This window comes from Heloderma suspectum, chromosome 4 (assembly GCF_057233095.1).
Source record: "Heloderma suspectum isolate Gila_16-S chromosome 4, 16-S_ref, whole genome shotgun sequence".
Taxonomy (NCBI): Eukaryota; Metazoa; Chordata; class Lepidosauria; order Squamata; family Helodermatidae; genus Heloderma; species Heloderma suspectum.
In genome coordinates, this window is record NC_139461.1 from 52,358,941 (window position 1) to 52,503,119 (window position 144,179).

The following is a 144,179-nucleotide window of genomic DNA, read 5'->3' on the forward strand; positions in this document are numbered from 1 at the left end:
TCACTTCTGACCAGAGATTTATCAGCCTGAAAAATAACCTAGAGGGTCTTCTACCGTCTGTAATCTGGAACTGATAGGTCCTCTGTCCAGGGCTGGTCCAAGACATTTTTCTGCCTGAGGTAGAGGAGAAGAGGACAACCCCTCCACTCCACATACAAAAGTCAACTGGCCTAGCAGTTGAACCTTACTTTAACATAGGCAACAGGTTTGCATCTTGTACCACACCTGAAGGCAGCAGGATAGTTTGCGGAGTGCAGGATATGCTATGTGGCTCACTCTATCCTCCAAGAGAGAGGAATCCCCTGGGGGGCTCAGGAGGAATGGCTTGGCTGGCTGCCACGGCTGCCCACCCCCCATCTGGTGCCTGAGATGGTTGCTTCACTCTGCCTAATGGTCGGGCCCGCCCTGCCTGTCAGAAGAAACCACCTTTATATGAAAGTAACTGTCCAGACTTCAAATATATTCATGAGTCCTTTCCTTCACTGAAGCTCTTTTATTATTTACAAAAATAAAGTAAAAGATATTAATGAAAGATATTATGAATCAAAAAAGGAAAAATGAATCCAAGCATAGACCCTAAGGACCTTCCCCCTACATAAACCCAATAAACATAGGGATGAGTTTTAAAAAGCAGGCATGCAGGCTTCCAAAATCCCTCTCACTCTCTTCTTTAACTTCCTCTTACTCTAAGAAGGTTAGCCCTGCTTCTCGGACTCCAGGGAACCAGACCTATGTCTCTTCTAGAAGAAAGAATCCTGTTTTGCCTTCACATCAATTATCAGAGGCTCTCTGGCAACAAACAGAAAAACATCTTGACTTCATGTTGTGTTCTGGCCCCTTTTGCTTGCACTGAAGTTTCCTAGACAACATTATTTGCAAATTACTCTTTTATCCAAGAGCAGGTTGCTAGATCAAAAGAAAGCCCTTTGCAACACAATTTAGCTGCTTTGCCAATAACCACTGCAGGAGTCGCCTTGTTGTTGTTTATTCGTTCAGTCGCTTCTGACTCTTCATGACTTCATGGACCAGCCCATGCCAGACGCCTAGTTCATGATTTATTATTCTATGCATATTAACTTAAGAGTTACGTATACAACTGCAGCCTAAACAACTTCGATTTTTTAATTATTATTAACATTTTCGTACCACCTTATCTGCTAAAAAGCCATCAAGGTAGAATACAGCAATTTAAAGCAATAAAACCCTGCAACAATAAAAACAAGACCATTAAAAACATTAAAAACATTAAAATATGAATATAATATGTCTGGGAAGAATCCTGGAGAGTGTTGTATGAGCTATGAATTAAAATGGCATTAACCTGTCTTGTCTTGTTTTTTCTTTTCATTTTCTTCCTTCAGGTTTTCTTTCACATCAGCTTGTCTGCCAAGAAATCCATCACATCTGATATGAAATCCATCAGTTTTGTAGCGGATTCTGGGACATATTTTGGGGGGTACACGTGCAGTTCATGCTGGGTGTTGACTAGGCCTGTTGAACTTCACAAGTGATCCATGTGAACTGGGGGCAGATCTACACTTATGGGTTTTTTCGCTTCCAATGAGGTTTCACCACCCTTCTTTCACACTATGCAGTACCTGCCTTGAATTGGAACTGGAATTTCCCACTTCCGTGCTCCTGCTTTCAATATCCTGATATCCCGGTATTTCCCCTTAATGTTCTCTGATTTTCTGCCTTCGCTACTGTATCTGGTCGTAGTCCCCTCCACTGCCTGTCCGTATATGGTGGTGTTTGTATTTCCCTCCTGTCCAGTCACAGCTCTCAACAGTCCCATGTCGTCTTCCAGCTGATTACATAGCTTCCTCAGCACTCAATGTTTCCTCAGCAACAAGCAAAGGGCTGGATTTGTGCACGCTTGTCTGATCTTGGAAGCTAAGCATGGTCAGCCCCAGTCAGTAGTTGGATGGGCGACCGCCTGGGAATCAGGCTTCCTGCATTGAGCAGGGGGTTGTTCTATCCCTTCAAGTGAGACTAATTTTTACCCCCTCCTATCCCCCGCTTTGGATTTTTTTCTTTTGAATTAAGGTGTTACCTTCGAAGAATCGTGGCTCCTCTGTGATTTTTTTTTTCTAATTCAGGCATGATCTTCGAAGATTCAAAGATTTGAAGCTTCAAATCTTTGAAGATTAGAAAATTTGAAGGTTTGAAGCTTCAAATCTTTGAATTTTTGAATCTTCAACGATCATGCCTGAATTAGAAAAAAAAAAATTGTTGAGAAGCCATGATTCTTCGAAGGTAACGCCTTAATTTAAAAAAAAAAAAATCTGAAGTGGGGAATAGGAGGGGGTAAAACTTAGTCTCATTTGAAGGGATAGAACAACCCCCTGCTCAGTGCAGGAAGCCTGATTCCCAGGTGGTCGCCCATCCAACTACTGACCGGGGCCAAGCTTGCTTAGCTTCCGAGATCAGACAAGCGCATGCACATCCAGCCCTTTGCTTATTGCCGAAGAAACATTGAGTGCTGAGGAAGCTATGTGATCAGAGGCCGGAAGACGACATGGGGCCGTCAAGAGCTGTGAGCGTGGTGGGCGTGGAATCAGCAGAAACAGGAAGAGTTTCTGCTCCTCCAATGAGAGCCTCTGTCTTTAAGAGCAAGAAAACAGCACAGCGCTCTAGTGTGAACCGAGCTCGTGCATTCGATGAAGCACCGCAACGTGGAAAATGGGTGAGTGTGGATAATCACATTTTAAGGCGAGAGCGTTTAACCCGACAGGACACCGAATTCATTGTGATGGCGGGCGCAATGTAGATCGGCCCTGGGAGTGCAGATCAAACTCCAGTTTTCTGCATACGTTCATGGTCACAATCTATGTTTGCACGATCACTTCCAAGTTTCACGGTTGGTGAGCGCAAATTTTGTAACCTCTGCCTGTGTGGGTCCTATGGGGAACAAAACTTGCAGGGATCTGAATTAAACAAACTTTATTTAGTCAGAACCACAGGTATACATACAACAATACAGCAGCTGGCCACATGGAACTAAATACACAAGTAGTCTGTTAGCACAAGAACAATACCACCGTCCACCAATAGTTCCTCTTCACCCCAAAAGAAATATGTAAGTCCTGCTTGAAAAACTTTCTAGTAAGTCCCTGCAACATTCCTCGGGCTCACCAAGGTACTGGACACATCAGCTACTCCTCTATAGAAAGCTTTAATGCCAAAGCAACAGCACAACAGCAGCAAATGGCAAGCGGCATGATCACAGGCCTGAATAACACCAGTGTTGATTCATGATAGAAACTCATTGCCACCAAATTCCATATTCCTCTGACACTTCTGTGAAGGATCTTAATGCTGTTGCCTTTATTAAACATTTAGAAATATAAACCCACCAAATGCAAATATTCAAATATCTACGTATTCTGTTTTTCTTGCCTTTACTATCATTATGGCTGAAAGAGTGGTGACAATGGAAGGAAACTTTAAAATCAGAGGAACACCCCTTATCTTCTATTGTTGACTTTTCAGAAGTTTACAAGATAGTATCAGAAAGCACACAGAAGGTTTATTGAAGCAGGCAGGCATTTGATATCTGAATGTATGGGATAAATAACTTGCCAAGTGTATCAATAAAAAGAATTGTTAGGTACAACTGTCTTAAATTAAATTTCAAACAGTCCAGTTAATTGTTTCAATTTAAGGCATATGTTGCTTCCAAGAATTTGTCTTGTGGTTTGGGTCAAAGTTTCAAAAAGTTAATTTCTCTACAGTGGGAAGATTCTAACTCACTCTGGTGACTGAAGCTGCTTTTTCTGCATCTTTTTAAGGAACACCTAAAATGACCTAAAATGAGGAGTCACTGAAATACTGCTTGAGGGATATGATTACGCAGGCTTTTCATGCAGAATTAGATCATTTTCATCAAGATAAAATGCTGCCAATTGTATAATGCACAGGAGGGGTGTTTAACTTCTGCAACCCAAGCAAGCTATTTTTCTAACATGCTTGAAGTAGCAGATACACAGAAAGCAATTGTTCAGAACCACACCAAGGAAGACAAACCTCCCTCTCTGTCTTTTAGATGGTTTATTAAATTTCATTATGTGTAGCTACAAGATCACAGATTATCACAGATAACTGAGCTAGAACTGAGTTAATGGCATTTATAGTATATATTTCAGAAGTCATGAGATAAACTTCAGTAAGCAGTCGGTAAGCGTGTATTCATATAATCACATTTAATGCTACTGATGCAAGCATCCCCCCCCCCCCAGCCCCTATGCAGAACTGCATATAGAGAAAAAGATCATAGGCTCAACTTGCCAAGGTGCCTGCCATGATCTCTGTGAAAAAGTCCCTACAGTTTATTCTGCACATGCTAACGATGTATGTTGTCGGGTCCCAATGCACTTAAACAGTGAATAGTTCACCATATGTGTCTTCTGGATTCCCTGCCTATAGCAATAAAAGTTTTAACCATTGTGTTATCTATTGCTGCTAATATGGATAGAGTTTATTCAAAAAGCTTGCATCCTGTTTAGTTAAGAAATTGCCTTAACTGCCATGTAAGCTACCAGGTCTAACTTCTGGTACAGATATTGTTCTACTGGTGTGGACAATGATCCCCATTATGTCTGATTCCATTTGATTTGCTTTCCGTCAGGCAGCAAGGTGTGCAAAAATGGTCTGTGGAATGTACATATATTAGCGCTAATGGAAGCATTCATTCCATTGTAAATAGATGTGTGTGGGGGGGGGGCCTCTTCAGATTGGGACCACAATGGGGGCAAAGGGTTAAAGCCCACCTTTATACCATGGTCCCAATCCAGCTCCTCCCCCCCCACGCAAACTATTATTGTTTTTTAAATCAGTCACACCAGAAGTAAAGATGTCAATAACGTCACATCTAGTTTGGCCCTTAACCCTAAAGCAGTGTGAAGAAGCCACGGGCAAGTGGATGAAGCTAAAAAATTAAAGTTGTATCCAGACAAGTGGCTACTCCCAATCTTTTGAGGGGGGTATTATTCCTTTGCTGAAGAAGTGGGGTGTATTCGTTCAACCAAATGAGATTTATAGCCTTTGAGTTCTACCAGGCTCTGCTTTGCTCCTGGAAAAATTGATGGCAGACTGAAATGATGACTTGCATGTGTGAATCAACCATCACAGATTAGGAATGCGCACGTGAACAAATTATCTCCCTTTTCCCGTTGTTTCTCAAATTTAAAATAATTTTTGTACTTTCAGAAAACTTTCATTAATATTTGGTTAATCTGGGTTTAGTTCATTACTTTTTGGGGTGCTTCCCCCACCCCATGCAAGTCAAAGGAAACTTCAGTGACAGAATGCAATGTGAGCCATTAACATTCAAGCTAAATAAATCCAAATGAAAAGCAATATGAAAGAGAAATCCAAAAGATTTATTTTACAAAATATTCAGAATTCGTTCATTCAGATTAATTTTAATTCGTATTTTAAAAATATGAATTAAATACAAATGGGGTTCTTTCATATTTACGTTTTCTTTCGGACTGAAGAAATGCGCATCCTATCACAGATCCAATATCACAGATAGGACTTTAATATCTCCCCACATAATTTCAAAGACAACAGATTCAATACACACATTCAGGTATCACACATTGAAGGAAGGTTCACATCACTCCTCTTGCGTGTTCACGAACATGTTAGGGGTAAGCTGGATCGCACCTGCCAGCCATGCTCCCTGCACACCGGTACTCGCACTGGCCACATTCCATGCTGGCTGTGCCTTCGGCATCAGTGTGAAGGAGCCATACAGATGCATGTATGCTGGGCTCCTCCACAAGAAGGGGAAACCTGATTGTCCCAGCATTTTCCCTTGCCTGGAGGAGCTCTATGCATGTACCTCTGTTGGCACATTTTGCCCTTTCACACAGACACCGAGGGCCAAACTAAACATTCTCCTAATCAGGCATAGTGGGACCATGGTGCTTCGAGAGAGAAGGATTTCAGGGGTTAAAAAACAAACCTTCATTGGTCAATAGAGATATTATGTATTCTGAGGTGGGGTGGGGGAGATAGTGTGGGTTAGTTATTGTTTTTGAACCTTGGCAGCTCCTGTAGAATGGGTGTCCTGAATAAAAAGCAGTTGTGTCTGAGGCCTGCTAATTCTCACAGTCATTCCTGCTACCTACACAACAGGAGACATTTCTTCTTTTTTTAATCCTTCCCCACCCCCAGAGGGGGTGGGGTGGAATTTTGGGATGAAAATGTGGTAGTAGTGAGAAGCTTCAAACCTCCTCTCCTGAAGTTCTATGACCTGATCTGAATCAGGGTTGCATGTGCTTGCAGGAGAGTAGGGAAAACTATGCCTAGATACTGTATTGACATGCATTTGTGAACTAGGCCATAGCTGGGTTTACCACTTATAGCTAAGACTAAATGCCATAAAAATGTTATTACTTAAAGGGGAGTGTGAAGCTACACACCTGTGGCATTTCTGAGACAGTTCTGACAGGCTGACAGCATCTAAGGATGACCCATTAGATGCTGTCTCCAGACCTGCTGGATCCACAGTGGAATATCTAGGCATAGCATTGAAGTACAAAGGCTTTTCTAGAAGCAGCAAAGGTCAAAACAGCCTCTGACCTTTTATAGGTGTCCATTATGGTAACACATTCACAGGAATCTCAATATTTGGATTTGGTATTAAGACCCAGAATCCAACCATTAGCGTCCTGACAGAATATAACAAGCCTGTTGAAAGACTGAATTCAAAATACATATATGTGCTCAGTATTTCCTCTATACTTTTGCACAGCAAAATCCAGCTTCAAGTATGACTGTGACATACACAGATTTAGAGTTCTATTTATTTATGGAACATGTACAAAAAATTAAACATTGTAAATTGTGTTGTAGATATATCTATAGACAGACAGACAGACGGACAGACGGACAGACATGTTGCTGTAAGTAAGTATATGAACTTTCCCCAGGAGGTAGGCTATGAAGGTCTTAAAGCTGAAGACTTAAAGCTGCTTTTGCTGAAATTGGCATGTAGTGCAAACGTAAAATCTACATTGACCAGAATTCTCATGTACACCTCAAATTGCTCTCCTCTGCTTTATCTTCTGTATTTGCAATAATGTGGTGTTCACATAAATAGTAGGGCAGCATCTGCTCAATTATGTGTGAAAATGTTGAGTTCACCTGTAAGCAATTTGCATCCATCTATCGCAAGAAATCTAGAGCTTTCCAATAAACACATTAAAATATAATGCCCATGTATTACTGGAATTCTCTTTAACAGCTTCATCTTTGTTCACAAAGTTGCGTGTAAATTAGGTTTACGTTTGAGCAATCCAACATATATATTAAACTGTGATGTCAACTGAAATGGCCCCCCACCCCATTTTACTGTGATTTCTGCTACTATTCAAGAGACAGTTTGAGCTCCCCCTGGTGGCTGATTTTTGTGACTGTCTTTGTTTAACAGAACATGTTAACAGGACTTGTGTCCTACTTGAGGCGGAAATAATAAATGGTCACCCCAGTCCCAAATACACTGCATCCTAAGTCCTATTGATCCTAGTGGAATGCACTATCCCAGTCACTATCTAATCACTCTACTGAGGAGTCAGATGTAAAGTACCATAAACGCAATGGATGTTTTGCAGCATAAATGTTCTCCTCATTGTAGTACAGTAAATCAATCAACACATACATGCACACCAAACTCCAGCTAAAGTTCACTGTTTTGAAATTCCATTTGTTTTAATGAGTGTATCATGTAGTTAACTATCCCACTGAAACCAGAGCCGTAGCTCAATGGCAGACAACATGCTTTGCATGTAGAACTGGCCGGGTCCAATCCCCAACATCTTTAGGTACAGCTGGGGAAGACCCCTGTCTCAAATCCCATAAAGCCCTCTGGAATCTTTTATAGAAGCTGCTGTTCCTTCAAATAAAGGTTTACTGCCATCTATTTATAAAATCCTCCAAATGCCATTATTGGATGTCAAGCCATACTGTGTGTGAGCATGGGAGACTGACTTCGGTGAGTGTTTGGAAGAAGATGATTGGCCCTGTATTGAAACTTCTTTTGAATCTTTATCAATCAACACTAATGTAAAAGAAGCACAATACAAAATTCTGAGTAAGTGGCACATTACTCCTGCAAGGCTTCACCTAATTCATCCAAGTTATAGTCAATATTGTTGGAAGGGGTATGGTTACATCGGTTCATACTTTCATCTTTGGCAGGAATGTTCTGCAGTGTGGGAATTTTGGAACATGGTTGCTGATTATTGTTAGGAATTTCTTCAGGTTAGACCACTGGTAACTCCTAAAGCAATGCTGCTGCTTCTTTTTGGACCTAATGATCCTGGATTCCTGCATAAAGACCTTATTAAGCAATTGTATACAAAGCATGTATAACATGTAATTGGAAGTCTCCAAAGGAACCAACTAAAGAGCAATGGACTGATAAAATCTGGAATACTATGAGTATGTATAAACTTACTGAGCAAGTGGAACAAGCAAGGAATATTAACTCAAAGAATGACATTATGGCATCATGGTTTCCATTTATTTCCTATGTTGAAGCTCTTCAAACTTTTGATAAAATTCCAACCAAGTATAGTTGTCTATATTTTTTTCCATTTAATACACACATTCACACAAAATGACATACACTTCTACTTGCTCCTTTTATATGTTGTGTAACTTGTATTTTTACTTTCATTAGATATTGAGCTCCTACTGAGATAATTTTATTGTAGATCTGCCAGAAGCGTATCAGTTATAGTCTAAGATTTATAATTAGTGAATTCTTTTGTTTCTTTGGTGGTTTTGATTTATTATTATGTATGTTCTTTTTATTGCCTTTATTTTGTTAACTTTATTTTGAAATAAAATAAAATTTCATGATAAAAAATAATCATAATAAAAAGAAAGTCACTGTAGACAATACAGAGCTAGATGAACCAATGATCTGATTCAGTATTAGGGAGCGTTCTGTGATCTGACGTAACTTTGTCTAGATCAGCCACCCCAAGTGTGGTGCCTTCCAGATGATTTGGACTACAGCTCCCATCTGCCCCAGTCAGCATGGTTGATGGTTAGGAGTGATAGGAACTGAAGTCTGAAACAGGTTGGGGAAGGTTGATCTAGGTAATGTTGTTAGAGCATTGTAATCTTGGTAATGACTAGGAGCAACAGCAGCAAAAGCCAGACATGTTGCATCAAAGGGCATTCGCATGTGACACACTAGGACTTCTTACATTCTGTGACTCCATGCAAGCATAACAGAAGTGCAGAAAGTGATATTAGGTATGGAATTCAGCTTCCCAACAGCCATGTATTTCATCAATGTATTTTTTTTTAAAGAATAAAGTATCCACCTCAAAATTAAGCACTTTTAAGTCCCATTAATGTCACATCCTTAAATGTCTCTCATTGGAATAAATTAAAGGCGCAATCCTATGGCTGCTAGACAGCGGCTAGACGGCCATAGGATATGCTGTTTTCTGGGAACTGACCTCCCCCCACTTCCGCGCTGCCTCGGAGGCAGCGTGGAACAGCCTCGTCCTCCGCACTAGCAAGAGGCCGGAAAGGGGCGTGGCTGGGGGGCGTTCCGGGGTGGGGAGAGCGTAGCTGCCTGTACAACACATCCAATGTGTCGTAAAGCAGCCTCTCTCCACGCTCTGTGCTCCCGTGGCTAGACAGCCGCAATCAGCTGTCTAGCAGAAAAGGCAGGGCAGGAGAAGCGCGGAGGGAACAATCCCCTCCATGCTTCTCCTGCCCTGATTTGGATAGGCGGCCACCTCTGCGTTCAGAGCAGAGGATTGTGCCCTAAGTCTTAAAAGAGGTTTGGCTGTATTGTAACTTTGGCTGTAATCTGCCCATTTTTAAAATCCTTATGGCTACTAAGGTTTTATTTATTTAAAATATTTACATCCAGCCATTTTGTGCAATGCACCACAACACAGAATAAACTTAGCAAAAGACATATTAAAAACATACAATATATAATAAAAACATGCAATAAATAAAAAAGCAATGCAATAGATAGATGGAAGGTAGAAGCAGAAGACCATCCAATCTCAGCAGATGAGATGGTCCCAAATGCTCTCTGAAGCAGAATAGTCCTAACCTGCTGCCAAAACCTAGGGAGCAGCATGTCTCTCCCACAGGAGAGTATCCCAGAGCTTTGGCACCACCATAGGAAAGGCCATGTCACAGGTAATCTCTACTATGCTTCAAACACTGAGGAGCCTGGGGCAGGTGCTCTGAAGCAGACCATAAGAAATAGGGAGATACATGCGAGACATCACAGCCAGCACAAGACATTTCGCTGCTGGAGGTGAAGAACAAGATGGGGTGTTCTTCCCGTTGCATGTTCAAAACCTGACTCGACTATCAGTTGAATCTTTCTTCAACACTGGCGATGAGACAATGTCCTCTACTGCACCTGAAGGCCACTGGCTTCCTTAGGGAGCACAGGGCAGGCTGCTTGGCACACAGCTCTCTCCTTTAACACCTTGCTGCCACCTCACAGCATTTGCCACCTGAGGCAACTACCTCATGCTAAGTAATGGTATGGCTGGCCATGCAAGATGAACTTGAAAGTATGAGATCAGCCCTATACAGGCATTCATCCCGCTCATGTGAGGGCTAAAGGTGGGGAGGAGATGTCGGCAAGCCCCATTCAGTGCCCCATTCCCATACTCAATCCACAGCCTTCTCTTGTTGAGCAGGGAGGTCTGAATGGGACTTCTCACATAGTCTGTGTATAAGCTTCTAGTCACATTGAAGTGAACATGAGTAGAAACCCCATTCAAACACTCTCCCTCAACACGAGAAGGTTGAGGAATGATGGGTCAGGAATATTGGGTCTGGGGATTGCATGCCCACCCACATATACTTCCCTCTGTTTGTGCTCACCTGAGTAGGCTGAACGGCTGCATAGGGTTAATGTCTTAGAGATCTAAATACCAGAAGGGTTATCGCCAGAGTCCTCAGTCTGGCACCCGTGAGCACCAATGTGCCTATGGACACCGCTCTTGGCACTGTCAGGCTCCCTGCCCCTGCTGATTTTTATTCTATGCTTAAATACTTTTTAAATTAAAAAAAAAAAACCCTTGGAGAAATGCCCGCCTGCAGTTTCTTTGAATTTCTCTGGACCCCTGAGACATCCTTAGAAAATGAAAATGGTGGGTGGCTGCAGGCCAGCATTTCATTTTCAGGGGTGTCCTGCACCCAGGTAAAGAAAGAAAAGGTAAGAAAGTGGTGATGGGAACAGAAAGTGTCCTGGACATTAGAGGGGATGGCAAGAAGCATGATGGAAGGCTAGAGGGGTGAAGAGTGCGGGGTGTAGGGTGGTTGCCTGTGTGCATTGTGTATAAGAGATGGTTTGTTTTTGGCATGGTGATGGCGTGTGTTTTGTCTGGGTTGTGTGTGTGTGTGTGTGTGTGTGTGGTGTGTGAACTGGTTTGTTTGTTTGAGCATGGCATGGGTTTTGTCTGCTGTGTGTGTGCATTACCTGGGACTTTTCTGGTTTGTGGTGCAGCTGAGCATTTTGCCTCTCTGTGTGTGTGTGTGTGTGTGTGTGATTCTCTGAGCATCAACAGTTTACCTTCTGTGAAGTTGGTATGTTGCTGTGCTTTGGGGATCACACCCCATCTCCTCCTTTTATGGAATTCCTTGGCCAAGTTACTTATCTCTGAGCCCCATCAGTATGCCATCTCTCTCTCTCTCTCTCAACATTTCAAATAGTTGCATCAGATGGGATTTTTTATGTTCATAATGATAAAAACGGGTGTGTATACACACACACACACACACACACACACCTTTTTATCCTCATGAACATAAAAGTCCCATCTGATGCAACTATTTAAAATGTTGTATGTTATGATTTAAACAGAATGGTCACATGCTGTTCAACTAAGAGGAGACTTCTGAATCATCTTCCAGACATCTGGGAAGACTGGTACTGTAGTGGTACCATGCTTGAGATCAGCTCTGAGGGAACGAGGCCAGACTGAGTAGGCTGGAAAACTGTAGGCTGGGTTGAACGTCTGCTTCCTTTGCAGGTTGGAATTGTTTATGGGAAGCATCTTCCACATAATTTGGACAGATATTTTGAAAACACTGGTAAAATCAAAGCACATAGAAGAGAGGTTTCTCTGGTCTGTGGGAAACTGTCCCCATGACATGGCTAGAACATGTTTTAACCATGGCAACAAATTCCCATCTCTCTAGGGATTTTCGCTGATGTGGTTAAAAGAAATTTGAACTGTAGGGCAGCCATTTCATTCATAAAGGGTCTGCCATGCAGAAAAACACTCGTGGATCAGTGTAATGTTCGAAATTGGGTCTGACTGGTCATCTTACCTTGTTTATATAATTTTGTGGCTTTTGGCTTAATTTTTTTTTTTTTTTTTACATTTTAATTGTTTTCTTCTTTTTTGCAATGTGCCATAGGGAGATGAGTGAAGGGAGATATAAAAATACTTGCAAATACGACTGGAGGATTCATTCATTCTTGGCTGAATGGGATGGCTCATACAGGTAAGCTACTTCTATTTTATCTGTTTTTATTTGGAACTTCCCCCTTGACTCCCACAGAATATAGATTCATGTGTAGAAAAGGAATATAAGTGGGCTAGCACCCCCCCCACACACACACACACAAATATTGTGTTTTAAATTGTCACAAGATTTCCCTTGTATACCATGTGTACAGAATGAGATATCTACTACAGGTTGTGAGTAGCCTTTAATATTATGAATAGTATCAATTTATACATTGTATAATGTAAGGATTAGACATGTAAAATAGTTGGTTTTACAATTATATCTTGGAAGTTCTTCATTTTCTTATTCATTGCCCCATCTCTCAGGGAAACGTTATGGATAGAGACGTGTGATAAATGTTTCTAATTTCATGATAAATGTTTCTTATGTTAAGTGAATCTTAACTGGGCATATTTGTATTGATTGTTGATAAGGAGTTATGATACATTTTAAAAAACTGACCCTGAGGAAAAGCGTTAGCTTGAAACATGGTGGGGATTAAAATTAGAAAATAAATATTTTACAGCAACAGATAGTTTTTCTTGTTCTTGTTGCATTCATTTTAGTAACCTGCCATTCCTCTAACAGTAGCCCTCCCTAATTTTATCTTCACAACAAGCCTTCTAAGATAAATTAGTCTGAGAAATAGTGACTGGTTGAAGTTCACTAAGTGAGCTTCATGGCTGAGCAGGGATTTGAACCCAATTCCTCCTATTCTAAGCTGAACTCTCTAGCTATTACACCACACTATCTCTCTCACATAGACATCTTCCACAACTTCCTGGGAACTAAAGCCAAAGAGCAAGTTCTCTGTTTCACTGCATCTGATTGCTACACTGTGTGGGTTCAACTAGCTGGCCCCCTACCAGTCTATATGGTTGGCAGAAACTATACAGTGACGGTGTGTGTCATCAAGACGGCAAATACTTAGCTTTGTGCACTAGAGCTATGCGCAAACGGCCTCTTGAAATTCTCCACCTTACTTGTGGGCAGAGAAATTTGGGAAACAATTTCACAGAATTTCTCCCGGGGTAGGAGAAATTCTCAACAGTTTCTCCCAGTTAGGGCTCCCCATTGGCAGGGCTTGTAACACAGCTTTTTTCTTCTTTTCTTAAGGGTTTTGGGGGGTTTTCATGCTGCAGCAGCATCAACTGTCTTGGCAGGCTGGCCCCCAGTTTGCATCCACTGCAATGCAGGTGGGGACAGTGTTGTATCCAGCTCCAGGGATGAGGTGGAGTTAGTGCTCTGCCAAAATCTGTCCTCCAATTTCTCCCCGCCCCCCGCCCATGAAAGGGGCTTCCATTGTTCTGCCTCATTCAGAATTTTTTATAATTTATTTTTGTGGTGTTTTTGAGCGTACCTACCTACTCACAGCTAGCCTCCCGGGTTGCCTGCATGTCCTGATCTGAAAAAGCCCTATGAGATTTCCTCATGGTGCCTTAAACTGGGCTTTAATTGAAGTGTAGGAAGCTGAGGAGGCTACAGGCTGCCAGAGAGATGATTGTACAGTGAAAAGGACCCTTGTGCTCACTCCTCGGCCAACTCCTAAGTAAGGGAAGCCCAAGAAACCCAAACCCAAGCCATGAGAATTTCTCTGATATTTCTTCACCACTGAATTCCTTTTCAAAATAAATTTGTCTTCTATCAAAATGAATGAGAATGGTCGAAAAAATTCAGCACAACAGTAATATTTACAGTTCTTCCATTTCTGGGGCACAGCACTGAATAGAGACCATGGCGAACTGCTGGGTGGGCATTCCTCAGTCCACTAAGATTGTTATCCTATACATGTTTAGATAGAGAGAAATCCTACAGTTCCCAGTGTGCCCCAGCCTGCATGGCTGGCTGGGGCATGCTGAGAGTTGTTGGAGTTTTTTATGCCTAAACATGCATAGGATTGCGCCCTTAATAAGCGCAATGCTGGGTACCTTATGAAGTTTGCAAAGGTTTGTTGGATTTTGTGGGGCATTTTTAAAATTTCCATTGTTGTTCAGTCGTTCAGTCGTGTCCGACTCTTCGTGACCCCATGGACCATAGCACGCCAGGCCTTCCTGTCCTGCGCTCTCTCCCGGAGCGTGCTCAAGTTCATATTCATTGCATCCGTGATGCTATCTAGCCATCTCATCCTCTGCCGTCCCCTTCTCCTTTTGCCTTCAGTCTTTCCCAGCATCAGGGTCTTTTCCAGGGTTTTCTCTTCGCATTAGGTGGCCAAAATATTGGAGCTTCAGCTTCATTATCTGTCCTTCCAATGAGCACTCAGGGTTGATTTTCCATACAATATAAATAATCTTACATTAAAATCTTAAAAAGTTGTGTAATACGTAGTCTGACTATGAGACTTTAATCATGATTCTGGAAGTATTTTATAGCAGAAGTGTTGGCTTAAATATAATGGAAAGTAAAAATAATGACCATTGAATAATTTACTTAACAGGTAAAATCTCCAGTTTCTGCTAATGCGCTGTGTAAGTCAAGGAGACTCGGTGATGAGAACATTATTCACTTTTGCTGACAGGTTTTTAATGGAATTCTCTCCCTTTATATAGAATATAATTAAGTATAGTGAGATTTTAAATTAGATTTGACGAATATAGGCCTTAACATCTTTCCCCTCATTTTATACATTTCAAAGTGCTACAGATCAGGTTGCAGTTCTCAGACTAAGTAAACAAAGAGTATTCGAGTACATCTTTCATTTTGCTTATATTTACTGCCATTTCTACAACATACTAAAGAACATAGATATTTCAATCAGAATACCTTGTGGGGAGTGAAATTTGTTCAGCTTGCACTTCAGTGCGACCTAATCTTTCACATTTGAACAAATACATGAACTGAAACTGTTTCAGGATGTTGCAGTGAAATAGAAAAAAATGAAGAGGAAAGATGTCACTTTATTTCACTGTCAACCATAATATCACAGTGACCATGTTTTTTCTTTCTTTCTTTTTACAAACATCAGTAATTTGCAATAAGCCATAAAATAGTGCAAACAGGAAAAAAAGAAAAGAGATGGTATTGCATGATGGCTCAGAAACCTCTGATCCCTGTATGGTCTTCCACATTTTCTTTCTCCTTTCCTGGTTGATATTAGCAACGTGGTTTAATACCGGGGTGCACCTTGCCTGAGTCCCCATGTGCTGGTTGGGCTGGCCTGGGGGTCCAAATTGTCCCACTGGCTGGATGTTGTCCATCCCTGGTTTAATACATCCTTTGCATTAGCTTTATGGAGGAGGGCAAGGGTAGGGGACCCAAGGGCCAAATTCAGTTTCAGTGAAGTTCCCAAGGGCTGCATTCCAAGGGGGGTGGGGGTGGGGAGGGAAAAGGTGTGGGGCCAAAATTAGAAAAAATACCAGCTTAAAGCTCTTGCCCTCAGTATCTATCTTTTAGGAGAGGCATTTCAACCTTGTAGAATGAGGGGAAAACTGCATAAAAGATGGGGAATTGCCAAACAACTGGTGGTTGTGGGAAAGGGGTAAGACCAGTGGAAGGGGGGTATGGATTAGTGCTGTGCTGAAAATTTTGGTTCCTCCATTTTTGGCATGGGGAGGGGATGAAAACCCTGGCGAAAGAGGCTGGAAGAGGTGAGAATTTTGGAGAGTTTCCTCCTTGGGGAGGAGGACAGGGTTTCCACATACCATTTTTAAGTATAGGCAATTCTTGAGGGCTCTTGTTTCTATTCTTTTATTATTATTATTATTATTATTATTATTATTATTATTATTATTTCTTTTAACACCTCCTGCACTTGCAGGAACCCAGGACTCTTCTCTAGCCGGGCAGTTTTTTCTGAACTCCCAGGAGACCATGTGACCTCTCCATCTCCAATAGGCTTTTAGGAAGAACTCCTGAAGGCTGAAGAAGAGTCTGGGGCTCCTGCAAGTGCAGGGGGGGTTAAAAGAATAAAATAGAAAGAAGACCCGCCAAGAATCACTTACACTTTAAAAAGGTATGTGGAAACCCTGTCCCCCTCCTCAAGGAGAAAGTTTCCAAAATTCTCCCCCTCCCTGTGAAAGAGGCAGAAAAAACAATGCCTCTTTCTCAGGGAGAGAGGAAATCCCCCAAAATAGGGGGCAGGATTTGGCACAGCACTAGTATAGTTATTTGCAGAACCTCAGAGGGCTGGATTTGGCCCCTGGGTAAGGGCTGGGAAGAACTAAGAACAGGAACCCATTGTATAATGTAAGGATTAGACGTGTAAAATAGTTGGTTTTACAATTATAAGCAAGATGGCTGAAGGAGCAGTGCAGCATAGGCAATGGACTGAAAACTGAATGGGTGGGGAAAGTAGGGGGATAAGGAGGCCCAATGAGAAGAGCAGACAAGACAGAGAACTGATAGGACTCACAAAAGAGGGGTCTCTGAGGAGGACATTCTAAACAATTTAAGTCAAGAGGTGCTTTGTGTGTTATGGGGAAGGAGACAAGAGTGCTGGGAGTGGGAGAGGTCTGACCAAGACATGGATAGCTAAAGGAAGTGGGACAACGGACATACCTGAGACAACAATGGATGATGGGAACAAAGAGTTGTAGAAAGGGGTAAGACAGTAGGACGGAGAGAAAACATCATAAAGGACCTAGAGATAGGAAGGGTTGTGAATGTTGGCAGGAATGAAATGGGTAAAGTTGCTGCTACCTATATGCCAGTTGCAGCATCTGTAGAGCTATTGACTGCAGCTGTCCTGTCCATTGAGGGTCCGGTCGTTACTTCTTCCATGCTTCCCCTGAGTAAGTAACACTCCAGTGGAACTCCTGCCAGCTACTGCAAGTCTGTTTTGATAGACACGTATTGAAAGAAGAGCAGAGTGTGCCTGGTGAGGTTTTTTAAAAACATAATAATAACTCCATTGGGTTATAATAACTCTACTGCACGGATAGGAGGGGAGAAGGAAGATCTGGAACCCCTTGAGGCTAATACCCTCCTACTAGCCTTATAGGCTCCCCTCAGTTTTTATAAGAACAAATGGAAGATGCAAGTTTACAGGCACTCAGGGAAGCAGCTGATCAGGATTGACTGTTGCTGACTGAGCTGTGTAGATCTAGATTTGTGCGGGAGAATGAACTACTGCATCAACAATGGGTATACGACTGGCTGGCAGCCACATCTCCAACTTGTTGTGCCCAAACATATCAGGAAGCTTTACCTAATCTGTCCTATTCTACTCCATTCAATGCCCACATGGGAAAGAAAAGGAGTTTGTAAAGGCTTACTAGCCACTTTTATTGGCCTTTAGTGACCAAGAATGTGAAGTATTTTTGCAGAACCTGCCAACCTGTCAACTGGTAGGGAAAGCAGGAAATCAGGTGTCCTAAACTGGAGCCTGGTGCACTCAGGACCCACACTAACCAGATTTGAGGATACTAATATGACTCAAGTCCACTTGTGTGAAAGAATGACAGAGTTTACTGATGGAAAATGGATGCTGAGAAAGGAAAAGCGAGGAAAGCTAACACACACCCTTAACTCCTGGTTCAGTCGCTCTGGTTCCCAGGGGAGTGATGGGCATTGTCCCAAGGGGCTGGTTATCTGAGCACGTGCATGCCTTCTCCCTCTTTTTAGCCTCTCTTAGTAGCAAAAAGTGTGGCCTTGACTGTATGTGAATACAGCTATGAGAAGCCACTCTAAAATCAAGAAAATTGCCAATTGCTCTAGCAAATTTGTGTGCTTATGCTGTGAAACACAGCATTACATACTGTACATCTCTGGGTACATCTACACCTTCCTGCCTGCCATTCTTCTGAAAAACAATGGCAAATACATTGGGTAAAAGACACCTTGCAACCAGTCCCTAGAATTATACCCCCTTTTCAATGGTGAGAGCCTCGTGTGGCGCAGAGTGGTAGGCGGCAGTATTGCAACCGAAACTCTCCCCACGACCTGAGTTCAATCCCAGCAGAAGCTGGGTCCCAGGTAGCCGGCTCAGGTCGACTCAGCCTTCCATTCTTCCGAGGCCAGTAAAATGAGTACCCAACTTGCTGGGGGAAAGGTAGTCACGAGTGGGGAAGGCAATGGCAAACCACCCCGCCATAGTCTGCCATGAAAATGCCAGCGCAAGCGGCATCCCTCTAGGAGTCAGCAATGACTCGGTGCTTGCACAGGAGGAACCTTTCCTTTCCTTTTCAATGGGTGGCCTTTGATATTTTAGGACCTTTCTCAAGGGCTACCCATTCGGGAAATAAATATATGCTCACTGTGATTAATTTTGCTGCTAGTTTTCCAGAGGCAGCTCTTCTCTCTTCCATAGATGCAAAAAGCAGTTGCCTGGGCTTAGCTCTCTTTTTAGGAGATTCAGAATGCTTTCTAAGGCCCTTTTGGACAAGGGTCCATCACTTATATCCGCCCTTATGCAAAAACTGTGGGAGATGTGTGGGTGAAGTATTCATTTTCTACCCCTTACCATCATGAGACTTATTGAGAGGTTTCATAAAGCATTAGACCAGATGTTTAAGACCCGTGTGGCTAACCATCCTATAGACTGGGATCAATTTTTGCAATATTTACTTTTTGCTTATAGGGAGATCCCCCAAGACAGCTTGGGATTTTCCACTTTTGAGCTCTTGTATAGAAGGGGTGTTAGAGGGCCCTTAGATTTGTTGAGAGCTGAATAGGAGGGGAACCCATGTAAAGCCCCCTCCTTTCTAGAGTACATTGAAAATCTTCAAAACACCCTAAGAGAAACCAGAGATCAAGCCCATGCTACATTGGCGGAAGCACAAGTAAACCAAAACTCTAGTATGATAGTCAAACCAGGAAGGATACCTTTAATAAAAGGGATCAGGTGTTGATTCTAAAACCTATTGCCCCTACTAAATTAGAGCTCACACAGGAGGGGCTTTACCTTATTAAGCAAAAGTGGGTGAAGTCATTTATCTTGTTGAACTTTCTGGTCTTGACATCTTACCTAAGGTGTATCATATCAATACACTTCAGCCTTATTATGATAGGGCGCAGATATTATTTCATTATATAACTGAGGGTACGACAGATAGTGACTGACCTCTGGATCTGTATGCCAAAAGTCAGCAAGAAGGGGGAATACAAGAGGTATTCCTCTTCTTTGTGTTAAATACATCTCAAGCTGAACAAATGAGGGCAGTATTGATGGATCATCAAGCCCTTTTTTCTAGCAAGCCAGAAGTACCAGTTGGAAGCTGATGCACTAGAACTTGATTTTGCAGGGCTTTGATTTCAATATAATCCAAAGGCAAAGACAATATTGTTGCAGATGTGTCCTCTTGTAGATATTTTTAGATTATGCTTTGAATTTGTACTATGTCACTGTGGTGGCTAGAGTGTTGGACTGGGAGTTGGGAGTTCCAGGTTCTAGTCCCCACTCAGCAATGGAAGCTCACTGGATGACTTTGGGTCAGTCACAGACTCTCAGCCCAACCTACCTCACAGGGTTGTTGTTGTTAAGGATAAAATGGAGGAGGAGGAGGACTATGTACGCCGCCTTGGGTTCCTTAAGGTGGGGAAAAGGCGGGATATAAATGTAATAAATAAATAAAAATCCTATTTTAATTTCTGGAACTCCTTGCTCTGTGTTTTTTAGTATCATTTATATTTTATATTTTAAGTTCTGCTCATAATTTTGCAATCTCTGGCCCTTATATGTTGAGAAGGTTTCATTGTTATTCTTGGTAAGGCCCCCCCCATCGCAACTGCGCAGCAATGCAGCTTCAGGTCAGCATGCCCTGTGATACACTCGTGATGTACTGTGCTCTTCCCTTACAGACTCGCAATGCCCCTTTTCTGCCATTTTACTGAAATGAGCAGCTGTGTAGTCCCATGAGTGTGGGGGTGTGACACTTCAGTGGCTGTTTTGTATTTGAGGGGCTCTGCTGTGTCTTTCTGTCCCTTTTTAGGTAAAAAGTGGGTGTTTTGTGCCCCTTCATTTCCACACTATCAGTTTGTCAGTTCCCCAGCCCGAGACTCTCGCGATGATTCGCACTCACAAGCGTAAGTGCTACGTGCCTAGCCATTACTCCGAAATGGTGGCCGGAATGATGTTGGTCCTTCCCCAAGACACCGCCCCCCCTCAGCCCTTGGGTACAGAGTCCACAACCACTGCGAAGATACGAAGCTGCGAAATTGTGCAAAAGTGTGGTTAAATAGATGAAAACACCCTCTGTGCCTCTGTAACTGCACAGCTGTGAAGGGATGCGGAGAGTAAAAGGGTGTCACAGAGTGACTCAGGCACTACGCATGCCTACAACAAGCCCATTGCAAAATGCGAAGTTGGTTTGGGGAAGGAACAGATGGCCTGCAGCCGCGGGGGGACCTGCAGCAAACCCCCCCAAATGCAGTAAAATGACTCCTTGGAACTCCGCATTTTCCAGGCAAAAACCACGGATGGCTGTGAAGTTGCGACTGCGTCATCTATCATGAGGGACCTCAACTTGCACCTGCCCTAGAGTAAAAGCTGAGTGCCTGGCGGAAGACCTCAGATGTTTTAGTAGGATGTTATTTTTATAGAAGTATTTTGTAGAAGTATGTTGGGTAAAAAGGTAAAGGTGTCCCCAACCAGTCGTGTCCGACTCTAGTGACTCTAATGGCTCATCCCCGTTTCTAAGCCGAAGAGCCAGCGCAGTCCGAAGACGCTTCCGTGGTCATGTGGCCGGCATGACTGAACACCGAGGTGCACGGAACGCTGTTACCTTTCCCGCCGAGGCGGTACCTATTTATCTACTTGCAATTTCTTGCTTTCGAACTGCTAGGTTGGCAGAAGCTGGGACTGAAGACGGGAGCTCACTCCATCACGCAGCACTCGGGTCTCGAACTGCTGTCCTGCCGACCTTCCAGTCTGCAGTTCAGCGTCTTATTTTGACTTATTGGAGGTAGATTTGGAGAATGTCCTGCTAGGGTTGTACCCATTTGGTTTTTGGAAGTGAACCTGGGGAGGAAATACCCCAGCCTCACTTTTGGATGGGGAGGTGTGACACTGAGTTGTTGCTTGGTGTCTGTTTCCCCTTAGTTGTGGGTATTTGGGGCTGGAATAACAGGCCACCTGTTCGGGCCTGGGCGGATGTACCAGCTCCTGGAGGTATTTTAACTGACTGAGCCAGTCAAGGCTATGCTCCTCTAAGTGGCCTCCTTCCAGCCTAATATAACATGTGGCAATTAGCATCCTGTGGTTTTGTACTTTACACCTCTTGGGAGAGCCAACTGGTAGTTACTCTACTCCTCTCTTGATCAGGGGGAATAAATGAACCAGTACAGCTTTGCAAGGGAGATGTTTGGGGATCCATGCCGTTTCTCCAAATAAATTCCAGTTGTGGGTGAGAGCTCTACGTGGTGGTGGTGGGGAGTGATTGTACTGTAGTGAGTTACTGTAAGCTAGCAAGTTTGTGTTTTGTTTTGTGCTTCCTTTGTTTTCCTTCTCATCTGTTATCAGATGTTTCAGTAAACATTGTTTCTTGACTTGGAGTGATTTGGAGTGCAGGAGGTGATTTCTGACCAAACTCAGGGGGGCGGGGTCTTTGTCCCACCCCTGATGCCTAGATTATCTGACGTATATTTCCTCCTAAGAGGGTATAGTAACTCCCCAAGATCATCACAAGATTGCTATGTCTTTAGGCCCCACCTTCACACAGAGAATTTTGCTAGAGTAGTGATGGCTTCCGCTGCCACAGCAGCAGTGTAACCTGCCCACCTTAGTGGGAAAACAAAACCCAAGAACAGTGCAGGGTAATGGGTGTGTGTGTGTCTGTGTGTATGCAACTGCATATAAACTTTACATTCATTTTAACCTGTTAATTCTTTAGCTGCAGACATATTGTTGTAATTTTATTATAGCATGATGTAGGGAAATAAAATGGAAAATGTACTGAAGAATCAGACACTAGCTTCATGGGGTCCTTTTAAGCAGTGCTTCAGTGGGCTATTATTATTATTTTTTATTATTATTATTATACCCTACCCTCAGATCAGCTGACATAGGATGTGTTAGAAATATTTTAATAAATAAATAAATATACTTTGTACAGTCGAGCAGTTTCTCTTTTGTCTGGGAGACCCGAGTTCATATATCCTGTTAAACCATGAAGCAATCTATGTGTCCTTAGACCAGTCATTTTCTCAACTTAATGTGCTTCATAGATTACCTTACTGTTGGTAATATTCCAAGTGAGGCAAGAAATGCAGAGAACTTTCTGTGCTCAACAGGGACAGAGAAATAATTATATAATAGTACTACTACCAAACAACTGATCTCAGGACACTTTTAGTTCTCCAACAAATAATATCTGGGCTTGGATCCAGATTTAGTCATACTTAAAGTAGACCCATCGGAATTGGTGGGGCTTAAATTAGTCATAGTCCCATTGATTCTAATGGGTCTGCTCTAACCATGACTAAATCTGGATCCAACCCTTGGAGTTAAAGGAACAATGCAACTATGTGAGAATGTGCTAAGGTGCAATCTGTTCATGTGATGCAATTCACCAGACAGTCTTGCTAGTTTTAATAACAGGAACATTGGGAGCTGCCTTACACGGAGTCAGACCACTCATTGCAATCGTCACAGTAGTTGGGGGGGGAATGAATTTTCTCAGCAACAATATATTGTTCCCTGTTGTAATGCAAAGGATTTTGGGGTGCCTTGGTCTTCAATGGGCAATTAAGACCCCTTAGCTTGACAAAAGACCTGCTCCTGATGGGGATGAAAACTGCTAGCACTGATTAGTTAGTATGGATCCGCAGAGCTGCCTGCAATTTTGAACTCTCTTTGGGGGTGTGGTTATGGGGATTGTCATGATGAGTGCCTGCATTTCAAAATGTACCACTACACCACTGATGAAAACACATTAAGATTATAATAGATCTAAAAGACAGTTTTAAAAGGTGGGGGGGTGGCGGCGGGCAGGGCACCACTAAGAAAGGAGAACCAACTTTCATTTAGTAGGCACATATTTTATATTTGTTTTGTAAAGCAATGATCTGTGGAGAAATTGTTGGAGAAATTATTAATTGCCCCTGGCAGCATCAAAGAGCTACCATAAAATTATTATTATTATTATTAATTATTATTATTGGAGAAATTATTATTGCCCCTGGTGGCATCAAAGAGCTACCATAAAATAGTCTGTCAACGTTTGATAAAGTTCTTCAACAGTTGTGAAAAGCTCCCATGACATACTCAGACTCTCATTGAGAACTACCTCTATACTATAGCTTGGCCAGTTTCTACATGGCATCAATGGAGAACGGAAAGGAACATTTACACAACAGAGGAAAACCACACTGAAAGCTTGATAGAATAGTGGATAAAGTCTTGGAGTTTAAAAACAAACAAACAAAACCCCCATGAGTGCTTAAAGGCGTGCTCAGGGCTTGCTAATTTCCCTAACTACATAAAGCAATCCATATTTTCATAGCATATTCAGACAGAGAGCACCCCCCCCCCCAAATATTGAAACTAGCACTCTGCATGTATGGATATACATAGCGGGCTGCTACTGGATCTTCCCTAATGGCTAGTTAAAATGTTAAGACCTGATAGAACTCACAAGGCAGAATGCTGGATTTGGAATGTAGCTATAAACTAAAATTAAAAATAAGTATTTCAATTTTTATGTGTGAGAATGCTGCTGTGTATTAGGGAGTAAACATCATGTCCTACCTTTTTATTTTTAACTTTTATAAAAATGCTTATTTCTGGATTTGTCTTGCAAATGTTAACCCCGTGTGCAGCAGCTACAAAAAAAGAAAACTCCATGCTAGGGATCAATAGGAAAGGGATGGAAAATAAAACTGCCTGTACTGTAATTAATGTCTTTATACAAATCTATGGTGTGACCACACTTAGAATACAGTGTACCATTCTGGTCGCCACATCTCCATCTGGAAAAGATGCAAAAAGCAGGCAACCAAAATGATTGAGTGGCTGGAGCAACTCACTAAGAGGAATTGTTACAATATTTGCGGCTTTTTAGTTTAGAAAAAAGGTGGTTAAGAGAGGACTTGTTAGAGCAGAGATGGGCAACCTGTGGCTGTAGCCTCGGCCTAATTTCAAAAGCTCTCTGCAGGCCATCAGTCTGAACGTCTGGCAAAAGTGATCTGTCCCTCTCCTGGTAGAGAGGAGGGACAGAGAGAGAGAAGAGGCAGAATAAAGAGTAAAAGGTGTAGCTATATCCACAACTGGCTTTAATGCTGTCCACCTACTGATCTACAGAACAGGACTACCCCTACAGTGACTAATTTGCTCTGCATGTTTACTCAGAAGTAAATCTTACTGAATTCAATGTTGCTTACTCGCAGATAAGTGTGTACAAGATTGCAGCCTCAGTCCATCAGTTTCCATTCAGGGATTTTAGTGTAACAGGACAAGTGGAATCAAAAGTCCAGCATGTGTCACAGCGCTTAGGAAATGCAAATTTTTTGTGTGTGGGAACCTTTTTCTGTGCATACATTAACCACACTGGATCAAGACTACTGCAGAAAATATTTTTCATTTGTATGGGACTGAAGCACATTCTAGGGAATGAAATTGTGCCTCAAATATAGCATATGTCTGTTCTCCAGCAGCTAATAAAAGGGTTAATGCCTGTTTTAGAAATGTTTGCTTTGTGATACTTCTGTGATGCCATTTCCAGTAAATGCAAACCAGCTGCAATCAAGCTGTTATTAGACAACATAATATAATCTGAGGCTTTTAAATGTTTAACTCCTCAGCTTCTATAATATTTTGTTACGGCTTTTAGGAAGGCCCTGAACACTTATTTTCTCTTGCCTTTCCCTGAGTATGTTTTATTGGACTGTTCCGTTTTTAGCTGTAATTGTTTGAGAGATTTTAGTACCATATGGGCTGGGTGCTTTATTGCTGATGCTTGTTGATTTTTATTAATTTTTAATAAAAATATTTTTAATTTTTAGCTGTTGCATCATTACATGAGGTTTTATTCTATGGGACTTGATTATGCAAGCTGCCTTGGGATGGCTTTTGCCCTTAAAGGCGGCCTAGAAATAGATTAATTAATTAATAATTAGAAAACATATCATGTGAGAAAGTGTGGAGATCTCTATAATGGCAAATTTCTTGACACTGCAGTTTAACAATACAAGCTCAAACAACCCATCTTCTCTTCTACCCATAACAAACCAGTTACTGATGAATCTGATTAACCCAGGGTATCAAAATTACTTTTTAATTACGTAAATATCACCAAATACATATTTTCTTTCTAAAAATAATTCAAATTAGGGAGAGCAAAGAGTAAGGGCTGGACATTTCCCCAAGTTATAGCAGTCTGAAATGCATCAAGGACACTCAATTTCTGAATAAACCAATTTTTAAACGTTTGATCGTGTCTTGCTTTAATATAATACATTAATTTCATCATTATTTCAACATCCCAAATCTTGAAAAAAACAAAGGGTGAGCAATTTCCTCTTTCCAAAATGAAGTAACTGAGATTTTTGCTGCTGTTGAGAGATTAAATCATGAATTCAAAATCCTCCTTTTCTACCCAATCCTTTAAATAATTTAAAAGAACCCTAAGAGGGTCTATTGGAAACCTATATTGTGTTATTTGCTGAATATAAAATTTTGAAATTCCAAAAATGTCTAAAAAGAAATAAAGAAAATGACTGTATATTCAATATTTCAGGCAGACTTTTCACAACCTTTTCAAAATGTTATGTCGCCTTACCTGCTATGTGTCAAGGGCTCCTTGGAGGCCTCTCTCAGTCTAATCCAGTAGCTAAGTCCAGACACAGACAAAGGGATTCCTTTCAAAGCTTTATTCTTCTTTTACAACTTAACAACTCTACAGTTTGCAACTAGATCTGAGCAGCACAGTACCTATGCCCTAAGTTGGAACAGTTGGTCCCCGTTTGAAAGGGAATTATTGGCAGACCCCTGAACTTAAGGACTAGGGAGAGTCCCTCCCCTTTTCCCTTGGATCCTCTGGGCGCAGCCGTTGTTTGCGCGCCAACCGGGCACTACGCCTCCTTTCCGCGCCCTCCATCTGGCGCTGCTCTCTGCGTCTGCGTCGCGCGTCCACCAAGTCTGCTATCCGCACTCCGTTACTCCCTGGACTGCTAACTAAACTAGGAATGCTGGTGGGAGGAATCTCCGTCAGCTGTTGGTCCTGGGAAAGAGGAGCGCGCTCCTCTCCCAGGAGCGCGCTCCTCTCCCAGGAGCGACTGCTCTTCCTCAGAATCAGAACTACTCTGGGATTCTATGGGCTCAGTGTCCACCCTGACACTATGTCTCGGGCACATCCCAAGAGTGGTGAGCTTCCGTCCCACCCTGTGAAGCCATCTTTCTGGTCCAGCCCAACATGCTGCCCCAGGCCTCAGAAGGAGGCAAGGAAGTTCACAAGCACTCAAGCTCCTCCTTCTTGTCCCCAAGATTACTTGGTCAGCTCAGGAGAGAGTTGCTCCTTGTTGTCTCACAAGTAGGGATAGGTGAGAAAGTTGTTGGGTTTGGGTTTTTTGGATAAGTACTTATCAAAATTTGCAAATTTCTTCATAAATAGGATAGAAAGAATTCGAGATTTTTTTTTAAAAAAATTGAATGTCCGATAAACTGAAATCGACAGATTCATCCATCCAAGCCCAGGGCTTAGAAAGCTTAGCCCTTAAAAGTCTGGCTTCGAATCCTTGTTATTCAACCACGTTTCTGGTGCTGAATTAGGGTTGCATCCTCTTTTTTTCTGACAGGCTCCTCATTTTATATAGCAGGCAGGTACAGCATGGTCCTCTCCATTCTAGGAATATTTTGTATTCTAATTTGTTGTACACCACTCCCATATCTCTTGATGTGGAACTGTTTCTAAAGTCTATAATAATAACAACAGGAAAAATAGGTGTTCCTACTGAATTTGGCTGGTGCAGATGAATGAGACTTTCGCTTCTGTTAAGTTTTGATTAAAAACATTCACCCACATTTGAAATTTCTTCATATTTAGGATATAAAGAAGTTGAGATTATTTTTTTTTTAATTGAATGTGGGAGAAAGTGAAACAGACAGATTCATCCATCCCTGCTCATAAGCAGGTCTATAATAATTGCTCTTGGCTGTGTGTGTAGCTGGGGGTGGGGGAGTGGCTCTGAGGCCTGTAGCCTTACACTCCGCCCCTCCTGGGCGAGTTATTGGAAAGACAGCATGCTGCCTCCCTAGTTGAGCTATTGAGTCAGTGGTCCCCCATCTCCTGCATTCTCTTCCAAAAGCACAGACCCTATTCTTGTCCCGTCATGACCTGAGTTCAGGGAAGTTCACACTATTTCATTAGTGTGAAATATAGCATTTCACACTAATGGAGCTTTGTCTTATGGGATTGGCTTCATTAACCATATTGGCACAGTGGTTTGCACCACTGCAGCTAAACAGCTTGTTATGCAGGTTTGTAAATAGCCACTTGTTTTGTCACCTGTAGCGAATAAGAACTGCCTGCAAAGTTGCCACGTAGAGAACAGCCCGTAAAGCAGAAGAGAGTTGGTTCTTTCCCTCTTTTTTAGGCCATGGGTATGCCACAAATGGTTAACACTGGTATGTCGGGATAGACAGATTCTTGGGGGAGGGGGAATTTTGAGAACAAGTAAGCTTTTGTGGGTGAGGATGTTGTTATACTTGGCATGTTGGACAAACCAATGTGCCCTTTACCCCCCAAAACAGATGTTAGGACTGTCACCCAGCCAGATTATCTTCTTGGCAGCAGAGATGCATCGCACTGGCTGTGCTTTTCTGGCAGCTGACCAAGGAAGTTACCAGAATGGGGAGGATACAAAACCAGACAAATTCAAACCTTGCCATTCTTGCTTTTAATGTTTGTTTCTCGTATGTTTATCCCATGTTTCAGTTTATCAGTGCTGATAAATGTGCATGTGTGTGCCGTCATTGTTCACACCTGTCTGCTAAGGCATCGCATGCATGTGGTGGCTGCATGTATCGTACAGTGAACATGCATGCTCTGTAAATGCGAATGTTTAGACACTGTGTGCTGCAGTATCAAGCCCCCAAACCCAATCATGGAGGTGGTTGGCACTATTTTGCTTGAGACGGCATGAGCCGTCTCAGCTTAGGTAATACACCTATGAGAACATTCTAGGGCAGGGCAGGCTACGAGTGAGAAGACAGACACCAGATTCCACACCATACATTTGGCTAGGTAAGGAAGCATCACCTACACAAAGGAAAAGTACTCTCATGAATGCTTTCCCATAGGGTGGGGAAACTGTGGTCCTCCAGATGTTCTTTGACTGTAACTACATCATCCCTGACCACTGCTATAGACCCTGCTTTAAAAACTGGTTTTCCCTTGCATATATTAAGAAGTAGCCAGCCCTAGGTACCGAGGGCTGGGTCCAGGCTTAGAGTATACCCATTGAAATCCATGGGACTTAAGTTAGTCATGACAAACCCAAGTCCCATCAATTTCAGCGGGTCTGCTCTAGGTATGACTAAGTCATTCTGGACCCAGCTCAGAATTTTTGTGAAGTAAAAGTGACAATAAGGCTGGTGCTGCTCAGACAGTCCTTAATGGCAGAATAAGCACCAATATTGATCCTGGACCCAACCTGAGCTGCCCAGCCCAAGCCATGTAAGAACCTTTTGCACAAGAGTTCTAACCACACTGGAGTGATGTCCTGACAGCAGCATAAAGAAAGGTGACAGGCCTGCTGTAACCCATAGACAAGGGGAAATGACATGCTTTATGCTCTTTTCTAGGTTGGTGCGCCATACAAAAAAAGTCACCAGGAATACTTTTTAATAAGCTTTACTAAAGAATGTGAGAAATATAAAGGTATGTCAAATCCAGACTAAAAATGCAATAAAACAAAACACTTCACTAAAGTAGGGGTGGGCAACATGGTGCCCGTGAGAACCAATGTACTTCCAGGCACCTTCTGTGGTGTCCACCAAGACACCTTACTCCTCACAATTTTTATTTAACTTGTTAAATATATTTTCTTACTGGCAGCTGAGATGGTTTCAAAGCAAGGTGGGAGCCTCTAGCTGCTGCCATCTTAATTTCCCATGAATGCCTCTGAGCAGGTTACTTGTCCTTTGTGACAAGCTGTGCCCATCCATGGCAGCCATTTTATGGTTGTGCCCAGGACAGTTTCTCAAATTTCCAGATGTGCTCATGGGCCCCAAAAGTTATCTACCCCTGACCTAACGCAGTAATTTATGTTAACAGAGACAGGTACATGGTATGTCAGAGTTACAGGAGATCAGGCTGTGAGAAGTTTCAAAGGAGGGCGCTTTGATATGACTAAATTTCAGTAATGTGGGGTGGAAAATCTCCCCAAATGGGACATTTTCTGAAATCTTTCTTAGTGCTTTAGTTTTCCGCAGAAGATTTTCTGTTTCACAAGTTCTTAAGTAACAATGAATGGGTGTCAATTTCAAATACAATATTAGGTAAGCTTGGCAGTTTCAAAGTTATAATTAATGTTTTTCAGTTGATTATACCTAGCAAGTATGTGAGAGAAAACATATGTAATTGAAAGACATCTGCGTGACAGCGTGAAATGGAACTAATAAGTAGTGACAGCGAAACTGAAAGTACTTCAACAACCTTACTGGAAGAGAGTTGAATTCTGTTGAAATAGATGACTGGTTGTCAGCATATCACGCACAGTTCTTTGGGTTGCTAAAATGATTTATTGTGTTAACAGTTTTCAGTACCTCTTCCTTCTTAAATTTAAACAATATAAAGGAAGTACATGCTATGGTCTTTAGATGTTTAAAAATATTGCAATTAAAAATTCTACATAATATAACATGTATGTCACATTAAGTGTAATTTAATTTCTCCCCTCAAATATTTTAGGTCAAGTACTTGTGCATTGGAACAAAAAAATAACATGGGCGAGTTTTTTTAAGCTTTATTGTTTACTAAATACAAGTAAAATAAACATGCTTAATTAGAGCAGTATTTAAATCAGAAACTTTTCCATTGCAAATTGAAACTTTTCTAATGCAAATAACCCTTTGCAAACTAGCCTAATTCCAGAAGATTTTCTGTAAAGTTTTCCAGTTCAAAGTTTTCTAGAAACCCACTCATCACTGTTAGATGCAAAGTCCACCACATCATTAATTGGAGATAAGACAGTTTTCCTGCCCCCTAAACGGCTTGGGCCCAGGTTATCTGAAGGATCATCTCCTCTAGTATGTACCTTCCCAGATCCTAAGATCATCTTCAGGGGTTCTTCTCCGGAAGCCCCTGCCAAAGGCAGTGAGGCAAGTGGCTACTAGGAAGAGGGTCATTTCTGCTGTGCAACCCAAGTTGTGGAATGAGCTCCCTACAGAGGTTCACCGGGCGCCTACACTGTACTCCTCTTGGTGCCAGGTGAAGACCTTTTTATTTCCCAGGATTTTAGAATCTAAGCATTCTAGTCTTTTAGCTTTGCTATTTTAAATCTCCGCGTTGCTGTTAGATTTTATTCTGGTTGTACTTTTATATTTCAGTTTTAAGCTTTTATATTTTTTATATTGTACTTTGTGCTTTTAATTTTTGTGAACCGCCCAGACAGCTTCGGCTATTGGGCAGTATAGAAATGTAATAAATAAATAAATAAATGTTTGCATTAAGATTTTTTAAAGCCTCCATTGGTGCCTCCCATAATTGCAGCATGGGAGAGGGGCATTTTGGGGGCAGCTTCTGGGGAGGGGGCAGCTAACCCTCCCCAAGACTGCAAGCCCCCTGAAAAAAATAATCACCCCTCCCCCACAGCAGTCAGGCATTTTAAAAGCCCTCATTGGTGCCAACCTAATTGCACTGGGAGAGGGTGTGTGTGTGAGGGAGAGGGTGGGTCAACCATGTTTTGGGACCACATGCAAGCAGTGGGGTATGCAGCCCCCAACATGCTTACCTGGCACCAATTAGGCCCTCTTGCTGAAAAAGGTTCCCCACTCTTGCTATAATATACAGTCATGTGAAAAAGTACACCCTCTTTGAGTTCTATGGTTTTATGTATCAGGACATAATACAAATCATCTGGTCCTTAGCAGGTCTTAAAATTAGGTAAATACAACCTCTATAAAAGCCGAAGTCTCAGGAGTTTGCTGGTCTCAAGCATTCAGTTGTATGTTAACACAATGCCAAAGAGTAAAGACATCAGCAATGATCTTACAGAAGCAACTGTTGCTGCCCATCAATCTGGGAAGGGTTATAAGGCCATTTCCAAACAATTTAAAGTCCATCATTCTACAGTGAGGAAGATTATTCACAAGTGGAAAACATTCAAGACAGTTGCCAATCTTCCCAGGAGTGGACATCCCAGCAAATTCACTCCAAGGGCAGACCGTGCAATGCTCAGAGAAATTGCAAATCATCCAAGCGTTACACCTCAGACTCTACAGGCCTCAGTTAGCATGTTAAATGTTAAAGTTAATGACAGTACAATTAGAAAAAGAGTGAACAAGTATGGTTTGTTTGGAAGGGTTGCCAGGAGAAAACCTCTTCTCTCTAAAAAGATCATGGCAGCATGGCTTAGGTTTGCAAAGTTGCATTTGAACAAATCACAAGACTTCTGGAACAATGTCCTTTGGACAGACGAGACCAAAGTGGAGATGTTTGGCCATAACGCACAGCGCCATGTTTGGCGAAAACCAAACACAGCATATCAGCACAAATATCTCATACCAACTATCAAGCACGGTGGTGGAGGGGTGATGATTTGGGCTTGTTTTGCAGCCACAGGACCTGGGCACCTTGCAGTCATTCAGTCGACCATGACCTCTTCTAGAGTCAAATGTGAGGCCATCTGTCCAACAGCTAAAGCCTGGCTGAAATTTGGTCATGCAACAGGACAATGATCCCAAGCACACCAGCAAATTACAGCAGAATAGCTGAAAAAGAAAAGAATCAAGGTGTTGCAATGGCCCAGTCAACGTCCAGACCTCAACCCGATTGAAACGCTGTGGCGGGACCTTAAGAGAGCTGTGCATAAACAAATGCCCGCAAACCTCAAGGAACTGAAGCAATGTTGTAAAGAAGAGTGGGCCAAAATTCCCCCACAACGATGTGAGAGATTGATAAAGTCATACAGAAAACGATTACTTCACGTTATTGCTACTAAAGGTGGTTCTACAAGCTATTGAATCATAAGGTGTACTTAGTTTTTCACACATGGCTTCTCTATTTTGGCTTTATTTCTGTAAAATAAATAATGACATGGTGTAATATGTCATGTGTTGTTGTTCATCTAAGGTTGTATTTACCTAATTTTAAGACCTGCTAAGGACCAGATGATTTGTATTATGTCCTGATATGTAAAACCATAGAACTCAAAGAGGGTGTACTTTCTTTTTCACATGACTGTATGAGGGGCTTTTTTGCCCTTTCCCCTGCATGTGAGAAGTGTCTGCTTGCACACACTTCAGACTGAATGTGATTATTTCTGGGTTGTAGATTCATTTACTTGTAGATGTTTACTACTGCACTTACTTTTATGGTTCATATTTATATCTCACCTCATAAGTCTATGGCTCTCAGAATGGCTAAGAAAAATTGTAACTGCTAAAACAATTGAAAAGCAGTAAATGTATATTAAAACCCTAGAGCACACAGCAGAAGCAATAAATCAATGTCTGGTTATTCTTTCCCCTGTCCTCCAAATGCTTGCTATAATAGGAATGGGTTGGATCCAGATTTAGTAGACACATTGAAATCATTGGGATTTAAGTTAGTCATGACTAGTGGAAGACTCATTAATTTCAATAGGTTTACTTTAAGTATGACTAAATCTGGATCCAATGTAGTTCATTTCTAGAAGGTGAGGAAGTTGGTAGGAGGTTGGAAGCTTGGTAGGCTTCCCTAGTGGCTATTTCCAAAGAGATGGTGTTACTGCTGAGAAGATTCTAGTTCATAGCCAATGCACAATGTATTGATTATTACCTGCCCACTATCCACAAGGATTCAGGAGAGGCACCAGGGCCCACATTCTATATTTTACTTTCTCTGGAATGAGTAACTACCATTCACTTTTATGAATTAAAGAATAAAGTGCTGTACCTCGGAACACTATTGCAGTGAAGGAAGACATGAGCTATGCATTGGTTGGCTTGTCACCAATGGATGAGGGATCTTGCATGGAAGTGCAATGTGTCTGTGTGCTAATTCCCAGAATATCCTTGCTGTCAGGGTTGCCTCTGAACACAGGAAGTGGCTCAGATTCTGAAGAGGATTTGCAGGAGATGGAGGAGGACATTTCCCAGGTCCAGAGACACAGACTCCTCAGGCTTCAAAGGCCCAGCTGGACGGAGAGGGCCTCTGTTCACCCCCCCCCCCGCTTGTGAGAGATAGTGAACAGGGAGAGGTGGGGCTTGGGGAGCCTGAATTCTTAGATGCCAGGCACAGATGCAGAGTCAAGAGAGAGATGGCGGGTAGAGCTTAGACGGTCTGCCCGACTGGCCCGGCGTTAACAGCAGCGCTTAAGAGGCCTCACAAGAGAGAGGGAGATCCCCCATCCCTTAAGTTAGGACAGTAGCCCGCCTTTTCTTCAAATGGTGGACAACTTTCGTAGCTTTCCTTTGAACTCCCTGAAGGCATTTCCTTTGTAGACTGTGAGTCACTGACAATTTGCATCTGTATGACCCAATGAAGTAAGTAGATTAAAGAGCCGTGGACTGAAGCCTTTTTGTCTGTGTTTTGATTTGGCTTTTGAAGTTTTCAGCAGGGGCAAAGGGAATCCTGACACTTGCAATATAAAAACTCTCCATCCCATACATCACCATGATGGGCAATATGACAGCACAATATCTATTTCTATTTCATTTCTATAACGTTTCATTTCTATTTCATTTCTATTACATTTCTATAACGCCTCATAACTGAAGCTCTTTGGTTGGTTTACATAAGTTAAATTAGGCAACAATGAGTACTTAAGAGTAGGGTATATGCAAAAGTAAGTGAAGCCCTGGTTGCATCAGCTCCGTTAAAGGGAATAGTTAGAATCAGGTGTTTAAGTAAGTTGGTAGATCTTCAGGGGTGAGTATGGAAGGCCCCGCTTTATAAAAGGATCAGAAATTTTGTGAGTTTGGTCTTCACCATACGGCTGTGTGGAAACACATCATGACACAATCAAAAGACACCTCTGAGGACCTGAGAAAAGCAGTTATTGTTGCTCATCAGTCTAGAAAGGGTTACAAAACCATTTCTAAAGCTTTGGGGCTCCACCAATTCACTGTCAGACAGTCTACAAATGGAGAAGGTTCAAGACCACAGCCATTCTACCCAGGAGCAGTTGTCCTACCAAAATCTCTCCAAGAACAAACTGATGCATCATCCAGGAAGTCAAAAAGAAGCCCAGAGTAATATCCAAGGATTTGCAGGCCACTCTCATCTTGGCTAATGTGAGTGTTCATGACTCAATGATCAGAAAAAGGCTGACCAAGAATGGTGTTCATGGGAGGAGAGTCATGAGGAAATCACTGCTCTCTAAAAAGAACATTGCTGCCTGTCTGAAGTTCGCTAAAGATCACACAGATGATCCCCAAGACTTCTGGAACAATGTTTGGCTAAAAACCCCCCACTGAGTTTGAACAGAAGGACCTCATCCCAACTGGCTAGCATGGTGGTGGGATTGTGATAGTTTGGGCCTGCTTTGCTGCCTCAGATCTGGATGGTTTGTCTCCACTGACACAACCATGAATTCTGCAGTGTAAGATTTTAGAGGAGAATGTCAGGAGGATGTCAGGCCATCTGTCTGTGAGCTGAGGCTGAACAGTGGGTCATACAACAAGACAATGTTTCTAAACATACAAGCAGATCTACAAAAGAATGGCTGTGGAAGAAGAAATTCCATTTTAGAATGTCCTAGTCAAAAGTCTGGCTAAACCCCATGAAAATGTAGTGGCAGGACGTGGAGCAAGGTGTTCATGCAAGGAAGCCTTCAAATGTCACTGAGTTGAGTCAGGTCTATAAGGAGGAATGGGCCAAAATTCCTCAAAACCAATGTGAGAGATTGACTAACATTTACAGGAAATGCTTACCTGAAGTCATTGCTGCTCAAGGGTGCCACCAGGTACTTGATCTAAAGGTTTACATACCTTTTCAGACATGGATATTGAATGTTCAATAAGTTGTGGATAAGTAAATGCTGAAAAAGCATCATGCTTGTGTGTCATTTTTCTCATCGGGTTATCTATTGTTCTTTTTCTAAAATTACGGAGTTAGATTATGTTAGATATCACTATAAATATACATGCAACATAATGTTCTGTAAAATTCAATAGATGTTTGCTACTGCAAAATTATAATCAAAATAGGTGTGCTAACTCATATTATATCATCAAACAGATATATCAGCTCTTTTTTATATTATTATCAAAAAGAACAATGATCACTTCTACTTATTCTTGAAAGGAGTGTAAAAGTATATTCTATTATATAAAAAATCATTATAAAAAGGAACAACGGTTTAACACAACCAACAAGGTCTTATCTTATCAAAGCCTTAAGCCTCTTTGAGAAAAAACAAACAAAACTAATTTACAGAGAAAAGAAAAAGAATACATCCTCGCCTTTTTGTTAAACACTTAATCATCAACTTTGTGCTGGATGAAGAAGGGTTTTTTTTCCCCCAGTTGGAGAACTTAACTTATTCATAAATCCTTTTATAATTTCCTGTAAAAGTAAGTCCAGATATTAAGTTGGTCTTAAACTTGGAAAGCCAGTTGTCTCTTATTACCCATGTAAAAAAACTTACCCTAAAATTGATTCTTAATATTCAATACTACAATAATAAAGGGTCTACTATACCCGATCCTATACATGTTTACTCAGACGTAAGTTCTACTGAATCCAGGTAGATATTGCATAGGATTGCCGCCTGTTTCTGTTATTTTTAGGAGAGACTGTGTGAATCACTTCTTGGGCAGAGTAACAAAGCCAGTAAAGTTAGAAGTGATAAAGAGAAAGACTTGAGCTTTTGTTTCAAAAATAAAACATAACTCTTTGAAAATGTCTTTCTTCTTAAATATACACGATTGTTTCTTATGATATGCATGCAGAATTTCTTTTCCTTTTGAGAAAACACATACTAAAAGGAAGCTGTATAGAAAGCTTTATACAATTTTCTGGAAAGATTTCAGTGGGACTTATTCCCAAGCATGCAAAGGATAGCAACCCTCTCTGAAGAACGGAATTAGCTAGTCATACTTTCTTTGTAACGCATGGATTCTCGTCTGTATCGAAGTCTTTTGGGGGGAACCCCCTATTTTGCATATAGCCTCACACTGGATTTAGGGAAGGAGGTCTGAATAAAACTGTTCCATGAAATATACCCTATCATAATGCATATTAAAATGATATACTTCAATCTTTCTAAATCTTTGCACACTGGCCTTTGTACACTGTCTTGGGAGCCGTTTGGGCCAAAAGGCAGGTTACAAATATTTAATACATTATATTAAAAAATAGAGAGATTCAGTTATTGAGTGGTATAGAAATGTGAATAATAATAATTAATCTACAAAAAGCTTTTCACACAGTCCCTTATCAAAAGCTTCTGAGTAAACAGACATGAGATGAGAGGTTAGGTCCTCTTATGGCTCAGCAACTGGCTAAGAACAGGAAGCAGAGATTAGGAGCATCTCTACACCAGCCTAAAATCCTGCATTTAAAACAGGGCTTTCTGCTTCCATTTTAAATGCAGGATCATGTCTCCCTTTTTCACACACTTCCTTTCCCCCCTCCTTCTCCCCTTATCTGAGTCTTCCATATCTTTCATTGATCTCCTCTCGCTCCTCTTCTTGCTGCTTGCTTTTCCTGTTTTCATGGAGGGAACTTAAGCACAACACAACCAGGTAATTTGATAGCTCATTATCTGCGATCTATTTAAAAATGGAACAAAGGGCAATTAGTGCAGGAGATGCCTTGGAGGTTCATGGCTTCATCTAAAGAGCCTGCAAACTTCCATGATTGAGCCATTTCAATAGAAGGATAAAAGCTCTGTGTGAAGGAGCTCTAAGACTAAATGGACAGTTCTCATGATGGAGAAAAGCAACCACTTGGGAACCAAGGATCTGTGTTGCTACTGGTGCTACTTAATATATTCATAAATGATCTGGAGTCAGGAGTGAGCAGTAAGGTAGCAGTAAGGACACCAAATTATTCAGTATGCTGAAAACCCAAACAGACTGCAAAGTATCCCTAAGAATCCCTCTAAATTGGATGAGTTGGCAAAAGAATGTGGCAAACAAGGTGGCAGAGAATTCCAGTCCTAGAATACAAGCGGGGGGGGGGGGTGACAATGCAAGGGTGAGGGAGATACAGAGTAGCTGCTGCATCCTTAGTCATGCCATCTGGGTATGGCAGGAGGCAGAAATGCTTATGTACCCTCTGATAGACTCCAATTAAAAGTTCCAGTTCCAGGGCTGGCATAGTTTCGGGAGAATTTTGTGGGCATGCTGGAAAAACAATGAGAGCTTTGGAATATGAGCTGCCCACTACTGGAAACAGGATGCTGGGTAAATGAACTCTTATTGTGATCCAGTAGGGATCTTACTTTCCTTCACAGATTTTGAGTAGTTTTTCCAGAATTGTCACATTTTGTCCCACATTCTTCATGATGCAGTATATGTTTGAAATAATATTATTATTAATATTAATAATTAATAATAATTATTAATATGTTTGAAATAATATTAGAAATTAGTAAACATGTGGAAATACACCCAAGTTCAAAAAAGAGGCTATAAGGGAAAAAATACTATGAATTTCATTACAGCGTAGCTCATACAGATTTCCTGAACATGTATGTCTAGAGGAAGCAAATATTTGCAAATGAAAGACGTAAACTTGTAGGTATTTTTAGAATTCTACAAAACTGAACACTCACATTTTACAATAATAATTGCTTACATTTCAAAAAAAAATCTATGAAACACTTCCGTTTGAATGGTAGTGTTTGAGGTTTTATTTCAACATGCTTATGAGAGAGCTGATTTTGCAAGATCAGAATATGTACCAAACTTCAGTTTTATTTCCTTGTTCTTTTGGCTACAATTAGACCAAATTAGCTGTAAACTAATTTGTAAACAATAATCTGATATAAGTTTGTGTATTTTGGAAGGTGGACTTCTAACAAGCCAGTATTATATGTCGGCTGCCCATAAAACAACTACATTATGCAATATTTATTAGGGTGCAATCGTATGCATGTTTAGACAGAAAAGAATCCTACAATTTCCAGCATTCTTCAGCCAGCCTAAACAAGCATAGGATTGCGCCCTTAGTTTATTAAAGTTGGGCCATTTCCTTTGAAACAGGGCCCTCCTCCATCCACTCCATTATGTGGGGAAAGAATACTACACTACTGGCCCCTGGATCTGGTCTACTGTGAGGGTGAAATGAAGATGAAATCACTGGTTTATTTTGTTTTCTAGAAAGGTTGTAATTGACAAATGCTAAACACTTTTTCTTGCTATGTACTGAAACCGAACATCCACCATTTCCCCCTAGATGTCACAAATAATAATCATGTTATTCTTCCCTCTTTTCCTTAATAATCACTCACTACTATTTACCCATAACCTATACTTGCTTTCTCAAAAGATGAAACCTCAGCTGTATAGGAGGAAGCAATCAATCACTACACCACCACAAACATTAATAGAGATTAAACTACAAACGATGATCCTCAATACATGTGCTTAGAAGAGAATTCAGCTCATACTTTTCAACCCTTCTGCCCCCTGCTTTAAAATGTAAAATTTCTCTCGGTAGTATAACAATGGTGTGATTCCTCCATTTATTTGTATGGGGCGGGGGGAGTCCTCCCTTCTGGAAAAACAGCTGGAGGGATTGGCAGTCCACCCCCCCAAAGCACCCTTGGGGCATCAGGCTCCTTGGCAGGGGGTGAGCTTGGTTGCCCTCCAGCCAATATTCAGCAGGGGGGGCTTTTCCTCTCCCTATTCAAACCAATGGACAAATCGCTCCAGAGAGAGAAGCCAGAATGAATAGCACATACAGTACACCGGGGGGGGGGGGGGGATTCTTGCACACACACCACAGATAAGAGGAGCACTCCCAATATTTTTGCGATTGGCCCGCCACCCCCCACCGCTACAATTTGTGGTGGTTCTCAGGGCACTTTTTCAAAACGCCAAGTGTGCCCACAGGCCCAAAAAGGTTGGAGACCCCTGTTCTGAAGTAAGTCCCTCTGCTCAATAAGACTTACTCCCTTCTAAATGTGTTTTAGGACTGCAGTTTAAACAGTGCAGTCTAAACATTGAAATTGCCTCTTCATTTTATCTTTAAACTCCAGCACCTCATTTTGTGTCTCTTTTCTGATCATTATTGTGATTTGTCCATTGATTTTAATAGGGAGAGAAGTCCTGCAGCTGAAAATCAGCTGTGTGGGCCAAGGTCACTCTCCCCACTAAGGATCCATTTGCCCCAAGGGTTCTTGGTGGGAGGTGGACTTTGCACACACACCCCTCTTTTAGGCAAGGAGGACTTCACCACCCCAATATACAAGTAAATGGAGCAATCACTCCATTCACTTGCAGAGGAGGGGAAATACCTTGATGGGAGCTTCAGACTGGCCTCACCGGCACAGAGACCTGCTGCTTCAGAGTAAACATGCATAGATTAGAGTGGTAGACAACCTTTTGGGGCCTGTGGGCACTTTGAGCAATTTGAGGAACTGTCCTGGGTACAACCACAACATGGCTTCCACAGGAGGCACAGCTAGTCAAGAAGGTAACCAACCAAAAACACAGAGCACAAGGCGGAGGACAGACCTGAGCCACAACACACTAAACAACTCCTTTGAACCCACAGTGTTCAGCACCAATAGAAACCTATTTCACAGAAGGCAAACTCTTTTTCTCTGCCCCACCCTCATTCCCCTCTCCCCCACGTCTTTTTCTCTCTCATTTCTGGGTCACAACCTATAGATGCAGTCTCTCTCATCCCAGCTCACCACACATACACTCCCTTTCTCAACCCCCCCCCCATCCATTCACACACACCATGTATTCATCATGCATGAATGTATATACATACATACATGCATACACGCACATCCCTTCAAGTACATGAAAACCTCCCTTCAAGCACATGAAAACCTACACTCAGTCTTTTAAGGATCCCTTCCACACACCCCCATTTCTCTCTCCCTCTATCACAGACATGAAACTCCTATCCATTCAGTATACAAGCACACAACCCTCCCCAACCTCCCAAGCCCCACTGGCTTTCCTAACCCCTGCAGCTGGCTTACTGCTGCCCTTATTAATTCCTCCCTGCTCCCCCTACCTCCTCCTATCTCTCCATCCAGCTTAGCAGGCAGAAGTGAAAGGAGTCCCATTCCTCCCTCTCCCCTTCTTTTTCTTGGTGGCTGGGTGAGCTGTAGAGGAAAGCATTGGCCTGCAGTCTTCATTTTCTAAGGCTGTCTCTGAACTCCATGAATGGCCCAGATACATTCCTGGAAATGAAGATGGCAACAGCTAGTGGTGCTCACTTTACTTTGAAGCAATCTCAGCTGCCAGAAAGAAAGACTCCTTTCACTTCTGTGTGTGTGTGTGTGTGTGTGTGTGTTTTAAGGGGAAGGGGGAGGCGCCTCAGCAGGCACCAAGAAAGGTGTCCAGGGGTGCATGGCTGCCCATGGCCACCACTTTGTCTATTCCCAGATTAGACCAGCCTTCCCCACTGTGGTGCCCTCCAGATGTTCTGGACTTCACCCCCAGCCAGTATGGCCAGTGCTCAGGAATGCTTGTAGTCCAAAACATCTGGAGATTACCAGGTTAGGGAAGGCTGGATTAGACTATGGTTCATGTGACTTTTTTTTTTTTTTTTTAAAGTAGTATTAAACCGGAGTGCCTGTCTGTGGGCCTTTGCTTCACAGGACTAGAGGTTCCTTTGAACTGTGAAAAAAGTACATGTTGCTACTAAGAAAAAAATACGAGATCTTCAGGCATCTGAAGCTGTTTCATTTCACTATTATTTGTCAGGCACCACAATTGTTTCTGGCAGCCACTAGGCACTTTTGCATACAGATCCAGAAGACAAGGAACACATGGTAAAAATAAGGGACATTTCAAAAATTATGAAGGGCAGTTTAAATAAGTAGGTTCAAATTCAGTATGCTCTTGAATAGCTGTGCAATGCATGTTGGTCCAAGGAATGAGTGTTCATTCCCTATACTGTGATCCACATTATTTTCCAGAAAGACGAATGCCACAAAGCAAAACATACCACCACAGGTCCTGTCTAATATTTATTAGGGAATTGTGCCTTACATTTATCAATCTAGGGCAGCTTCTCAAAAACACAATCTATCCCCGAGGAAGGTGCCCCAGCTTGATATTGGCATTTTATCACCGGATCAGTGCCATGTGTATCTTGAACAGTTAAGTGATTCTTACTTGGTCCCCATTCCCGCCATACTACAATAGAGATAAAGAAGTTGGAAGCATCTCCAGGTAACTTGCAAAGTAATAGTCCCCAAAGTCTTCTAAACAGGAGCCAAGCAACGGATTTTGTTTAGGAAATGGCTACTTGTTCCAACCTAGGTACTGAAAAGGAAACCCTATGCTATTATTGTCCATTACTTGTGGTCCACAAAGCTTCCCTAGCTTGCCTTTCAGGAATTATTCTTGCAAAGCTAATTGAGAATATGCATACTCTAATATTTCAGGCAAATGTGAATACTATAATACAACATCAGGCATACAAAAATGCTTTTCTTTCTTCACACTGCATTTTCCTTCACAAATTATTGCACAATTTCTCCTTTGTTTAAATTCAGCTAAGCAACTGGATTTAGCAGTTCTCTGTTAAGCAATTTGTGTTGAGACAGAATAATAAGAGAAGACTGCAGATAAGATTAACTACAGGAAGTCTATGGCCAATACTGCATCAAGGTTCCCTGCTTTTACCCATTTAGTTTGAGTACTGTTCTGCTGGCCCTCAGAAATAAAAATCTGTGGTAAAGTTCCCACCCACCCTCTACTAATGCATGCAGCGTGCACCGAAGTTTCTCAGTGTTGTGCTGTGTTAGCCTTTGAAACTTTAGTTCTTAATAACATTAAATAAAAAGGTTTGTCCATCAGCACATGATGCTGCCATATTTTCATCTCAGCCCCAAGCACATGACTATCTTTATCTCCTTTTCCTCTCATTCTCCCTCATCTTCTGATTCATTTCCAGAGGCTCAGTGTGCTTCCAAATGGAGGATTCCTAGTGCTATTAATCAAAAGGAATGTGCAGCTATACATCCTTCTGTCTTGTTAGCGGATTTTTTGTGGTAAGAAAAAAATGCAGAACAACTGTAGGAAAACACAGGAGGGGCACAAATGGGGTGCTTCTAGATTAGGCTTTTATCACACCATCACCCTTCCACAGAATTTACAGAGGGACCAGATGCTGTCCTCTACTTGTAACACATATTTTCCCAGTATTTCTTTCATCGTTTTTCTTACCATGGAAAATATGTTAAAAAAGAAAAGGCGGGGTAGCTGTACAATGCTTTTTTAGTGGTAGCACAAGCAGCCCTCCATCTGGAAGCACCCATGGAAGATAATGAGCTAGTATGCATGATCAAACAGCCCATCATGGTACAGGGGAGCGGCTATTTTGAATATTCAAGCCATAGCTTGTCATGTCGTCTGAACCCCAGGACTGTAGGTTATATGAGGGTTAAGCAACCATCACATAACCCATCAACAAACGACAGGTTATGTGAGGGTTGTTTGGAGGACACAAACTGCTGCTTGAATATTCAAGACCTATGATATATGCCATAGCCCATGGTGGACTGTCTTTATCATGCGAACTGTGCCAATGATGTGTGGATCTCCTGTAAAATTCCATGAATGAGGCAGGGCAATTGCACAGTAAAAGCTTCACCTGGAAGCACCCTGAGGGTGTTAGTCTGTTCTGTGTATAGCCTTCTCCAGCTACATAACATGATATTCTCTCCATTGGAAGTTTCAAAATATGGGCAAAGTTGTAGTAAGAATCATACAACTGCAGAATCACATAAGGGCAGAATCGGAAGTTGCCGGGTCATCTGTCTTGTACTTTGGCTTGAATTTCCCTAAGCAAACATATGGAATAGATTAGATTAGCCCATATAATTCAGATTCTGGAGTAGAACAGAATAGGAAAGGGCCATGGTGCACGGGGCACCAGAACACTCCGTAGGAATGTTCACCAGTGGAGGGCAACCCTCGGCCCTCCGTGGGAAGATTCTTTCTTCATTCCAGGGACAGGGTGAGGAGTTTGGCCTCGGGGAAAAGCAGCTCTGTCCAAGGGAAAAGCTCCCTGCAGCTTGAATATCTGGCAAATGACAGCCAGAGCTACAGCCACATAAGCCAGGCTTTGCCAGCCCACTCCCTCTCAGAAAACCCCACCCAACCTCCCATTTGCTGGCTTTTCCATGAATGGTTCTTTCCACCCATCCATGTAGCCTTGGCTGCTACCTCGGTAAACACGCTGATGGGGAAGCTGGGAGCGGAGACCCGGCCAATCCCACTTCTTCTGCCATTCAGCCGGGACAAGGAGAAAACCCACACGCTGCTCGGTCCACGCCTCTCGCCGAGGAATCTCGGCGGGGCAGCGAAGCGCTTTTTCACTGCGCGCAGCAGGGTGCAGGGGGCGCCCCGCCGCAGCAGCGCCCCGGAGGGTGTTCGCGCGCTTCTGGCGCCCTTCTGCCGGGGCAGTCTTTCGACCTTTCCTCCGCAGGTGGAAGAGCGCGCGCCTTCGTTCCAGCCGGGCCAGAGTTGTGACACGCTGACGGACTGGCCGACTCCCTCCGCTGCTAGCGGCGCCGGCAACAACCGGAAAGCGAAACTAATTTGACCCTAACGGAAGTCTCCTAGGAAGACGAAAAGCCCAGCCAAGCCGGTTCCGTTCCCCAAAGTGCCCACACAGAAGACGAGGCCGCGCTGCTGCGCCCAACTTTTTAAAGTGCATTTGTACATTATTTCTAAACAAACAAAAGCTCGCGTAGCCGGCCATTTGCAGCCTCCAGGCGATAGCACGATGGACGCGGCCCTGGCACCGCCATGAGCGGCACACTCCCTCCTCGCGGACCATGTCCCATGGTAAGGAGACGGAGAGGCTGCGCGCGCGCAGACAAAGCTTTCGCCTCCGGCAACAAGCGCCAGCGCTCCGCTCGCCGGCCCTTTCGCTTACCCGCGCTAGACTCGACTGAGGAGGCGTCAGAGGGAGCGAAGACCCTCTCTCCCGCCCCCTTCCTCGAGCGCGTCTCTTCTGGTCCCTTCTCAGCTTTCCAGCCGCCGACCCACCTTGCGCCTTTCCCGAGCACGCGCCCTCGGCAGCGTCTCCCTCGCGCCGCCGCCGCGTGCAGTGCCCAGCCTCCGCGCTCGCTCGCTCGCTTTTATTCCCTCAGCCTAACGGCGGGAATTTCCCAGCTTTCCTTCAGAACGAAACTAGAAGCGCCTGATTCCCAGCAGCAATGGGCAAAGATACCCGGAATCCCTCCGAGGCAAATGCAAGGGAGTGGATAGCGAAGTTCGCGGCGGCCAGGGCGAGGCAGGTCGGAGCGAGCAGCCCTGGGGGGCAGATGCCAACCTGCCGCCGCGCCTGTCTCCAGACTAATTTTTCCCTGCTCCCGAGTTTTAGGAAACGCGGCGTCTATGCGCCAAAGCCAGCCGAGTATATCCGCCTCCTCTTACCGATTGTGCCGGGCTGTATTCCAGCTGGCAAGTCTCTTCCAGAATCGGCGCTTGTTTACAGGTGCTTTCCCCGGTTCCTGGGTTGCTGTATTTTCCCGTAAAGCTTTCCGGAAAGAACCCAATCAATAAGGCAAAAGCCAGAAGTGATGAAGGTATGATCACAAACCACAAGAAATACTAACGTCTTAAGTGACTTACTTATCCACCCCCCCCCCCGGAAAAAAAAACAAAGTAAGAATTCCATTTTGTTTTGAGTGGACCCCTAGGATTTCCCAGAAGGTTGTGTAATGTGAAGCAAGGATAAACATATCGAATGTGAGAGGCTGGAATCCAAACGTCAAGATGCCAGTAAGCGAGGTGCCCTTTACCACAAACCTTTTCGATAGGATCCCCTTGGGATTGGCCTTATTTGCATATAGGAAACAAGTGCCTTTTTTCAGATCACTACCGTTCCATAGATTTCTATGGGGCAGATAGCAAATATCAAGAACGTTTCTTGTTTTCCATACTGCAATCCTCTTGTTCCAGAAGTTGGCAGCCCCATGACATTAAGGACAGCATGGAAACTGAGACAGCCCCGTTCCATTGACGCTTGATAGAGGATAGGTGGTGATTCCATGGACAGTCTTATCTTGGCAGAATTTTAATCCATAGGGAGAAAGATCAAGATGCTTGTGGTAGTAGTTCCTAAACCCAGGGGCAGCCTGGTGCTGTTTGAAACCTTATATTTATTCCCACTGTTAAGACTTTCCGGAAGTGAATATACCATTGCTGCAGAATCTTTCAGTTTCATTGGGTGAGGACTGAATGAGACAGATAAGCCTGCTGGGCAGCAGTGTTTGCTGCTAGTCCTAGAAACCCTGTGCGGGCTATGCCCAATAATACAGAAACGCTGCCAGTTGAGGATCAGAAAACAGTATTGCAGAAGTATGCGATTCCCTCTTAATATTCATGCATCTCTGCCTGTGCCATTCTCGTTTGTTTGCATGCCTGTTGTTCACATACTCATTTGTTTCCTATCCATGGCTGTTTCTTCCTATTGGCTAGAAAAGCAGTGTTATAAAATGTACTACCTCTCAGTGGATTGCCCTCCTTTCCCAGGCTGTGTATAGGTGTTAGGGGCAATAGGAGAGCTTTTCTGCTTAGTGCTCCCATTGTATATGCACCTGCAGTGCCTAATTTTGTTCAGGCTGTGGAGGTAGAAATCTTGCAAGAGGGAGAGGCTTATTTCAGGACTGCTTTCTCTTTAAAACGGGTTGTATTCAGTAAAGCATATATCCAGAAAATTGTGGCTTGAGTCCTGGCTTTCCAGCTGTGGAGGGGCAGTCTGGAAGGAAGGTGCCTGGGCCCTATGCAATAAAAGTTTCCTTTGTCGCCTCATTGCTTCAAAATACAGCATAATTAATCGTACCTTATTCTACATTTCTGCTCAGTGGTGCCCCCCCCCCTTGATTCTGTAAATATATACTTAGACATTATTCTTATGTGCTCCCTGACAAAATTCTGTATGTTATAAAACAATAATGTGTAGTGTTGATTCTTCATCTGGGTGTGTGTGTGGAAGGGGACACTTGCAATGTCCACTAGCAAAGTCAGACAGCCGTAGCTAAAACTTGTCCCCCCTGAGGGCCAATCTAAGGGAAACAATTGTTGGGTTTTTTTGTTTTTGTTAACAATACGCTACTGCAAGAGACTGAAAATGGAGTGTGGTGCTGCTTAACCATTTCCCTTCTTCTTGTTGGTCTCCTAGACCCCGCCTCCATGTTTTTCTATCCCTAGGACCACTATACCTTTTCTCCTGTAAGTGGAAAAACATTTAAATTAGGAAGAAATGTAACATTTCTTATGCAAGTACTTTGATTTTAAGATATTTTTGTGCCTGAGGCAGAAATTGTACCGGCACCTCCCCACATTAAAAATATAATCTTATGTTAAATAACCAACAATTAGACATCCTTTAATGGTACAAAGAATCTTCTGTCTCAGGCAGCCTCAGTCTTCCTAATAACTGAGTTGCCTGTGTCCCCATTTAGAGTGTGAATTCACCACCTGTCTGGAATTAGGTAGCTTGTGGCACAATTCTGTATGTCTCTACTTAGAAGTAATTCCCATTGAGTTCAATAGCACTTACATGAGAGTAAGTCCCATTGGATGTAATAGACATGCTTAGGATTGTGCTGTCACTGTACTAACCAGAAGTGGATTTAAAGGGGAATTGCTACTGAATGTGTATAACTTTTCCCGCAGTTTCAGAAGTATATTATTATCCAGTACAGATACATTCCTGGAAGTTGAAAAAGGTGTGCCAGCTCAACAAGAACAATTAAGGGTGCCATCCTATGCATGTTGAGACAGAAAAAAGTCCTACGACTTGCAGCATGCCCCAGGCAGCCATGCTGGGAGTTGTAGGATTTTTTTCTGTCTAAACACACATAGGATTGCACCCTAACTCTTTTGTTTCCTGTGACATTATAGTAGAGTTGTGTTTGAGCGTAACAACCACCACTGCACATACTCTTTTTCACTTTATGAATTGCAGTCTATAAAAGATCCTCCCCACTTTCTAACTGCTCATAAAAGTATGTACCAGAACCAGTAAATCACACAATTATTTTAAAGAAATTTCTGTACAAGGCATATTTTGTACTCCCTTGCTTCCACTGTTCATGTCTAGGCATGACGAGAGGAACAGGAGAGATAAGCATGGAGGAAATGCATAAACCTGAAGCCTTCTCGTGATTCCATCGTGCATAACAGTTATGGCAGGGATATGTGAAAAATATCCAAACAGTCCCTTAGCTCAGGAGATGAGAACTGCTTGCAGGAAAGATATAAGAACTGTCCTGGATCAGACCAAAGCCATATCTAGTCCAGTATTTGGTTTACACAGTGGCCAACTAGATGCCTGTGGGAAGTGCACAAGCAGGACATGAGGGCAATAGCACCCTCCCACTTGTGTTCCCCAGCAACTAATATTGAGAGGCATATTTTCAAAACAGGATAATATCAAAACCTTAATTGATCCTGGCTCAGTGGGCAGAATACATAGTAGGCTGAGTGGTACGTTACAGGGCCTGCCTGAATGCTGAACCTCTGAAATGGGGCTTGGCCATAGCATAATTTCACTGTTTGGATGGATCTGCTCCAAAACCAATAAGCTGGGACAGAATCTACACATCCAAACTATCCTCTCAGATGATTTTTGTAAAATGGTACCGAATGATTGTTTTCTTATGAGCCTACTCATCCATAAAGATCTGCAGATGTGGCTATGCTTAGAATCTCCTTGCAGCAGCAGGTTAAACTGATGGGTTGGAGCAAGGACTTTTCAGTTGTAGCCCCAGTACTTTAGAATCCATTGCTCAGGCCCATCTTTGCAGAATTCGGGATGTGTATGTATGGACATGTAAAGCTTTAACATTTCTCAGCTGTTTGATGTTCATTAGAACACTTGTGAAACATCACTGTTATTATCCTGTTATAATATCCTGTGTTATTGATAATTTTGTTGTTGTTGCTGTTTTTCCTTGTGATTTGACAGATAGATGAGATGGCCTCTTGGGTGCTTAGGCAGATAAATGGACTATAAATGGACAGAACAGTTATGTTAAGATGTTGTCAAGACTTATCTGTGTTGTATATTTATATCCCATCTGAAAGAAAACAATAATGAAAACTCAATAAGACATGCATATCCTGTAAAGTATACACATGAAAATGAATATCTTGGATTGTGTCCATATGGAAGTTATGCAGAGAAGTGATATACATCCAGCATACATATCTTTCTCTGCAACTTGTGTAGAACAGTGGTTTCTTTCCATGATGGTCTTTGCCCATTCTAGCCAGTGTACACCACCAGTAGAGGTAAGCACAGGTTACATAGGATACTGCCAGAATTGTATGATAAGCCCACTCTAAAACATACCTGACAGGTCAGGGTACTGTATAACTTGCTTTCCATATTTCTGTTGAGAGCACAGGAATACCAGTGTAAAGTGCAGACCTTGCCATCCAGAGCTATCCTTTGAAATATCTAGACTATTTGAAACACCTATGTGTTATTTGAATTCACTGAAGCAAAATGTTCTTACTAATCCAGTAAGAAGTTTGCTGACATAAAGAAACTGACATTTTAGACAGGTGAATGAAATAGCCTCATCAATGTCTGGAAGATTTGTTGTCCACATTGTAAGGAACAGCACCATGCTGATGGCTGAGACCAATAAGGAGAAGCTGAGCAGCCCTTCATATTATTTTTGTACTTTGAAATCAGTTCCTGAAAAGATAACATATATATGTAACATCACTTATGATGGGCTGAGAAATATTTCCTGAGAAATATATGCTTGTGACAACCAGAAAGAATTGGGCCCCTCCTAGGAAAAAAAATATTGTAGGTAAAGGTTATAGGTAAAGGTTCAGGTATTTATTAACATGTCTGTAAATAAATAAAGTTCTACATATGTATTTTGTACTCTGGAATTAGATTTGGAAATACAAAATGTAACAGATTGTGAGCCTCCAAGAATAAATTTTTCAGTCTCATTCATACATTGTGTCTTTCCTAGAGAAGTAATTTTCAATAATATACTGTAGGCTTGTTCTGCACATAACAATAAGCCAGGGTTCTGGGGGAACCCTGCCCTATTGTTTAAAAACAGCGTGCTTGTGCATGCTGCCCAATTCCTTGTGCAGCAAGCAGGAGTGGCTAAACAAACCACGGACTTTCTGGGAACTAGGATGTCTTTCATACTGGGAACTCTGGCTTGTCTCTCCCCCAACAAGCCAGAATCATAAACCAATGACAAACTGGCTTATGATACTGGCTTGTCTGGGAATAGAGAAGCCAGAGTTCCCAGTTCACACATAAAGCTAATCAAACCATTGATGGAAAGTTTGGGATTTGTTTACCTGGCAGGGAGCGATTGGGCAGCATGTATGAGCATGTGACTCATAAACGATAAGCCAGGGTTCCTCTGGAGCCCTGAGTTATCGTTATGGGAAACCAGGAATCTGGTTTCAAATTTTCCCCTTCTCGAATGGAATTTGATGGGAGGCTTTCACACCCTCTTGATTTATAAGACAGGTATTTGCTGTAATCTCTAGTTACGATATCAATGCCTCTGCCTGGATCTAAATAAACTTGCTGAGCACTAATCTATTACACATGTCCAATAATGCACTATTTAATTTTATAGCATGTTACCATAGCCAACTGAGCATATACCATCTTGGTACTAACTAATTCAATGTAATTTTGTAATCTAGCTTTTTTAAGGTATATCTTTGGGATTCTGCCACTGTTCCTAGCTCTGGTGCCCGATGCTTCATCTGTTTGCATGAATGATACCCGAAGAGATTATGATAATATACTCACGCGCAGCATTTATAATCTGGTAGGTAGCTTTTTGCTTTTTGTTTTGTTTTTTAAATTAAAGTATGTGTATGTGAGCAATTTTAGAATGCTGAGCAATGTTTCTAGTTTTGATGCTAGTAACCTCATTGCCTTCCATAATGGAAATAAAGTGTAATATGTGGGAACTATGAATAAATGCTGTACTCTGAAATTTTTTTATTTAACATGCTTATATTCCACCCTTTAATCAGAGAGTTCCCAGGGCTGTAAAATAATAATAAAATCAATATAATACAGACAAAACATTAAATAAGATAAGTGATTAAAACGGTAGACTATAATAAAACTTGAAATTTTAAAAGGACACAAAGGTTGGATTCGGACGATCACGGCGGTAAAACAGGCCATCATAGCTTCTCCCTCTGTGCGTGCCATGTGTGCGACCGCCATTTGCATAATTACCCACAGTGCAACACTTGTTGCCGTGTCGTCTGAACCCAGTGCACAGCACACCTGGGGCGGCTTCTTACCCACCCTACAACCCACGACTTGCAGCGCCATACTGCGCACTGGGTTCGGATGACACGGCAACCAATGCTGCATTGTGGGTAATTATGCAAATAGTGGTTGCGCATGAAGCACGTGCAGGGGGCGAAGCCATGATGGTTTCTTTTACCCCTGGGATCATCTGAACACCCTCAATATCTCAGTTGGTTTGACTAGGCAGAGTTAAAGATGCTAATGCCTGATGTTTCAGGTTTTTGCCAATAGTCCCCTACCTCACTGCAACCCACCCCATGTACTCACAGGAACCCTCTTCAATGGGAGTGTATTAAAATAAGAAACGGATTATGGTAACAAATACTAGAGCAAGGAAGTCTTGTGAGAGGTGGATAAAGGGACTCCAAATGTTGCTTATAAAGTTGGGTGTGTTTAATCTAGTCTAAGGGCTAGTGAGATACACTGGAGCTTTATTATGAGCTTCTCTAGAGCTCTGACCTGGAACTTCAAACAGAGGAGCCAGAGTTTGAGATGTTTGTTGGTTCTACAGAGTGTTAAACAGATTTGTGTGTGTGTATGTGTGTGTTGGTGGGATCATATTGGGTTAATCTCCACTGAAGAATCCTTAAGGTCTCTAAACAGGCAATGACTTGGTTCACATGACAGACAGCCCACTATGGCTTAATTTACCCACAGGGCTGTAGCATCGTGCTGGGCGCTTGCTGGCATCATTTTTGCATGGCTCCCGGCTTGCTGTGGCTTGTCGTGTTGTGCAAACCCAGGCGGCAGGGGTTGTTTGAGGGTTAGACAACTCTCAAATAACCCATGGCTTGTTTTAGAGTTATTTGGCATGATACAACAGCCCCTGCAGGTAAATTAAGGTGAACAGCAACCAGGAATGCTAGCTGCTAAGAACAAAGAGACTCCTCATTATGAGCTGGTTCACACGACATGACAGCCCATATTGTATGAACCAGCTCATAATGAGGAGTGTCTTTGTTCTCAGCATCAAGCATTCCTGGTTGGTGTTCATCTTGAATCTCCTTCCATAGCCAGAAACTGCAATGTTCTCTTTAGTTCTTTCATGAAGAGCTATGATGGGTAAGATGGTGATGGAAAATCAGACCAGATGCAGGGCTTTAGATCAGAAAAGATGGTGTTATAAGATAATGTGGAAGTTGCAGGATGAAAGATGCTGGAAAAGTACTTAATGGGTGAAATGGAAGATGCTTGTAAACAGCTCTGCCTCCCACCACTGATAATAAACACAGCAAGAGAAATATACATAATTTTGGTGTTGTTAATTTGCTTCAGTGGTGTTTGAATTGGGAGAGAAATTCTTCTACTTCCATCTTACTGCCTTGCAGTCTCTTTTCTCAAGGACAAACATCTCAGCTGCTGACCCAACTGTAAATCTTTGCTGGGTAGTAGCTGAAGTTTACATATATTATTAACAAATCTAGTTATGGTCTCATGATTGCATGTGTGTGTTTTTTTTATTATCCAACATACAGGTGGCTAGGTTCACATAAACAATTGAATGACCTGGACTGATTACAGATGTAATTTATATAATTATTATCCAGAAGTAAAGTTGTGCCAAATATCCTTTCACAGCACCATTTGTCTCCTCACAAAAGTGGGCGAAGGCTATTCTGTGCCTTTTGGGGTGGCTGAAGTCTAAGATTGTTTGGGGAGGACTTAACTTTAAATATGAGGGGCCCAAGTGTTTATTTCTTTTACACTACCAAAACAAAAACATCTTGCCATTACTTCAAGTGGTGGTTGGTTCTCTCAGCCAAGGGGTAAAAGATGGCCACTCCCTTCGGCCATAATAGGGGCAGCCATCTTTTCTTCCCAAGACTGCCCATGGGACCAATGCTGTTTCATGACATAATATTCTCATGGGCATTTTGTCCCAGAAACATGGCTGGGCTGCTGACAGCAGCTAATTCAGCTTTTTGGGGGATGGAATAATTCATTCTTCTTATATAAAGAAACCCTTTATTTAAAGGTAAGGCCACCCACTGCAAATTATTGGAATGTGCCCACTCTTGAAGATTAATTCATTTGTGCTTTATACCCATCCCCTCCAAATGTATGAAAATTGCGGACCAAAACATTATCCCAATTCCATAACACATTGCTAGGAGCAGCTATCATTTCCTCTTAGAAACTAATCCCTTTTGTGTTCTATTCTAGAGAAAGGGATTTCCCACTGGTTCGTGGCAAGTCACTTTCCCATCGTGGTGGTGGGTCCATTGCCAGAGATCTTTGTGCCAAAATGTAGAAAATATAGCAGGCACTTTAATTGCCAAGGGATGAACAGCTAGTAACCTTTCACAAAGGAAAACTACTGTGGCTGTTTCCAAATGTTAAAACAAGATTGGATTTATATTAAATGGTCATGAAACAAAGTTTGCTTTACATTTACCTTGTGGTCACCTTGTGACTTTCTGTGCTTATGTTCAGGTAGAGAGGTTGCTCTTGTAGAGCAGAATGACAGGGAAGTGATCGACTGAGGAAAACAGGGATGTAGTGTGTGGTTTGCTTTTGTAATGTGAATTGGTTTAGTTCATTGAATGTTGCAGGAACCTCTTACATACAATTGAGATGATGGGATTAATATGTAAAAAAGGCTGGTGTGTGGTATAGATGTGGTTGATGCAAAGGAATGCTACCATTGGTCAAAGTATTGGATTGGATTATTTTTAATTGTGATGCTTCCACTCTGTTTATTCTGGAATTGCCACTCTTTGCTTACTCACTTTTTATGGGGTGTCTACATGATATGATATTGTAATCCATCGTTTTATTTATATACTGCTTTTCCATATACGGTATGCTCAAAGCGGTTCACAGGAAGGCATGTACATTCCTATCCATCTTAAAGAAGAATTGGAACAATGTCGTAACAAGTACATAATAAAACATCCATATCAAAATAATTAATAATTCCATTACCAACAAGAACAGGGTGAAACACCCTCTGCCCTAGATGGCAAGCAATAAGTAACAAATCTCTGTCCTCTGGTGATAGTGGAAAAAAGTTAAATTGTATTTATTGATTTGATTTGTACTCCGCCTTTCTATCAAAAAATGACATTCAGGGGGGCTAATAGCACTCAAGGAACTCATTCTCCTATATTTATCAGTCATTCCCACATGCATCTTTCACCTCTTTTTGACACCTCAGAAAATCCTACTTCTTCTGAAAAGAATGAAACAGTTGTGCAATCTCTGTAGATTGTCTCAGTGCTACTCTTCTGTCTCTTTGAAGAGGTGTGTTTTGATATGTACAGTGATGAATCGGATAAATTGGTTAACAACTCTGCAAAGCACCAGTACACAGTTGCTGAGATCCAAATGGTCACACATACATTGGTGCTTTCTGCCTCTCTTGTACTCTGCAGCCCAAAAGTTGCCTCTGAGCGTGAAGACATTCCCCAGAGCACTAATGTAGTGTGCAGAAGTATGGAATGGGCAGTTCCACATATGCAGAGAAATGGTTTCTGCTTGTGCTCTTTGAATCTCAGCATACATCTAGAGATGTGTGAATCAGCAAAACATGAGCTCAGTGAGATTGTCTGATTTCTGCCTTGAAGCTCATTCCGATGTGTCTGTATCAGATTGGGAGCTTTTCTTTCTTTTTTTCACATGAAAATTCATGCATATCTTTGTGTGCATGTTTCCAAATGTACACATTGTGTGCATTTTTCAAATGCATGCATTTTCTCCCATTAACTAAAGTGTGTTTATGTGAATTGTTCAAATATATGTATTTTTCGAACACATTTCTTGATGCACAAATCATATTGCAGGCTTGGAAACGGACTTTAGACTGCAGATTGAGTTTGGGTACACATTTGGCTTTGGGAGGTGCAAATTGGATAAATTCTGGCCAAAAACTAACTGAAACCCATCCCTACGTATATCTGGTGCTTGTGGCAGCTGCTGGTGCAATGAGTACTGATGCATGGTGCTTGGGTACCAACCATGGCATTCTATTGATTTTAAAGGTGCAGAATCTCCTAAGACTAAGGTTGTTGGTAAATGAAGGGCATTGTTGAGTTTTCCAAACCACTGAAGCATATTTGGTTGCATCCGATAGTGCTCCTCTGCTGAGAGAAGGCTCTTTGGTCCAAGAGATGCACCCATCAGCAGAAGGGGATAAAGGTGATTTTTGTAGATTCCCCTTTTCTGCTGCTGTGCCCTTCCAATCTCCTCCAGAAGGTTGGGAGACTCTACAGAACAGTGTGAGAGGTGGTGCAGGGGGGAAGGTGAATTAGCAATAATTGCCTGCCTCCCCATTCTACTGATGGAAACCTCCTCTCGATCAAAGAGCCTTCTGTCAGTGGAGAGATACGTTCAGATATAACTCATTGTTGGCTTAATTTAACAGCCTTGGTGGCTGCTTTTTATTTATTGGCAAAATGGAAACCAGAACACTTAAGTAGCTCAGCTTGCATGTGCCTTGCTCTCAGTTTTATGCCATTCACTTGTTTTAAGGAGTTTTGGCTGTAGCCTGCATTAAAACAGATATACTTCAAAATGTGTCTAGTTACTTTTTGTAAGTAAATTTGTAAATTTTAAGTTACGATCTTAAAATTTATGTGTTACTTTTAATAAAGAGAGGAACTGCATTGGTCAAAGAAATGTTTAGAAGTGAACTGGAAAATTAACAATGCTCAACCAAACTATAAACTAGTTATTGCAAATGATTACTTGCCAGAAACATTTCTCAGATTTCTACAATTGATCACAGTAATATCATCATGTCATTGACTGCTAATATAATTGAGAGTTTATTACACTGAAAAGAGAAATACAGAAACATCTAAATTAATATGTTGCTACTTACATTCTAATTTATTGTAGGAACAAATAACTAGTCAAGATGTTGCTGAGTGCAAGCTGTATAACCAGGGTAGTTTTCTACAATTCAGCTAACGTTATGTTGCTTTTTCTGGAGTAAATATACATCTGTAGTTTCTGAAGTAAGCATAAGTGTTGGACACAGCCTTCTTCCTTCCCTTTGTCCAGGCTATGCTCTGTTCAAAATGTCATAAGATGTAAGAAGAGTCATGCTGAATCAGATTGAAGGCCTATCTAGTCCAGGATTCTGTTCACACAGTGGCCATCCAGCTTTTTGTGAGAAGCCCACAAGTAGGACATGAGTACTATAGCACCATCCTACTTATGCTCTTCAGCAAGGAGTATGCAGGGCACACTGCCTCTGCTATTGGAGGTAATATATAGCCATCGTGAGTCGTAGCCATTGGTAGCCTTATTCTCCATGGATTTGTCTAATCTCAAGTTGGGGGCAATCACTACATTTGGCGAATGCCATAATTTCACTATGTGCTGTGTGAAGAAGCACTTCCTTTTATCTGTCCTGAATCTCCCACCAATCAGCTTCATTGGATGATCCGGGGTCTAGCATGATAAGAGAGCAAGATGTGTGTATGTGCTTTTTCTAGCCTCTCTTGTACTAATCCTGGAGAAGCTGTACTCTTTAAGTGCAGCACAGCTAAATATTTGACATAGGGAGCTGGCTACAGTGGGGAGGGCTGTCATGGGGAATATGTTGTGATCTAGGAAGTAGCCTGGAAGCTCCAAAGGCTGTTAGGCTGCATCCCAGCAGTCATGGGTCTTACTTCTCAGTAGACAGGTATAGGATTACACTGAATGTCTTAACATGTAGGGTCCGAATCTCTCGGGTATTGCTGGTTGTCTAATGGGGCTTTCAGATGGAGGGCTCCTAGTGCTACCAGTGAAAAGGCATTGTGCAGCAATTCTGTCATTGCCTGCTTAACATATTTTTTTCTCTGTTAAGAAACATTGGGGAAACATGGGAGGGTTACTAGTGGAAGCCATGTAAGATGCCTGGACCTTTTGTAAAATTCCATGGAAGAGACAGGGTGATTGCACAGTAAAAGCTTTGTCTGGAAGCACCATACATCTCTAGCATGGGGCCACTAATAATTTTTAATCAGAACAGAAACATGCAAAACAGACTTGTGGAGACAGACATTCTTACATTGGAGTTTCCCTGGAAATGATAGAATAATTTGTTTACAAAGAAGGTTAAGATCATCTGATGAACCTTCCTGATTGTGCATTGATTATAGTAAACTGGACAGCTTAACATCTTTGAAAAGCCATCATGTCCAGATGGTTAGCCAAATAGGGACTTAAGAATATTATAACTTGTTTATCAGTAACCAGCAAGATAGACATCTGGATTTCTGGTTATCAGATCACTTGTTTACTAGCGCATTATCTAAACATACAGTACCAGAGAAGTGTACACTTGTTTATCCAAGACTATAAATACAGATGAACCAATCTCAGATGGTGGACAGTGGAGGGTTATGAACTGTGTTGAAAAGAGGGTTGTGATCTGTGTTGAAAAGTGTTTTGAAGCTATCCAGCTTCAAAACACTTGGGAACGAAGTGCATTCTCTCCTAAATGCATTCAGGAGAGACAAGTAAAGACTTGGGGTTGTTTCCAGTGGTGTTTCTAACCCTAAACAGCATAAAGGAAGGATCCATGTGCATGAAAAGGCAATCACATCAGCTGATCTGGAAGAGTCTCATGAGGTGCAAAGCAAGCAGATAAATCCGCTGCAAATGGATAAAAATTTCTTGGAAGGATGTGTATTCATACCTGATACCAAGCAGAAGAATGGCAGTAGCAGAGAAGTGACTACACCCACCAGAAAAATATTTACACAAGGGGAAAATTGTACCTAAGATAAATGGGACGTGGACACTTGAGATCTGGGGGAGACAGGTCAGCAGCTGAACAACAGGCACAGTGACCTGAAGCAGCATACGCAAAGTTCTGAATACCAGTAAATCAGGAAATTTGACAATGTGCCAGTTAAAATCTAATTCTATTGCTTCCAGCAACCGAAGGAAGTAATATGCAGAAAGTGAGATGATACACACTCCCCGCTGGTGCTGTGCCGAAAATTTCTCCTGGATTTTTTTTGACCATTCTCATTTGATAGAAGAGAAATTGCTTTTGAAAAGAAATTGAATGGTAAAGAAATTTTGGAGAAATTCTCATGGGCTGGATTTGGGTGTCTTGGGCTTCCCTTACTTAGGAAGTGGCTGAGGAGCGAGTGCAAATGTCATGTTTTTCATTGTACAGTCATCTCTCTGGCAGCCTGTACCTGCCCCAGCTTCCTACACTTCAATAAAGCCCAGTTTAAGACACTATGAGGTAATTCCTCCCATAGGGCTTTTTCACATCAGGATGTGCATGCAGCCAGGGAGGCTAGCTGTGATTAGGTACGCTCAAAAACACCACAAAAATAAATTATAAAACATCCTGAATGAGGCAGAGCAATGGAAGCCTCTTTGCTGCGGGGAGAAAAATTCAGGAAATTAGAGAACAGATTTTGGCGGAGCACTGACTCCACCTCATCCCTGGAGCTAGACACTGCGGTGGATGCAAACTGCATTGCAGTGGATGCGAACTGGGGGCCAGCCTGCCAAGACAGCTGAGGCTGTTGCAGCACGAAAACCCTCAAAACCCTTAGGAAAAAAGAACGAAGCTGTGTCACAAGCTCTGGGAGAAGCTGTTGAGAATTTCTCCTCCCCCTGGGAAATTCGGTGAAATTGTCTCCCAGATTTCTCTGTCCACAAGTAATGTGGAGAACTTCAAAAGGCCATTTGCAAACAGCTCTACTGTGCCCCCCCCCAAGTAGGACCATATGTGATAAAACACAATTGCAATGAACAGATAATTTTGACTCTCATCAGATCTTTGAAGGAAAACTGAAGGTCCGTTGCTTCTCACTGGTCTCAGCTTGTCACAGTTCCAGTTTGTGCATCCTTTGTGCAAAACAGCCATCAAGCCTGGAAAAATTGGCTAGATTTCTGGTGTGTTAGGTGACTGGCTATCAGAACGAGCATGCAAAGGGACATCCCAGATGCTGGCAGGGTAGAGGATGAAATATTAGATTCAACTGATATTGGCAAATACATTGAGTTAAGCCACTGATGAGGTATGGTCAGTGACTAATAGTGAATTAAGCCCTATTCAGAAGTCATTATTTGCATGTAGACTAATGCATGAGCAGGAAATTGGGATGTGCCAGTTAGCCTGGCCCCACATACAGAATGTGAATGCCTCCAGGGAGGCAGTCTTCATGTGTAGCTGTATTTGTGAAGGCTTCAACGGAACCTGGAATGTATGTTGCATAGGGTTCTAGATTGTGTGAATGTCTTTGCACATACAGCTGTATATATGATGGCCCTGTCATTGCAGATGTTTGTGCTGTATACGTGGATACCAGGAGGCAGGGCTGGTTGGTGAGTCCCAGCTCCTTGCATATGCATTGGTCTGTACATGTGCAATCATTTCTGAATGGTTAAGTTCATTACATTGGAAAGAGGTATGCAGAAACATCTAAATTTAAATGTTTCTACTTAACATTCTAATTTATTATAGGAGGATATAACTGGACGAAATGCTGCTGCGTGTAAGTGGAGTAATGCTACAATAGTTACCTGCAGTTCAGATAAGGTAATGTTGATTTTCTGGAGTTAATATAGTTTCTGTGAATTAGACATAAGCAGGGAAGGATATCACAACTGTGGGGCATGGCCTTCTTCTTTTCCTTGGCTATGCTTTGCCCAGCGTGTCAGCAAGGTCTGTGCGTTCGCTCCCTCTCCTGTACTCAGTCTAGAGCAGCCATGCTCTAGGATGACTAGGTATTTGGTTCAAGGAGTAGATTATGGGCATGGAGCAGGCTGACATAGGGAATATTGCTTGTAATTGACGCAAATACGGCAGCTTTTGGTATATGAACACCGAGCTAGCCACCACCAACCATGCTGAGCCTCTGCCATTCTAAAATTTAGAGGCTCGTAAACCAGTCGTCTCAGTCCAATTTTATTTTGCCTTATCTAAACTTGCAATATGGGTGTGATAACTTACTTATTACATTTATATCCTGCCTTTTTTCCTCCTTAAGGAACCCAAGGCAGCATACATAATCCTCCTCCTCTCCATTTTAGCCTCACAACAACAACCCTGTGAGGTAGGTTGGGCTGAGGGTCTATGACTGGCCCAAAGTCACCCAGTGAGCTTCCATGGCCGAGTGGGGACTAGAACTTGGATCTCCTGACTCCCAGTCCAACACTCTAACCACTACACCACACTGGCTCTGTTTTTGAAACTTTTGAGAAAGAAACTGGACATTTTAACTTCACCTTTCTGTTTTGAATTTTATATTGTTTCACTCGTTACCACTTTCCCAAGTGGCTAGAGGTTCCAGCAGCAGCGTTTACCAGGGTTTGGTTTCCTTTGGAAGGAAAGATCACTGGTGGCATTTTGTAATTTTTTTATTTCCAATATACAAATTGGGCATATAGATAAAGAACTGAATGAAAAAAGGAACCTTTGGGAATGCTGATACTGCTTTCTGGGAATCTTATGTGAGGCAGTGATTTGCTGCATGTAAAAATGCTTAAGCTGTTGGTCTCTGTCACTCTCATTCATTTCACACACACACAGCTTGCCGCCTCCCTTCAGCTGAATGGGGTCAGAAGAATGAGTTACCATTCCCAGATACCTCTCCATGTTCTAAAGCAGCGGTGGTTAGACTTCAGGCTTGTGGGATCTATTTTGTTTTTTACCAAAATGCTGAGGACTACCATCCAGAGGCAGACAAAAATGGGTGGCTTGGGGAGGGTGGGGGCAGTCAGTTATCTACTCTGTCTCATGAACCATACACTGGGATATATACAAATCTACATGTGAGTTACTGAAGATCTGGGATTCACTCTAAACACTCTAAAACTGGCCAGCAGAGCTGAACAAAGACTTGGTCGAAAGCAACCAATTACTACTACTATTTTACAGATGAGGAACGCTGTGACATAAGCAATTAGCACAAGGCCAAACATGCTAGATATTTTTTCCCCTTGCAACTTGCTCTTGTACTGGAAATCAGAAAGTCTTGGAGATCTACTGCAAATCACCCAGAGATCTACCCGTAGAACCTGATCTACCTTCTGCCCACCCTGTTCTAGAAGAGTCTTCAACAATTTCCTGCTACTGTGGGCATTTGTCTGTATTTCTCTGACAAAATATGTGGCGGGCATGCTTGGCCATCTTGACCATTAAAGAACTTTAAACAGCCATTTTGCCCATGCATCCACCCCTGCCACCCTTAATCTTCTTTTGCCCAAATACCAGATTCTTTGTAGCAAGCTGGTACTAATCCTATAACAATAACTAATACTCTGGCTTGGTGCTCTAGTTTCAGCTAGAATACGTGTCTCTCTTTAAAATTATTTGATTTAAACCTGAACTTTAAAAACAACATCTTAAAACTGAATTTATGACTTTTTTTTTAATGAAAGGCTGCTTTTCTTTGTAAAGAAGGAACCATAGTGAAACATCTTTGCAAGTAATATTTCAGCAGATAGTTTATATACTTATATCATGGCTTGAGACTGGGGGCCAGGGACTGGGAAGTCACCAGAAGTGATTGGCATCATTGACTGATGCATCTGAGTGATGTTTTAGTGAGTGATGATTTATTTATTTTTATTTAAATTTAGGGATTTATGCCGTACAGTTCAGTGAGTTCCCAGGGAGATGTTCAAAGAATCAAAATTATAGAAATAAAAATAATACCTCTTAAAGGGGAAGCATAAAAGCAATCAGCAGAGAATAAAATGAGTTAGATTGAAAAGATAAAAAAGCCTGGAAAAATAAATCCCATAAAATCAATGGGACTTAAGTTAGTCGTGACTATCTTAACACCCATTGATTTCAATGTTTTTTGTTGTTTATTCTGTCAGTCGCTTCCGACTCTTCGTGACTTCAAGTACTAAATCTAGACTGAGCCCCTGGATTCCAAGGACTTTTACCATTTTGGTCTGGTCTAGGTGGGGCCACCATGGTAAAGAGTATCCAACCATTCATCAGTCAGTCTGCAAGACTGTTCTATAAAGCCCAGCACACACCAACTCATTAAGCTATGTTTCTTTACAGGAGAGAGCCTTATATTGTATGGCACGGTGTCTTAAAAAATTATCTCAGACGTCTATCACCACTTCTGAATTAAAGAACAGCATGGAAATTGTTTCAAATCAGACAGTGGCAATACTAAAGAAGGTATGTCTGCAAAAGAGCATCATTGTTGCAGTTTGTTTTCATGCATTTGCTTTTATTTGTCCCTCGTAGTCTCTCTTCATACCTGCGCAGCAACAAATTCGCAAAGCACAGAAGAACAACGAATGATAACAACCAGGGTTGCAGATGTTTTTTAAGGCAGCCCTTGGATCATCCCATGATTTAGTATCAGAAATGATACTATGTCAGGTGAGGAACCTCTGGTCCTCCAGATATTGTTGGACTTTTCTCAGCCAAATCCAAAGTCTCATGTTCCATGCAGACTGGCTGCATTTTTAAATGTTTGGTTTAAAAAAAAAAACAAAAAACATTGCACGATACACCCAAGTTAAAGCAAGGTAACACATCAGGGATGCACTGATGTGTCCAATGGTGATGCTAATTAGATTAGGCCAATTCAATGGGTCTACTCTATGTGGCAGTACCATTGGATACTGCCCACTGCAACATTATGTTGTGGGGGACCATTTGTTATACCTGATTGCTTAGTACAAGGGGATGACTGCCAAGCAAAGAAAGCAATCTGATTCACCTTATGAACTGACCAAAGAAAAAGAGGGCTAGAGTTCTTTTCCCTTTTGGCCACCCTACCCCATTCTTCTTCGTGGTCTCTGTGCATCACACATATGGGCTCTGTGTCTGTGCGGAGCCTCGATTTGGGAAACTTCAATAGCTGAGGAGTTTTGGCAGGAACCCTTCCCCCACCATCCCAGGGTGCATGTCCCCGAGCAGGTTTCTGCTTCTTCTCACAGTTCTCTTTCGACTGTGATTGTAATAGCCTCATCTGGGAACTTCTCTGTATTCAGTTCATCTGAAAGCACTTCTGTTTACAAAAAGCTGAGCTTTTTTCTATCCATCTCTACTGTTATATAGTTCTCTCTGTATCTTTTGCATTATTTTCATTTTGTTTTTCACAATCTTGAGATTGTCCTTGCGGGCATATGGCCCTCAAGGCCCTATTTAGGAAGTGTGGCTGTTGCGGGAGCAAACTACTGCCATCCAACGGACACTCTTTGTGCCTTTTCTGTCTTGGCAAGAGCCATGTTGGTGAGGCTTGCCCTCATTGCCAGGTGTTCTCTAAACAAGACAGGCGAAATAAGGCTGATAGGCTGAAAAAAAGTGCTCCAGGCAGTTGCAGACCCATCTATGGCTCAGGTCTCTAACCCCCTGGTTGGGGAAATTCCTGCCTTGCCACAGCCCATACAAGTGTCAGGGGTTGTCTCCCCCCAGCTCCCCGCACAAATATCTCTGAATGTGAGTAAGCCCCTACTCCGGGGAAGGTGCTGACACTTTCATTGGCTAAAAAGGCCCCAAAGGCCAAAACAGGCAGTGCAGTCTTCTTCTGAAATAAAGAAGAAGTAAAAGGCAAAGAGACCAACAGGTACGTTCTGAGATCAAACCAACCACGTTCCCCACCGACGTTCGGGATCAGTCTTGGTTGCCGACTCCGACAGTTGCTGCGGTTATCTCTGTATGGCCTCAGCATCAACCAGCATCCCCAGTGCTGATGGAGATACCTGCTGCTCCACCAGTGTTCTTTTCACCAATTCCTATGGCCATCCTACCATCTAGATCTGACCTGATTCTGATTACGTCGATGTTGTAGAGTGAAATCCGAGACTTCTCCACTCTTGAACCTCCTGCTCTGCCACCCCATCCATATCGTTCTCCAAGGGCTGACATGTTCTGAGACAGGCGTCCAGGTTCGCCAGACTCTTCTCGGCGGCTTTAGAAAAGTGCAGGGTTGATACCATCATTTTGTCAAGGGCTCCTTGGAGGGCTATCTCAGTCTCATCCAGTAGCCAAGTCCAGACACAGACAAAGGGATTCTTTTCAAAGCTTTGTTCTTCTTTTACAACTTAACAACTCTACAGGTAGCAACTAGATCTGAGCAGCAGAGTACCTATGCCCTAAGTTGGAACAGTTGGTCCCCGTTTAAAAGGGAATTACTGGCAGACCCCTGAACTTAAGGACTAGGGAGAGTCCCTCCCCTTTTCCCTTGGATCCTCGGGGCGCAGCCGTTGTGTGCGCGCCAACCGGGCACTACGCTCCTTTCCGCGACTCCATCTGGTGCCGCTCTCTGCATCTGCGTCGCGCATCCACTATGTCTGCTATCTGTGCTCGTTCACTCCCTGGACTGCTAACTAAACTAGGAATGCGGGTGGGAGGAATCTCCGTCAGCTGTTGGTCCTGGGAAAGAGGAGCACGCTCCTCTCCCAGGAGCGACTGCTCTTCCTCAGAATCAGAACTACTCTGGGATTCTATGGGTTCAGTGTCCACCCTGACACATTTCCCATTGCATCTGTTCCTCCTCACCAGGGAGAACAGGAGAGCCTGGCACCCAGACCTAGTGACCCTTTGCTTGACAGAGTGGAAGATAGGGTAACACAGACTGAACCGATTCGTTGGGAGATGCTTTCATTCTCCCATGGAGTGTTGTACTACCTTTTCCTCTGCTCCTGCTAATTACAAGTGTCCTGGCAAAGATTGGGACAGACGGTACCAAGTGCATACTCAGAACTCTGCGGTGGCCTCATCAACCTTGGTTTGCCCTGCTACTCAGAAAGAGGCAGGGTCGATACCATCATCTGACGCATCTGTCCCTCCTCACCAGGGAGAACAGGAGTCTGGCACCCAGACCTAGCAACCCTTTGCTTGATGGCATGGAAGACTGAGTAACACAGACTGAACCAATTCCGCCGTTGATATAGAGAATCCTCAATGCTGTGCGTAAGCCTTCCACACAGCCATCTTGCATGAAGAAAGGGACTGCTTTCTCTGCCTTTACCCGACCCATTGCGGGGCTCTTTGCACCAAATCCTTGTTTCTCCTGTCCCTCTTTGAGAAAGGACTCAACTTGTAGTTTGTAAGGGTCTACTTGTCTGCTGTTTCTGCTTTTCGCCCTCCTGTTGAGGGTTTTTCAGTCTTGCATCCAACAGTGAAGACATTCCTGAAGGGGATCAGAAACCTGGCACCACCTGTTCGCTCTATGATACCAAGCTGGAGCCTGTTGGTAGTACTAAAGGCAGTCTCATCTAAACCTTTTCAGCCACTAGCAACAATGGACTTGCATCTTCTTTCTTTGAAGGTGGCATTTGGCTGTTACTTCTGCATGCCAGGGTAATGAACTTTGTGCACTCAGAGTAGACCAGCCTTACCTCACCTTTCACAGGGACAAGGTGGCTGTCAGACCTGATCCCTCTTTCTTACCGAAGTGATGTCTGATTTTCATTTAATCCAGAACATTATTCTACTTGCTTGCTTTGCCTCCCCATCTATACCTTTGAAGTCAATTCTGCACACACTTGACATTTGGCATACCCTGGCCTTTTGCAAGTCGAGGACTGAGCAGTTCAGACTTTCGCCTTGCCTCTTTGTCTGCTACAGTGACAAATGGAAAGGTCAGCCTTTCTAAATTCAGTGCTTCGCATCCTGGGCTGGACTCGAACTGTCTGTCCCAGTCTGAGTTCACTCTACTGTTGCGGTAGTGACGTCGGCCGCATTCGACCTGGGGGCTTCCATCCCTAAACTGTGCCGCCTTGCAACGTGGTCGACACAGTCTACTTTTGTTAGACACTACAGATTGGATGTTTGGGCTAGAGCTGACTGTACTTTTGGTCGTGCTGTCCTTTCATCTGTATTGTAATAGGACATTGAGCCACCAACTTGTACGTTAGCTTGCCACTCGCCCATATGTGTGATGTGCAGAGAACACGAAGAAAGGCAGTTACAGTTCCTACCTGTAACTGCAGTTCTTTGAGTGGTCATCTGTGCATTCACACAACCAACTCACTGTCCCCTCTTCGGTGTCATACTCGAGTCTGATGTTGAGTACTGGAAGTATTTCTTCTCGGTTCCAAGGCTACAATGTCAGTCTCAAGGCACTGAGGGCACAAGTGAGAACCCGCTAGGGACATGCGCACTGGGACGCTGGGGGAAGGGTTCCCGCCAAAACTCCTCAGCTATAGACGTTTCTCGAATCAAAGCTTCAGGCAGGTGCAGAGCACATATGCATGAATGTACAGATGACCACTCAAAGAACTACAGTTACAGGTAGCAGTCTGTCTTTTCCATTTTTACCTGTTTTTACAGGTAGCAGTCTGTCTTTTCTACAGATGCATTATATACTTTTGGTAGGATGGACACTGATTTTCTTGGCTCAAAACAACACTGCAGTTGTTTTCCTAATGTAACAACTTGGTGTAGATGTGGCACTTTAAAAAACAAGACTAATTTATTAAAGTACATTGGATTGTCTACAGTTTCTTGCTGTTTTGCTGTGATGTAAAAATGCATCCAGTTTATCCTTAACTCTACCCATTACAAAATCTCTAGCTTACAAGCTTGACACACTGCCACAAATATGAAGTATACCCAGTTTAGTAACTAGCTGTTTTATGTTTTTAATGTAGAACTGTAACGCCACCACCACTCAAAACAGAAGATGTTGTCAAGGCATAAAAAGCTGCAAAAAGTTTGATCCTATATGTTGCATAAACAAAATTGTTACAGACTTTAGATCATGTTGGGTTGAATTTATCACTTGAGTTTTTGAAAGATCACTACAATTGTGAAACGATGCACAATGGGTTTTTTTTAGAGCAGATAATTTTTCTACATAAAACTATGCACTGCAAGTATTTCCTCTCTGCTTATGCAAATATTCTGTGCCAAAGTCCGGAGAAGACTGTTGTAATTGTGTTCCTGGGAGGGGGACATGGAGGAAAAGGTCGGAAGAATATAAGCTGGAATCTAAGCATCTCAAGAAGGCTCTCAACACCAGTGGAAGCATAGAGCACACAAATGGAACAGAGATCCAATGGAACAAGTAATCTGCACTTCATCAGTCATAAGAATCTTTATTTGCCCTTTAAACACACATATTTTTAATTTTAACACCATTTTCTCTTATATTACAAAGAACTCAACTTACCAAATCGATGTGTTTTTATTAATGCATACGTTAAGGTTCTAAAACATCTTTTAAAAAGAGGGGTTCCTGAATAAGTTTTACCAATATTGTTCTTAATGGATTTGAAAACTACTTTAGTTTAACAGTAGGCTGGCAGTTTGGAGAATGATAGCAAAAAGGCAGAGCGGGTGAGAGCTAGGAGTAAGGACTATGAATACAGGGAGAGCATTGCTTTGTTATATGGAGTCAGAGAGATTCTTACAGAAATACTCAGGAATTGCTCAAATGTGGGATTTACTTCTTGGGTACAAGCCATGTTCATGCAGTAAAACCATGTAACTTAAAACATTAAGACATTATTTTTATAAAATATTATTGGCATTGTACAGCTAGAATGTTTATTTAATTTAACAAATGCTTTTATAGTTGTGTGTAAGTCTTGGAATTTTATACAACTATGATTATGTAGTACTGAAGTATCCATAATGATGTATCAAAATTTTAGGTTTTTAACGTTTTAGTTTCATCTTGTGCTAGGTATAGGAGAATATTAGAGGTTGAGCAAAAGTGTCTGCCTGAAGGCAAAAAGTTGCCAATTGTTAGTTGAAAAGGTAATGCTGAAAGTATAACTAAGATCTCATTCTCAGGGATTAAACTAAGTAAATTTGGGATCTATTTACAATACTAACAAAATACTACTATAAAAATGTATAGCCATTACATGTAAATGCCTTCTTGTTTAGAAGAAGACGAATCAGTATCTATTGAAACTTGTATACTCTTCCTTCAGACCTAGATTCTACTATCTCTCAAACTTCCAAGTATTCTTATTTACTCACTGGTTTGCACAATAAAATTAATCAGCAATGCAGGCGTATTGTAGGCTTTTTTGAGAACTGTTTCTCCCTCAAACAAGCCATGCCACCCAGGTTCAGATGACACAAGCCAGGCCCAGGTGGGTAATTAGGCAAATGGCAGCCAGCACACACCGCCAGTTAAAATAAGCCACTGTGGCTTCTTTGATCATGCAAACCGGCCCTTGATTCAAGCCAGAGGTATATACTAGTCAAAATCTACAGCAGCTTCATAGAGCTGCCTTTATTGGCTCCAGTGTGCTTCCAGCCACAATTGATGGTGCAGGTTTTTGACCTTTAAAGCCTTACAAGGCTGGAGATCTGGATACTTAAAGGACTGTTTTCTCCTGTATAACCTTACCCAAAATCTAAGGTCTGCTTCAGATTCTGTATTCCCCTTTTAAGAGACCAGGCTGGTGGGGACTAAGAAGAGTATTTTCAGTAATGGCAGCCCATTTATTGAATATCTACTCCCCAGGCAAATTTGGGAGGAACTAACACAGCCTTGGGGCTGGCTGAGGATGATGTGGCCTGTAGTCCAATATACCTGGACAGCACCTGTTTGGGGAAGGTTGCACTAACGCAGGTTAAGGCAACAGGTTAACACTTCTTTACTCTTCAAAAATTGTAATAGGCAATCAGTGGCTAATTTTCTTGGATTTATTCTTAATGTTAAGTGATTTTAGGTTGCTTCCCTTATTGGTGCTGCTGTTTTAAATTGTGTTTATTGCTTTTTTATTGTGTTTGATCAACTTTTGTTTGTAAACAGTTTTGGATATTTAATATAAAAACAGTACAGTATTTTAATAAAAATTACATAAAACTTTGAAGGTTCGTTGACTTGTCACCTATGTAATCTTAACTGTAGATACACCCAGTTAATGAGCACACATGTCTACTATACTTCAGTTATTTCTATTTCACATAAATGCCTAGTGTCAAATTATTCAGTCTCATTTTATAGCAGAATGTATGCCAGCACTTAGTTAAGACAACCACATTTTTCACAGTTTCATGGCTTTTTCCTTACAACATAAATGAACAGTAACCTCATTCCTAGTTATGGGGAAACCGAAACAAAAACATCTCTTAAATTGGGCTTCTAACCTGCCTCCTCATTAAAGTTCAGGTCAGCTTACAGTATATAAAACATGCACATTATTCAACTAAACGTAATTCTAAATTAAGCAGACTGCGAACTTGGTCCCTATTAAAAGCTTAAGCTAAGCTCTCCACCAAAACAGATGGAAGATCTCAACACATCACAAGGTTAAGCTTTGGCCAGTTTCCAGGATAATGGAGTTTGGGGCACAAACTTGCTTAATTGGGAAAGGTTGAATTTTTCAGTACTTCCAAAAGTCAGAAGGGATACTTGCCCATTATGTCTGCCTTGTCAGGATTCAATTTGATTACCAGCATCTAGTCCTAACACTCTACCCGGGCACTGAGTAAGATTGCAGGGCTGATACACTATCAACATGGCTGCTGCCAGGATCACCAGCTACAAGAACCCACTCCGCAACATTAAGACGTAGTAGAATTTCTGTAAGCAGTAGTTGCTTTATTGTTAACAAAGGACTAGATAACATACAAGCAGCATTTACAGATGGTTTTTGCATTTAAATTGAACATTTAAGAAACCCTAAAGATAGTCAGAGAAAACAAAATGTTCACATAAGCGTTTAGTAGAAAGTTAGGCCTTGCTAGTTACAAAGAACAAGGACGATATATTGAAGATAACAGGTAGATGCAGTACGAAATCTGTATTGTAATGCAGGTGTAATAAGTGCTGTAGAAACACATGAAAATGTTTAAATAACAAATATGTGGGATCTTTGGTGGATGAACATGCATATGAAGTCTCATCCCAATAGCTGACACCCAGAACAAACCAGAATCCATGTAGAATCTCAGCAGCAGCTGCAGAGCATTCAGAACTCTCTTGTATAAGCCCCAAAGTACCAGTCTAACTTCCACAAAATGCCAAAGCTGCAATGGAATACAGAAGATCTCTAACTAGAATTCCACCAATAAGCTTTTCAGATGCAAAGACTAATCTCTGTGCCACTCTGTCAGTAAGGAAATATAAGGACATGGAGATTAATCTTTGCAGTTAAGTGTAACGCGAAGCAACCCTGAGTGAAATCTTAAACATACTGAGCTCATCTTTTTGTGAAGGTCATTATTTACATGGGAAATAATAATCTGTCAGGTGTAGTGTTCGTGTGTGTATGAGAAATACAAATTAGATGAAAATGACTATGAGAATGGCATTTTTCTCATTAGCTTTTAAACGTGTAAACAAGATTGAAGGCAAGTCATGGCAAAACTCCCAAGCATTATTTGAATTGCATCGTGAAGCTTGTTGCCAAGTAGGAATAAAGTTGATTTAATGGTTTTTCTGGGAAATGAAAAGCCAAAATGAATGTTTTGAGAAATGTTTTTCCCTTAGCATTTTGAGGATTGCAAGAGGGTTCTAGAAGCCTAGCTCTGAAGTTTCTCCTTAACTCTACAGTTGAGATCCTAAGTGTGCAGGCACAGCACTTCTGCATACGCAGGAAGAGGCTGTTTGTTGCCTTTCCCACCCTCCTTTGGATGCAGCAAAGCCTCTTCCAGAGGGTTCCCCAAACTTCAGGAGTGAAATTCAAGGAGCACAATGGGCTGGGGTCAAAAGTGGGACACTGAAAATCTCTAGCCATTGTACAGAACGTTGTGTCCTGCTACATCTTATTAAATGGCCCTCAGCAGTGAACCTTTGTTACAAAATGGCAGGAGCTCTGCAAGAGCTCTAAACAGAAAATGAGGCAAAAACACCACTAAGAAACAAAGTGTTACTGCATCCTTAATCATGATTATTGTACACAGTAACGACTACTATTTAAGAACAGTGTGCTCTATTGTGAAACAATACAAAATTATTTATTGGTTCAGAGACAACGTCCTCCATTAACATCAATCACATGTTCATTATAAGTGGTTAGGATCTGTTTGTTGATACCCTTCTAGATTTCTATCACAGACAAGCTCATATAAAACAACTAATCACTCTAAATAAGATCTTAAAATGTCACTTCAAATTCTGAATTAACTCACATAATAATCTTTCTAGTTTAGGATGATCATACATACCGTAGAGCTTTCACCAAAGCATTATGATCTGTTGGGTCCATTAACAAAACATCCATATTTTAAAAGTGCAACTGCCTAAAGTACTTATTTTAACACCTACCCTCCCAGCAAATTCAAATTTAAGCATAATATTGTAATAGATAGAATACAAGTCTGGTAATCTGGGTTGCAGATAAAATCTTCATAACAAAGACTTAAAATATATCTGGACTGTGTACATGAGAAAGGAATACAGGATAATGTCTGCAAGCCCCAACAATCCTATACATCTTGGTCTCTTACTTCCAGTACTGGTGGTTCTACTACATAGAGCTACTATAAGTACGCCCGCTAAATATTATACAGTGGCAGAATATCAACCATTTTGCTTGAATTAAAATGGGGGTCACAGCACAAAATTGGATCAGTGTACTTACAATGATTTTTTTACAAAAACCTAAGATCCACACCAATGACCTCATTAATTCTAATCATCTAGGAGCTGCAGTTTGCCATTATCTAGAAAGTACTAGAAAGAAGGGGCAGGATCAAGAATTTGATCAACCAAATATATTTCCAGTTGCCATTAGACACATTGAGTAAGCTTTAAAGAGAATGAGAATACAGTTTAAAATTAGATTACCAATCTTGCAGTGTAAGGTCAAATGCTGCAAAGCATAAATTGTTACTATCCTTGGAGTGACAATGGCTTAGAAATAGCAGTTTGAAAAAAACAATCAAACTAATTTTGGGAAAGGCACAATGAAATGTTACAGGCTTCATCTCCATAGGAAAAATGGTTGCTGTGAATATGTAAACTATTATTAACAGAAGCAATTTAATACTGATGCAGGTTAAAAGCTTCAGTGGGACAGTCTACTGCATTTGAAACTAGTTCCTTTTGCTTTGGCCTCAGAAGCTACCAAAAACACTTAAGTAGAAGATACTATAAAGACAAAAAAGCATTACTAAGTTTACATATTCTGCAACTTATTTGTTCCAGAAATACTGTAAAACATAAAGGGATTTCTATTGCTTACTGTATCTTACCGTCCTTGTAAAAGCCGCAGAGCTCTCTATAAGGGGGACAAGGGGAAATAATTTAGGCCACATTGAACAAATGTAATTATGTTTCTGACTTTGAGATGAACATAAGTAGTTAGGATCCTAGCAGCTTAATTAAATTCTATTTGAAGAAAGGTGAAAAATGGGAAGGAGAAATCTTACATTACACATGAAGGAAGCATCTGTACACAAGTCTTTTGGAAGCAGACCCAGAAAAAATGCAAATCAATCTGAATTGAAGCGATTTCAATTGTTAATATGTTTTATGAGGAGCCATTCATCAAATTACCTGCTAACTTATAGGAGCATCAGCCAGTATTCTCTGTGTAGACGAATTCTTTATTAGACCGCTTTCTTAGGCCAAATTATTCATGGCTAATATTATGGGTGAATGACAACAGAACTATCTATAGATATAATACATAGCAGGATTTAAACACACACACACACACACACACACACACACACAAAACAACCCTCCTACTTCTTGAGTTAATATTTTGCTCCATTAAAGATATTTCCAACAGTGTCTCAAGAATACATTCTTGAATGGCACAGTTTTTAGGTACCTATAATTTATATACAGTATATTTATATATCTATATAAATTACTTTGCAACCAAAAAGAATTGCTCTTAGAAAATTACTATGGTGTTTTAGCATGAGTTCTGATGGGAAGGTATAGCATAGATTTCCATGCAGCCATAGCAAATGAAGAGCTGGCTATCTTTCATTCTGCTTTATAGAATGTGTTCACAAAACCATTCTTCGGACTCCACATTCACAGCAGAATTTTGCAGATTCAACTGGGTATTTGGCGCCACATTCGTAACAGAATTTTGGTAACTGTGCAGGTGAATTTCCCTCACTGCTTTTTGAACTTCCTCCATTGACAGAAGATGAACAGTCTCCGCTCTCATATCCAGTTCTTCACCAAGCATTAAAAATTCAAAATGAAGATCGTTACAAACGTTAGCTAAATATTGATAGTTTATGCATGATTTGCAAAGTATTCATTCTAACTTTTCCCATGTAATAGCTTTTCAATCGTACTAAATATGTGGGCTTTTTATAAAACCCCAAAACAAACGATCCTAATTGTAATTTGATTAAACTAATGCTCCATGCCAGCAATGGAGAACATCAAGCCAATGGACTAAACTGGATCACCCCTTATACATTTTCATCTGTTCCCCTCAACAAGGGTAGACTCAAATTAGTAGGAACCACCCCATGTCAAACAAAAGTGAAATCCAGGACCAAACTGAACATGAAATGGACGTTCCATGAGCAGGATCTTCCCTACCTTTGTTGTTATTGTTAATTCCACTGGGCTGCTCTGAAGATCAGGGAAGTGATGCTCAGAGAACATGTTTAATCTTTCTATCCATGCCTTTTCCCCTGATGCAAATACCTCCCCCTAAAGCTGACATTAGTTTTGTGAGGCAAGGGGAAGATAAGCAGAGATGCTGCTCTTGTCTGCCTTAACCCTAAAGCTAAAAGCAGCAATGGGCCAAGAAGGAAGGTTTAAAAAGCTTCACCCAGAGCAACAGTTCCCTGCTCTTTAAAGTAGTCCTGAAAGAATATAAGAAGAGCCAGGCTGGATCAGACCAAAGGCCTATCTAGTCCAGCATTCTGTTCCTACAGTGGCCAACCAGATGCTTCTGGGAAGCCCACAAGCAGGACATGAGCATAACAGCTATGAGTACAAACTATGGGAGAGTCTAATCACAGATCTAATGTCTAACCTTGCCAAAAAGGATAGTAGGCTTGACTTAAACAAGGCTTGGCGTGTGTGGAGGGTGGCACAGTGAAGGTGCAAGGGGCTAGATTACAAAAGCATAACCAGAAGCTGTTGGTTGAGTTTAAGATCCGATCTCAGCCTCTTATTTGGACAGAGCTCCTAAGAACATGATGCCCATTCCATCAAGTAGTTGATATTCACCTAGGGAAATTGTAGAGAGGAAGCAAAGGCTGCTACTGCAGCAAGAAAAAGGCCCCACCTCACTTTGTGACATTTTTCCTGCTTATGGGTAAGCATGGAGTCTTCTCAACTGTCCACTGAAACAGCCCTGTGTCTATATGTGCACTCATCCATACATGTGCATATATGTGTGTGTGACAGTAAAAGGAATGAACTGCTACAAAAAGAAGGAAGCCTAAGAGCCATGAGAAACAGAAATGGAAAAATGAGGTAGGTAATTTAACTGAGTTAAAATGGATGTAATCAATAATATCTGGCAGGAAAATCAGAAAAGAATTGTATGATTTTATATTGTAGGGGCAGCTTCAGCCTCTCCCCTGCTAGCTTTCTTATCATGGGCAAGTCATGGACTGGGGAGACAACAATCCCACCCCCCACCCCATGCAACTATCAATATATTAAAGCAATCAGATTTTTAAAAATTCATGTATTGATGGAATCTGCAGTTCAAGTGAACTAGTCAAAGTTATTTTAAAAAATTCTATAATAAAAGCATTCTATTGCAAATAACAACAAAACATGGTAATCATTCCTAAAAATACAGTAAATAAATATCAAATCAATTTTTAAAACTCTACTCAGCTCTTAACTCTGTTGCACATTTAGCATCCCCCCCCCAATCTTGTTTTGCCCATGGGCTTCTCCACACCAGGCTTTTTATCCCACAATGTTACCGGGGCTTCTGCTTCCAATTTCTTTGGGGGATTAAGACTGGCCCTTTTCACACACTTCTCCTTTTTCCCCGGGGAATTCCTTTATCTGCAAGCTCTATATGTTTCATTATACAGCCACTAGATGGCACTGTGTTATAGCCCCACTTCTTTTCATGGAGAAAATCAACTGGCGATATTTAAATAGCTCGTTATCTGCAATCTTAAAAAAAGAGATACAAGTCAGAAAGCATGGGAGAGGCCCTGGAGTTTGATGACGTCATGTAAAGGACCTGTAAACTTCCATGAGTAACCAATCTCAATCACAGAATAAAAGCCCCATGCGGAGAAGCCCCATATTTTTCTTTTGTTACAGTCCCTTATTGGCTACTATTTCCTTATTGGGTTCAGATTAAAAAAATCTCTTCATTTATGTCTCCCTCTCTATCTTCTTTATTGCTCTGTATTTCCCTTAGTTAAGCTTGGGTAACTGGGGAAGAGCAGAGGGTATTTCCAAGTAGCGCCAGAAAGAGTGAAGCGGCTGGGCCAAAGCCGAAAGGACACTCAGCTGTGGATGTGTCTGGTGGTGAAAAGAAAATCCGATGCTGTAAAGAACAATATTGTTTAGGAACCTGGAATGTAAGGTCAATGAATCAAGGTAAGCTAGAGATGGTCAAACATGAGATGGAAAGATTGAACATGGACATCTTGGGAATCAGCGAACTAAAATGGACAGGCATGGGCGAATTTAATTCAGGTGACCATCATATCTACTACTGTGGGCAAGAATCCCTCAGAAGAAATGGAGTAGCACTCATAGTCAACAAAAGGGTGGGAAAAGCAGTACTGGGGTACAATCTCAAAAACAATAGAATGATCTCAGTACGAATCCAAGGCAAACCATTCAACATCACAGTAATTCAAGTCTATGGTTCAACCACTGAGGCCGAAGAAGCTGAGGTTGATCGGTTCTATGAAGACCTACAACACCTTCTAGAACTAACACCAAAAAAAGATGTCCTCTTCATCATAGGGGATTGGAATGCTAAAGTAGGAAGTCAAGAAATCACCGGGATAACAGGCAGGCATGGCCTTGGTGTACAAAATGAAGCAGGACAAAAGCTAATAGAGTTTTGCCAAGAGAACACGCTGATCATAGCAAACACTCTTTTCCAACAACACAAGAGACGACTCTACACATGGACATCACCAGATGGTCAATACTGAAATCAGATTGATTATGTCCTTTGCAGCCAAAGATGGAGAAGCTCTATACAGTCAGTAAAAACAAGACCTGGAGCTGACTGTGGCTCAGATCATGAGCTTCTTGTTGCAAAATTTCGGCTTAAATTGAAGAACGTAGGGAAAAACACTAAACCATTCAGGTATGACCTACCTAATCATATCCCTTATGAATATACAGTGGAGGTGAGGAATAGATTTAAGGGATTAGACCTGATAGACAGAGTGCCTGAGGAACTATGGACAGAGGTCCGTAACATTGTTCAGGAGGCAGCAACGAAATCCATCCCAAAGAAAAAGAAATGCTAGAAAGCCAAGTGGCTGCCTGATGAGGTTTTACAAGTAGCTGAGGAAAGAAGGGAAGCGAAAAGCAAGGGAGAAAGGGGAAGATATATCCCACTGAATGCAGCGTTCCAGAGAATAGCAAGGACAGACAAGAAGGCCTTCTTAAATGAACAATGCAAAGAAATGGAGGAAAACAACAGAATGGGAAAGACTAGAGATCTCTTCAAGAAAATCGGAGATCTCAAGGGAACGTTTTGTGCCAAGTCGGGCATGATAAAGGACAAAGAAGGCGGGGAACTAACAGAAGCAGATGAGATGAAGAAGAGGTGGAAAGAATACACAGAAGAACTATACAGGAAAGATCTTAATGTCCCTGATAGCCATGATAGTGCGGTCACTGAACTGGAGCCGGACATCCTCGAGAGTGAAGTCAAGTGGGCCTTAGGAAGCATTAGTAACAACAAAGCTAACGGAGATGACAGTATTCCAGCTGAGCTATTTAAAATCCTAAAAGATGATGCTGTTAAAGTGCTGCATTCAATATGCCAACAAATTTGGAACACTCAACAATGGCCGCAAGACTGGAAAAGGTCAGTTTACATTCCAATTTCAAAGAAGGGCAACGCCAAAGAGTGTTCAAACTACCGCACAATTGCGCTCATTTCACATGCCAGCAAGGTGATGCTCAAAATCCTACAAGCTAGGCTTCAGCAGTATGCGAACCGAGAACTACCGAAGTACAAGCTGGGTTTCGAAGAGGCAGAGGAACTAGAGATCAAATCGCCAACGTTCGCTGGATCATGGAGAAGGCAAGAGAATTCCAGAAAAACGTCTATTTCTGCTTCATTGACTATGCTAAAGCCTTTGATTGTGTGGATCACAACAAAATGTGGCAAATTCCTAAAGTGATGGGAGTACGAGACCACCTTACCTTTCTCCTGTGAAACCTGTACGAAGGTCAAGAAGCAACAGTAAGAACCAGACATGGAACAATCGATTGGTTCAAAATTGGGAAAGGAGTACGACAAGGCTGCATATTGTCACCCTGCTTATTTAACTTATATGCAGAGTACATCATGAGAAACGCCGGGTTGGATGAATCACAGGTCGGAATTAAGATTGCCGGGAGAATTATCAACAACCTCCGATATGCAGATGATACCACCCTAATGGCAGAAAGCGAAGAGGATCTCAAGAGCCTCTTGTTGAGGGTGAAAGAGGAGAGTGCAAAAGCTGGTTTGAAACTCAACATTAAAAAAACGAAGATCATGGCATCTGGCCCCATCACTTCCTGGCATATAGAAGGGGAAGAAATGGAAGCAGTGACAGATTTTACTTTCTTGGGCTCCAAGATCACCGCAGACGGTGACTGTAGCCATGAAATTCAAAGACGCTTGCTCCTTGGGAGGAAAGCTATGGCAAACCTAGACAGCATAGTAAGAAGCAGAGACATCACCTTGCCGACAAAGGTCCGTCTAATCAAAGCTATGGTTTTCCCAGTAGTAATGTATGGCTGTGAGAGCTGGACTATAAGGAAGGCTGAGCGCCGAAGAATTGACGCTTTCGAACTGTGGTGCTGGAGAAGACTCTTACAAGTCCCCTGGACTGCAAGGAGATCACATCAGTCCATCCTAAAGGAAATCAACCCTGAGTGCTCATTGGAAGGACAGATCCTGAAGCTGAAGCTCAAATATTTTGTCCACCTAACGCGAAGAGAAAACTCCCTGGAAAAGACCCTGATGCTGGGAAAGACTGAAGGCAAAAGGAGAAGGGGACGACAGAGGATGAGATGGCTAGATAGCATCACCGATGCAATGAATATGAACTTGAGCACACTCCGGGAGAGAGCGCAGGACAGGAAGGCCTGGCGTGCTATGGTCCATGGGGTCACGAAGAGTCGGACACGACTGAACGACTGAACAACAACAACTACTTCTATTCCATGCCTCTGTCCTCTCTCTTACTGCCCCCTTTTTTATGAAACTCTCTGCCCCCCAATATCCTTGCAAATGTTTACAAAGATTTTGAAATTGCACCTATTCTTCTGTACCATTGATCTCTAATCTCTGCCTCTCCCCACCTTTCCTTTTGTGTCATCCCTCGTTTCCTCATTGTCATTGACTTTTAGATTGTAAGCTTGAGGGCAGGTACGTGTCTTTAAAATATAATCACTTGGGGCAGTACACAAGTCGACATGAGTGCTAACATAAATTACACTGAGCTAGCGTAAGGGACCTCTAGCAAAGCACCAACGGTGTTAGCTGGTGCAACAGGTTTCCCTGGAAAACCCATTTCACCAGCTAACACTATTGCATTAGAGGCCCCTTATGCTGTGCAATGTAGTTTACGGTAGCGCTTTTATCAACTTGGATACTGCCCTTTAAAAATAATAAATATTTACTATTTTTCTTTCAGTTGCAGATTCATATATTCTTACGGGATGATGGGTATTCAAATAGCTAGTATTCCTGTTAGGATCCCATCTCAAAAGGCCAGTTTCCCTTTCCCCACAGTGGTTACTTGCAACATCGTCCTCCCACACCATGCCACTACACTAGAATGCACATTTATTTCTGAATTATTTCCACCCTATCCTGCTCCTCACAAAATAAGAATTCAGGCATTTGCAAGCCATCATACTCCTGTAAAATCGCATTTTTCTTTTACAAGATTGCAAAAATAATAAATTACCTGTTTGAGTAGCTTTCAATTCCGTAGGCTTTTCTTTTGTTTGCTATCATACCCATGCCGGCATTTCGTGTCATATTAGTAGGTGCTGCTGTCCGCGATTTCAAGGACCCTCTAAAAGGTATTAATTCAGTGTATTAGACAGAATAATTTAAAAGCAAACAAAACCTGAAGGTACAATCCACTCTCAGCACACAATATGCCATTGGGCCTCCTGCAAATACAGCTGTCTACATTGAGGAAGGCTGCCAGTGGGGCTGGGGATTGGTGGTAGGGGTCCCCTGAGTGCTCAGCAGTGCAAAGGAGACAGTAGGGTGTGTGGTGTGTGTGTGTGTGTCGGGGGGAGACGGGACTGTCCCCCTATGTTGCTATAGAATAAAACATTCCCAACCTTCTGCAAGGAAGGATACTAGCACGGACTGTCCTAGTATCATGACCAGTACAGACATGAATAATGTTCAGCATGAATTGATAAGGACTGAGAAACAGCAAGTACTGCTAACGTGATGATTTTCTAAGGAAAGCTGCTGAACAGACATCCAGTCTATGCTTGCTTCAGCTCTTTGTACCACTGGAGAAAAAAAGTTGCTTACCTGTTACTGCTGTTCCTCAATAATGGCCTGTGCATACTCACATGTATGAGCAGACTGGTCATGTGGCTCTTCAAATGCAACATCAAGCAGCAGCCTGATGTTGGTGAACGCAAAAGAGGGTGGGTCTCTTCCCAACTTCAGCTGAGACCCAAACTGTAGGGACAGAGAACTGTGGCATATGGGTGTCAAACTGGGAGGCCAGCATGAATGTGAAAGTGTGCACAGACCATTCTTGAGGCAAATAGGTAATTTATTTATTTAATTATTATGTTTTTAATCCACCCAATAACAAACGTTCTCTGGGCAGATTCCATAAAACAGCCTCCCCCAACCTGATGCCCTCCAGATGTGCTGACCTACAGTTCCACGCATCCTGCAGCCAGCTATGCTGGGAGTTCTAGTACAACACATCTGGAGGCACCATGCTGGGCATGGCTGACATAAGCTAAAATAATGCAATGCAACTCAATACAGGAACAACAGCACTCGGAAAACCAATGTCAGATATATAAAAACAGACACAAAATCTAAAATGCCCAGGAGAAAAGGAATGTCTTTGCCTGGCACCAAAAAGATAATAATGTGGGCGCCAGGCAAGCCTCCTTGAGAAGGGCCTTCTAAAAACAGGGTGTGACATTGAGTTGGTTTTCAGCATCTGTTTATACTGGCTGGAGCCATCGTTTTGTATCAGGCTCTTGGTTGGATGCCTGTATCTTTAAGCCATGAGCTGTTTCTCTACTGTTAGAATGCGTTTCAGTTATTCCTGAATATCCATCCAGCTGTATTCAACAGGGGGTAATGGGTACCCTGTGCTTATCGGCTTTCTATTAATAAAGCAGGAACTTTGCTTCTCCCTCAGCCAAAGTCAATAGATGAGGGTTACTTGGAATCAGAGCTGCTTCTCCAGATAAGCCTAGGAGGCTAGGAGCCCTATGTGGGAATTATCTATGCCAGGGTCGGGGCAGGCCAGTAAGTTCGCAGATTGTTTTGTTTTTAGTGCTTGCTTTGTTTTCCCTCTTGCTCTTTTGCTGTATTTGCTGTATTTGCTTTATTTGTAATAAATGCTGTTTTGTAATCTTAAGCTTTGAGGCTGATTCCCAGACAAACTCTAAGGAGGAAGGGGCACTAGATACCCAAAAAATATCACAAGGGAAGTTACTCTGACAAACCATTCCCCTCGGAGCCATCTATCTGCCTAACTTCTTCGGTGGGGGCCCCTGGAGGAGGGCCTCTGAAGATGACCCAAGGGTTCCAGCAAGTAAAAAGCTATGTTTTCTTCTGTACCTGTAACACACCCAGTGATACATAAGGGTGGCAAGTAGCCTCCTTTGAAAACACATAATCTGATGAGGAGCCTTTGAATAATCTCTTAACTTGCAATCTGGTGACGCAGGCCCACTTAGGCAAGACACCAAAAGGGCAATTTTTCCTTCACACCTACAACAGCAGTGTCCTGCGCAACCTGCAAACTCCTAAGCTACCTGCCATATACCAGAATGTAGTGGTATGCCATTGCACTGACTGGGAAGGCACACCAACACCCGCCAACAATGTCTCTGGATACTGGGGTGGGGGTGAAGCTCTTCACACTATTGATATAGGGGTTGCAAATGTTTGGAATGCCACATGCTTTGGCCCTGCTGTGGAATTCCAGAGGTGCTCAGATGTGCACTTGAACTGCCAAATTCTGCAGGCTTCCCCATTCACGTCAAGGCAATTCCAAGCATTCATCTCCATGTTCAAAGCAGAGCTTCCCTTCCATGGAAGTAAACAGGGAAGCCCTTGCACATAAGGGCTCTGCTGTATGTACTTGGAGCTGCTGGACTAGTCTGTTAAAAGGTTAAATGATCAGGTAAGTAACTACAAACACTAATCTTTCTTCCTTAGCAGAATACCATTCCACTTCTCATGTAAATTTTATTTTTTCAAGGGTGTTTATTTAAACCAATTCTATGTTTAGCCTGTCCTGCTGTATAAAGATAAAACAAATGTAACATAGTCTGGGGGAGCGGGTGGGTGGGGAGGGGGGAGAGAGAGAGAGAGAAGCTAAGCTTCCCCACCCCCAGAAAACACTATGCTGAATAGAAATATATTAGCACCATGTACATGTTCTATTAGCAACGAAATAGAATGGTTTTGATTATCATCCACAATTTCTAAGTAATTTCTCAATTTCACCTAAAAAATAAGTTTTGCAAGCTACTGCTGCTAGTGGGTTTATCTGCTTCTCATACCGAGATTACGTATTGCCACCTAGAGGACAAGAGCAAAGTATGCTGACTTGTGACTAGAATGCATGAGATTTCCTTGCCATTCAACAATCCCATTTGATTTTAAAAGAGGAAACTTCTCAAAAACGAAGTGATTAGTAAAAGGGAGTTGAAAGGGAATTAATTAATCCTATCCATTGTGCCCTTGGTGATCGGAAGCCCCCGAACCAGAGGCATCCAAACATCCAATGCAGGATGGGAGGAGTGGCGGAGAAGATCGTTGCCTCCCCATCCTCCCACCCTACAGATTTCGCTAGAAGGTTTGCAGTCATTCGGCCAGATCTAGCATGCATGTATACATCTCCAAGTCCTAGTAACTTTCAACACAGTAAGATTATGGTGATGTGTGGCACTGATAGCAATCTTTAGCTCTTGACAGCAAATCTCACAATAACTGTGCCAGTTTTGTTTTTGTTTAATTTATAAGCCTGCATCTCCATTTTTTGCCTATTCAGGAGGGCTCGCCTAGCTGCTGTGTGGCACCAGGGGGGTGGGGGGCTGCCAGAGGAGGGGACATTAGCTTCCAAGAATCCCTTTCCACCAGCGCGATGTTGGATGTCACCCTGTGAAATCTTAACTGCACGCAGCATTAATTGTGTACTTACCCTGTTTGTGGACTTGTCCTTGCCAAGTTTTTATGAGCTGGAGAGGAACTCTGAATTTTGCTTCCCACAGGGCCACTTGGAGACAGTATTTTATTTGCCGGTGTACCTTTGAATGTAAATATGAAATCACTATTTCTGCAGCTTTCCTTCCCCACCCCCCACCCCTTCACAGCACCAAACTACACAAGACGTTGGAGATTCGTGAATTTATCTCCTGACTTTCAAAAAAAATTAATTAAAGGCAGATGCAAGAGGTGACAAATAGGGTTGCAGCAGTAGTGCATGGTGTGGGGGGGTAATCTTCCCCCCATGCTATTTTCCTGATCATAATTGCCATACATACTCTGCAGTTACTATTCGTAGGGATATCAGAGAATTCCGCGACGGATCTCGGTGAGGCTGAATGCCAGTGCATTCGGCCCCCCGAAATCCATCGCAGAACGGCCTGCCACCCCCCGCAGATCCCCCCCCGGGACGAGACTTACCTGGGGCGGATGTTCCGGATGGCAGCAGCTCCAGCAGCAGCTTCAGCGGCGGCTGGTCTTCCGACCGGCTGCCGCCGCTGCCATTTGCAGTCTGGTCTTTTTCTTTTTTTCCCCCCATAGATGTGATAGGCTATGTAAAGACTTACGTAGCCTATCACGTCTGGGTTTAAAAAAAACAAAATGCGTACGCAAATGGCGGCAGCTACGGCCACCACCATTTGCGTTCCTTATTTTTCGCCATCTTAGTTTACTACGCTATTTGCGTTCCCCTTTCTTTTCTTCGTCTTAGTCTACGTAAATATTGACGTAGACTAAGACGGCGAAAAATACGGAATGCAAATGGCGGCGGCCGTAGCCGCCGCCATTTGCGTATGCGTTTTTTTTTTTTTTTTTACCCAAAGCCCTCCATGGCCAGAAATCCAGCTGCGGACGGCCCTGGCCTGGGCCTGGCCAGCTTCTCCGCAGAGCCGCTGTGGAGCATAGCCAGCCATCAAGGATTCCGGGGGGGAGGACTGGATCGCCTCCCCCCCCTGTCGAGGATTCCGGGGGGAGGGACGGAACGCCTCCCCCCCACCATGAACAGAATCCGCGAAAAGGTAAGTGACTTTCGTACATCCCTAATTAGCCCCACTGGTGAAAATGAAAGCCAGGTTTCTTAATTCTCCCCATCTTCCACTAGGGCTAACAGCAACTTTGGGGTGGTGGTGGGGGAGAGATTTCACCTGGGAAAGCAACAAGGTGGGGGAGGATTTACCAACTGAGGTAGACAGAAATGAAATCCCAAGTCTTGCACAATAAAGAGGAGTGTCATGACCCTAGAACTCCTATCAGTCTGGCAGTACAACCCTGGGAGATAATGATTTGCTCAGGGTCACCCACAGGACGTTATGGCTGAATGGGGAATGATTTCAACCCAAGTTTCCCTCATCCAAGCCCAAAGCTCAGTCTATTCACGACACAATGCTGGCTTGCATTATGCAGAAACCAAGTCAACAACATTAACAAGACCAGTAGCCTAGCTGCAAGCTGTAGTTTTAATATATTTTAAAGCAGCCTTGCAAGCATTTAAAAATCCATCTGTTCATTTGTCTATCTGTCAGCCTTCCTCCTCCTCTCCTTTGATCACTGTTTCTCTACCCAGCCATTGCAAACGTCTTTGCCCAGATCAGAAAGAGCATCCCAGTACTACCAGAATTTCTTTCTGCAATCTTAAATGACCAGGAGAAGCAACTGCAACAGACCACACAGGGAGCCAAGAGAGGCAGTGTTTATAGTTGTGGTAGCACCTCTGTTTCTCGTGTGTTGTTCACCTAGGAGTAACCGATACTTGCCTTGCAAAGCAGGTCTGTGGCAACTGCACAACTGCTTTCAAGATTACAGACTGCAGTTTTTTAAAAAATTCAGATGTGATGACAGAGAAGATACTGAGAAGTTTATCACAGCACGCAACCTCAACAAATACATAGCCAGGGCCGCATTCACTTTCTGATTGTACAAAAGCAAGGCATTGGTCCATCTAGTTCAGTGCTGTCCGCACTAACTGGCAGCAACTCTCCAGGGCTTTGGTCAGGAGTCTTTCCCAGTCGTATCTGGAGATGCTGAGGATTGTACTTGGGACCTTGACACTTGCAGACCACTTGCAGGTAACACACTCCATGAAAAGGGTTTTATTTGCCTTTGTTCTAACCTGGAGTTTTACAGAAGTGACACCAAGATAGAGAAATGCCCCCAAAGCCTACATAGATGAGTATGCGTGCGTTATCTACAATACATCTTGCTAGCTATTGCCCTGTGAGAGGAGTGCAGAATCCCCAGATCGCTGGGCTTCCCAATCCAGCCTGTGGAACCTCTGGGGCTCCTCCAGGGCTGGTGCTTGGCCTCCAAGCCCCGAGAAATCCCTCCTGGAGAAAATTCCTGCTGCTCTCTTTGATTCGAGAGGAAAGGTAACAGTGGGGATTCCTCTGGTGGTGCTCTCCCTCTCATTCAAACAGGGAGTGGCATGACGGGGAATCCCCACTGTTATCTCTGATCTCAAATTAGAGATGGCAGTGGGAACTCCCTGCAGGGGCTCAGAGATAACAGCTACACCCACTGACATCATCGAGCCCATGGAGGGTCCGATGGGGGGTAATGTGCCCTCCCCCTCAGAAAAAGGTTCTGCACCCCTGGCCTGTAGTAATGTTTATTCAGGTATCCCTGATATTCAACATCCATAACAATATTTTAAACATTACTTGGTTGTGGTAAGCGTGATGAGGCTGGCGGTGTTATTCCTGTGGAAGGCATCTTCTTTACTGATGGCAGCTTGTACTGAAACGACATGAAAACCAATCAAAACAATACATTATTTACTTGCTTACAAGATTTATATACCACTCTATATCTAATAAGATAATTATTGAATAAATCACTCAATAAAATTACAGTGTTCTGTCTTCCTTTGATCCAATTTCCTGAAACAATAAATAATAAATAGCTCTTCTTCCCCATATCTTAAAAACAGGGTTCTGCATGTTGTTGTTGTTTTACTTCCCCCAGGTAAGCTCAGCTTCTGCCTACCTCTTCTGTGAAAAGAACATAAATACATACCAGCAATTCCAATGCCAATTCAGTCCTCAGGCTTGCTCTTTTCCCATGCTTCATTTTTTTTTACGTATGTTTATATTTAAAGAATGTTCGTTTTTTAAAAGCCTGATCAGTTTGTAAAAGTTGCAAAACTGCTGCTGTGTGTGTGTGTGTGTGTGTGTTCTGTGACATCACAGGGACAAACCAATCTGAGCTGTGCACCAACAGCTGCTGTAACACACCAGTAAAACCAGTGTTCAATGAGCTTAACCTTGAACAGGAAAAATGCTTAACAAAAACCCTCCAGTGTGGCTTCACCGTTGAAATTATGGACATTTCTATGCACAGGTAGAGAAATACCTTCTTCCTTAATCAAAATATATTTCCTAGCATTTTAAATAGTGGTTGGAGAAAAGAACCAATGAATAATTAGGATCACTGGAAGCTGCCTTATACTAGATCAGACCATTATTGCTCCATCTAGCTCAATATTGTTTACAGCAGCCTTCCCCAACTTGGTGTCCTCCAGATGTGTTGGACTTCTGCTCCCATCAGCTCCCAGCCCCAGCTGTATCAGCTGTACTCCAAAACATCTGGAGGGCACCAAGTTGGGGAAGCCTGCTGTAAACAATACTGAGCTACATGGACAAAGCTGGGGAAGGCTAGTCAACAGTGTGGAAGCGACTGTCTAGGTTTCCAGACAGAGTCTTTCCCAACCCCTGGAGATACCGGGGATCGTTTGCATACAAAACATGTGCTCTACCACTGAGCTATGGTCATTCCCCACTGAACCTGGACCTATGTCTATGTAGACGTAGCTAGTGAAATCTGCACTGGACTTGCATGTAAGACATGGGATAGCATCCTTGATGAGTCAGAAACAGAGATTTAAAATTTCTGGAAATTTTGAAGCCATGGGGAAAAACCATTTTTCCCAGGGGCTTTCAGAAAAAAATGGAATTTTGGGGGGAAATTTAAAAAATAAGAAATATTTATATTTTCATCACTCTTTACAGATCTAAAGTCACTTTGTTGCTTTAAGACAGCCTTCCCCATCCTGGTGCCCTCCAGATATTTAGGACTTCAGCTCCCATCACCCTCAGGCAGCATGGCCAATGCTCAGGAATGCTGGATATTGTAGTCCAAAACATCTGGAGGGCAACAGGTTGAGGAAGGCTGCTTTATGAATATATCATGGCTTTTATGACCCTGAATTCATATTATGTAAAACTTGGTTTCCTCATAAAATTACCATTATATTTTAAAGCTTTTAAAATTAAACTGAGTTAGTAAATTTATAATTATTGTCTGACTAAACTATTCTTTTAAATTTAATATACCAAACATGATAATTCTATGAGCAAACCAAGAAATGCATAAAATATTTTAAGTTCCTATTTAATGCCTGACCAGAGGGAACATCACTGTTCATTTTGAAAGGTTGTCTTTAGTGGTAGTGTCAATCCCATGCCTATGCTATAGGGACCAGGCTACTGAGTTTCTTTTAGGTAGAGAGTGGCAGCAGTTAAAAGGTTTTATAGCTGAGGCAGAATTTCCTAGTGGTGAGGTTTAATTAAGAACTTTATTAAAAACTGGGGCAGTGAGTTCTATAGACCCAAGCCTCAAATACATTTTTTTTAAAAGAACATAGGTGGGATAACCCACATGCTGTTCCATCGCATCTGGTGACAGTGGCAGGATAACCTACAATATTTTTTTCCACGTGTGGGTTTTAAATTAGAACTATACTAATTGTCTGCTGTAGCATCTAACCAGAACAAGCTCAGAAACACAGGATTCTGTATGGCAAAACCCAAACTGTCAAGAATGCACATTTTCTTCCATATGGCATCTCTACTCACATGTCGCGAAACTGAGCATAGACCATCCCTAAATATCTAGAAGTAAAAGATATTATTAGATCAATAATTTTTAATAAGGAATGGGAGAAAAAATTATGCTGGGAATCCTACAGAGAGGATTAAAAAAGCGTTTCCTAATGGTTTCATTATTTCCAGACATTTTATATCCCTATTCTTTTTATAAAATTGTTCATATTACATAGGTTTTAGAAATCATTTTGGGGGATAAAACGCTGGGTAACAATATATAAACGCCTTGCCTTAAATTCTAAAAGAAAATATTTCATAATCCAAAGGTTTTCAATGTTTTCAATTTTTCAGAACCCCCCGCCCCGGTCCTTGAAAAAATGGTTTTTTTCCTGAACGTTTCCGTTTTTTTCCCGAGCCTTCACATATCCAGTCAGAAACCTCCTGAGAAGCTTTGGATAAGCCATTCCTTGTGTCTGAGTTCCCATCTGTAGAACGGGAGTGCCAGTGATTTACCTCACAAGCTTATTGCAAGTACAAGCATATAATGCCTGCAGATTTATTCTTATTCAACTATGGAATTCACTATCATAAGATATAGTGATGGCCACCAATTTGGATGGCTTTAAAAGCAGATTAGATGAATTCATAGAGGATAGAGCTACTAATCATGACAATGATACACTACCTCCAGGTTCAGAATCAGCATGTCTCTGAATACCATTGGCTGGGGAAAAGAATGGGAGAAGGCTCTTGTAGACTTCCCACAGGCATCAAGTTTGGCTGCAGGACGCTGGAATAGATAGGCCTTTGGACTGATCTATTCCAGCAGGGCTCTTCTTATGGTCTTAAATCGTTATCCATTTTAATGTGTGAGGCACTTTATATTCTTGTGAACTCTAGATCAAAGTCTCTGAAGTACTTCATATAATAAGGGCACAATTCTATGGGATGTGTCCTCGATGATCATAAGCCCTCGAACTTGGGGGCTTCTGATCATCCAATGCAGGGCGAGACGAGCGGCAAAGGCAATCTGCACTTCCCTGTCCTCCTGCCCAACATTTTTTGCTAGATGGGTTTTTTTGCCTGTCTAGCTGGGGCACTGTGAAGCGGGAGGGAAGGAGGCTGGAGAGGCCTCAGGATAACTCATATCCTGGCCTCTCCAGTCTCCTCTCCTCCACACACACAGAAATGCCCCCTTCTCCGAGGTTGAGTTCCTGACCTCAGAGAGCAGCCAGTGTAGTTCTTTCCATGCTGGCTACAAGGGGTTGGGGGTCGGAACTCCGATTCCCTCCTCTGAGTTCGAGCGCGGTCTCTGACCTCAGATCAGGGAATCCAAAGCATCCTATGGCCCCTCAGACTCTGTGTAGGGGCCACAGGATTGCTATTTAAAAGCCATACAGGAAAGCACTTCAAGGCAAACAGCAGTCTTCACTCAAACCCTTTTCACAACTGACCTTGTGAGTTCCAGAGGAAATATTCCAGGTAAATTTAATTAGTATTATCACGTTTGCCTTTGCTTATCTATTTTTTTTTAATTTCTGAAATGAAAACAGCAAAATTAGCAAACAGATAAATACAAAACTTCCAGTCTCTTTTTTCCTTTGAAAGCTTTAAAATAGCAATTTGTATGGGCTTCGCATGTATTATTACTGCTTGTCTGGCCCCTACCCATATGAGTTTTAAGTTTTGTTTTTGCTTCTTGAGTGCCCAAGAGAAATAGACCTCTCAAGCCATATTACTTAACCTCAGGCAGGTTTTTGATGTAAAAAAATAAGATTTGGGTAAACAATCAAATGGAAAGAAAAATCAGATGAGGTGGAACAATCCATTTACCTGTGTTCGAGTGGGGAGCTTCCCTTTAACATCAGTAACCACTTTTCCTTTATTAGAAATACGTGCTGCCTGTTCTTTGCAGAAATTGATGTGTCGATCAGCTGCGCTTTCATTGAATCTTCTCTGGCAATATGGGCACTGGATGTAATCTACATTCAACAGCAATCCATGAGATACAAAGAATAATACAGGTTTATTTATTATTTATTTATCAGTTAATTTTTACCCTGATTTTCACTCTACAGCAGACCCACAAGATGGCTTACAATAAAAACAGAATACAACATAAAAATGCAAGCACTAAAATCACTATAAATTAGTAAAACTGCATCATAATTTAAACTTACATTAAATATTAGCAGTAAACAAGTATAATCAATTAAGCATCAGAAGCATTGAAGCCATCAATGTCCCAAAGCCTTTCCAAACGAATGTTTTCACCATGCACTTAAGTACCAGCACAAAGGGATGTGGCTAACCGTCTTGGAAAGGGAGTTCCAAAATATTGTGGTCATTACTGAAAAAAGCCTACTCATCAACACCAGCCTAGAAAAGGGAATCAGAAGCTTATTTTGGACATGATGCTCCTTCAGGTAACCTAGTCCCAGACCACTTTGGGTTTTAAAAGTGAGAAGCAGCATCTTAAATTCACCCACATGCTAACTGGCAATGCATAAAGTTATCTTAATATTGGAGTAATATAACCCAATCAACTAGTCCCCATCAAAATCCAGTTGCCTAATTTATAACGCATTGTAGCATTCAATTAGTCGTCAAGAGCAGCTCCAAGTACAGTATAACAAGTTGTAACAGTCCGGTCTAGACATTATTAGCACATGTATAACAGTGGCTAAACCTCATTTCCCCTGGTGAGGGCTCAGATGGTAAGTTAGTCCAAACTGGAAAAAAGCAGCCTTTTACAGATGCCACCTGGTCTCCAGATGTGATGCTGGGTCCAAGAGCACCCCCAAACTGCGAGCTTGCTCTTTCAAGGGGCATGTGAATCCAGAATATGCAACTTGTCTACTCCTATTTCAACCCAATCACCCATCAACTCTTCTCTTTTATTTGGATTAAGCTTAAATTTGTTCATCATACAATTCATTACCAACTCTAAACACTGATTCAGGGAAACACTCCCATCAGAAGAAAAAGTAAAATAGAGCCAAATGTCATCAACATACTGATGACATCTCATCCTAAGTGTATTCATGATCTTATGTAGTACTTTCAAATGGATGTTAAATAGCATAGGAGACAGTACTGACCCCTGCAAAATCCTGCATGTTATTCACCATGGGGCCAACAATAGTCTTCTAGCAACATTTTCTGGAATCTTCTGGACAGATAGGAATAGGAGCACGGTAAAGCAGTGCCCCATTGGTGACCTGCAAGGTTACTGTGATTGATTCTATTGAAAGCAGCTGAAAGTTAAAGGACAATCAGCAAGGTTGTACTCCCCCATCTATGCCCTGGCAATTTAATCTACAAGTAAACAAGGCAGTTCCTGATCCAAATCGGTCTTAAAAAATGAATAATACTTGGTCTAGTTAATATATATCATCCAGGAGCACCTGGAGTGTGCTCGACCACTTGACACAAAAATGGCAAGTTGAAGACTGGCCTGTAAGTACCCTAGATCTAAGGGACCCAGACAGGGCTTTTTTCCATAAAACTCTTACCATCTCCTGCATTATTCAGGCAGGCACTCTTGAAGGAAGACACTGATCACCTCCTGAAATGTCTCCCAATCTAGATTTAATGAACCAGGAGTGCAATCCTATGCACGTTTAGACAGAGAAAAGGCCGACAGCTTCCAGCATGCCCCAGCCAGCATAGCTGGCTGGGGCATGCTGGGAGGTGTCGGCCTTTTCTCTGTCTAAACATGCATAGGATTGTACTCTAAATTGGGTAGCGAATTAAGTGAGCAGGGTAGTAGGTTAGGCCTTTCTAAAAACCTGAACATCATCAAGTAACAAAAGCTGAAATTTATCCAAGCAAATACAAGTGGTGGATTCACTGAACACTTTCTATACAGGGGTCAAGATCCAAGCCTACCAGTGGGGCCCATGGCTAGCACACCAGGAAGCTAGCAGTTCTAAAAGCAATCCAAAATTAGAGGACATGCTTGTTTCTGGAACAGGACAGGTCACTGGAGCTTGCAGAAGGAAGCTCCACTGACCCGTACTGACCCAGGAACTGGTGTTTCTGTTTGTTTCCAGGGTTGCTCTTTGAACTGCTAGCTTTCTGTTGCAAGAGCAGTGGCTCCAGCTTGCACAACAAATCGAGCAGAAGCACAGTGGCAGGCATGGATAGTGCCAGGGTCTGCAGTCAGTGTGAAATGAAGTTGGAACAAATCTGAGTGACTTCATTTGGGAAGTATGAAGCAAATAACAGAGAACTATCAGAAGCTCCTCCTGTTCACACATAAACCCCAACTGTAAGAGGCCTTTAACCATCTGGATGGAACTGTACAGATGCAATGGTAATGGGGAAATACATGCTTTTTGTCATTATTGGAAGGAATATGCCTTCAAGTTAATTCAAGCCTATGTTTTGTCAGACTTGTTGAAAGTTTTCTGTTACAGTACTCATGCTACTATGCCTGATGCCTCATCACTCACCACTCCAAGATGAAGCAAGACATAACTGAATATACAACAAATACACCATATTTTTGTTTAACTGCAGGCATCTTTCCACCTACGTTTTTGTGTCATGGGAATACTCCTACAATCCCATGTCTAAAAAGATACAGTGGGAATCCTAGACAAACTATATGTACCAATAATCTGGGGGTGGCGTGGAATACTTTGTTTTTCTCTCAGGAACAGACATGTGTAACTCTTTCCAGCATTACAGTTTTAGACACGTGTATGACTCAGTGATTCTTTCACAGGAGAAAAGACAAAATAGAACAATGGGATCATATCCAGGCCTATGTGAAGTCCATGTAAAAAAGACATTAAAATTCTGCACATAAGCAAGACAGCCAGAGGTGCAGAGGGAAAGGGTTCCCCAGTACCCACTCTAAATTCCCCCAGTCATCCACTGTTCCTGAAGGTGGAAATAGATTTCAAATGTATATAGAGATGTGTGTCCCAAGCAAGCATGGTAACAATGGACTAGTGATATACCTTGAACTGCATGTTAGTCTGTTAATAACCAGACCAAACCTGAGACTTTGGAGAAGTCATGCTGGCACGGAATGATGGGAGCTGCAATCCAACACATCTGGAGGGCACCAGGTTGGAGAAGGCTGATCTAGCCATTTGGAAGTGATACTGAATGAACAAATGCTGCGATTCAAGCACATCTTCATATTCTCACATTACATACCAGGATCGTAAGTAGGTGGTGGTGGAGGAGGAAGCTTTCCACCTTCTTTAAGAACCTGATCAACTCCTTTGGCTGCTCGTATAGCTGCTATGAGTTCCTCATGCTTCCGTCTCCAGTTTGATGGTTTCTTTGGGGGTTCTGGCTAAGAAGACAACAGGAACAGCACAAATATATTTCACAGAAGTGATAGAAGCAGCTTTGCATGCAGTATTACAAACACCATCTTTAAGTATAAATCCTGCCTGTATCATGAAGTCATGTTGCCTCTCAGGAGAAGCAGGATACCTACAAAAGCAGTATTTCACTCCTTGGTAGAAAGTTGTGAGAGCAGTTATGAAATACATACATTTAATATTTCATGAGACATGACTGATTTCCAAATAAGAGCTTTGCATGCCTAAGGTGAAACAATCTTTCAAAAGGGAAGTACACCTTTTCTCTGGTCTCATAGGCCGGATTAATCACTGCACTCTCCCTTGCCTGCCTGTCTTATTATCCTGTTGTCATTAGGGTTAGGGAGAGCCATTATTTGGGAACCACTAGTATCTCCTGATTTTATTCACAGTTTGACATACAGTCAGTTCGTGCATTAGATTGTCTTAGCAATTATTGGTATATTAAATCAACTAACTTTGGTAAACTGCCCAGAGAGCTTCGGGTATGGGACGGTATAGAAATGTAATAAATAATAATAACAACTCCTGCTGGTGTTGAATAGTCAAGCTTTTGAACTACACTTGTCGAAAGCATCAGGCATGTTGTGTAATCCAAAAGCTTGCATACTTCTGTACTGACAGAAAGTGGTCTTATGGCCTTATGTTTGCATGTTTTTTCTCTTGCACAAGGAAAATGAGTCTTCTGAGATGCAACTTACTTACTTACTTACTTTATTTCTATACTGCCCAATAGCCAAAGCTCTCTGGGCGGTTCACAAAAATTAAAACCAAAAAGCACACAGTAAAACAATACAAAATATAAAAATGTTAAAACCACAATGTAACAATACATCCAGAACAAAACCAGAGTAAAACCTAGCAGCAATGCAGATTTAAAATACAGATTTAAAATAGCAAAGCTAGAAAACTAAAATGCTAAAATGCCTGGGAAAATAAAAAGGTCTTCACCTGGCGCTGGAAGGAATACAATGTAGGTGCCAGGCGAACCTCACTAGGGAGGTCATTCCACAGCCGGGGTGCCACAGCAGAAAAGGCCCGCCTCACTTCCTTTGGCAGGGGCTCATGGAGGACAGCCACTGAGGATGATCTTAAGGTCCAGGCAGGCACATATGGGAGGAGGCGATCCTTCAGATAACTTGACCCCAAGCTGTTTAGGGCTCTGAATGTTAGTACCAGCACTTTGAATAAGGCCTGGAAATGGAATGGCAGCCAGTGCAGCTGGAAAAGTACTGGCATAATATGAGCTTGTTGGCCAGTCTGTGTTAACAATCTTGCTGCCCTATTTTGGACCAGCTGAAGTTTCCGGACCGTTTTCAAAGGCAGCCCCACGTATAACGCATTGCAGTAATCCAGATGAGAAGTTATCAGAGCATGGATAACTGTAGCTAGGCTATCTCTGTCCAGATAAGGGCGTAGTTGGTATACCAGCCTAAGCTGATAAAAGTGCTCCATGCCACTGAGTTCACCTGTGCCTCAAGTGACAGTTCTGGATCCAAGAGCACCCCCAAACTATGAACGTGATCCTTTAGGGGGAGTGCAACCCCCTCCAGAACAGGTTGAATATCACCTAGCCGGGCAGACGAACCACCCACTAACAGTACCTCCGTCTTGTCTGGATTGAGTTTCAGTTTATTGGCCCTCATCCAGTCCATGACCGTGCCCAGGCACTGCTTCAGAAAAGCCACTGCCTCACCTGGTTTTGATGAGAAAGAGAGGTAGAGCTGGGTGTCATCCGCGTATTGATGGCACCTCAGCCCACACCTCTGGATAACCTCCCCCAGCAGTTTCATGTAGTTGTTAAACAGCATGGGGGATAAAATAGAGCCCTGTGGAACCCCATGGCATAATTGCCAAGGCACAGAGCAATAACCCCCCAGCACCACCTTCTGGAATCGGCCATCCAAGTAGGAGCAGAACCACTACAGTGCCTCCAACTCCCAACCCAGATACCCATGGTATCAGACAGATACCATGGCTGATGGTACTGAAAGCCGCTGAGAGGTCCAGGAGAATTGACAGGGTCGCACTCCCCCTGTCCCTCTCCCGGCAGATGCCATCCCACAGGGTGACCAAGGCAGTTTCCGTTCCAAAACCAGGCCTAAAGCCTGACTGAAGTGGATCTAGATAATCCATTTCATTCAAGAGTGCCTGGAGCTATCCTGCAACCACCCACTCAAGCACCTTGCCCAGAAATGAGATGTTGGCCACTGGCCCATAACTGTTAATGTCCTCCAGATCCAGGTTAGGCTTTTTCAGGAGTGGTCTGATTACCGCCTCTTTTAAAGAGGCCAGCACCACTCCCTCTCTCAAGGAGGAATTTACAACCTCCTGGACCCAGCCGGACATTCCCTCGTTTGACTTAGTAAGCTATGAAGGGCAAGGGTCAAGCACACAAGTGGTGGATTGGACTTGGCCAAGCACCTTGTCTTCATCCTCAGGCCTCAATAACTGAAACTCATCCAATAAAACTGGACCAGACGGTGCTCTGAATGCCTTTACCAATAGAACTGCCTTAATTGTGGTGTCCAATTCATGATGAATCTGAGAGACTTTATCTTCAAAGTGCCGTGCAAACTTGTCACAGCGTGCAACCAAGGGTTCCATAGTCTCTCGCCCTGGCCCCAGAATGTAACAGGCCATGAACCACTCGGGAAAAGCTCCGCTGGACGACACTTGAGAAGATGCAATGCTGGTGGAAAAGAACTGTCTCTTTGCCATCCTCACTGCCACAGAGTAGGCTTGATAATGAGCTCTAACCTATGTTTGGTCAGACTCAGCACAAGTTCTCCTCCACCTGCATTCTAGCCGTCTCCCCTCTTGCTTCATTGCCCTTGGCTTGGGTGTATACCAAGGAGCTGGCTGGGCTCTGCTCAGAGAGAGAAGACACTTGGGCGCGATCGTGTTAACCGCCCGAGTCATCTCTGCATTCCACAGAGCGACCTGGGCTTCGACAGGAACACCAGCAATACCAGCAGGAAAAATCCCCAGAGCCCTCTGGAATCCATCAGAATCCATTATCCTCTTGGGGCAGGCCATTTTAATAGGTCTCCCACCCTTGCAGAGGGGAAAGGCTGCCAAGAGTCTAAACCTCAGCAGGAAGTGATCTGACCATGACAAAAGACAGATGTTAATTCCTCCACTTTCAGATCACCATCCTCCTGCCCAGTCAAGAAAACCAGATCAAGCATGTGTCCTTTTACATGTGTTGGGCCGATGACACATTGGGACAGCCCCATGGTTGTCATGGCAGCCATGAAGTCCTGAGCCACCCCGGATACAGAGGCCTCAGCATGGAAGTTGAGATCCCCCAGGACCCTCATCCTAGGGGTCCTCAACACCAAGTCTGAGACCACCTCCATCAGCTCAAGCAGGGAGTCAGATGGGCAGCGGGGTGGGCGGTACACCAGCAGAGTCCCTAATCTGTCCTGGATACCCAACACAAGGTACCAACACTCAAGATCTGAACTCTAATGAGCAGGAAGCCTAGAGAGAAGGACTGAATTCCTAAAGAGAGGGAGTCAAACTCAGTAATGTTCCTTACTCTCTCTTAGCCATCTTTCAAAAATCTCAAATCCTTGCCACAGAATCTGGGTTCAAAGCCAAATGTCAAAGCCATGAAATATTCATAGCAACACATAGCCCTGCTCTAGTTTTCCATGTTGACTGATGTAACTCTTTGGAAAATAAAACTTTTTTTTAATAAAAAAAACCTTTTTATAAAAATAACTCATGCAATATATGATTAGTGCTCCTTAAACACAAGAGCACTCTAATAATTATGCTGGCTGCAATCCAAAGGAGGAAGTAAATGTCATTAAATTCAGTAGGGAATTGCTTCTGAGTAATCATGCTTAGGTTTAGGACGAATTATTCCCAATTCCATATTTCAAAGCCAATATGAAATTTTCAATAAGTATCTTAACAAATATGTAGATTTAATGGGGTACCATGCAAAATATGCCCCCCAAAACTGTTATCACTCTATTGTTGAAATAATTATATTCTATGATAGATTGCTATGAATAAACTTCCAAAGTCATAGCACTCATGCAACCAGTAATTTTAACTATATGCCCATGGATAGACAGCTGTCTAAAATGGTACTATCCCAACATTTATATACCTACCCGTGGCTTCAGAGGTTTTACTGTGGAAATATCAGTCCCCTCAGCTCTCTGTCTGCTGGAGTCAAATGTTTTTCTTTTTCTAGTAGCAGATTTTTGACAAATGGGAACATGTTTTCTCTGTGAGTAGAATGGAAAAGAAAGGCAATAGTTACATCTGGGAAGAGGTTTTTTCCGCCCTCTGGTTACTAGCTAACCCTATTATGAAAGAGGGGCAGGGAGAACTGGAAGGATAAAGCTTATATTTATTTATATGATTGTCATCTCTACCTTATTCCAAGTGTTTGGGAGAATAATAATAATAACAGATTAATAATAAAAAGAAAAATAATGGATAATAGTTTTAATAATAAACAAAATACCAGAATGTATGAAACAAGATTCACGTCTCAAAAGCAGTCCTATGCCATAAACTACTCGGCACTGTACGCTGCTTTTTAAGTTGTGTAGTTTAAAAAAGCAACTTACAAGAAAGTTTTTGGCCAGAAAAAAAGAGTTCCTGTTATATGAACACAATGACCTGATTCTCAGATAACTCTAAGTCATGGTTAACCTATGGTTTGTTGCCCTACCCAGGGTTTGTTTGGCAGACAATTGAACAAACTGTGGTTTGTTTTCTCAATCCCTGGGTTGTTTGTTTCCCTCCTTCACCCACTTTCTCCCTGTATCCCAAATGCCTCTGTGGTGCTATAGTACTGGCTGGGTGGTGGTTGTTCTTTTTACCATTCTTGCCCGCCACTTCTGTAGCCTTGTGAAACAACGCATGGTTCTGGGTTCAAACATAATGAAAACCCATGGTTTAATTAACCCAGAGTTCACAACCCAACAGCAAAACATGGGTTCGCTTTCAGGGTTGTCTGTGGTTAACAAACCATGGTTTGTTAATGCAGCCATGTTCACATATCATGACAACCCAGAATTTAACAACCCATAAGTTAAATAAACAATGGGTTAGTGTTATGTGAAAGACAGGTCACTCCCTTGCAGATGAATAAAGATGTAACCATATTGCCAGTCAGCTGCTTTTATTGAATGATTCATTAAGAGAGACCTAGATAAACACTTCACACAAAATTCAGAATAACAGCATCTATGTTTGAATTGTTGATACTGGAGAGTGAGAAAAATTCTCAGCAGCAGTATAGAACAGCTTCATTTTTAAAAATCCTTCTCACCCTTGATTTAAGCCACCTGATTTTGTACTCACTAATGCATTTGGGAAAAAAGTCCTTCCGCAAATCTTGCAGGGTAACAAATCTTCAGGTCGCCCCACACTTCCATTATCTTAAAAGAAACAGACACACATGCGTTATGGCAATACATTTCTCACTTATAATCTCATAGCCAGTGGCAAGTTATTTTGCCCATATTTATTTTCAGTAGACCTAAAAATCAGACAATAAATGCAAACCTTAATAATAAATGTATGCAATTTCATGGGTTTCTGTCAAGGGGCTTGTCTCTGAGGAAACTATTCAGCTGGCTAGAGATTGGCTCGGGGGTGACCTCTGAAGAAATTGTCCAGCCAGCTAGGGATTGGCTCTGGAGGCTCACCTCACATTTGTCAAGGGCCAGGGTGGGGGTGGTTATAAAGCAAGGGGGGCTACTACTGCCCTTTGTCTTCAATCCTGGTCTTCATTTTGGTCTTTGTTTATCTGGGCCAATTTGCCTCCGGGCCTGTGGAGTTTTTGGATCCTGGATTGGGCCCTGTTTTATTGGAAGTAGGGATATAGAGATTGTGTAAAATCTGATCCATCTGTGTTTTGCCAATTGCCAGGCATCTTTCGTTCCTTCATCCACCCATCGTCAGAATCGGATTTGGTTTCTTTCTGAATTTGCGAAAATGTGCATTTGTGCAAATTTGCACCTGTGAAAATGTGCAAATTCCCCCCAAATGTGCATGTTCACCATTAAGCCTATGGGGGAAGTGTACATTTTTGGTAAGTTTTATTTTTTTTTTTAAAAAGGAAATTTTTTTACAATGAAATTTGCACAAAATTCAAGAAAGTTAGAAAAATGGTCCGCAAGTCTGCAGAATCCAGTAGACAAGGTAAAAGCTGGTCCACTGCGGAATCTGAGGGTCAGATTCATGAAAATCTGAACTCATTTAGTTCTGTTGCGGATTTCTCTGACATTCCTAAGGGGAAGACCTTTACTTAAGTAAAGTATATGATAGGCTTAGGTATTGCTTTGTTATTTTGGCCTGCAGCATTGTTCCAACAGGTTTCTTGGGGTTTCTCTAATCTTTGTATACCTTTCTATCCCTTTCTCCCTTATTGTAAATAAAATTCACTCCTATTTCAAAGTCTTTGTGTGCTTTATTCCACTTAACCCTCGGCACTAAATTCAGAGCTGTCTGTTTCATCTTGCTACTGTTTACAGTTTTAGGCTTGGGGCTTGAAATAGAGGGTGTTAGCTTGAACCCTTATTTCTGTGCCCCAAGTGTGTCCTGAAAGGTCTGAGAGTACCTGGCTTAGCCTGAGGTGGATGTTAAGTGGTGACAGTCTACTGACTATTTGATGTCCCTGCCTACACTGCAGGAAGTTTGGGTAATCCCTTTTCTCCCTTGTTTTATTCATAAAACTGCCCACAAAAATGGAAATGTTCTGCATTTCCCAATTGAGACCATAAAACTTTCTCATCTCATGGGCAGAGATAGTAAAATTGTGTACATATGGTCATTGGGAACCTAATATTGATTGGGATGGTGCCCCCAACATTAGGATCCCATGGTTATACATGGGGCTGGACCAGTAACTGAAGGATTACAAACTGCTGTGTAAATAGTTTGGAGGACCTGAATGCTGAAATAGAGGAATATAGAAATGCTAGAATTGTCTCTATCTAGGAACGTATGGTTTTTAGTGCACAGCCTACAAGACAATGCAAACCAATTTCTTTATTCATTTAATATTTGACTGAATCTACTGCAAGGAGAAGATGGGTTGAAATCTGAAAGCTAAGGGTTCTCATGGATTGATATTTGAAGATAAACATGGGATTGAATCACATGGATAGTGAATTCACACTTCTACAGGCATCTGTCTAGAGCCTAGTCATAATGGAACAGTCATAATGGGTTAACGATGGCTTGGATCCAGACTACATTGGTTGTACTTTGGTTTCATTGAAATCAGTGTGAAAAGTTAGTCATGACTAACATAAACCCCAATGATTTCAATGGGACCCACTTGCAATTAACTTAGTCTGGATCCAACCCAATAACATTACATATGTGATCTTAAAAGAAGCAACCAACTCAAAGGACAGTAATTCACAAACTAATAAACATATTCCTAAGTAAGAAGCGTGTGCAATGCTTTTGGCCGATAAGAATGTTCATATTAGCTTGAAAATGTAGTAGAAACATCTCAACACTTTAACTAAGAGAGAAAAAAATGTTACAGAATAGTGTAGTTTATGTGTCTCCTCCTGATACCTTTGATAAGTTGATGACCTAAGAAAGCTTGTTTTCTTTATGATCGTTTCAGCAAGAACAGTTTGAATAATCCCTCTATTCCAGAAGTATCCTCAGCTAGAGTAAACTGATTACACAGACAATAGGACCCTGTGTGTCTGTGAGAAACTCCAGCTTCAGCATTCTGGTAAGCCCTTACTGACAAGCTCAATGAGAAACATTGGCTTTAGGTCTGACTCAAGCCAATGAAGTCAGAAATTCACACAGGTTTTTGTTGTTAAATATAACAGGAATACATGCCAGAGGGATATGAATCTAGGTCTACACTCCACTCTGCAGCACACCACCAGTGTTGATAACTCACCTATGTTTAATATGACCAAGAACCAGTTCATCATCATCAACATCTCATCTGTGTTTAATATTGGTCATATTAATATTGGTCATACTAAACGGAGGAGGAGGAGGAGGAGGAGAAGAGGAAGAGAAGTCTACAGCTTCATCAATGTGCATGACACTTTACAGAGTACAAGTACAGAGTACAGGTCCCTGCCCTGAGAGGCTTGCAATCTAAAATTCTATATCAGGGAAACAACAGAGGAAATGGATGGAAATAAGCCAAGAGTAAATAGGGGACTGGTTCTGTTACATGTACTTCGGCTTAGTTGCACGCTAAGTTACAGTAGGGCAGGGGTAGGTAACCTGGTACTCTCCAGATGTTTTGGACAAAAACTCATGTAATCCCTTATCACTGGCCATGGTGGCTGGGGCTGCCGGGAGCTGTAGTCCAAAACATCCAGAGGACACCAGGTTGCCCACCCCTGCAACAAGGCATGGGAACTAGTGGTTGTTCCAAAGGCTTAATGGAAAAGGTGGAGTTTCAGGAGGGATTTATAGGGAGGTATAACCAGCAGTAATTACAAACACTGCAGTAGTGCATGGTAGCACATGAAGTATTACAATCTCACAGGTGATAAGGTAACAAGTACCATATAAACAACTGAGCTTGATTACGACCAATGTTTGCACCAGTGGCATAACATCTGTAAGACAGAATGCTGAGTCCATTCATCTAATTATCACTGGTGGCAGATCAATGGCAGCAATCTTGCTGTGGTCTACAGGTCTTCAGAAGATCCATCCAAGAAAGTTTATTCCCTTACTATCAGGATTATTTAACTATATGTATAAGCCTCATAGCATTTTCCAATACTTATTCTTTGCCATCACCATCAGGCAATTCACCCCTCCAAGCACTGCTGAAAAAGACAATGTGCAAGGTATGACACAAAGCTCGGTATCTGGTGGGGTGGCTCCTTAAACTGCCTTCAGAAATGCTGTTCAATAGTGACAATAAATGTGCTGGCATTGCTAGTTCCCAAGGAACAAGATAACAGCAATCCAAAATGTATGCCACTATACATAAAATAATCTTATCTTTAAAAATGATTTTGCTGTGTTATTGTATAATGAATTAAATAATATATTTCTTAATAGAGAATGTTTAAGGATAGAGGATAAATCAATTGGGTTTGCATTTTAAAACAAACCCACCTAATCTGTACTACTTGAACCAATACACAATAACAGTGCAATTATCCATCAGTATGTGCATTTCTCCAAATTTTGAAAAAAAATCCAATCAAAACTGCATACAAATATACATACATATATTAGGAGGATGAATAAAAATGCATACATTTGTGAAAATAACATAAAAATGCATATTAGGGAAAACTGCTTGCAAAAATGTGTATATTAGGGGAAATTGTGTAAAAGAATGAGAAGGAATGCAAGCACAAACTAATAGGGAAACAGGATGAAAACCTAAGAACGGAAAAATGAGAAACTGAGAGAAACCAAAACTGACAGATTCGTCCCAACAATTATAACTATTTTGTGATGTATTATCATCAAATCCTGTGTCTTTATTTATCATCCGTTAATATCTTTTTAGCAACTTAGTATATATGGTGACTGCTCTTGACACCCCAAAGTCAAGGAACCATCTCCAGAAGCCAGTCTTACTTTTAGCAGATTCTTAACTCCCATGTGAATATTTTCTCTGAGGAGAAACTATAATTTTGCTCGCCCCTGCAAAAAAACACAAACCTCAACCAAATCAGGAAAAGTATACAGGATTTTGAGTCCTGTCGAGATGTTTGCAGATCTTCCTGCTGGTTACTGGTTCTTTGTTGGGTGCTGCAATGTGTTTTAATGATAATGTTCTTGTAATATAATGTAAATTGTACAAAAATTGTAAGCTGCCAGGTGCATCCTCATGGGTCAAAAGGTGGACTAGAAATATTTTAAATATAGAAGTTGCAACTTACTAGAAGGTCAAAATGAAGGCCAGAGACTGAGAAAGCTGTTGCCAGGATTATGGCAAGATCCTACCTGTTCTGACAGTTAACAGTAATGACCTAGAATGAAAGGAGTGTTGGGAATATTGCAACCTTGTCTATAAATTACTGGAAGGGGCAGTGTTGCAGCTAGTTAGTTCATGGGAATTTTGGGCACAGCTAGCTTTGGGATCTTTATAGGCTACAATGTGTGGTTTCCTGTGATTTCTTCCTTCTTCCTCCCCCTTTCTCTCTCTCTTTGACCTCCTCCATTGCTGGGAGGACATGTGTTTGCTCTCTCACTCCTGTCAGTGTAATGGAACACAAAATGGACTGAACAAACTCTTTTGAAATTCTACGCTGTACCTCCACTGTATATACAAGAATATGTGTGAGTAAAACGGTTTTCTTTTCTTCATTAAAGAACGGCGTGGTCTCCTTTTTGTTCTAAAAACACCTGTGTGAACGTGGGACTGGTAAATGCTCGTTCTGTTTTGCCTTTTTGTTTTTTCTCTGCTAATTTCCTTTCTAACACGAGGCATCATTACTAAATAATCCCATCAAGGAGAACCAGACAGAATGAAGTATATTCATTCTATACCTTTCATAGTTATTTAGACGAGGGATTTCTACAGATACATTTTCTGTCACCCTGAATGTCGATCTGCACTCCTCTTCTACAGAACTATTAAAAGGAACTATTAAAAGTAATTGTAAAGCAAGTGTAAAGTAATGCACACTGGAGCAAAAAGTTTTAGTTCAAAATGGAACCAGATGCTTCTGAATTTCTTTTGGCTATGCTGGAGAAGAAGAGGAAATGGGGGAGAGTGTGAGCACAAAGCTCATTCACTAGCACTGAACTATGGTTTAGTGCTACGTCTGAAAGCTGCCAGTAAGTGATGGTTTGGAATCCTAAAACATTAGCCTGTAACATGCTTGTGAAGATCTGGTTCATAAAGAGAAAATGTACATAATTTATACTAAAGATATTGGGCATGATCCCCCCCCCCCCTGCTCCTTGGGTATGGTAGAAGAGCAAACAATTTACAGGCTGGAGTCCAGGGGACAAGAGGGATGGCTAGATGTGTGTATGCCTCCTAGATGTACAAATGGGTCTCCTATTGCAATTTATGGCTGGTGTGCTGCGGTATGCGCTGCCAAGTCTAATCTCCTCTCATGTGCACAGCTAGAACCGCATGTGTTTTGTAGTTTGTGATTTGAATATATGTGGTCGGCAAAACATAGTCTTGCTGTTGGGAGTCTAAAAGGGAAATGTTCGTATAGATTCAAACAAACAACCATCGATTGTCTAATCTCACAATAGAAAATGCATAGTTGGTCTCACAGAAGTATAATGTCTTCAAAAGCAATGGCCTGGTATCTACTGTTCCTATTTGTTTATATGTTTACCTATGGTTAACATAAATTATCTATTATCTTCTGACTGTTCAGTCACCATCATGGTCCTTGGAAGTGAGCAACATATTGCTTATCTACTGCACAGAAGAACTACTGAAAAACCTATGCTGTTTTATCAGGTGACAAATTTTAGACTAAGGTATGCATTCACCTTAAATTGTATGCTCACCATTGTGTGACATTGGGTTTGTATGTTATTTTTACTTACTCACACATAGCAAAAACTTACCAGTTAGCTAGATGAATTGTTTTAGTCATCTTATTTCAATGCTTCATGTAACCAAGAAAGCAGTAACACTGCGAAAGCCCATACAAGTCTAAATGAAAATTGCTCTTCCTTTTCCCTGTGTTTAATTCATTCATTCTACAGACATATATAAATTGGAAGCTAAACAAAACTGTACATATATCTCTTAAAACACGAATGCCGTACAGAGCAGCCAATCTCTAAAGAGAAAACTAAAATGAGACAAGTCATTAAAATGGTAATAATTGGAGGCAAACTGCTTAAGGGATTTCTGCAACAAGTCCGATTATCTGTGTTTCTTCAACAGGATTAAATTCTCCCCTGTTGTGCTAATTTGTACTAAAATACAAATTAGTTGTATTTTGAGTTATTTTTAGAAAATATGGACTACCATGCTATGAAGTGTCACAAGAGCCCCTGCTCAATTTTGCAAGCTAAGTATTATCTAGCTGACAGCGCCATTCCAACACAACAAAAGGTGCTTCTAGATAAGGGTTTTTATGCAATTGCCCTGCCTTGTTCCTGGAATTTTAGAGGAGATCCAAACAATGTCATCTTGCACCTGTAACCCTCCTGGTGTTTTCCTACCAGTTCTTCTATTTTTTTCACACAAAAACCCATTAAGGAGGAAAAGATAGAATAGCTACACATCTTTTTGACTGGTAGTGTTAGGAGCTCCCTAGAAATATGCAAAGTTGAGTATTTAAAAGTGTGACACTCCCAGTAAGAAAACCATTGCAATGTTATTCCCAGACAACTCCACCACCAATACTTAAAACTGTTTTCCAATCCCAGTCTTCCAGACCATGGCTAGTAAAAGCTGAAGGAATAAGGAATAGCAGCCATCCCTTCTATAAACTTTAGAACAAATACAGTAGAACACTGTTGAGCCTAACACAAATCAAAAGATCAAAGTTCCATTCTTTAAATGATTACTCCAAATAGAAAAGTGTGGGGGTAGGATCAGTGAATTCAAGTCTTCTGCTCAACCATAACCAATTATCTATATGCATAGGCACTAGTGACTAGGGCTTTCATAATAATCTCTGGTGAACAACAAAAGACCTGGCCTGTGATTTGCATTCTACCCTGGTTTGCACAAATCTTCAATCTGATGGAAAAGGCCATAACTAAGTGGTTGAGCACACACTTTGTTGCATACATTCACAGATTCAATCCCAGGCATTTATTAATTAAATGCCCCCAAGCAACAGAGCTTGAAGAGGCTCCAACTGAGATCCTGATAAGGTGCTGCCAGTCACCACAGTCAGTTTTAGGTTAGGCAGAACAATGATCTTAATCAGTAAAGAACAGCTTCTCTTTTAAGACACTTACCCAGCTTACTACTCATTTATTGCATCCCATTTTGCCAGCATTACCAGATCTCCCTTTTTCATATCCTATGGCATATTGATTGAACAGCCAACACATGGTTGGTTTTTTGTGTTTGGCCTATTTTTTGAACAACATACTTCTGGCACAGATTCTCAGCCACTAAGCCTGCATCACTGCTGCACAGATTATCATTAATATAAGCAACAATGTCAATATTCAGGACAGATAAAAGGACTTCTTAACACAGTGCATAGTTAAACTATGAAATTTGCTACCACAGGATGTAGTGATGGCCACCAATTTGGATGGCTTTAAAGGGGGGTTGGACACATTCGTGGAGAAGGCTATCAGTGGCTACTAGTCCTGATGGCAGTGTGCTACTGCCAGTAACAGAGGCAGTGAGCTTATGTACGCCAGTTGCTGGGGAACATGGGTGGGAAGGTGCTGCTGCGCTCATGCCCTGCTTGTGGGTTCCTGGTTGACAGCTGGTTGGCCACTGTGTGAAAAGAATGCTGGACTAGATGGACCCTTGGTCTGATCCAGCATGGCTCTTATGTAATATTCAGGGGAGAGGGTAGACGTCTGCTTATTGAAGCCTATGTGGTTCTCCTTGTTGAGGGAATGCTGAATAGTCTAAATTACAAAGTGACAGACACAACTGTATTACTTATGGCTTTTATTGTACACTGGTAGTAGTAAGTTGTTCCAGAGCCACAAAGATGCTTCTGATGTACCATAGTTTTCTGATTTACTAGTACTGTTCCGTTTTGTAAGGACAGCATAGTTCTCCACCAACAGCACTGGATGGATGCCTTCCCATGGAGACCGACAGGGTACATACTAATTTTTGTGGCCAATGTTTTACAATGGGAACAGTTAAATGTTGGAAGTGTAGATCAGGGGTCCCCAATGCAGCACCCATGGGCACCATGGCACCCCCAAGACCTCCAGTGGTGCCCACAAAGCTCTCCCTTCCCTGTCCCCTTCACAAAAATTGTTTGAAGAAAAATGGAAAACGTTAGGGCAATCTTTTCTCTCCCTTTCTAGCCTCTAGCCTTGCTCTTTCACTCCTCTCTCCCCCTTTGTGTTGCTGTTTCTCCTTCCTGCCAAGCCTGTAGTCTGACTATTCTCCCCTCCTAACTTCTAGCCTTGCTCTTCCTTTCCCCTCTACCCAATTGCCTTGCTATTTTCCCCTTCCTCCTAGCCTCACTATTTCTCTCCCCTGCCCCTCTTTAGCTCACTTTTAACTAGCCAGGTCCCCATGGCATTATGTGACTAGCCACATCCTCCATGGGTGTCATTTTATGGTAGTGCCCACAGCAGTTTCTCAAATTCCTAAATGTGCCCACAAGTCCAAAAAGGTTGGGGACCCCTACTGTAGATCAAGGGTTGTATGAGTGAGTCCAATGTACTCTGCTCCTCCCTTACTATATATGTGCTCATGTGGCTTGTTTCTCAAACAGACTGCCTTTGTGGAAGGCGGAGTGGTTTGTTTGCTTGCATGCATGCAAGTCTGTTGGGATGTCTGTGTTGGGGGAGGGTAATTAAACCCACTTTTTCACTTGTGGCCTTGTAACCCATATTTGCTATCAAATTTATCTGCTGCATAGCCCCTGGTTGTTTTCCTGAAAGGAAGAATAATATAGAAGCAAGCATCCAATATCACCGAATATAGATAGATATTGGGTGCTCTGTCCACTGCAGCTTATGCTCCCAACTTCTTTCTAGTGTAAGGGATGAGTATTTACCTGGGGTTTGTACTTGTTTTCTGCATCTCTTCCTGCGGTGCTCCTTTACTTACTCTCTTGTTGTTGTTAAAGACCAGATACACTATGCCTACTTTGGAATAGCAGTAATGAATGTTATGGACTGCCCTTCTCTACATTCCCTGGCAGGTGTCTCAGTTACCTGTTCAGAATGTTTTCCATCATACCCGCTTTCACAAATGCAACTTTGAGGCATGTGTATCCACATGAGGCATGTGTATCCATAGGCAGGGTCCCTATGGAAAATCTGAGAACAGAAACAATTTGCAGCTGCAGTTTTCTTGTTAACCGATGCTCTTAGTGTTTGTTGTTTTTAAGAATCCTCTCTTTTGAGCTTGGCTTTTTGTGCACTTTCATCAGTGATCCCTATTAATAATTTCCCTTCCACCATGTAATGTTCTGGTATACTCAGTTTCCTACTGGAAATAATTATTGATCACCTATGTGAAACATGGCATAAGAGCAGTTGCATAGTCTTCGCCCACGTATCTTGATATGCATGCCCTCTTCAAATGCTGCTGCTTTTGCGTGCCTTAGTTATAATATATGGAAGCCCCTTGGTGTAGGACTGTATGGGTGCACTCTTGCAAAAGAGCAATGCTATACCCATGCAAGAGATTTCTTGCACTTGTTGCAAGTTGTCTGGTCACCGGTTACTGAAGTCCTTGCAGCCAAGGATGCTGTCTCTGTCGTGGTGTGGGGAGCACTATTATTTTGTGATGATACATGGATTCCTTATTGTGGGTGCCTAATTTCATTACATATATAGATCCTGCTTTTGTACATACGTGCACTGCTTTATGTTGTCCAGTCTTATGTTTGACTATGATGCTTCATGGTGTAATGAGATACTCTTAATATAGTGGTTATCCGTGACTACTGTTCCCTTGTCTGCTGTGTTGCTGGATCTGTTATAGATTAAGAATCCTAGACTGCAGAAAGGCATCCAATGTTTTGGATAGATAGATGTTACCATTGTCTGTGAATGAACATGTATTCCATTTTCTTGATGACTGATGTACTTCCCACGTGTCTCACGCACCCTTCTCCCTTTGAAGCTTCATTGGCTTTCCTTAATCTGTGCTTGAATGCACATGGGTCTCATATTTTGGGTGGATGTGTTGTATAGTGATTGCATGCTGCTGGTACTTAACGTTTTGATGTCTGGCTTATATTTCAAATGGGACCTGAGTCACTAATTAGAGTAGGTAACAATACATCAGTGCAAGGAGATGTACCAGGTCCTTGTAATGAGACCAGGATGCTGTTTAATTCCATCACTGCTATCTCTCCCATGACACTAACATTTTCTACCTCCTTATAAGCCATGCAGTGACTTACATGACACAGCTACTAGACCATTGTTGTTGCATACTTTAAGGCTCCATTTTCCTGCAATCGCACAGCACAGGAACACTATAGCTGCACTTCTGAGAAAATGTGATTAAGTACACAAGGCTATTTATAAACATTGAGTCCAAATTATACAGCCACTGTCTGTAGCTAAGCAGGTCTGGATCTGGTCAGTGCCTGAATGGGAGACCACCTGGGAAATCACCTGCAAACTCTACATACTCAGTCTTGTGTTGCATGATGGAATAAAGGTGGGATATAGATGTCCTAAATAAAAAATGAAAAATATACCTTATGTCCTCTTGGCCAGGGGATAGTACTGCACCCTTAGCTGAACTTGAGTAAGGGCAGTAGGGAGAGCATAAAACTCAAGCTTTACACACAGGGTTTTTTTTTAAGCTAGGGCTATAATGGCCATATTTGCTTAAAACTACAAGGCAGTATTCTGGAGAATCCTGAATTTTTGTTCATGAGAATTTCATGAGCAGATCCAGTAACTTGGAACTAACCAGGATGAAAACGACAGTGATATGTCCAAACCTGGACTCCTGGTTTGTCATTCACCTAACAAGCCAGTGGTTGAGAGTGATAAGCACCAGGAGTCAGGTGCAGACATTTTTCATCCTGGTGAGCTCCTGGTTACTGAAGCTGCTCCCGCTGCAGGAAGGAGCCACACAGAAGCAATCCGGCAGCGTGTACCTGCATGCTTGCTCATGCACAGTAAGCCCAGTTTCTCCATAATTCTGGTTCCTCGTTTTGTGTGAATACAACCAATGTTTAATCAATAAAAACATTTTGACTGATTAAGAAGGCTCTCCTAAATAATCAGCCAGAAGATTTTTTTTTTTTTAAACTAAGTAGTTACAAAAGCGATATGTGGTAGGAATCATTTTAAAATAAGCTTTTCTTGTCCTTTCTTATACCGGACAGAATGTCTCTTTTAAGGTGGTACTTGCTATGAAATATGCATACGTAATCTAAAAACTAAGAAAAATGCCTTTTTCTTAGAACTATTGTTTTATTCGGGATCTAATTTAAGTGGAATTAAATTGATTAAAACCAGTATGATTAATTTACAAGAATCTATTTAACTGAGTAACAGCCCTAAAAGAGGGGGTGGGGGAGAGGAAGAATACTGAAACATTTTTCCCTTTCCTATTTCAGTGTTGTGGGGGTAGGGGTAGAACATATCTAGAAGTCCCGAAACAAAATAATTTGTGCAGTATGAACAAGATATATTGATGCCATTGCCAGTGGCCCCACACCTTTGGAGCAAGTTGGTATCGGAGGTCATATTGGTTCTATGACAAGACCGAGGTACTTTTGGTGGGAGACAAGAGGAGGCTGGGGGATGTTGACCTGGTGTTGAATGGGGTACGGCTACCCTTGAAAGACCAGGTCCGCAGCCTGGGGGTCATTTTGGACTCCCAGCTGTCCATGGAGGCTCAGGTGTCAGCTGTGAGCCGGACAGCGCTGTATCAACTCCATCTGATACAGTGGCTGCGCCCCTTCCTTCCCAACCATCTGCTCCCATCGGTAGTACATGCCCTGGTCTCCTCTCGTTTAGACTACTGTAATGCGCTCTACATGGGGTTACCCTTGAAGACGGTTCGGAAGCTGCAGCTGGTACAGAATGCGGCGGCTCACCTGATTAAAGGCAGCCGCCGGCGAGATCACATCACTCCAGTGCTGAAGGAGTTGCACTGGTTACCAGTTGTTTTCCGGGCCAAATTCAAGGTCTTGGTTTTGACCTTTAAAACCCTATATGGTTCCGGCCCAGCCTATCTTAAGGAGCACCTCCAGCAACACCAGACAGGCCGCTTAACAAGATCAGCCTCGGATGGCCTTCTCTCTGTCCCATCAGCCAGGACAGCTAGACTGGTGGGGACGAGGGAGAGGGCCTTTTCTGTGGTGGCCCCCACTCTGTGGAACTCCCTCCCTAGGTAACTCCGTCATGCCCCCTCTTTAATGAGCTTCCGTCGTGCATTAAAAACGTGGTTGTTCAGGCAGGCATTTGGGGTGGGTTAGGGTATTTTAAAAAAAAATTATGGTAGAAGTTTATTGTTTTAAATTGTTTTATGGTATGTTGTGCATCGCCCAGAGTGGCTGGGTGACCAGCCAGATGGGCGATTAATAAATTTAATAATAAATAAATAATAAATAAAATATTACGGAGGGAGCAATACTATGGCCTCTAGTCAGTGGCTAGACGGCCATAGGATATGTGGGTTTCTGGGATCCGACCTTGGAGCCCGTGCACCATGGTCAGTTCCCAGAGAACCGACCTTCCCCCCCTCCCGTGCTGGCTCTCAGGCAGCTCGGAATGGCCCCACGCTCAGAATAGGTGCGCAGAGCAGCGAGAACGGGGCGTTCCGGGGTGGGGAAGGCAGAAATGCCAGTACAGCACATTCTATGTGTTGTCTGGCAACCACCTCCCCCGCTCTGCCTTCCTGCAGCTAGACAGGTGAAATCAGCTGTCTAGCTGCAAATGCAGGTGGCCAAAGCACGGAGGGGACAATTCCCTCCGCGCTTCTCCTGCCCTGCACTGAATAGGTGGTCACCTCTGAGTTCAGAGGCGGCCGCCTATCCCCATAGGATTGCGCTCTAAGTTGACCTCATTGTAACACCTCCCTATGCACTTTAGCAGAAAACTCAATTTCACTAATGCAAATGTACAGGCTAAGCAAGATCCTAAGAAAATGGACATGGAGCAAATCCAGGCAAAAATACATACCATTTATCCCTAAGATTGCACTGCAAATTCTACTGTATTGCAGCCTTGGTTCAGTAAATCATGTATCTTTAAAATACCACTGGATACAATCCTGTGCCTATCTCTCTCCACTGATGGAAGGTTCTTTGATCTACGAGAAGCTTCTATCAATGGAACAGGACAGGAAGCAATTTTCACCAATTCCCCCCACCCCCGCAACCACCACACTGTTCCAAAGGTCCCTCAACCCTCTGGAGCAGTGGGGGCTACCACGGTGAGAGGGAATCAGCAAAAATCACTTCCGCCCCCTTTCTGCTGATGGAAGCCTCTCTTAGATCAGAACGCCTTCTGTTAGAAGAGCAACACCACTGGATACAACTCAGAGAAAAATTTCATTGCTTTATACACATTCATTGAGCTTGTTTGGGTGGGTATTTCCCACCTTCTGTAGTCTATACTGATCCTAGATCATAGCTACGTACCTTTAATGAGTCAGTGTTTTTAATTAAAAAAAGGAAATGTTTTATTTCCTTAAGAACCAAGTAGCCCTTATAGCAACAAAGTAGTGCAAACAATGTTTGTATATGTCACTTCTTAGAGGCACAAAACAAAATTTCATAATGGCATAACAAAGACATGAATGCCCCAACAATGGTATAAAGTTACTTGGAATGAAGAACTCACCATGGCAAAGCAACATATAACGTGCATTCAAAATCCATTAAAGGGTGTGGAGATAAAACCAGTATGTCAGAAGCCAAACTAAAGTTTTGTGCTATAGAAGAGCCAGTGTAAACTACTGGACAAAGTTTGACCAGGGAGTCTGGCGTCAGACACAAACTCAGCGGATGGCTCTCTCATCTTCATCTTTCTATCTATCAAAAGGGACAATCAATTACCACTCCCAAGATTCTTTTGATGAATTAGTTAATTAAGGATTTTAAAGAAAATGCTCAAGACATCACTAATAATAGCCAAAGACCTGCTTAGCTTAAAGTAAAGCTTTAACCCTCTTCTCCAGAACTTATTTAACACGCACAAGTTCAGGCACTTATTACCACTTTGGTTTAGTCTCAGTTGAGGTGTGGCTGAAATTGTTTGATTCAGATGAATAAATTTTCAGTAACCCGTTCTAGTTCATGTAGTAAAATTTAAATACAATTTATTTGTACTGTGCCCAGTTGCATACATGCGAGGAAGTGATAGACGATGAGATAATATATCTATGCCTTATCTTAGTTCATGAATGTTGAATGTTTCAGTATAAATGGAATATTATATCCTAATGTTATGTCTAAAACATACTAGAGAGAAACACGTATAAGAAGCAAGAATATAGCAAGGAAATACAGGAAAAACAATATACTTATCAGATTATCATTTGATTTTGAAAGTACAATATGATTTCATTTTAAAGTTTACAACATCTTAAAAAAAAAAAACTACATTCATTTTCTTGCACACATAACATCCATCCCCTCTCTCTAGTCCAGACTTTCCCAATCTGGTGCCCTCCAAATGTTTTGGACTACAACCCCCATCATCCCTGACCATTGGCAGGGTAAGACCTGGAAGCAGGTGTGAACACATTTGTATGCATGGCGGCATAGAAATTCAAAGTGCAGTCACAGACAATACTCAGTTGTTGTTTTCTGGGCCTCCCCATTATGAGCACTGTAGAGAGGAGGAGGAGGCTACTTGGCAACCTCACTCACTCAGGTTATTGTGGTGCTGCAGGATAAGGTGGAAGATGGGAAGTGAAGGTGGCAATGGGAAGCCATACTGGGATGGATGGCTGTCTTGCTCTGCTTGATCCAGCCATCTGCCAATGCCACCCGCCCAGCTCTGCTGCTCATGTTGGCCATTCCCTAAGCTCTCAAACTACCAGCTAAACACAGTAGAAGTCTTTCCACTTACCCTGAGGCTGTAGACAAGACCAGCAGTAGAGCATGCATCTCTGTAGTGTGTTCATGTATGTATGAGAGGGTATGGGTGGGGGCCAAGGAGACTGTACAGTTGGTTCATGTTTTAGATATACATTCCTTCATCGTATCATGCTCACGACTTGCCTTGAGCTGTGGACTATGATTATGTTGGCTCAACACCCTAAGTGGTCTGCTTTGCATGGGTTTTGAGATCTCTGCCATGAATTTTCAGTTTTTCCTTCACAGTAGAGAATTTCAGTCTCCATTTTCCATCTGTAAAGCTTTTCTAGAATGTGTTCTAATTGCTTAATCCATTAATACCATGCTGCATGTGTGTGATACAAGTAAGAATGTGTAGTCTGCAGCTGCGTTCATTTGCTGCAATTATGACTTTTCATTATTGTTTTGTGTTTTTAATACTATTGTAGTCTGGACTGTTAGTCATGCATAGATGTGTTGCTTCATGGTAGGGGACTTGCAAGCACATGCAACAGTTTACATCAGGGATGGGTAACCCGTTTTAGGCCGAGAGCCACATTCACACTGGGTAAGGGATGTCCAGGGCTGCATGCCAGCAGAGGTTGAGGCCACAGCCAAGAGTGGGTGGGACATGGCCACATAAATTCTCCTTCCCTCATGTGCACGCGCACACACACAGTCCCTGGGAAATCAGCTCTGCGTGCCCCTCTCCGTCCCCAAAGGTGAGGGGCATGTGGATCCAACTTCTTCAGAAGCTGCTGTTTCAAGACTCCAGATGTCTGAGCAGCAGATCCCGAAAAAGCCAGCTCCATGCACTCCATGTCTTTCAGAAAGGCAAGGGCACACAGACCCAGGATGTCTCCTGTAAAAGGTCATTTTTCATGACCACTGTGCCATTACCTCAAGGTGCCCCTCCTGGGCACTGCTCCTGAATCCTGAGCCCCAGTGGATACCTGCCCAAGTACCAAAAATTAGCTTTTCAAAAATTGACAACCCTAGTATGTACCACTTATAAATCAATGGACAGAAATAAAAGCGTTCAACAACAACTTTCAGATCTATAGGGACTGAACACTACAGCACAGGAGAGGCTGTCTGCATGGAATGTATGGAATATTTTCTTCACCAGACATCAAGGTCTGCTCTATAATAAAATGTAGCTTTAAAGAAGTAGACTTCTGTGCTGCTACTTCCCAGCCCTTGAAGAATAGAAGTATCCATAAATCTCACTTTATGAAGGTTTTATGAAGGCAAAGCATGTTTCTAACACAGCTGTGTTTCTCACTAAACATTTATTCTGAACCAATACATTTTGTTTAGATTCTGTTCTAGTTTGGGTTTAATACAGACTTTGAAATAATGTTCCTGCTTCTGCTCCTATCTGAAAGGGGAAACTGTTGATTTGGTTTCCTGCTTAAACTTGAACTCTAGTAACCAGTGAAGAATCTTGTTGGAGTACTTAAAATTAACTTGAGTTAATTTTAATTTAATTTAAAATTAATTTAAAATTAAATTAACTTGAGTGAAAAGGCCCAACTCTGTCCTGCATTGTTGGGCATAATCTAACTTCATAAAACCCAGTTGAAAGTTTTAATAAGTTTTATCTCAAGTTCTCAAATTAAAGTTATATTTCAATTAAACTCAGATACCATTTTTCATCGCTATTTTTATAACAAGTTCCCAAACATTATTCCAAGGACTTTATTTTTGTTCGAGACCATCAGTCTTCTCTGGGAATCTATAGCTTGCTGAGAAGCCTGCGCCTTGCTTTGCCTATTGTTTAAAAGTGCAAAACACATGCAAACTTTTTTAGGAAATCCACAATTTGGGGGTTATTCAAACTCTATATGCTGCATATCGGCAACAGGAAGGTTATTATTCTTGCACGAGTCCAGATGTCCACATTAACAGCAAGTATCGCAATGAAGAAAGTGACTATTGGATCCTACTGGATCCGCCCTGGGTACTCATAAGCCTCCAAACATGGAGGCTTGCATGGATCCAATGCAGGGCGGGAGACACATCTGCTGCTTTGTTCCCAGGCAAATATTCTTACTACAGATTTTTTTTAAAAAATCATGTACATTTTTGTCAAGAATATAACCTGTATAAGCAAAAAATTCAGGATTTGTGAAAGGCAAATTCAAAATTTGCCTTTCACAAAATCATACATAAATCCTTCACATATATTTCCAGACATTAAGCGTGCAATCCTATCGAGATAGACAGCCGCCTCTGCTAAGGAGGGCAGGAGATGCACGGAGGGGATCGTTCCCTCTGCACTTCTCCTGCCCTGCTTTTTTGGCTAGACAGCCGATCGCGGCTGTCTAGCCGCAGGAGCACGGAGCGGGGAAGGAGGCTGCTGTATGACACACTAGATGTGTCGTACACACAGCTACGCCCTCCCCGCCCTGGAACACCCCCAGCCACGCCCTTTTTCAGCCGCTCTGCGTTCATCTTGCGAGCGTGGAGGATGGGGCTGTTCCGCACTGCCTCTGAGGCAGCACAGAAGTGGGAGGTGGTTGGTTTTACAGGAACCAACCTTGGCGCGCAGGCTCCGAGGTCAGTTTCTGGAAAACGGCATATCCTATGGCCATTTAGCTGCTGTCTAGCGGCCATAGGATTGCGCTCTAAGTTATTTGTAGAAGCATTTATGTGTCTTAAAGACAATGGCCACAATTCTTTAGTGTATATTGACTTTAGTGGGATTTAAGCAGCCTGTGGCCAGGATTGCAGCTGAAGTGCATTGTGGTCCTAAGATGCTACCGTTTTCATCCCCCCCCCTCCCGAGGTCTGATTATTTCAAAGTTTTTCTTAGTAAAACTCATCATGTCCTCTCCCACAGTACAAGAAATGTCAAACATCATTAGGATGAGAAAAGCATTTGTTCACTGTGACTACTATAAGCTAGAACTGTGAAATTAACACACACACAAACACACAAAGGAGATGACAAGGCATTCTAAATAATGCTGTCATCATCCTCAGAATGTCTACCATCCACAGCAAAACTAAACAAGCATTTTGTTGGCTAAATGTGAAAAGAAGGCTGGCTTGATAAAGGGAACACATAATATACTAAAATAAATATATTTATCTTAAAGGCACAAGAAAGCTATGAATACTCAACTTGCACAGCCAAAACTAGCCATACAAGGTCATTGCTCTGGAATGAGATAACACAGACATGCCAAGAGAGCTCAGCCAAACCTTTCACCACCAAATGGGAAAGTTCTTAAGCCAGCAAAGGGCTCATTCCAAGACCAGAAAATTAGGCCTTTTCCCCACAAATGACACTGAAATAACCCCCCACCCCACCCCCATTACATTTTCTGCATCTGTAACTGATATACAAAACCCACACTGGCTAGTATACTTGCATTAAAAATGGTTCTCTCGGGCTTGCTATGCCAATATTCACCATGTCATGCATTCCGGAACAAAAACCATTCCTAGCACTACTCCCCCCCCCCCCTCGTCTGCTTCCTCCTCCACCACTAACCCTGGCTCAAAGTGGCTACCAACCAGATCCAATAAAATACAGCCACAAATCATTTATTTTGGCAGAGGCGTGTTAAAAAATCTCCCCCGCCCCGAATTTCAAAATCTATCAGGCCAAGGGCAGTGAGATGTTTTAAATCTATATTGCTCTGCAGCTGGCTTCAGAAACACATGTCGAGCAAAGCCCTCAGACAAAAGCCGCCTGCTTTTTAGACTCCCCGCCTCCCATTCCCCTAGCCTTGACACTCCGCCCTAGTCAATCCCTACCTCGCAAATACACAACTGCAGCCCCCCCGTCCCCCCCCCGGGGAGGGGGGCCGTCTGAGGCGAGGCCTAGCCCCTGGGCGACGGATTCCCTCGGCGGGGAGTGACAGGGCAGGGGAGGCGCTCGACACGGAGCCCAGCGCGGCCGCGCGGCCCGCTTGCAAACGGGGAGCAGGGGCAGAGCGGCGCGGGGAGCGCGAGGGGGCGCTCCGGCGGGCCAGGCTGGCGGCCCTCTGCCCGCACCGCCCCTCCGGCTCTTTCCTAGCCGAAGGTGCGGGGCGGGGCGCGCCTCCCGCGGCCCAGCCTCAGAGCGCGCGGTTCGCCTCCGCCCCGTCTCTCCCCTCAGCCCGCGCGGGCTCCCGCCTCCCTTGACGGCACACCGTCCCAACTCGGGACACGCACAAAGGCTCGGCCCGCCCGCGCCAGTCTCGGGATGCGTCTGCCGTCCTTCCTCGGAGGCAGGGCGGCCGGCGGCTCCCGCTCCAGCCCAAGGCCCGCCTGGCCCTGCCGCGTCTCCCTCCGTCCCGCGCTTACCATCCAGCCCTTCCATGGCGCGCCGCCGCCCCTCGGGCTCCCGCTCCCGGCCGCCGCCGCTGCAAGTGCGGCCGCTGCTGTAGCAACGCGGCCACCTCCCAGCCGCTAACGTTCCCCGCGCCCATTGGCCTCCCGATACGAGGAGGGGTGGAGAGCGGGGCGGCGCGGCACGCAGTGCGGATGGGCCGGGCTGGCTGCTGTGGACCCGTCCTCCGAGGTCGGCTTTGCCTCGGGAACGGGCCGTCTTCTTGTTGGCCTCCCTCGTGGCTTTGGGCCAAACCAGGCATACTTGCTTGATTTGCTTGCTTTGCAATCTGTGTCTAGCAGCGACGTCTTTTTTCCCCTCTTTCGTTTTTATTCTAGAGCAGATGCAGAAGGGCCAATCTGGATTGGGCCTCCAGTGTCTGTTCTAGCGTAAAAGGGGCGGGGGGTGTAGCTGCTAGGCACAGATTCAGGCTGCAATCCCGTACTCACTTACCTGGAAGTAAGCCCCATTGAATTCACAGTGACTCATATATATATATATATGATTGTGCTGGTAATGCCTGTTTTGGCCCTTTCAATCGATTTCTATACGCTTTCCCTTACCCAATATTTCTCACGTGTTTCTGTAGTCTCCCCCACACAACGAACACACACACACACTAGAGGTTACAACTTCTTTTCTCCCCCCTCCACCCCAGTGTCTTCTGCAGCAGCTTGACAATCAGAAATGCAAGAAATGTTCTGCCCCTGTCTAGTTGTCTACATGGAATGATTCACAAAGGGGAGAAATCAGAAAATCTTTTTTCCTCCCAACTGCAGTCTGAAGGGGCAGAGCGTAACAAGCAAAAATACGAAATAAAGCCGCTCCTGGCATGCACACTCAGCAATGACTAGAAAAGCTTTACCTGTTGAATTAATGGGTCTGTCCACAAGGCACTTGCAGCTGCCATTTTAAATACTTAACCCCCCCATTGTGCAAACCTGGTAATCGTGGATTATTTGAGGGTTAACCTACCCTCACATAAGCCTATGAATGAGGCTTTTCCCCAGTAGTAATGTATGGCTGTGAGAGCTGGACTATGAGGAAGGCTGAGCGCCGAAGAATTGATGCTTTCGGACTGTGGTGCGGGAGAAGACTCTTACGAGTCCCCTGGACTGCAAGGAGGTCAAATCAGTCCATCCTAAGGGAAATCAACCCTGACTGCTCATTGGAAGGACAGATACTGAAGCTGAAGCTCAAATATTTTGGCCACCTAATGCGAAGAGAAAACTCCCTGGAAAAGACCCTGATGCTGGGAAAGATTGAAGGCAAAAAGAGAAGGGGACGGCAGAGGATGAGATGGCTGGATAGCATCACCGATGCAATGAATATGGACTTGAGCACACTCCGGGAGAGAGCGGAGGACAGGAAGGACTGGCGTGCTATGGTCCATGGGGTCACGAAGAGTCGGACACGACTGAACGACTGAACAACAACAAATTGAGGCTTACACAATGGTTGTATTCTCTTGACCAGGTGAATATGTTAAGCAAGGAGTGAAACTCCTAAAGGCCAAATTCTATGTTAACCAAAACCCGGTTCTTATGTTACCCCAGAAGAGTAGGAGCCCTTGCCATTCTGCTGCTTTCTGTGCTGGGGAGCCCATATGAGATTGGCCTCCTTAGGGCAGGCAGAATGAGGATAATGAGTAGACTCATTCTGGACAGGGACAGCATTTTTGAATGCCTCTTCATATACAAAATTCCCTGCAAGGAATTTCCCAGTGCCCTATTTGCTCTGTAGTGCTGCACCAGCTGTTCCCCTGCTGCAGCAAAGGCCCCAGCAAGAAAGCACCTGGCGCAGCTCTCCAGAGTGGCAGGGTGGGTGATGCCTTGCTCTGAGGGACCCTCAGAGCGAGGCATTGGGCCACCCAATGCTCCAGAAACCTGTGCTGGCCACTCCTGCTGCATAAATCCATCAGAATAAGTCATTGGCCAGGTAGGGTCACTGCGGAGCCCTGCTGGCTACTACCCTGCTGTGGCATTGCTAGGAAACTGGCTGGCCCTAATGCCTCACTGTGAGGGATTCTGCTTCAGAGTGAGGCATTGACAGGGAGGTGGTCTGGAAATCACTTGTGCTACCACAGCACAGGCAGCCCCCCAGGGCCACCTCCTCGCCAATGCCTGGTTTGGGAAGGACCCCTCAGAGCCAGGTGTTGAGGGGAAGGTGGGTGGTGGCAGCAGGGGGGAAGGGGGAAGAGGGGGAGGGTGGCAGTGGTGGTGCCTCACACTCCTCCAACCTCTGGCAGTGGCAGCTCATGATCCCTCACCCCTGGTGGCTCAGATTGTGGTGGTGGCGGCGGCAGTTCACATTCTCCTCATCCCCCCCAGCGGCACCCTGTCCTCCTACCTCAGGTGGCAGGAAGTCTTGCGCCAGCCCTGATTTTGGTCTCAACAGGCACACTCAGTACATATATATTCCGTAATTCATTCCAAAAATATTTCCCCCCAGTCACGGCCTTATAGAATCCTAAAACTGATTTTAAAACTCAAATCAGATCTGGATCCAGTGCCAGAATTTTGTCTTCCCATAAGTGGTGTTGACGATTTCAATGGGCTTACATTCCATGCACCTGAGACTTATCCTCCGTATCCCCAATTTACAAGAAGACAGGCTGGGTCTGTATCCAGCGGGCGGAACTCTTTCACTCACTCCTCCACAACATTCCTGTTCTTCCCAAAGCTAATAAACATAAGGAAACCAATGGACAAAGAAGCAGAAGGGGGGAGACAGTGAGGGCCGCGAGAAGTAATGAGGTCATTGAGCTGCTAAGCAGAAAACACCACACATAGGTAAACTATAGAATTTGCTTCTACAAGATGCAGTGCCAGCCACCAACTTAGACAGCTTTTAAAAAGGGATTAGACAAATAAATGGAGTATAAGGCCATCAATGGCTACTAGTCATGATTGCTATATATTAGCTCTAGTATCAGAAGCAGTATGTCTCTGAACATGAATGGGAAAGTACTAGTGAACTGAAGCCCACATCCTTCTTGTGGGCTTCCCATAGGCATCTGGTTGGCCACTGGGAACAGAATGTTGGAGTAGATGGACCCTTGGTCTAATTCAGCAGGGCTCTTTTTACATTCTCATGTTCTTCTTAACCTGGTGGGCAAGGACAACAAAGGATGACGAGACCAAGGTATTCTGGCAGAATGGTGTGAGATAGGACTGAAGAGGCAAGGAACAACTGTGAGAAGGTCAGCAGACACTAGTTATCAGCAACCTAATCAAGATCCTACAGAAACTAAGCCGTATACCAGCTGGGCAGTTAGAGAACTGCCAAGGAGACTCTTAATAGATAAGTGAGTAGCATCCATGCTAAACTGTTTCTTTCTCCCACTCCAGTTAAATTAACAATTCAAGCAATAAATAAAATGTGGGTCCCAAAAGAGTATGGAAGTTTGGTTGGGATAAAGTCCAGATCATGCTGCTGATGATTAGGGTGCTGAGCTCCTGAAACAGGCTAATCATCTTGTGAGGGTGAGAGATCTCCCTCTTATATTGGTGGGAAAACTAAACCTGCCTCAACAGAGGTGATGCATCATTATATACTCTATGTATACCCTCAGAGTTCTAAATATCTTTAGGTTTAAGATTCCCCCCGCCCCCATTCCTTTCATCTTTTTATGTTTTATCGGCTATCATGGTTAAGTTTTATCATGTGAATGTCCTTATGTATTTAATACTGCTCAATCAAAAGGTGATGTATTTTAGTCTTAGAAATGCTCAGTTTCATCCACTCTGATGCAGTTTTGATTCTTGCTGCTAAAATAATCCTTTGCTATCTGAGTTAGGAACGGAGGAGGTTTTCTCCTTTTTGCAGCAGAAGGATTGCCTTGGAAAGGCAAGAACCTGGAAATTGGGAGCTGCCTTTTGGGCATAAAGCCACCTAGCTGGCCCGAGGTAATGAAAGGTAGGTGCCCCTACAACCCTACTTAAGAGGCTTGGAAAAATACCTCTGACTGTCAATTCTGAAACAGAGTCTTAAAATTGGAGCAACAACCAGTGTCCCACCTACATTCCCGTTTGTTTTCCAGCTCCCCATCAAAGGTTCAAAGCTTGGAGAGGATCATAGGCCATCCTCCAGATAAGCAAACTCCTCTATGCAAAGGCAGAAAATGGCTTTACCTGAACTTGTCCATAAGCATTTCATGTAAGCATACATATTTCTTTCCACAAGTAATGTTTTCCTTTCAAAGTAATTGCAACAGTTAACATTACAACAGTGCTGGAACTCCCTCTGCTGGCTCTGAAAAAGAAATTCTGTTCCAAGTAGGAAGCTTACCATTTGTACAGCTGGAAAACATATACACATATGACATGAAGATCCAGCCAGAATGAAGAACTTTCAAATCCCTTTGATATTAGTGGGAAGGTTATGCATTTGCTTATCTCTCTTCTGTTGAAATCAATGGGATGTGAAAGTTCTTAACTTTGGAATCATGGTATTCCTAGTATGTCAAGGTATGGCATCAGAATTTATATGCCATATAAACCTCTTCATATATAACATATATAACTTCTGCATCATATTGTTATGGCTACTGGCTGGTCATTCCTTTGTCAGACTGCTGGTTAATAGCCACAAATGGTCCATTGGGTAGCGTAGAGCTTCTATTGCTTTCAGATTCCCATTGTCATCCTTGCACAAGTGTCAAATCCAATACTTTTATTCCGCTTGTGGAAGCCATTGTGAAAGCTGTTCCACGAGTCATTCTACCAGTAGTGACTTCAACACTAACACTATAGGGACCAGTTGAGGCAGCACCACTACCCCAACCCAAAGAAACACTGGATCTGGGCCCTGACATTGACCTCAAGTCTAGCAACCAGGGACCAGTCAAATCTGAGACTTCCAAATCTGAAATCCCTGAGCCAGAACCCCCAGAGACTGCAGCCCTGAACCCCACTGAAGATCCAGTATCTTGACCCCAAGGGCTTCATATGCCAAATCTTCTCACCACTGTAGATGGCACACCTGGCAAGAGATAATGAAGAGGCATCAGAGTATCAGAGAGCTGGCACGTTAAGGATCTCTATTCTTCAACTCCCCTTCATGGATCACTGCCTTGTTGTGGCGAAGGGGCTTGCGTAACTCAGTGAAACCATAAGCTATGCCGTGCAGGGCCACCCAAGACGGACAGGTCATGGCAGAGAGTTCTGACAAAATGTGGTCCACTGGAGAAGGAAATGGCAACTCACTCCAGTATTCTTGCCAAGAAAACCCCATGGAACGTATCACAAGGCTAAAAGAGATGACGCCGGAAGATGAGCCCCTCAGGTCGGAAGGTGTCCAATATACTACTGGGGAAGAGCAGAGGGAATTTCCAAGTAGCGCCAGAAAGAGTGAAGCGGCTGGGCCAAAGCCGAAAGGACACTCAGCTGTGGATGTGTCTGGTGGTGAAAAGAAAATCCGATGCTGTAAAGGACAATATTGTTTAGGAACCTGGAATGTAAGGTCAATGAATCAAGGAAAGCTGGAGGTGGTCAAACATGAGATGGCAAGATTGAACATGGACATCTTGGGAATCAGCGAACTAAAATGGACAGGCATGGGGAATTTAATTCAGGTGACCATCATATCTACTACTGTGGGCAAGAATCCCTCAGAAGAAATGGAGTAGCACTCATAGTCAACAAAAGGGTGGGAAAAGCAGTACTGGGGTACAATCTCAAAAACGATAGAATGATCTCAGTATGAATCCAAGGCAAACCATTCAACATCACAGTAATTCAAGTCTATGCCCCACCCACTGATGCCGAAGAAGCTGAGGTTGATTGGTTCTATGTAGACCTACAACACCTTCTAGAACAAACACCAAAAAAAGATGTTCTCTTCATCATAGGGGATTGGAATGCTAAAGTAGGAAGTCAAGAAATCACCGGGATAACAGGCAGGCATGGCCTTGGTGTACAAAATGAAGCAGGACAAAAGCTAATAGAGTTTTGCCAAGAGAACACACTGATCATAGCAAACACTCTTTTCCAACAGCACAAGAGATGACTCTACACATGGACATCACCAGATGGTCAATATCGAAATCAGATTGATTATGTCCTTTGCAGCCGAAGATGGAGAAGCTCTATACAGTCAGTCAAAACAAGACCTGGAGCTGACTGTGGCTCAGATCATGAGCTTCTTGTTGCAAAATTTCGGCTTAAATTGAAGAACGTAGGGAAAACCACTAAACCATTCAGGTATGACCTAAATCATATCCTTTATGAATATACAGTGGAGGTAAGGAATAGATTTCAGGGATTAGACCTGATAGACAGAGTACCTGAGGAACTATGGACGGAGGTCCGTAACATTGTTCAGGAGGCAGCAACTCAATCCATCTCAAAGAAAAAGAAATGCAAGAAAGCAAAGTGGCTGTGTGATGGGGCTTTACAAGTAGCTGAGGAAAGAAGGGAAGTGAAAAGGAAGGGAGAAAGGGGAAGATATATCCAACTGAATGCAGAGTTCCAGAGAATAGCAAGGGGAGACAAGAAGGCCTCCTTAAATGAACAATGCAAAGAAATCGAGGAAAACAACAGAATGGGAAAGACTAGAGATCTCTTCAAGAAAATTGGAGATCTCAAGGGAACGTTTTGTGCAAAGACGGGCATGATAAAGGACAAAGAAGGCAGGGACCTAACAGAAGCAGATGAGATTAAGAAGAGATGGAAAGAATACACAGAAGAACTATACAGGAAAGATCTGAATGTCCCTGATAGCCATGATAGTGTGGTCACTGAACTTGAGCCGGACACCCTAGAGAGTGAAGTCAAGTGGGCCTTAGGAAGCATTAGTAATAACAAAGCTGGCGGAGATGACAGTATTCCAGCTGAGCTATTTAAAATCCTAAAAGATGATGCTGTTAAAGTGCTGCATTCAATATGCCAACAAATTTGGAACACTCAACAGTGGCCGCAAGACTGGAAAAGGTCAGTTTACATTCCAATTCCAAAGAAGGGCAACGCCAAAGAGTGTTCAAACTACTGCACAATTGCGCTCATTTCACATGCCAGCAAGGTGATGCTCAAAATCCTACAAGCTAGGCTTCAGCAGTATGCGAACCGAGAACTACCGGAAGTACAAGCTGGGTTTAGAAGAGGCAGAGGAACTAGAGATCAAATCGCCAACATTCGCTGGATCATGGAGAAAGCAAGAGAATTCCAGAAAAACGTCTATTTTTGCTTCATTGACTACACTAAAGCCTTTGATTGTGTGGATCACAAAAAACTGTGGCAAATTCTTAAAGTGATGGGAGTACCAGACCACCTTACCTTTCTCCTGAGAAACCTGTACGAGGGTCAAGAAGCAACAGTAAGAACCGGACATGGAACAACCGATTGGTTCAAAATTGGGAAAGGAGTACGACAAGACTGCATATTGTCACCCTGCTTATTTAACTTATATGCAGAGTACATCATGAGGAACACTGGGTTGGATGAATCACAGGTCGGAATTAAGATTGCTGGGAGAATTATCAACAACCTCCGATATGCAGATGATACCACCCTAATGGCAGAAAGCGTAGAGGATCTCAAGAGCCTCTTGTTGAGGGTGAAAGAGGAGAGTGCAAAAGCTGGTTTGAAACTCAACATTAAAAAAACGAAGATCATGGCATCTGGCCCCATCACTTCCTGGCATATAGAAGGGGAAGAAATGGAAGCAGTGACAGATTTTATTTTCTTGGGCTCGAAGATCACCGCAGACGGTGACTGTAGCCATGAAATTAAAAGACGCTTGCTCCTGGGGAGGAAAGCTATGGCAAACCTAGACAGCATAGTAAGAAGCAGAGACATCACCTTGCCGACAAAGGTCCATCTAATCAAAGCTATGGTTTTACCAGTAGTAATGTATGGCTGTGAGAGCGGGACTATAAGGAAGGCTGGAGAAGACTCTTACGAGTCCCCTGGACTGCAAGGAGGTCAAATCAGTCCATCCTAAAGGAAATCAACCCTGAGTGCTCATTGGAAGGACAGATACTGAAGCTGAAGCTCAAATATTTTGGCCACCAAATGCGAAGAGAAAAGTCACTGGAAAAGACCCTGATGCTGGGAAAGACTGAAGGCAAAAGAAGAAGGGAGGCAGTGACAGAATTTGTCTTTCTAGGCGCAAAGATTACTGCAGACACTGACGGCAGCCAGGAAATCAGAAGACGTTTACTTCTTGGGAGGACAGCAATGACAAATCTTGATAAAATAGTTAAGAGCAGAGACATCACACTGACAACAAAGGTCTGTATATTTAAAGCAATGGTATTCCCCGTAGTAACCTATGGCTGCGAGAGCTGGACCATAAGGACGGCTGAGTGAAGGAAGATAGATGCTTTTGAACTGTGGTGCTGGAGGAAAATTCTGAGAGTGCCTTGGACTGCAAGAAGATCAAACCAGTCCATACTCCAGGAAATCAAGCCAGACTGCTCACTTGAGGGAATGATATTAAAGGCAAAACTGAAGTCCTTTGGCCACATCATGAGAAGACAGGATACCCTGGAGAAGATGCTGATGCTAGGGAAAGTGGAAGGCAAAAGGAAGAGGGGCCGACCAAGGGCAAGATGGATGGATGATATTCTGGAGGTGACGGACTTGACCTTGGGGGAGCTGGGGGTGGCGATGGCTGACAAGAAGCTCTAGCGTGGGCTCGTCCATGAAGTCATGAAGAGTCGGAAGCGACTGGCCGAATAAACAACAAAAGCCCTGTGTGTTTCGGCCCTTCTTCAGTGGTCAGTTTTTACATATAAATGCCTGCAGATCTCTCTGAAAAAGATGAATCCTGCAACTGGTTAATTAATCTTGGAGACTGTCTTTTTCAGAGATCTATGCAGGCATTTATATATAAAAATGGATCCCCTGCAGAAGGCCCATATTCAGGGCAAAATGCATAGGGCTACTTCTTGAAATAAAACCACATAATATTTTTTCGATGTCCTCCTGAGACTTCCTCTCTTTATTCCATTAGATCATTTTGGATGTTATCCAGTTCTGATTTACCCTATTGTCCCTTTCTATTAGCCCTGCTCTTTCTTTCTGCTCTAGCCTACTGCCTGACCTCCTTTCTCCAGGCTTCTGTAGACTCATCCTTGCTGGTACTGGACATTCACAGCTCAAAGGCTTAGCGTCTACCTGAATAAAGAAGGAGTAGCTTTGAGCAGCTCTGCTGTCTAAATTATATATTTATGGAAATGTAATTATTAGGTATATTGAGCATATCATGCTAGGGCTCCCCTCCCCAGTATATCAAGTGACCGCATAGTAGAACAGTAATGCGTACTACATAGCACAATGGCATGGATCTGTGGGAGATATTTTGCCGTTAGTTGGGCTCAGCTACCGAGGCAATAGGTCAGGCAAGGTACTTCAGATGCAAATCCCACTTCTGCAGGCAAATCAGACTCTATGAATACATTTGGAGTCAAATAGCAGTAAAGGTTTCAGAGTTATGGAACACATGCAGTCAGGTATGACTGCAATGTTACAAATAAAATGCCCAAAGTGGTATAACATTAATGTGTGGTCTCTTCCATGCTCCCCATCTCTCACGTATAAGTTTGAAAAAAAGTTCTTTTCCTTATCAGAGTCATTATTAACATTTGGCCCATTGGGGACCAGATAAAAAAATTATTCATAAGCTAGATAAGGTCCATAGGCTACTGTCTGGCTACATGTGGCTTAAAGACTGCCTAGGTTCAAATGCATGTCTGCTTCCTCTTCCTGATGTTTCAGTAGCCCTGTTTAGATGATGGGCAAATACACTGAATATGTAGAGCAGGGTGGCAAGTAGGATCATGGCAGAACGGCCCTCCTCTGACCTCCACATGTTCAGTGGAAGATCTGAATGGAGTCTGCACATGCAAGACTATGCATTTGTGTGTTCTCTTTGTGCAATGAGAAACCCTGGGGAAAGGAGATGTTTTGACTCAGGCTCAAAGCAAGAAAATTAAAATCTCAATTCTCTTCCAAGATCTTAAAGGCAGAGAAGCCAGGTTGGTTGGAAAGGGCCTGCTCTAATCAGAAATCAGTGTGAAGATGCAATAGTTGAATGTTACTGCCTTATGAAGTTTGTCTGGGTTTGAGACCCTATTTGGGTGCCAATTGGTTATTGCAACTTCAGGTGAAGGAAAGGTTGCCCAACGGCATGTGAACACAGTTCATACTGCACAATTTTAGAATTTGGTTTACTAGATTAATATGCAATGATTACAATATCAGTTACAGCTGGCTGAGTAATCTAGAAGCCTTCCTTGCAGGTCAAGCATTTGGGCTCCTCTGAATGGTGTTGTAGTTGGGATGATGCAAATTCTCTGTTCCTAATTGTCTTGCTTATATGGGCAGGTTTCTGAAAAACAAGATGGAGTTCTATTAACCAGTTAGTAGCTTGAATAACAGTGGCCTAGCATTACGTACCTAGCCTCCGGTATGTCTGGCTAACACCTGACTAAGCTCAGTTGATGAATGAATATCCAACACCAAGTACACAAGTCTGTTTGGATGCCTCAAGAGAGGCTAGCTTCCAAGATCCCCTCGCTAGCTCCATCCCTTTCTCTTACAGCTAGATAGGCTACCCCCACTATGGGTAAGAGGCAGAAACTGTGCCTGTTAACCAAATAAGCACAAAGCCCATTTCTGTCTAGTAGGAAAACAATGGAAGAACTGAAGGACATGTTGTTGTTCAGTCGTTAAGTTGTGTCCGACTCTTCGTGACCCCATGGACCATAGCACGCCAGGCCTTCCTGTCCTCCGCTCTCTCCCAGAGTGTGCTCAAGTTCATATTCATTGCATCGGTGATGCTATCGAGTCATCTCATCCTCTGCCGTCCCCTTCTCCTTTGGCCTTCAATCTTTCCCAGGATCAGGGTCTTTTCCAGGGAGTTTTCTCTTCGCGTTAGGTGGACAAAATATTTGAGCTTCAGCTTCAGTATCTGTCCTTCCAATGAGCACTCAGGGTTGATTTCCTTTAGGATGGACTGATGTGATCTCCTTGCAGTCCTGGGGACTCGTAAGAGTCTTCTCCAGCACCACAGTTCGAAAGCATCAATTCTTCAGCGCTCAGCCTTCCTTATAGTCCAGCTCTCACAGCCATACATTGCTACTGGAAAACGATAGCTTTGATTATACAAATCTTTGTCGGCAAGGTGATGTCTCTGCTTCTTACTATGCTGTCTAGGTTTGCCATAGCTTTCCTCCCAAGGAGCAAGCGTCTTTTAATTTCATGGCTACAGTCACCGTCTAGGGTGATCTTCGAGCCCAAGAAAATAAAATCTGTCACTGCTTCCATTTCTTCCCCTTCTATATACCAGGAAGTGATGGGGCCAGATGCCATGATCTTCGTTTTTTTAATGTTGAGTTTCAAACCAGCTTTTGCACTCTCCTCTTTCACCCTCAACAAGAGGCTCTTGAGATCCTCTTCGCTTTCTGCCATTAGGGTGGTATCATCTGCATATCGGAGGTTGTTGATAATTCTCCCAGCAATCTTAATTCCGACCTGTGATTCATCCAACCCGGCGTTTCTCATGATGTACTCTGCATATAAGTTAAATAAGCAGAGTGACAATATACAGCCTTGTCGTACTCCTTTCCCAATTTTGAACCACTCGGTTGTCCCATGTCTGGTTCTTACTGTTGCTTCTTGACCCTCGTACAGGTTTCTCAGAAGACAGGTAAGGCGGTCTGGTACTCCCATCACTTTAAGAATTTGCCACAGTTTGTTGTGATCCACACAATCAAAGGCTTTAGCGTAGTCAATGAAGCAGAAATAGACGTTTTTCTGGAATTCTCTTGCTTTCTCCATGATCCAGCGAATGTTGGCGATTTGATTTCTAGTTCCTCTGCCTCTTTGAAACCCAGCTTATACATCCAATAGTTCTCAGTTCACATACCGCTGAAGCCTAGCTTGTAGGATTTTGAGCATCACCTTGCTGGCATGTGAAATGAGCGCAATTGTATGGTAGTTTGAACACTCTTTGGCATTGCCCTTCTTGGGCATTGGAATGTAAACTGACCTTTTCCAGTGTTGTGGTCACTGCTGAGTGTTCCAAATTTGTTGGCATATCGGGGGCAGCACTTTAACAGCATCATCATTTAGTATTTTAAATAGCTCAGCTGGAATACTGTCATCTCTGCTAGCTTTGTTGTTAATAATGCTTCCTAAGGCCCACTTGACTTCACTCTCTAGGATGTCCGGCTCAAGTTCAGTGACCGCACTATCATGGCTATCAGGGACATTCAGATCTTTCCTGTATAGTTCTTCTGTGTATTCTTTCTACCTCTTCTTAATCTCATCTGCTTCTGTTAGGTCCCTGCCTTCTTTGTCTTTTATCATGCCCGTCTTTGCACAAAACGTTCCCTTGAGATCTCTGATTTTCTTGAAAAGATCTCTAGTCTTTCCCATTCTGTTGTTTTCCTCGATTTCTTTGCATTGTTCATTTAAGAAGGCCTTCTTGACTCTCCTTGCTATTCTCTGGAACTCTGCATTCAGTTGGATATATCTTCCCCTTTCTCCCTTCCTTTTCGCTTCCCTTCTTTCCTCAGCTACTTGTAAAGCCCCATCACACAGCCACTTTGCTTTCTTGCATTTCTTTTTCTTTGAGATGGATTGAGTTGCTGACTCCTGAACAATGTTACGGACCTCCGTCCATAGTTCCTCAGGTACTCTGTCTATCAGGTCTAATTCCTTAAATCTATTAGTCACCTACACTGTATATTCATAAGGGATATGATTTAGGTCATACCTGAATGGTTTAGTGTTTTTCCCTACGTTCTTCAATTTAAGCCGAAATTTTGCAATAAGCAGCTCATGATCTGAGCCACAATCAGCTCCAGGTCTTGTTTTGACTGACTGTATAGAGCTTCTCCATCTTTGGCTGCAAAGGACATAATCAATCTGATTTCGATATTGACCATCTGGTGATGTCCATGTGTAGAGTCACCTCTTGTGCTGTTGGAAAAGAGTGTTTGCTATGATCAGCGTGTTCTCTTGGAAAAACTCTATTAGCGTTTGTCCTGCTTCATTTTGTACACCAAAGCCATGCTTGCCTGTTATCCCAGTGATTTCTTGACTTCCTACTTTAGCATTCCAATCCCCTATGATGAAGGGGACATCTTTTTTTGGCGTTAGTTCTAGAAGGTGTTGTAGGTCTTCATAGAACCGATCAACCTCAGCTTCTTCGGCCTCAGTGGTTGGGGCATAGACTTGAATTACTGTGATGTTGAATGGTTTGCCTTGGATTCGTACTGAGATCATTCTATTGTTTTTGAGATTGTACCCCAGTACTGCTTTTCCCACCCTTTTGTTGACTATGAGTGCTACTCCATTTCTTCTGAGAGATTCTTGCCCATAGTAGTAGATATAATGGCCACCTGAATTAAATTCGCCCATGCTTGTCCATTTTAGTTTGCTGATTCCCAAGATGTCCATGTTCGATCTTGCCATCTCATGTTTGACCACCTCCAGCTTTCCTTGATTCATTGATCTTACATTCCAGGTTCCTAAACAATATTGTCCTTTACAGCATCGGACTTTCTTTTCACCACCAGACACATCCACAGCTGAGTGTCCTTTCGGCTTTGGCCCAGCCGCTTCACTCTTTCTGGCGCTACTTGGAAATTCCCTCTGCTCTTCCCCAGTAGTATATTGGACACCTTCCGACCTGAGGGGCTCATCTTCCAGCGTCATCTCTTTTAGCCTTGTGATATGTTCCATGGGGTTTTCTTGGCAAGAATACTGGAGTGGGTTGCCATTTCCTTCTCCAGTGGACCACATTTTGTCAGAACTCTCTGCCATGACCTGTCCGTCTTGGGTGGCCCTGCACGGCATAGCTTATGGTTTCACTGAGTTACGCAAGCCCCTTCGCCACAACAATAGCATAAAAGCAGAAATCTATCTGCTGGATTCCTGGCCCCATAGAAGGCTGCAAATGATAGACAGAGGTTCAATGCCTGCTGGTGGCTCTGATTTTGGTGGGACTATAAAACTATTCCGGGTTTCAGTCAGAACCAGCCAGAACCCTAAAGGAGCTATCCAAGGTACTGAACCTTTAGCGTTCTGGCTGGTTCTGACTGAATCCTGGAATGGAGTCAAGCCCCACCAGCCTCCATTGCAAGTGTCCCATTTATCAGATGGAATTTCCTTTCTATTGACTCCAGGTTGTCTTAAATCAGGTCTAGAGACACTGGTTAACTGAGGCTTGAGACGTTTATGTCTCAAATATCTGTGTGTATCTTTATTGCAATGTGCCTAAATGATTGTGACTGGGGGGGCGGGGCGGGAATCAACCTCTGGTAAAAGTAGGCTTGTGGGAAATAGCCTCTGTTTGGTCTGATGGGTGAAAAAGAAATAAAAGATTTCTATGGCAAAGGAGATTACACCAACAGAAAATGATTAAGCTTGGATTTCAATTCGTGTAGCATCGAGGCCATGCACTGTGGCATCTCTCTGGGTCTAGCACATTTGGATTCTTGAAAGGTATAGCTTCAACCTGCAGGTTTCCAAATTGTGTGGTAAAGGGGAAATAAAATAGCCCTGCTGGCCCTAGACAGCTCAGATAGATTTCAAGACCAGTTTGCTTGGTTCTTACCATAATACTTAAGATAAACTAGCCTGACAGCACAATACCACCTACTGCAATTATGTGCTAAAAAGTAAGCTATCTGTGTTAAAGCAGATGCATTTAGATTTTTAAAATTAACACAAGATAAATATATTTCCAATCCATCTGATAGCCTACCAGTGTATGGTAGATGCTCTGGGGGGTTGGGTGGGGTGGGGGGAAATGAATAACAGTGTTACAGTTTGAAAAAAAATGAATTCAAAAAATGAAAAAAAAGGAATCTTTTATTGCTGGCGTTCTAGAATTAGTGACTCAAATTTTCTCCACCGTAAGAACTCAAAGACTTTTCACAGACATGTTTCAGCAAGGTGGGGTGTGATGGGCAAGTGATAAGCACTGACCCTGTGGTGCAGTCTTAATTGTTTCACCAGACAGCACAGTCTTACCATGCTGCTGCCACCAGCACTTCCAAAAGTGGGTTGAACCAAGGTGTTAAGAACTCCATTTTCTTTCTGTGTCCTATCAGTCTGTAAATTTCCATTTTGTAAGGCTGAGGCTGTACGTAGTGATACGCCACCTGTGTGGGGGTTATCTTGTGACATCTCCAGGCCAAGGTCATAACAGGGCCCAGTTAATTAATCATAGAATCATAGAATAGTAGGGTTGGAAGGGGCCTACAAGGCCATCGAGTCCAACCTCCTGCTCAATGCAGGAATCCAAGTCAGAGCATCCCTGACAAATGGCTGTCCAGCCTCATCTTGAAGGCCTCCAGTGTGGGAGAGCCCACCACCTCCCCAGGTAATTGGTTCCATTGTCGTATTGCTCTGACACTCAGGAAGTTTTTCCTGATGTTCAGCCGGAATCTGGCTTCCTGTAATTTGAGCCCATTATTCCGTGTCCTGCACTCTGGGGTGATCAAGAAGAGATCCTGGCCTTCTTCTCTGTGACAACCTTTCAAGTACTTGAAGAGTGCTATCATATCTCCCCTCAGTCTTCTCTTCTCAAGGCTAAACATGCCCAGTTCTTTCAGTCTCTCTTCATAGGGCTTTGTTTCCAGTCCCCTGATCATCTTTGTTGCCCTCCTCTGAACCCTCTCCAGTTTGTCTGCATCCTTCTTAAAGTGTGGTGCCCAGAACTGGACACAGTACTCCAGATGAGGCCTAACCAGTGCTGAGTAGAGGGGAACTAGTACTTCCTGGGATTTGGAAGCGATGCTTCTATGAATGCAGCCCAAAAGAGCATTTGCCTTTTTTTGCAGCCACATCACATTGTTGGCTCATATTCAGCTTGTGATCAACCACAATTCCAAGATCCTTCTCGCTCGTAGTGTGGTTGAGCCACATATCCCCCATCTTGTAACTGTGCATTTGGTTTCTTTTTCCTAGGTGCAGAACTTAGCATTTGTCCCTATTAAATGCCATTCTGTTGTTTTCTGCCCAGCGCTCCAGTCTATCCAGATCACTTTGAATTTTGTTTCTGTCTTCCAAAGTATGAGCTATCCCTCCCAATTTTGTGTCATCTGCAAATTTGATCAGCATTCCCTGCACCTCCTCCTCCAAGTCATTAATAAAAATGTTGAAGAGCACTGGGCCCAGGACTGAGCCCTGCGGTACCCCACTCGTTACCTCTCCCCAGCTTGAGAAGGTCCCATTGATAAGCACTCTTTGAGTCCGATTCTGTAGCCAACTGTGGATCCACCGGATCGTTGTTTCATCTAGCCCACTTGGAGCAAGTTTGCTCATCAGGATATCATGGGGCACTTTGTCGAAAGCTTTGCTGAAGTCGAGGTATATGATGTCTACAGCATCCCCACGGTCTACAAGGGAGGTTACGTGATCAAAAAATGAGATCAGATTTGTCTGGCAGGACTTGTTTTTGACAAATCCATGTTGGCTTCGAGTAATCACGGCATTGTTGTCAAGGTGCTTCCAGATGGATTGCTTTATGATCTGCTCCAGAATTTTCCCAGGGATTGATGTCAGACTGACTGGTCTGTAGTTCCCAGGTTCCTCCTTTTTACCCTTTTTGAAGATAGGGACAACGTTAGCCCTCCTCCAGTCATCTGGCACTTCCCCCGTCCTCCATGATTTCTCAAAGAGAATAGACAGCAGTTCTGAGAGTTCTTCTGCCAGTTCCTTTATGACTCTAGGATGCAGTTCATCTGGCCCTGGAGATTGGAACTCATTCAAAGTAATGAGGTGTTCCTTGACCATATGCCTGTCGATCTCAAGCTGCAATCCTGCCCCTTCAGCGTGTACTTTGCCTTTGCCAGGGGGGTCATAGACCCTCTTTTGGGAGAAGACTGAGCCAAAGTAGGAATTGAGCACCTCTGCCTTTTCTTTGTCATCTGTTATCATTTTGCCATCCTTATTTAATAGCTGAACCACCATTTCTTTCCTCTGCCTTTTACTATGCACGTAGCTGAAGAAAGCCTTTTTGCTGTTTTTAACATCCCTTGCTAACCTCAGCTCATTCTCAGCTTTAGCCTTCCTGACGCCATCCCTGCAATTCTGTGCTATCTGCCTGTACTCTTCCTTTGTTACTTGGCCTTCTTTCCACTTCCTATATGTGTCCTTTTTTGTTTTCAGGTCATCCCTAAGCTTTTTGTGAAGCCACATTGGCTTCTTCTGTTGTCTTCCACCTTTTCTTCTTGTTGGAATTGCTTGAGATTGTGCCTTGAGAATTTCCTTTTTTAAAAGCTCCCACCCATCTTGGACTCCTTTTCTCGCTAGCATCGCTTGCCATGGGACCTTACTGATCATTGTTCTGAGTTTATGAAAATCAGCTTTCCTAAAATCCAGGGTACGCGTTTGACTACACTCGGCTTTTGCTTCCCTTAGAACCAAGAACTCAAGTACAACATGGTCGCTTTCCCCCAGAGTTCCTGTAACTGCTACTTTATCCACTAAGTCATCTCTGTTGGTTAGGATCAAGTCAAGGATAGCCGATCCTCTAGTTCCTTCCTCTACTTTCTGTAGGAGGAAGTTATCGGCCACACAAGTCAGGAATTTCCTGGAGGGGCCATGTTTTGCAGAATTTGTCTCCCAACAAATATTGGGGAAATTGAAGTCCCCCATTACTACTACATCATGCTTCCTTGAAACACTGGCAGTTTGCTTTTCAAAAGTTTCATCCTTGTCTTCTCCTTGATTGGGTGGCCGGTAGTAGACTCCGACCACCAGGTTCCTTTTATTCTTTGCTCCATTTATTTCAACCCAGATGCTCTCGATGGGGCTACCAAGCTCCTCCTCCTGTATTTCTGTGCAGAGATATGTATTTTTCACATACAGTGCAACCCCACCTCCCTTTCTGTTCCTCCTGTTCTTTTTGAACAAGTTATATCCTTCAATTGCTGTATTCCAGTCATGAGAGTCATCCCACCAAGTCTCAGTTATACCTATCAGGTCATAATTTCCCTCTTGTATTAAGAGTTCAAGTTCGTTCTGTTTGTTTCCCATACTCTGGGCATTAGTATATAGACATCGAAGACCATGTGCTTCATAGTCTGGCTTTCTTCCTACATGTGTCTGAAGACTATTATTGGGCGCTATCAGAGCTGTTCTCTCCATTGCAGTGCATGCACCTATGTCTATTGTTACCCCCAACATTACATCTCCCTTCCCCGTAGGATTCAGTTTAAAGCCCTCCTGATGAAGTTCTTCATGCTGTGGCCAAACACATTCTTCCCAGCCTTTGTGAGGTGCAACCCATCCCTAGCCAACAGCCCATCTTCCAGGAAGTATAGCCCGTGGTCCCAGAATCCAAATCTCTCTCGTCGGCACCACCTTCGTAGCCAGTCATTCACCCGGAGTATTTTTCGTTCCCTTTCTATCCCTCTTCTAACTACTGGAAGGATGGATGTGAAAACTATCTGGGCCCCAAAGTTCTTGAGTTTCCTTCCCAAAGCTTCAAAGTCTGACGTGATCTCTTCGTAGCTGGAAGGAGTGATCTCAGCTGCATTCCTGTGGGAACTCGCACCCCCACCCCCACGGAGTCTGGGAAAGCTGTTCCAATTAGCTTGTGGCGGGCTAAGAAAGATCACCTTGGAGTTGTCAGGGCTTGAGCATATAACCAGGGGTGTTGCTGCTGCTGCCCATTGTCTTTGTCTGGTTTTGCTGGGCCCTTTCCCCTGTCCGCTTGGGATTGCTGGTTTCTGGGGTCCTTTCTATTAAAGACCCATGTCTTGATATGTATGGACAGGTCTAGTCAGCTTTGTTGTTTTGCCTTGTAAGTACCGTTTCCCAAGATTGCTCTGTTTCCTTGTGTGTTATTCCGTTTCCCTTTTTGTAAATAAACTTATCACCTACCATAACTGAACTTGTATGCTCTATTCCAGATAAGCCTTAGTACTAAGTCCAGAGCTTTCTGTTTGGTTATTGCTACTGTTTAAGGTTTCAGGTCTAGGGCTTTGAAAGGGAGGGTGCTCAGGCCCTTATTTCTTAAGCTCTAGTGGTGTCCCGTGAGGTCTGAGAGTTGCCTGGCTCATGCACTCTGGCACAAGAGCTCTGGGAGTGCAAAGGTGCTTCACCCCGAACAGGAACAGCTGGCTTCCCACTGGTCATTCTTGCTTCTGTAGGCCATACTGGTAGCCGGCATGGCATGGCAGGGTAGAGACCATCCTTGTCTCCTTATATGTTGGAGGCTGCCTGGTTGCCTTCAGAGAGATAAGCAAAAAAGTGCTTGTTAGCACTCCCTTTGACTCCCCCCTCCTATGCAAGCAAAAAACATACCATTGAGTAGGGCAGGGGTAACCAGCAGTGACTATAGACAGAGCTCACTAGAGAGGCCTTAGCCATAGTTTGGGTGTATTATTCCTTAGAAGAGGAATATGTTCAAGAACTTCATTTCCAGTTAAAAAGAGGCCAAGCCAGCAACCCCTCTCCTCTCTCTAGCAAGCACTCCACACTACTGAGAAGACCTTCCTCCTTTTCAAGGGTAGGTTTTTTGTTTTGAGGAAGGGGCTGAGGTAACTGGCAGGAAAGGGGGGACAGAATGCAGCTCACACATTCCCCCCCAAGCTTTCTCAGAAAACTCAAAATTTTCAAATTCTTTGGGAAAGCTAAGTATCCCCCCCCCACACACACACACAAGGATTCTGAGGAAGATTACCCATCACCAATGACCGTGGGACACCAAGCAGAGGTATAGTGGTGGCCAGCATGGTTCAGCCATAGGCCTGGACAGTTGCTCTAGAGACAAACATTGGCGTTAGTGAGATAATACAAAAAATTAAGTCATCGGTGGAGGCTGGTGGCTCCAATGTCAATGGCGTGGGGAGAGGGGGGTGAATCCGCTTGGGAACCAGTCAGAACCCTGAAGGAGTTTTCCAAGGTGGTTCTCACCTTGGACAACAACTTGAGAGTTCTGACTGAAACCTGGAGCAGATTCACTTCAGAACCAGTCAGAACCCTGAAGGAGTTTTCCAAGGTGGTTCTCACCTTGGACAACAACTTGAGAGTTCTGACTGAAACCTGGAGCAGATGCACTGCTCCACTGACATTGGAGCCATCAGCCTCCACTGAACTCATCCTAATTTTAGAATCCAGTGTCATCCTAACTTTCTATCAGTCATTAACATTCACTACAGTAGAGAAGATGGAAACCTAACTAGCTTGTCAAAGGAAGTACTGGTCTATAATTTTATCTTTTAAAAAGCATGCTTATGAGAAGATGATACAAGTCATCACTTGGAGCATGCCTAGTAAAACCGAGAGCTTTATTCCTTAGTAGTAAAAAGAGCCAAACACATGACATCTGTGTTCTGTCTAGTAATGGCCTGACCTGTTCTCGTAAATTTGCAAGATAATATCAGATGCACAGCCAGATGAATACATGCCAGAGGCAAGTTACGTTTTCCTTGCTTTGTTTCCCCGATTTCAAATACTACATTCTCTTTTTAAATAGAAATTATGGCCACTAGAGGGCAGGTGTATTCTGCTTGATCATTTCTAGTTTATGAGGACTACAAATGAGAAATATGCCTCTAATTTTCTGAATCTTCCTTTTTGAGGATAGCATAGGGCTGGGTGAAAATGGCCGTCCCAAATTCACTACCCTATTTGAAGGCAGTGAAATGGGGGCGGGGGGACAAGAATTTTGATGAATGTTCTCAGTGGGAGACGCAGAATTCTCCAGATGTCTGGGGTCGAGCCTGAAAAAGAAAATTCTCAGAACCCTTCCCAGAAACCTCTCTCCCGAGAGAGTTCTGCCTAAGAAATATGGAATGAAATGAAATTGTTTAATATTGTATTGTTGAAAGAAGCAATAGGTTTGGTCATTCCTCTTTCTAGTCATCCTCTCTTATGGCTTCCTTCATCCACCAGTATGAACTAACAATGTCCCTATACAGAAGTTCAGTCCCCCTACATGTGATTAGAATCATGTGAGGGGAGAGCAGGGATGAGTTCATTGTCCCTGTGTTGTGTACCTGTCCCAAGAAGCTCACAATCTTGAATTCAACAACAGTGGAAGTGGAGGCAGATCTTAAACAGGTGGTTGTTTCAGCTGAACAGTGTAGGATTAGTTACAGGATGAGTTACAGTACCATAGTACTATAGTAACAGCAGGGAACCTCTTTCAGCCAAAGGGCCAAATTCACTTTGAATTCACTTTGAACAAACAGAAGCTGTTGGGGGCCACATTCCAGTGGTGGGTGGGGTCGAAGGCAAAGGGGGCAGAACCAAAGGCAAGAGAGGTACGACCAAAATACAAAAACCACCAGTATATTTAGGGCTGGCCCAAGACATTTTGCTGCCTGAGGCGAAGAACAAGATGGCGCCCTCTCCCATTTCATGCACAAAAGCTAACTAGACTGTTTCTTCAACACTGGCTGCCTATTCCCTACCAGGCCAGGTTTAAGCTTTCAGTACTAGTGTACAAAGCCCTAAACAACTTGGGACCAGGATACCTGAGAGAGCGCCTCCTTCCCTACCAACCTGCCTGGTCACTGAGGTCATCAGAGGGCATGCTCCTGGTGTTCCACATGGACCTATGGCCCGGTTGGAGTCCACCAGGAGAAGAGCCTTCAGTGTGGTGGCTCCCTTCCTATGGAACCCCCTGCCTCTGGAGGTCAGGCAGGTGCCTACACTGTGTTGTTTTTGGCGCCTCCTGAAACAGCTCTTTTCCAGGAAGCCTTCCTTGGTTGACCAGCCTCAGGTTTATTGGCACTCTGTTTTTTAAAGAAGAATTTTAATATCATGTTTCATTCTTTTTATCTTTTGTTCATTTTATCTCTTGTTGTTCACTGCTCTGGAATCTGTTTAGATGTGGAGCAATATATAAATGTAATACATAAATAATAAACATCCTCCATTGAATCTGAGGTCAGAAGACAAGCTTAGCGAGCATAAGGCAGGCCATGTGGTACACAGCTCTTTCCTCCAACACCTTACTGCCACCTCCTAGCATCGGCCATCTGAGGTAACTGCTTCACCCTGCCTGATAGTAGGGCCGGCCCTGAGCATATTGTAGCATAAAGCTCTTGCTGCCAGTTGCTAAGCCTTAGAGAGGTGTTTCAACCTTTTTGAATGGGGAAGAAATTGCATAAAAGCTGGGAAACCACCCCATGATTGGCGTCCGGGGGTGGGGGGAGTGGGAACCACCTGTTGATGTGGAGAAGGGGGTGTGACCATCTGGGAAACTCCAAAGGGCTGAACTGGGACCCTAGGCAGGCTGAATTTGGCCTGCAGGGCTGAGATTCAACACCCCTGCAGTTCTGCATGGGAATTAGGGTCTCTGAAATTCAGAGCTGGGCTTTGGTGTGTGTGCATCCAGTATACTATTTTTCATTTTGAAGGACAGGATTGTTTTGCTCTGCCAATTCTGAATTAGGCTGCGGGGAGTTATCCACATGTTATCCCTCTAAATTGCTGCTATGAAGTACTGGCTTGAGGCTTCCTTCTCTGTCTGTGTTTTAGGGGGCTGGGGCTGGTACTGCCCTCCCAGTAACAAACTGCTGCTTTTAGAATCATAGAACAGTAGGGTTGGAAGGGGCCTATAAGACCATAGAGTCCAACCCCCTGCTCAAAGCAGGAATCCAAGTCAAGCCAAGTCTGTCCAGCCTCGTCTTGAATGCCTCCAGTGTGGGAGAACTCACTAGTAGGCAGAGCAACTAGGTAGTTGGTTCCATTGTCATGTTGCTGTAACAGTCAGGAAGTTTTTCCTGATGTTCAGCCAGAATCTGGCTTCCTGTAACTTGATCCCTTTATTCCGTGTCCTGCACTCTGGGATGATTGAGAAGAGATCCTGGCCTTTCCTCTCTGCAACAACCTTTCAGGTACTTGAAGAGCGCTATCATATCTCCCCTCAGTCTTCTCTTCTCAAGGCTAAACATGCCCAGTTTTTCCATCTTTCCTCATAGGGCTTTGTTTCTAGTCCCCTGAACCCTCTCCAGTTTGTCTGCATCCTTCTTAAAGTGTGGTGCCCAGAACTGGACACAGTACTCCAGATGAGGCCTAACCAGTGCTGAGTAGAGGGGAACTAGTACTTCATGTGATTTGGAAGCTACACTTCTATTAATGCAGCCCAACATAGCATTTGCCTTTTTTGCAGCCACATCACATTGTTGGCTCATATTCAGCTTGTGATCTACCACAATTCCAAGATCCTTCTTGCTTGTAATATTGTTGAGCCAAGTATCACCCATCTTGTAACTGTGCATTTGGTTTCTTTTTCCTAGGTGCAGAAAAAGATTGTTTTATTAAATGTCATTCTGTTGTTTTCCGCCTGGCGCTCCAGCCTATCAAGATCACTTTGAATTTTGTTTCTGTCTTCCAGGGTATTAGCTATCCCGCCCAATTTTGTGTCATCTCCAGATGTGATAAGCATTTCATGCACCTCCTCCTCCAAGTTATTAATAAAAATGTTGAAGAGCACTGGGCCCAGGACTAGAGATGGTGGAGAAATCCGCCGTGGACCCCAGTGGGACAGATTCAAAGGGATCCAGTCTCCAGAGTTCACGGCAGAACGGCACCACTCACCTCCACCTCCCTCCGGAATCCTCCAGAGCCAGATCCTCCCTGCGGTGACTCCGTGGAGCTGCCAGCTGGCTCCGTATCATCAGTGATACAGCTGCCATTGCCGTGCTGTATTGCTAGGCTAAGGGCTGACTCCAGATGCAAATGGCATCCACTACACCATTTGCGGCCATAAAGCTCTTAGAGCAACCTAAATGCAGCCATAAATGGCTAGCCTATCGCGGGAAAAACCACAGACACAAATGGTGTAGTGGACACCATTTGCGGCCGTAAAGCCCTTAGTTTAAGCTAAATGCAGCCATTTACGGCTGCATTTAGGTTAATCTAAGAGCTTTACGGCCGCAAATGGCATAGTGGACGCCATTTGCATCCAGAGTCAGCCCTTAACCTAGCGATATGGCATGGCAATGGCAGCCAGCCATGTCGCTGGTGGTACGGAGCTGGCAGCCGGCTCCGTGGAATTGCCACAGAGCGGAGCCAGCCGAAGAGGATTCCAGGGGGAGGGACGGATCGTCTCCCCCCACGGGCGGATTCCCCCCCAGAGCAGCAGGTAGGGAATCTGCCCATCCCTACCCAGGACTGAGCCCTGTGGTACCCCGCTCATTACCCCAGTTTGAGAAGATCCCATTGATCAGCACTCTTTGAGTCCGATTCTGTAGCCAACTGTGGATCCACCGGATCGTTGTTTCATCTAGCCCACTTTGAGCTAGTTTGCTCATCAGGATATCATGGGGCACTTCGTTGAAAGCTTTGCTGAAGTCGAGGTATATTATGTCCACAGCATTCCCACAGTCCATAAGGGAGGTTATTTGATCAAAAAATGAGATCAGATTCGTCTGGCAGGATTTGTTCTTGACAAATCCATGTTGGCTTCAAGTAATCACTGCATTGTTTTCAAGGTGCTTCCAGATGGATTGCTTTATCATCTGCTCCAGAATTTTCCCAGGGATTGATGTCAGACTGACTGGTCTGTAGTTCCCAAGTTCCTCTTTTTTGTCCTTTTTGTAGTAAGGACAACATTAGCCCTCCTCCAATCATCTAGCACTTCACCCATCCTCCATGATTTCTCAGAGATAATAGACAGTGGTTCTGAGAGTTCTTCTGCCAGTTCCTTTATGACTCTAGGATGCAGTTCATCTTGCCCTGGAGATTTGAACTCATTCAAAGTAATGAGGTGTTCCTTGACCATATGCCTATTGATCTCAAGCTGCAATCCTGCCCCTTCAGCTTGCACTCTGCCTTTGCCAGGGGGGTCATAGACCCTCTTTTGGGAGAAGACTGAGCCAAAGTAGGAATTGAGCACCTCTGCCTTTTCTTTGTCATCTGTTATCATTTTGCCATCCTTATTTAATAGCTGAACCACCATTTCTTTCCTCTGCCTTTTACTATGCATGTAGCTGAAGAAAGCCTTTTTGTTGTTTTTAGCATCTCTCGCTAAACTCAGCTCGTTCTCAGCTTTAGCCTTCCTGACACCATCCCTGCAATTCTGTGCTACCTGCCTGTACTCTTCCTTTGTTACTTGGCCTTCTTTCCACTTCCTATATGTGTCCTTTTTTGTTTTCAGGTCATCCCTAAGCTTTTTGTGAAGCCACATTGGCTTCTTCTGTTGTCTTCCACCTTTTTTTCTTGTTGGAATTGTTTGTAATTGTGCCTTTAGAATTGCCTTTTTTAAAAAAAACTTCCACTCATCTTGGACTCCTTTTCTCATTAGAGTCGCTTAGGACCTCACTTATCATTGTTCCAAGTTCATTAAAATTGGCTTTCCTAAAATCCAGGGTACAATTTGATTACGCTTGGCTTGTGCTTCCCTTAGAACCAAGAACTCAAGTACAACGTGGTTGCTTTCCCCCAGATTTCCCATAACTGCTACTTTATCCACTAAGTCATCTCTGTTGGTTAGGATCAAGTCAAGGATAGCTGATCCTCTAGTTCCTTCCTCCACTTTCTGTAAGAGGAAGTTATCAGCAATACAAGTCAGGAATTTCTTGGAGGGGCCATGTTTGCAGAATTTGTCTCCCAACAAATATCAGGGAAATTGAAATCTCCCATTACTACTACATCATGCTTCCTTGAAACACTGGCAGTTTGCTTTTCAAAAGTTTCAGCCTTGTCTTCTCCTTGATTGGGTGGCCAGTAGTAGACTCTGACCACCATGTTCCTTTTATTCTTTGTTCCATTTATTTTAACCCAGATGCTCTCGATGGGGCTACCAAGCTCATCCTCCTGAATTTCTGTGCAGAGATATGTATTTTTAATGGTACCCCAACTGTGAAACAGCTGCTTCACTCATGACAGGGCTAGATCTGGGTTAGAACGATGTGTAGAGCTGTCACTGCACTGTTTAGCACAGGGCAGCATGAGAGTTGTTCCATGCGTGACGCCGATAGCTCTTTAAGCCTAGAAAGAATAAGGCAGCTGGTTTTTTTTTAGCTTCCATAGCGCTACTGTAGGCATCTCTACACAAATGATTTATTGCACACTTGTGACTGGCCACTCACAGAAGTCTGTGGGCCCTTTACATGAGATTGTCAACCTCCAGGACATCTCCTGCACTTTCTCCCATTTATCCCACTTTCAAAAAGATTGGAGATAAGCTGGGCTGAATCTACACATAGCAGTTTTACTGTTATCATACTGCAGTGATAAGTATTTTTGCACATGACACCAATGGGCACCAATAGTTATCACTGCAGTATGATAGTGGTAAAACTGCTAAGTGTAGATTCAGTCCTGGAATAAAATTTAAAAAGTGGGATATCACCAGTGTGTAAATGCCAGCATAGCGCTATAATTCAGCCACTAGATGGCACAGTTTCCTTGAAAATATAGAAAGCCCCCCAGTAAGGCTGCTGAGAAAGGGTGTTTTCATGTCATCTAAAGGAGCCCATCCTAATGGAAGCAGAAAGCCTCAGTAAGGCTGCAGGATTTTTCCATAATGTAGAGAAACTCTGGGTCCTGTGTTAATGCATGGCAGTGCTATAGTGGCTACAAATTTAGATCGATTCTTCCTGCAAGCATGAGGACAGGCATGGCAGCAAAGGGACTGCATTTGTCCAGCTGGAGGCCATTATTACTTGACACTGG

The 144,179-nt window shown here is 42.9% G+C and overlaps 2 protein-coding genes across 3 annotated transcripts; one reads left to right on the top strand and one right to left on the bottom strand.

The window, feature by feature from the left end:
- The first annotated feature begins 43,589 nt into the window (after positions 1-43,589).
- On the top strand, positions 43,590-68,742 carry IL7 (interleukin 7). 2 transcript variants are annotated; one of them, XM_084849252.1, is made up of 5 exons: positions 43,590-44,533; positions 50,399-50,526; positions 59,452-59,526; positions 62,008-62,130; positions 66,561-68,742. In XM_084849252.1, exons 1-5 carry the CDS (start codon positions 44,524-44,526, stop codon positions 66,693-66,695), a joined length of 471 nt encoding a protein of 156 aa, XP_084705378.1. In that variant the 5' UTR covers positions 43,590-44,523; the 3' UTR covers positions 66,696-68,742. The 2 variants fall into 2 exon arrangements, with proteins under 2 accessions (XP_084705378.1, XP_084705379.1); XM_084849253.1 differs by lacking the exon at positions 43,590-44,533 and adding an exon at positions 44,638-45,279.
- Positions 68,743-69,447: 705 nt separating this feature from the next.
- ZC2HC1A (zinc finger C2HC-type containing 1A) lies at positions 69,448-117,623 on the bottom strand. The gene is made up of 9 exons (XM_084849251.1): positions 117,555-117,623; positions 97,966-98,042; positions 96,762-96,878; positions 92,459-92,600; positions 89,120-89,268; positions 85,124-85,199; positions 82,405-82,510; positions 78,940-79,050; positions 69,448-73,015 (listed from the first exon to the last, which is right to left on the bottom strand). Exons 1-9 carry the CDS (start codon positions 117,568-117,570, stop codon positions 72,841-72,843), a joined length of 969 nt encoding a protein of 322 aa, XP_084705377.1. The 5' UTR covers positions 117,571-117,623; the 3' UTR covers positions 69,448-72,840.
- Between the last annotated feature and the right edge of the window lie 26,556 nt (positions 117,624-144,179).

Bases quoted from the DNA above. Each gene is read 5' to 3' on its own strand.
- IL7 (XM_084849252.1), top strand. The intron at 50,527-59,451 runs GTAGGTAGCTTT...AATTTATTATAG, and splicing joins CGCGCAGCATTTATAATCTG to GAGGATATAACTGGACGAAA. The intron at 62,131-66,560 runs GTATGTCTGCAA...TTTTTAATGTAG, and splicing joins CAGTGGCAATACTAAAGAAG to AACTGTAACGCCACCACCAC.
- ZC2HC1A (XM_084849251.1), bottom strand. The intron at 89,269-92,458 runs GTATGTAATGTG...TGTTGAATGTAG, and splicing joins ACCACCTACTTACGATCCTG to ATTACATCCAGTGCCCATAT. The intron at 73,016-78,939 runs GTAATTTATTAT...TGCTTGGTGAAG, and splicing joins ATTGAAAGCTACTCAAACAG to AACTGGATATGAGAGCGGAG.